Genomic DNA, 141,230 nt, shown 5'->3' with positions numbered 1-141,230 from the left:
GGAAGTGCTGCGTTGTGTGGAGTCCTGTGGGAATCGTGAGGCAAACGGCAGGATGTGTGTGTGTGTGTCGTTTTAAGCCTCAGCGAAATATCTGAAAAAGGTGAGAGTTAATGTTAAACCCGAAAATGGAAAAGCCTTTAAAAATCATCACGCCCAACGTGGGGCTCGAACCCACGACCCTGAGATTAAGAGTCTCATGCTCTACCGACTGAGCTAGCCGGGCTGCTGTGCCTGTGGTATTTCACACAACCTCTGTGTGTTCTTTGTCAGGAAGTAGTGTGTGGTTATCCCAAGAGGCCCCTTTGTTTCATTTTCTCTGCTGCTGACTCGACACAGGCACCTTTCTCCATCTCTCGCTCTACCCCAGTCTTATGTCCCCATCAGTCTCTCTGGAGCTCACTCTGGTACATACATGCATCTGTCCTCTCAACCTGTCTCTGGGCACATACTTGAATGTCCAGTAGAGAACAGTGTGAACTCTCCCTGTTTCGCGAGGTGGCAGTCAGCCTCCAGAGCCGTGTTCGGGAGGCTGCCGGAATTTCCGAGCCGTGTAAGGCGCCACATTCAAGAGCAGTATCTTCCCCAGTCCCGTAATCAATTCCCGCTGCCGACATAAATTAGTTTTCATACCTACTTTAATCATAACACCAGCAGGGTTGAGACCTTAAACTCCTCTTTTTGAAAGGATGGGGGGGGAGATAGGACGGACCGGAGCGGACTCCCAGCTCGCTGTAAGCACGGGCGGCTCAGGCTAGGAAAGGGCGTAGGAAAGGCTCGGCCTAGGACCGCTCCCAGCGGCGCCTCCCAGGGTGGGAAGTGCTGCGTTGTGTGGAGTCCTGTGGGAATAGTGAGGCAAACTGCAGGATGTCTGTGTGTAGTTTTAAGCCTCAGCGAAATATATCTGAAAAAGGTGCGAGTTAATGTTAAACCCGAAAATGGAGAAGCCTTTAAAAAGCATCACACCCAACGTGGGGCTTGAACCCACGACCCTGAGATTAAGAGTCTCATGCTCTACCGACTGAGCTAGCCAGGCTGCTGTGCCTATGTCATTTCACACATCCTCTGTGTGTTCTTTGTGAGGAAGTAGTGTGTGGTTATCCCAGGAGGCCCTTTGGTTTAATTTTCTCTGCTGCTGACTCGATACAGGCACCTTTCTCTTTCTCCATCTCTCGCTCTACTCCAGTCTTATGTCCCCATCAGTCTCTCTGGAGCTCACTCTGGTACATACATGCATCTGTCGTCTCAACCTGTCTCTGGGCACATACTTAAATGTCCAGTAGAGAACAGTGTGAACTCTCCCTGTTTTGCGAGGTGGCAGTCAGCCTCCAGAGCCGTGTTCCGGAGGCTGCCTGAATGGCCGAGCGGTGTAAGGTGCCACATTCTAGAGCAGTATTGTCCCCAGTCCCGTGATCAAATCCCGCTGCTGACATAAGGTAGTTTTCATACCTACTTTAATCATAACACCAGCGGGGATGAGACGTTAAACTCCTCTTTTTGAAAGGATGGGAAGGACAGGACGGACCGGAGCGGACTCCGAGCTCGCTGTAAGCACGGGCAGCTCAGGTTAGGAAAGGGCGCAGGAAAGGCTGGGCCTAGGACCGCTCCCAGCGGCGCCTCCCAGGGCGGGAAGTGCTGCGTTGTGTGGAGTCCTGTGGGGATCGTGAGGCAAACGGCAGGATGTGTGTGTGTGTGTCGTTTTAAGCCTCAGCGAAATATCTGAAAAAGGTGAGAGTTAATGTTAAACCAGAAAATGGAGAAGCCTTTAAAAAGCATCACGCCCAACGTGGTGCTCGAACCCACAACCCTGAGATTAAGAGGCTCATGCTCTACCGACTGAGCTAGCCAGGCTACGGTGCCTATGTCATTTCACACACCCTCTGTGTGTTCTTTGTGAGGAAGTAGTGTGTGGTTATCCCAGGAGGCCCCTTTGTTTCATTTTCTCTGCTGCTGACTCGACACAGGCACCTTTCTCTTTCTCCATCTCTCGCTCTACCCCAGTCTTATGTCCCCATCAGTCTCTCTGGAGCTCACTCTGGTACATACATGCATCTGTCCTCTCAACCTGTCTCTGGGCACATACTTGAATGTCCAGTAGAGAACAGTGTGAACTCTCCCTGTTTCGCGAGGTGGCAGTCAGCCTCCAGAGCCGTGTTCGGGACGCTGCCGGAATTTCCGAGCGGTGTAAGGCGCCACATTCAAGAGCAGTATCTTCCCCAGTCCCGTGATCAATTCCCGCTGCCGACATAAAGTAGTTTTCATACCTACTTTAATCATAACACCGGCGGGGTTAAGACCTTAAACTCCTCTGTTTGAAAGGATGGGGGGGAGACAGGACGGACCGGAGCGGACTCCGAGCTCGCTGTAAGCACGGGCGGCTCAGGCTAGAAAAGGGCGCAGGAAAGGCTCGGCCTAGGACCGCTCCAAACGGCGCCTCCCAGGGTGGGAAGTGCTGCGTTGTGTGGAGTCCTGTGGAAATGGTGAGGCAAACTGCAGGATGTGTGTGTGTGTGTGTGTGTGTAGTTTTAAGCCTCAGCTAAATATATCTGAAAAAGGTGAGAGTTAATGTTAAACCCGAAAATGGAGAAGCCTTTAAAAAGCATCACACCCAACGTGGGGCTCCAACCCACGACCCTGAGATTAAGAGTCTCATGCTCTACCGACTGAGCTAGCCGGGCTCCTGTGCCTATAACATTTCACACACCCTCTGTGTGTTCTTTGTGAGGAAGTAGAGTGTGGTTATCCCAGGAGGCCCATTTGATTCATTTTCTCTGCTGCTGACTCGACACAGGCATCTTTCTCTTTCTCCATCTCTCGCTCTACCCCAGTCTTATGTCCCCATCAGTCTCTCTGGAGCTCACTCTGGTACATACATGCATCTGTCCTCTCAACCTGTCTCTGGGCACATACTTGAATGTCCAGTAGAGAACAGTGTGAACTCTCCCTGTTTCGCGAGGTGGCAGTCAGCCTCCAGAGCCGTGTTCGGGAGGCTGCCGGAATTTCCGAGCCGTGTAAGGCGCCACATTCAAGAGCAGTATCTTCCCCAGTCCCGTAATCAATTCCCGCTGCCGACATAAATTAGTTTTCATACCTACTTTAATCATAACACCAGCAGGGTTGAGACCTTAAACTCCTCTTTTTGAAAGGATGGGGGGGGAGATAGGACGGACCGGAGCGGACTCCCAGCTCGCTGTAAGCACGGGCGGCTCAGGCTAGGAAAGGGCGTAGGAAAGGCTCGGCCTAGGACCGCTCCCAGCGGCGCCTCCCAGGGTGGGAAGTGCTGCGTTGTGTGGAGTCCTGTGGGAATAGTGAGGCAAACTGCAGGATGTGTGTGTGTAGTTTTAAGCCTCAGCGAAATATATCTGAAAAAGGTGAGAGTTAATGTTAAACCCGAAAATGGAGAAGCCTTTAAAAAGCATCATGCCCAACAAGGGGCTCGAACACATGACCCTGAGATTAAGAGTCTCATGCTCTAACGACTGAGCTAGCCGGGCTACTGTGCCTCTGTCATTTCACACATCCTCTGTGTGTTCTTTGTGAGGAAGTAGTGTGTGGTTATCCCAGGAGGCCCCTTTGTTTCATTTTCTCTGCTGCTGACTCGACACAGGCACCTTTCTCTTTCTCCATCTCTCGCTCTACCCCAGTCTTATGTCCCCATCAGTCTCTCTGGAGCTCACTCTGGTACATACATGCATCTGTCCTCTCAACCTGTCTCTGGGCACATACTTAAATGTCCAGTAGAGAACAGTGTGAACTCTCCCTGTTTTGCGAGGTGGCAGTCAGCCTCCAGAGCCGTGTTCCGGAGGCTGCCGGAATGGCCGAGCGGTGTAAGGTGCCACATTCTAGAGCAGTATTGTCCCCAGTCCCGTGATCAAATCCCGCTGCTGACATAAGGTAGTTTTCATACCTACTTTAATCATAACACCAGCGGGGATGAGACGTTAAACTCCTCTTTTTGAAAGGATGGGAAGGACAGGACGGGCCGGAGCGGACTCCGAGCTCGCTGTAAGCACGGGCAGCTCAGGTTAGGAAAGGGCGCAGGAAAGGCTGGGCCTAGGACCGCTCCCAGCGGCGCCTCCCAGGGCGGGAAGTGCTGCGTTGTGTGGAGTCCTGTGGGAATCGTGAGGCAAACGGCAGGATGTGTGTGTGTATGTGTCGTTTTAAGCCTCAGCGAAATATCTGAAAAAGGTGAGAGTTAATGTTAAACCGGAAAATGGAGAAGCCTTTAAAAAGCATCACGCCCAAAGTGGGGCTCGAACCCACAACCCTGAGATTAAGAGGCTCATGCTCTACCGACTGAACTAGCCAGGCTACGGTGCCTATGTCATTTCACACACCCTCTGTGTGTTCTTTGTGAGGAAGTAGTGTGTGGTTATCCCAGGAGGCCCCTTTGTTTCATTTTCTCTGCTGCTGACTCGACACAGGCACCTTTCTCTTTCTCCATCTCTCGCTCTACCCCAGTCTTATGTCCCCATCAGTCTCTCTGGAGCTCACTCTGGTACATACATGCATCTGTCCTCTCAACCTGTCTCTGGGCACATACTTGAATGTCCAGTAGAGAACAGTGTGAACTCTCCCTGTTTCGCGAGGTGGCAGTCAGCCTCCAGAGCCGTGTTCGGGAGGCTGCCGGAATTTCCGAGCGGTGTAAGGCGCCACATTCAAGAGCAGTATCTTCCCCAGTCCCGTGATCAATTCCCGCTGCCGACATAAAGTAGTTTTCATACCTACTTTAATCATAACACCGGCGGGGTTAAGACCTTAAACTCCTCTGTTTGAAAGGATGGGGGGGAGACAGGACGGACCGGAGCGGACTCCGAGCTCGCTGTAAGCACGGGCGGCTCAGGCTAGAAAAGGGCGGAGGAAAGGCTCGGCCTAGGACCGCTCCAAGCAGCGCCTCCCAGGGTGGGAAGTGCTGCGTTGTGTGGAGTCCTGTGGGAATCGTGAGGCAAACTGCAGGATGTGTGTGTGTGTAGTTTTAAGCCTCAGCGAAATATCTGAAAAAGGTGAGAGTTAATGTTAAACCCGAAAATGGAAAAGCCTTTAAAAATCATCACGCCCAACGTGGGGCTCGAACCCACGACCCTGAGATTAAGAGTCTCATGCTCTACCAACTGAGCTAGCCGGGCTCCTGTGCCTGTAGAATTTCACACAACCTCTGTGTGTTCTTTGTGAGGAAGTAGTGTGTGGTTATCCCAAGAGGCCCCTTTGTTTCATTTTCTCTGCTGCTGACTCGACACAGGCACCTTTCTCCATCTCTCGCTCTACCCCAGTCTTATGTCCCCATCAGTCTCTCTGGAGCTCACTCTGGTACATACATGCATCTGTCCTCTCAACCTGTCTCTGGGCACATACTTGAATGTCCAGTAGAGAACAGTGTGAACTCTCCCTGTTTCGCGAGGTGGCAGTCAGCCTCCAGAGCCGTGTTCGGGAGGCTGCCGGAATTTCCGAGCCGTGTAAGGCGCCACATTCAAGAGCAGTATCTTCACCAGTCCCGTAATCAATTCCCGCTGCCGACATAAATTAGTTTTCATACCTACTTTAATCATAACACCAGCGGGGTTGAGACCTTAAACTCCTCTTTTTGAAAGGATGGGGGGGGAGATAGGACGGACCGGAGCGGACTGCCAGCTCGCTGTAAGCACGGGCGGCTCAGGCTAGGAAAGGGTGTAGGAAAGGCTCGGCCTAGGACCGCTCACAGCGGCGCCTCCCAGGGTGGGAAGTGCTGCGTTGTGTGGAGTCCTGTGGGAATCGTGAGGCAAACTGCAGGATGTGTGTGTGTGTAGTTTTAAGCCTCAGCGAAATATCTGAAAAAGGTGAGAGTTAATGTTAAACCCGGAAATGGATAAGCCTTTAAAAAGCATCATGCCCAACAAGGGGCTCGAACACATGACCCTGAGATTAAGAGTCTCATGCTCTAACGACTGAGCTAGCCGGGCTACTGTGCCTCTGTTATTTCACACATCCTCTGTGTGTTCTTTGTGAGGAAGTAGTGTGTGGTTATCCCAGGAGGCCCCTTTGTTTCATTTTCTCTGCTGCTGACTCGACACAGGCACCTTTCTCTTTCTCCATCTCTCGCTCTACCCCAGTCTTATGTCCCCATCAGTCTCTCTGGAGCTCACTCTGGTACATACATGCATCTGTCCTCTCAACCTGTCTCTGGGCACATACTTAAATGTCCAGTAGAGAACAGTGTGAACTCTCCCTGTTTTGCGAGGTGGCAGTCAGCCTCCAGAGCCGTGTTCCGGAGGCTGCCGGAATGGCCGAGTGGTGTAAGGTGCCACATTCTAGAGCAGTATTGTCCCCAGTCCCGTGATCAAATCCCGCTGCTGACATAAGGTAGTTTTCATACCTACTTTAATCATAACACCAGCGGGGATGAGACGTTAAACTCCTCTTTTTGAAAGGATGGGAAGGACAGGACGGGCCGGAGCGGACTCCGAGCTCGCTGTAAGTACGGGCAGCTCAGGTTAGGAAAGGGCGCAGGAAAGGCTGGGCCTAGGACCGCTCCCAGCGGCGCCTCACAGGGCGGGAAGTGCTGCGTTGTGTGGAGTCCTGTGGGAATCGTGAGGCAAACGGCAGGATGTGTGTGTGTATGTGTCATTTTAAGCCTCAGCGAAATATCTGAAAAAGGTGAGAGTTAATGTTAAACCGGAAAATGGAGAAGCCTTTAAAAAGCATCACGCCCAACGTGGGGCTCGAACCCACAACCCTGAGATTAAGAGGCTCATGCTCTACCGACTGAACTAGCCAGGCTACGGTGCCTATGTCATTTCACACACCCTCTGTGTGTTCTTTGTGAGGAAGTAGTGTGTGGTTATCCCAGGAGGCCCCTTTGTTTCATTTTCTCTGCTGCTGACTCGACACAGGCACCTTTCTCTTTCTCCATCTCTCGCTCTACCCCAGTCTTATGTCCCCATCAGTCTCTCTGGAGCTCACTCTGGTACATACATGCATCTGTCCTCTCAACCTGTCTCTGGGCACATACTTGAATGTCCAGTAGAGAACAGTGTGAACTCTCCCTGTTTCGCGAGGTGGCAGTCAGCCTCCAGAGCCGTGTTCGGGAGGCTGCCGGAATTTCCGAGCGGTGTAAGGCGCCACATTCAAGAGCAGTATCTTCCCCAGTCCCGTGATCAATTCCCGCTGCCGACATAAAGTAGTTTTCATACCTACTTTAATCATAACACCGGCGGGGTTAAGACCTTAAACTCCTCTGTTTGAAAGGATGGGGGGGAGACAGGACGGACCGGAGCGGACTCCGAGCTCGCTGTAAGCACGGGCGGCTCAGGCTAGAAAAGGGCGGAGGAAAGGCTCGGCCTAGGACCGCTCCAAGCAGCGCCTCCCAGGGTGGGAAGTGCTGCGTTGTGTGGAGTCCTGTGGGAATCGTGAGGCAAACTGCAGGATGTGTGTGTGTGTAGTTTTAAGCCTCAGCGAAATATCTGAAAAAGGTGAGAGTTAATGTTAAACCCGAAAATTGAGAAGCCTTTAAAAAGCACCACGGCCAACATGGGGCTCGAACCCACGACCCTGAGATTAAGAGTCTCATGCTCTACCAACTGAGCTCGCCGGGCTGCTGTACCTATGTCTTTTCACACACCCTTTGTGTGTTCTTTGTGAGGAAGTAGTGTGTGGTTATCCCAGGAGGCCCCTTTGTTTCATATTCTCTGCTGCTGACTCGACACAGGCACCTTTCTCTTTCTCCATCTCTCGCTCTACCCCAGTCTTATGTCCCCATCAGTCTCTCTGGAGCTCACTCTGGTACATACATGCATCTGTCCTCTCAACCTGTCTCTGGGCACATACTTAAATGTCCAGTAGAGAACAGTGTAAACTCTCCCTGTTTCGCGAGGTGGCAGTCAGCTTCCAGAGCGTTGCTCCGGAGGCTGCCGGAATGGCCGAGCGGTGTAAGGTGCCACATTCCAGAGCAGTATCTTCCCCAGTCCTATGATCAAATCCTGCTGCCGACATAAAGTAGTTTTCATACCTACTTTAATCATAACACCAGTGGTGATGAGACCTTAAACTCCTCTTTTTGAAAGGATGGGGGGGGACAGGACGGACCGGAGCGGACACCGAGCTCGCTGTAAGCACTGGCGGCTCAGGCCAGGAAAGGGCTCAGGAAAGGCTCGGCCTAGGACCGCTCCCAGCGGCGTCTCACAGGGCGGGAAGTGCTGCGTTGTGTGGAGTCCTGTGGGAATCGTGAGGCAAAATGCAGGATGTGTGTGTGTGTAGTTTTAAGCCTCAGCGAAATATATCTGAAAAACATGAGAGTTAATGTTAAACCCGAAAATGGAGAAGCCTTTAAAAAGTATCACACCCAACGTGAGCTCGAACCCACAACCCTGAGATTAAGAGTCTCATGCTCTGCCGACTGAGCTAGCCGGGCTGCTGTGCTTATGTCATTTCACACACCCTCTGTGTTTTCTTTGTGAGGAAGTAGTGTGTGGTTATCCCAGGAGGCCCCTTTGTTTCATTTTCTCTGCTGCTGACTCGACACAGGCACCTTTCTCTTTCTCCATCTCTCGCTCTACCCCAGTCTTATGTCCCCGTCAGCCTCTCTGGTGCTCACTCTGGTACATACATGCATCTGTCCTCTCAACCTGTCTCTGGGCACATACTTAAATGTCCAGTAGAGAACAGTGTGAACTCTCCCTGTTTCGCGAGGTGGCAGTCAGCCTCCAGAGCAGTGTTCCGCAGGCTGCCGGAATGGCCGAGCGGTGTAAGGTGCCACATTCAAGAGCAGTATCTTCCCCAGTCCTGTGATCAAATTCTGCTGCCGATATGAAGTAGTTTTCATACATACTTTAATCATAACACCAGCGGGGATGAGACCTTAAACTCCTCTTTTTGAAAGGATGGGGGGGGGGGAAAGGACGGACCGGAGCGGACTCCGCGCTCGCTGTAAGCACGGGCGGCTCAGGCTAGGAAAGTGCACAGGAAAGGCTCGGCCTAGGACCGCTCCCAGCAGCGCGAAGTGCTGCGTTGTGAGAAGTCCTGTGGGAATCGTGAGGCAAACTGCAGGATGTGTGTGTGTGTAGTTTTAAGCCTCAGCGAAATATCTGAAAAAGGTGAGAGTTAATGTTAAACCCAAAAATGGATAAGCCTTTAAAAAGCATCACGCCCAATGTGGGGCTTGAACCCACGACCCTGAGATTAAGAGTCTCATGCTCTACCGACTGAGCTAGCCGGGCTGCTGTGCCTAAATCATGTCACACATTCTCTGTGTGTTCTTTGTGAGGAAGTAGTGTGTGGTTATCCCAGGAGGCCCCTTTGTTTCATTTTCTGTGCTGCTGACTCGACACAGGCACCTTTCTCTTTCTACATCTCTCGCTCTACCCCAGTCTTATGTCCCCATCAGTCTCTCTGGAGCTCACTCTGGTACATACATGCATCTGTCCTCTCAACCTGTATCTGGGCACATACTTAAATGTCCAGTAGAGAACAGTGTGAACTCTCCCTGTTTCGCGAGGTGGCAGTCAGCCTCCAGAGCTGTGTTCCGGAGGCTGCCAGAATGGCCGAGCGGTGTAAGGTGCCACATTCAAGAGCAGTATCTTCCCCAGTCCTGTGATCAAATTCCACTGCCGATATAAAGTAGTTTTCATACCTACTTTAATCATAACACCAGTGGGGATGAGACCTTAAACTCCTCTTTTTGAAAGGATGGGGGGGACAGGACGGACCGGAGAGGACTCCGAGCTCGCTGTAAGCACGGGCGGCTCAGGCTAGGAAAGGGAGCAGGAAAGGCTCGGCCTAGGACCGCTCCCAGAGGCGCCTCCCAGGGCGGGAAGTGCTACGTTGTGTGGAGTCCTGTGGGAATCGTGAGGCAAACTGCAGGATGTGTGTGTGTGTAGTTTTAAGCCTCAGCGAAATACCTGTAAAAGGTGAGAGTTAATGTTAAACCCGAAAATGGAGAAGCCTTTAAAAAGCATCACACCCAACGTGGGGCTCGAACCCACGCCCCTGAGATTAAGAGTCTCATACTCTACCGACTGAGCTAGCCGGGCTGCTGTGCCTAAGTCATTTCACACACCCTCTGTGTGTTCTTTGTGAGGAAGTAGTGTGTGGTTATCCCAGGAGGCCCCTTTGTTTCATTTTCTCTGCTGCTGACTCGACACAGGCACCTTTCTCTTTCTCCATCTCTCGCTCTACCCCAGTCTTATGTCCCCATCAGTCTCTCTGGAGCTCACTCTGGTACATACATGCATCTGTCCTCTCAACCTGTCTCTGGGCAAATACTTAAATGTCCAGTAGAGAACAGTGTGAACTCTCCCTGTTTCGCGAGGTGGCAGTCAGCCTCCAGAGCCACGTTCCGGAGGCTGCCGGAATGGCCGAGCGGTGTAAGGCGCCACGTTCAAGAGCAGTACATTCCACAGTCCAGTGATCAAATCCTGCTGACGAATTAAGGTAGTTTTCATACCTACTTTAATCATAACACCAGCAGGGATGAGACCTTAAACTCCTCTTTTTGAAGGGATGGGGGGGGACAAAACGGACCGGAGCGGACTCCGAGCTCGCTGTAAGCACGGGCGGCTCAGGATAGGAAAGGGCGCAGGAAAGGCTCGGCCTAGGACCTCTCCCAGCGGCGCCTCCCAGGGCGGGAAGTGCTGAGTTGTGTGGAGTCCTGTGGGAATCGTGAGGGAAACTGCAGTGTGTGTGTGTGTGTAGTTTTAAGCCTCAGCGCAATATATCTGAAAAAGGTGAGAGTTAATGTTAAACCCGAAAATGGAGAAGCCTTTAAAAAGCATCACACCCAACGTGGGGCTCAAACCCACAACCCTCAGATTAAGAGTCTCATGCTCTACCGACTGAGCTAGCCAGGCTGCTGTGTCTATGTTGTTTCACACACCCTCTGTGTGTTCTTTGTGAGGAATTATTGTGTGTTTATCCCAGGAGGCCCCTTTGTTTCATTTTCTCTGCTGCTGACTCGACACAGGCACCTTTCTCTTTCTCCATCTCTCGCTCTACTGCAGTCTTATGTCCCATTCAGTCTCTCTGGAGCTCATTCTGGTACATACATGCATCTGTCCTCTCAACCTGTCTCTGGGCACATACTTAAATGTCCAGTAGAGAACAGTGTGAACTCTCCCTGTTTCGCGAGCTGGCAGTCAGCCTCCAGAGCCGTGCTCCGGAGGCTACCGGAATGGCCGAGCGGTGTAAGGCGCCACAGTCAAGAGCAATATCTTCCCCAGTCCCGTGATCAAATCCCGCTACTGAAATAAAGTAGTTTTCATACCTACTTTAATCATAACACCAGTGGGGATGAGACCTTAAACTTCTCTTTTTGAAAGATTGGGGGGGGACAGGACGGACCGGAGCGGACTCCGAGCTCGCTGTAAGCACGGGCGGCTCAGGATAGGAAAGGGCGCAGGAAAGGCTCGGCCTAGGACCGCTCCCAGCGGTGCCTCCCAGGGCGGGAAGTGCTGTGTTGTGTGGAGTCCTGTGGGAATCGTGAGGCAAACTGCACGATGTGTGTGTGTGTAGTTTTAAGCCTCAGCGAAATATCTGAAAAAGGTGAGAGTTAATGTTAAACCCGAAAATGGATAAGCCTTTAAAAAGCATCACGCCCAACGTGGGACTCGAACCCACAACCCTGAGATCAAGAGTCTCATGCTCTACCGACAAACTAGCCGGGCTGCTGTGCCGATGTTATTTCACACATCCTCTGTGTGTTCTTTGTGAGGAAGTATTGTGTGGTTATCCCAGGAGGCCCCTTTTTTCATTTTCTCTGCTGTTGACTCGACACAGGCACCTTTCTATTTCTCCATCTCTCGCTCTACCCCAGTCTTATGTCCCCATCAGTCTCTCTGGAGCTCACTCTGGTACATACATGCATCTGTCCTCTCAACCTGTCTCTGGGCACATACTTAAATGTCCAGTAGAGAACAGTGTGAACTCTCCCTGTTTCGCGAGGTGGCAGTCAGCTTCCAGAACCATGTTCCGGAGGCTTCTGGAATGGCAGAGCGGTGTAAGGCGCCACAGTTAAGAGCATTATCTTCCCCAGTCCCGTGATCAAATCCTGCTGCAGACATAAAGTAGTTTTCATACCTACTTTAATCATAACACCAGCGGGGATGAGACCTTAAACTCCTCTTTTTGAAAGGATGGGGGGGGACAGGACGGACCGGAGTGGACTCCGAGCTCGCTGTAAGCACGCGCGGCTCAGGCTAGGAAAGGGCGCAGGAAAGGCTCGGCCTAGGACCGCTCCCAGCGGTGCCTCCCAGGGCGGTAAGTGCTGCGTTGTGTGGAGTCCTGTGGGAATTGTGAGGCAAAATGCAGGATGTGTGTGTGTGTAGTTTTAAGCCTCAGCGAAATATCTGAAAAAGGTGAGAGTTAATGTTAAACCCGAAACTGGAGAAGCCTTTAAAAAGCATCACTTTCAATGTTGGGCTCAAACCCACAACCCTGAGATTAAGAGTCTCATGCTCTACCAACTGAGCTAGCCGGGTTGCTGTACCTATTGTATTTCACACATCCTCTGTGTGTTCTTTGTGAGGAAGTAGTGTGTGGTTATCCCAGGAGGCCCCTTTGTTTCATTTTCTCTGCTGCTGACTCGACACAGGCACCTTTCTCTTTCTCCATCTCTCGCTCTACCCCAGTCTTATGTCCCCATCAGTCTCTCTGGAGCTCACTCTGGTACATACATGCATCTGTCCTCTCAACCTGTCTCTGGGCACATACTTAAATGTCCAGTAGAGAACAGTGTGAACTCTCCCTGTTTTGCGAGGTGGCAGTCAGGCTCCAGAGCCGTGTTCCGGAGGCTGCCGGAATGGCCGAGCGGTGTAAGGTGCCACATTCAAGCACAGTATCTTCCCCAGTCCTGTGATCAAATTCCGCTGCCGATATAAAGTAGTTTTCATACCTACTTTAATCATAACACCAGCGGGGATGAGACCTTAAACTCCTCTTTTTGAAAGGATGGGGGGGGACAGGACGGAGCGGAGCGGACTCCGCGCTCGCTGTAAGCACGGGCGGCTCAGGCTAGGAAAGTGCACAGGAAAGGCTCGGCCTAGGACTGCTCCCAGCGGCGCGAAGTGCTGCGTTGTGTGGAGTCCTGTGGGAATCGTGAGGCAAACTGCTGGATGTGTGTGTGTGTAGTTTTAAGCCTCAGCGAAATATCTGAAAAAGGTGAGAGTTAATGTTAAACCCGAAAATGGAGAAGCCTTTAAAAAGCATCACGCCCAACGCGGGGCTCGAACCCACGACCCTGAGATTAAGAGTTTCATGCTCTACCTACTGAGCTAGCCAGGGCCCTGTGCCCATTTCGTTTCACACACCCTCTGTGTGTTCTGTGTGAGGAAGTAGTGTGTGGTTATCCCAGGAGGCCCCTTTGTTTCATTTTCTCTGCTGCTGACTCGACACAGGCACCTTTCTCTTTCTACATTTCTCGCTCTACCCCAGTGTTATGTCCCCATCAGTCTCTCTGGAACTCACTCTGGTACATACATGCATCTGTCCTCTCAACCTGTCTCTGGGCACATACTTAAATGTCCAGTAGAGAACAGTGTGAACTCTCCCTGTTTCGCGAGGTGGCAGTCAGCCTCCAGAGCTGTGTTCCGGAGGCTGCCGGAATGGCCGAGCGGTGTAAGGTGCCACATTCAAGAGCAGTATTTTCCCCAGTCCTGTGATCAAATTCCGCTGCCGATATAAAGTAGTTTTCATACCTACTTTAATCATAACACCAGTGGGGATGAGACCTTAAACTCCTCTTTTTGAAAGGATGGGGGGGGACAGGACGGACCGGAGCGGACTCCGAGCTCGCTGTAAGCACGGGCGGCTCAGGCTAGGAAAGGGCGCAGGAAAGGCTCGGCCTAGGACCGCTCCCAGAGGCGCCTCCCAGGGCGGGAAGTGCTACGTTGTGTGGAGTCCTGTGGGAATCGTGAGGCAAACTGCAGGATGTGTGTGTATGTAGTTTTAAGCCTCAGCGAAATATCTGAAAAAGGTGAGAGTTAATGTTAAACCCGATAATGGAGAAGCCTTTAAAAAGCATCACACCCAACGTGCGGCTCGAACCCACGACCCTGAGATTAAGAGTCTCATGCTCTACCGACTGAGCTAGCCGTGCTGCTGTGCCTATGTCATTTCACACACCCTCTGTGTGTTCTTTGTGAGGAAGTAGTGTGTGGTTATCCCAGGAGGCCCCTTTGTTTCATGTTCTCTGCTGCTGACTCGACACAGGCACCTTTCTCTTTGTCCATCTCTCGCTCTACCCCAGTCTTATGTCCCCATCAGTCTCTCTGGAGCTCACTCTGGTACATACATGCATCTGTCCTCTCAACCTGTCTCTGGGCAAATACTTAAATGTCCAGTAGAGAACAGTGTGAACTCTCCCTGTTTCGCGAGGTGGCAGTCAGCCTCCAGAGCCACGTTCCGGAGGCTGCTGGAATGGCCGAGCGGTGTAAGGAGCCATGTTCAAGAGCAGTATCTTCCCCAGTCCCGTGATCAAATCCTGCTGGCGAATTAAAGTAGTTTTCATACCTACTTTAATCATAACACCAGCGGGGATGAGACCTTAAACTCCTCTTTTTGAAGGGATGGGGGGGGACAAAACGGACCGGAGCGGACTCCGAGCTCGCTGTAAGCACGGGCGGCTCAGGCTAGGAAAGGGCGCAGGAAAGGCTCGGCCTAGGACCTCTCCCAGCGGCGCCTCCCAGGGCGGGAAGTGCTGCGTTGTGTGGAGTCCTGTGGGAATCGTGAGGGAAACTGCAGTGTGTGTGTGTGTAGTTTTAAGCCTCAGCGCAATATATCTGAAAAAGGTGAGAGTTAATGTTAAACCCGAAAATGGAGAAGCCTTTAAAAAGCATCACACCCAACGTGGGGCTCAAACCCACAACCCTCAGATTAAGAGTCTCATGCTCTACCAACTGAGCTAGCCGGGCTGCTGTGTCTATGTTGTTTCACACACCCTCTGTGTGTTCTTTGTGAGGAATTATTGTGTGGTTATCCCAGGAGGCCCCTTTATTTCATTTTCTCTGCTGCTGACTCGACACAGGCACCTTTCTCTTTCTCCATCTCTCGCTCTACTGCAGTCTTATGTCCCATTCAGTCTCTCTGGAGCTCATTCTGGTACATACATGCATCTGTCCTCTCAACCTGTCTCTGGGCACATACTTAAATGTCCAGTAGAGAACAGTGTGAACTCTCCCTGTTTCGCGAGCTGGCAGTCAGCCTCCAGAGCCGTGCTCCGGAGGCTACCGGAATGGCGGAGCGGTGTAAGGCGCCACAGTCAAGAGCAATATCTTCCCCAGTCCTGTGATCAAATCCCGCTACTGAAATAAAGTAGTTTTCATACCTACTTTAATCATAACACCAGCGGGGATGAGACCTTAAACTTCTCTTTTTGAAAGATTGGGGGGGGACAGGACGGACCGGAGCGGACTCCGAGCTCGCTGTAAGCACGGGCGGCTCAGGATAGGAAAGGGCGCAGGAAAGGCTCGGCCTAGGACCGCTCCCAGCGGTGCCTCCCAGGGCGGGAAGTGCTGTGTTGTGTGGAGTCCTGTGGGAATCGTGAGGCAAACTGCACGATGTGTGTGTGTGTAGTTTTAAGCCTCAGCGAAATATCTGAAAAAGGTGAGAGTTAATGTTAAACCCGAAAATGGATAAGCCTTTAAAAAGCATCACGCCCAACGTGGGGCTCGAACCCACAACCCTGAGATCAAGAGTCTCATGCTCTACCAACAAACTAGCCGGGCTGCTGTGCCGATGTTATTTCACACATCCTCTGTGTGTTCTTTGTGAGGAAGTAGTGTGTGGTTATCCCAGGAGGCCCCTTTTTTCATTTTCTCTGCTGTTGACTCGACACAGGCACCTTTCTATTTCTCCATCTCTCGCTCTACCCCAGTCTTATGTCCCCATCAGTCTCTCTGGAGCTCACTCTGGTACATACATGCATCTGTCCTCTCAACCTGTCTCTGGGCACATACTTAAATGTCCAGTAGAGAACAGTGTGAACTCTCCCTGTTTCGCGAGGTGGCAGTCAGCTTCCAGAACCATGTTCCGGAGGCTTCTGGAATGGCCGAGCGGTGTAAGGCGCCACAGTCAAGAGCATTATCTTCCCCAGTCCCGTGATCAAATCCTGCTGCAGACATAAAGTAGTTTTCATACCTACTTTAATCATAACACCAGCGGGGATGAGACCTTAAACTCCTCTTTTTGAAAGGATGGGGGGGGACAGGACGGACCGGAGTGGACTCCGAGCTCGCTGTAAGCACGCGCGGCTCAGGCTAGGAAAGGGCGCAGGAAAGGCTCGGCCTAGGACCGCTCCCAGCGGTGCCTCCCAGGGCGGGAAGTGCTGCGTTGTGTGGAGTCCTGTGGGAATTGCGAAGCAAAATGCAGGACGTGTGTGTGTGTAGTTTTAAGCCTCAGCGAAATATCTGAAAAAGGTTAGAGTTAATGTTAAACCCGAAACTGGAGAAGCCTTTAAAAAGCATCACTCTCAATGTTGGGCTCGAACCCACAACCCTGAGATTAAGAGTCTCATGCTCTACCAACTGAGCTAGCCGGGTTGCTGTACCTATTGTATTTCACACATCCTCTGTGTGTTCTTTGTGAGGAAGTAGTGTGTGGTTATCCCAGGAGGCCCCTTTGTTTCATTTTCTCTGCTGCTGACTCGACACAGGCACCTTTCTCTTTCTCCATCTCTCGCTCTACCCCAGTCTTATGTCCCCATCAGTCTCTCTGGAGCTCACTCTGGTACATACATGCATCTGTCCTCTCAACCTGTCTCTGGGCACATACTTAAATGTCCAGTAGAGAACAGAGTGAACTCTCCCTGTTTTGCGAGGTGGCAGTCAGGCTCCAGAGCCGTGTTCCGGAGGCTGCCGGAATGGCCGAGCGGTGTAAGGTGCCACATTCAAGCACAGTATCTTCCCCAGTCCTGTGATCAAATTCCGCTGCTGATATAAAGTAGTTTTCATACCTACTTTAATCATAACACCAGCGGGGATGAGACCTTAAACTCCTCTTTTTGAAAGGATGGGGGGGGGACAGGACAGACCGGAGCGGACTCCGCGCTCGCTGTAAGCATGGGCGGCTCAGGCTAGGAAAGTGCACAGGAAAGGCTCGGCCTAGGACCGCTCCCAGCGGCGCGAAGTGCTGCGTTGTGTGGAGTCCTGTGGGAATCGTGAGGCAAACTGCTGGATGTGTGTGTGTGTAGTTTTAAGCCTCAGCGAAATATCTGAAAAAGGTGAGAGTTAATGTTAAACCCGAAAATGGAGAAGCCTTTAAAAAGCATCACGCCCAACGTGGGGCTCGAACCCACGACCCTGAGATTAAGAGTTTCATGCTCTACCTACTGAGCTAGCCAGGGCCCTGTGACTATTTCGTTTCACACACCCTCTGTGTGTTCTGTGTGAGGAAGTAGTGTGTGGTTATCCCAGGAGGCCCCTTTGTTTCATTTTCTCTGCTGCTGACTCGACACAGGCACCTTTCTCTTTCTACATCTCTCGCTCTACCCCAGTGTTATGTCCCCATCAGTCTCTCTGGAGCTCACTCTGGTACATACATGCATCTGTCCTCTCAACCTGTCTCTGGGCACATACTTAAATGTCCAGTAGAGAACAGTGTGAACTCTCCCTGTTTCGCGAGGTGGCAGTCAGCCTCCAGAGCTGTGTTCCGGAGGCTGCCGGAATGGCCGAGCGGTGTAAGGTGCCACATTCAAGAGCAGTATTTTCCCCAGTCCTGTGATCAAATTCCGCTGCCGATATAAAGTAGTTTTCATACCTACTTTAATCATAACACCAGTGGGGATGAGACCTTAAACTCCTCTTTTTGAAAGGATGGGGGGGACAGGACGGACCGGAGCGGACTCCGAGCTCGCTGTAAGCACGGGCGGCTCAGGCTAGGAAAGGGCGCAGGAAAGGCTCGGCCTAGGACCGCTCCCAGAGGCGCCTCCCAAGGCGGGAAGTGCTACGTTGTGTGGAGTCCTGTGGGAATCGTGAGGCAAACTGCAGGATGTGTGTGTATGTAGTTTTAAGCCTCAGCGAAATATCTGAAAAAGGTGAGAGTTAATGTTAAACCCGATAATGGAGAAGCCTTTAAAAAGCATCACACCCAACGTGGGGCTCGAACCCACGACCCTGAGATTAAGAGTCTCATGCTCTACCGACTGAGCTAGCCGGGCCTATGTCATTTCACACACCCTCTGTGTGTTCTTTGTGAGGAAGTAGTGTGTGGTTATCCCAGGAGGCCCCTTTGTTTCATTTTCTCTGCTGCTGACTCGACACAGGCACCTTTCTCTTTGTCCATCTCTCGCTCTACCCCAGTCTTATGTCCCCATCAGTCTCTCTGGAGCTCACTCTGGTACATACATGCATCTGTCCTCTCAACCTGTCTCTGGGCAAATACTTAAATGTCCAGTAGAGAACAGTGAGAACTCTCCCTGTTTCGCGAGGTGGCAGTCAGCCTCCAGAGCCACGTTCCGGAGGCTGCTGGAATGGCCGAGCGGTGTAAGGAGCCATGTTCAAGAGCAGTATCTTCCCCAGTCCCGTGATCAAATCCTGCTGACGAATTAAAGTAGTTTTCATACCTACTTTAATCATAACACCAGCGGGGATAAGACCTTAAACTCCTCTTTTTGAAGGGATGGGGGGGACAAAACGGACCGGAGCCGACTCCGAGCTCGCTGTAAGCACGCGCGGCTCAGGCTAGGAAAGGGCGCAGGAAAGGCTCGGCCTAGGACCTCTCCCAGCGGCGCCTCCCAGGGCGGGAAGTGCTGCGTTGTGTGGAGTCCTGTGGGAATCGTGAGGGAAACTGCAGTATGTGTGTGTGTGTGTGTGTGTGTGTATAGTTTTAAGCCTCAGCGCAATATAACTGAAAAAGGTGAGAGTTAATGTTAAACCCGAAAATGGAGAAGCCTTTAAAAAGCATCACACCCAACGTGGGGCTCAAACCCACAACCCTCAGATTAAGAGTCTCATGCTCTACCGACTGAGCTAGCCGGGCTGCTGTGTCTATGTTGTTTCACACACCCTCTGTGTGTTCTTTGTGAGGAATTATTGTGTGGTTATCCCAGGAGGCCCCTTGTTTCATTTTCTCTGATGCTGACTCGACACAGGCACCTTTCTCTTTCTCCATCTCTCGCTCTACTGCAGTCTTATGTCCCCATCAGTCTCTCTGGAGCTCATTCTGGTACATACATGCATCTGTCCTCTCAACCTGTCTCTGGGCACATACTTAAATGTCCAGTAGAGAACAGTGTGAACTCTACCTGTTTCGCGAGCTGGCAGTCAGCCTCTAGAGCCGTGCTCCAGAGGCTGCCGGAATGGCCGAGCGGTGTAAGGCACCACAATCAAGAGCAATATCTTCCCCAGTCCTGTGATCAAATCCCGCTGCTGAAATAAAGTAGTTTTCATACGTACTTTAATCATAACACCAGCGGGGATGAGACCTTAAACTTCTCTTTTTGAAAGATTGGGGGGGGACAGGACGGACCGGAGCGGACTCCGAGATCGCTGTAAGCACGGGCGGCTCAGGATAGGAAAGGGCGCAGGAAAGGCTCGGCCTAGGACCGCTCCCAGCGGTGCCTCCCAGGGCGGGAAGTGCTGTGTTGTGTGGAGTCCTGTGGGAATCGTGAGGCAAACTGCAGGATGTGTGTGTGTGTAGTTTTAAGCCTCAGCGAAATATCTGAAAAAGGTGAGAGTTAATGTTAAACCCGAAAATGGAGAAGCCTTTAAAAAGCATCTCACCCAATGTGGGGCTCGAACCCACAACCCTGAGATTAAGAGTCTCATGCCCTACAAACTGAGCTATCCGGGCTGCTGTGACTATGTCATTTCACACACCATCTGTGTGTTCTTTGTGAAGAAGTAGTGTGTGGTTATCCCAGGAGGCCCCTTTGTTTCATTTTCTCTGCTGCTGACTGGACACAGGCACCTTTCTCTTTCTCCATCTCTGGCTCTATCCCAGTCTTATGTCCCCATCAGTCTCTCTGGAGCTCACTCTGGTACATACATGCATCTGTCCTCTCAACCTATCTCTAGGCACATACTTAAATGTCCAGTAGAGAACACTGTGAACTCTCACTGTTTCGCGAGGTGGCACTCAGCTTCCAGAGCTGTACTCCGGAGGCTGCCGGAATGGCCGAGCGGTATAAGGCCCCACATTCAAGAGCAGTATCTTCCCCAGTCCTGTGATCAAATCCCACTGCTGACATAAAGTAGTTTTCATACCTATTTTAATCATAACACCAGCGGGGATGACACCTTAAATTCCTCTTTTTGTAAGGATGGGGGGGGGACAGGACGGACCGGAGCGGACTCTGAGCTCGCTGTAAGCACGGGCGGCTCAGGCTAGGAAAGGGCGCAGGAAAGGCTCGGACGAGGACCGCCCCCAGCGGCGCCTCCCAGGGCAGGAACTGCTGCGTTGTGTGGAGTCCTGTGGGAATTGTGAGGCAAACTGCAGGATGTGTGTGTGTGTGTGTAGTTTTAAGCCTCAGCGAAATATCTGAAAAAGGTGAGAGTTAATGTTAAACCCGAAAATGGAGAAGCCTTTAAAAAGCATCACACCCAACATGGGGCTCGAACCCACGACCCTGAGATTAAGAATCTCATGCTCTACCGACTGAGCTAGCCGGGTTGCTGTATCTATATCCTTTCACACACCCTCTGTGTGTTCTTTGTGAGGAAGTAGTGTGTGGTTATTCCAGGAGGCCCCTTTGTTTCATTTTCTCTGCTGCAGACTCGACACAGGCACCTTTCTCTTTCTCCATCTCTCGCTCTACCCCAGTCTTATGTCCCCATCAGTCTCTCTGGAGCTCACTCTGGTACATATATGCATCTGTCCTCTCAACCTGTCTCTGGGCACATACTTAAATGTCCAGTAGAGAACAGTGTGAACTCTCCCTGTTTCGCGAGGTGGCAGTCAGCCTCCAGAGCTGTGTCTATGAGGCTGCTGGAATGGCTGAGCGGTGTAAGGTGACACATACAAGAACAGTATCTTCCCTAGTCCCGTGATCAAATCCCGCTGCCGACATAAAGTAGTTTTCATATCTATGTTAATCATAACACCAGCGGGGATGAGACTTTAAACTCTGCTTTTTTAAAGATTGGGGGGGACAGGAAGGACCGGAGCGGACTCCGAGCTCGCTATAAGTAAGGGCGGCTCAGGCTAGGAAAGGGCGCAGGAAAAACTCGGCCTAGGACCGCTCCCAGTGGCGCCTCCCAGGGCGGGAAGTGCTGCGTTGTGTGTAGTCCTGTGGGAATCGTGAGGCAAACTGCAGAATGTGTGTGTGTGTGTAGTTTTAAGCCTCAGCGAAATATCTGAAAAAGGTGAGAGTTAATGTTAAACCCGAAAATTGAGAAGCCTTTAAAAGCACCACGGCCAACGTGGGGCTCGAACCCACGACCCTGAGATTAAGAGTCTCATGCTCTACCAACTGAGCTCGCCGGGCTGCTGTACCTATGTCTTTTCACACACCCTTTGTGTGTTCTTTGTGAGGAAGTAGTGTGTGGTTATCCCAGGAGGCCCCTTTCTTTCATATTCTCTGCTGCTGACTCGATACAGGCACCTTTCTCTTTCTCCATCTCTCGCTCTACCCCAGTCTTATGTCCCCATAAGTTTCCCTGGAGCTCACTCAGGTACATACATGCATCTGTCCTCTCATCCTGTCTCTGGGCACATAGTTAAATGTCCAGTAGAGAACAGTGTGAACTCTCCCTGTTTCGAGAGGTGGCAGTCAGCCTCCAGAGACGTGTTACGGAGGCTGCCAGAATGGCCGAGCGGTGTAAAGCGCCACATTCAAGAGCAGTATCTTCCCCAGTCCCGTGATCAAATCCCGCTGCCGAATTAAAGTAGTTTTCATACCTACTTTAATCATAACACCAGCGGGGATGAGACCTTAAACTCCTCTTTTTGAAGGGATGGGGGAGGACCGGACGGACCGGAGCGGAAACTGAGCTCGCTGTAAGCACAGGCGGCTCAGGCTAGGAAAGGGTGCAGGAAAGGCTCGGCCTAGGACGTCTCCCAGCGGCGCCTCCCAGGGCGAGAAGTGCTGCGTTGTGTGGAGTCCTGTGGGAATCGTGAGACAAACTGCAGGATGTGTGTGTGTGTAGTTTTAAGCCTCAGCGAAATATCTGAAAAAGGTGAGAGTTAATGTTAAACCCGAAAATTGAGAAGCCTTTAAAATGCATCAAGCCCAACATGGAGCTCAATCCCACAACCCTCAGATTAAGAGTCTCATGCTCTACCAACTGAGCTAGCCAGGGTGCTGTACCTATGTCTTTTCACACACCCTTTGTGTGTTCTTTGTGAGGAAGTAGTGTGTGGTTATCCCAGGAGGCCCCTTTGTTTCATATTCTCTGCTGCTGACTCGATACAGGCACCTTTCTCTTTCTCCATCTCTCGCTCTACCCCAGTCTTATGTCCCCATAAGTTTCCCTGGAGCTCACTCTGGTACATACATGCATTTGTCCTCTCAACCTGTCTTTGGGCACATAGTTAAATGTCCAGTAGAGAATAGTGTGAAATCTCCCTGTTTCGAGAGGTGGCAGTCAGCCTCCAGAGCCAGGTTCCAGAGGCTGCCGGAATGGCCGAGCGGTGTAAGGCGCCACGTTCAAGAGCAGTATCTTCCCCAGTACCGTGATCAAATCCTGCTGACGAATTTAAGTAGTTTTCATACCTACTTTAATCATAACACCAGCGGGGATGAGACCTTAAACTCCTCTTTTTGAAGGGATGGGGGGGGACAAAACGGACCGGAGCGGACTCCGAGCTCGCTGTAAGCAAGGGCGGCTCAGGCTAGGAAAGGGCGCAGGAAAGGCTCGGCCTAGGACGTCTCCCAGCGGCGCCTCCCAGGGCGAGAAGTGCTGCGTTGTGTGGAGTGCTGTGGGATTTGTGAGGCAAACTGCAGGATGTGTGTGTGTGTAGTTTTAAGCCTCAGCAAAATATCTGAAAAAGGTGAGAGTTAATGTTAAACCCGAAAATGGTTAAGCCTTTAAAAAGCATCACGCCCAACATGGGGCTCTAACCCACGACCCTGAGATTAAGAGTCTCATGCTCTACCAATAAGCTAGCCGGGCTACTGTGCCTATGTCATTTCATACACCCTCTGTGTGTTCTTTGTGAGGAAGTAGTGTGTGGTTATCCCAGGAGGCCCCTTTGTTTCATTTTCTCTGCTGCTGACTCGACACAGGCACCTTTCTCTTTCTCCATCTCTCGCTCTACCCCAGTCTTATGTCCCCATCAGTCTCTCTGGAGCTCACTCTGGTACATACATGCATCTGTCCTCTCAACCTGTCTCTGGGCACATACTTAAATGTCCAGTAGAGAACAGTGTGAACTCTCCCTGTTTTGCGAGGTGGCAGTCAGCCTCCAGAGCCGTGTTCCAGAGGCTGCTGGAATGCCCGAGCGGTGTAAGGCGCCACATTCAAGAGCAGTATCTTCCCCAGTCCCGTGATCAAATCCTGCTGCCAACATAAAGTAGTTTTCATACCTACTTTAATCATAACACCAGCGGGGATGAGACCTTAAACTGCTCTTTTTGAAAGGATGGGGGGGGACAGGACGGACCGGAGCGGACTCCGAGCTCGCTGTAAGCACGGGCGGCTCAAGCTAGGAAAGGGCACAGGAAAGGTTCGGCCTCGGACCGCTCCCAGCGGCGCCTCCCAGGGCGGGAAGTGCTGCGTTGTGTGGAGTCCTGTGGGAATCATGAGGCAAACTGCAGGATGTGTGTGTGTGTAGTTTTAAGCCTCAGCAAAATATCTGAAAAAGGTAAGAGTTAATGTTAAACCCGAAAATGTAGAAGCCTTAAAAAAAGCATCACGCCCAACGTCAGGCTCAAACCCACGACCCTGAGATTAAGAGTCTCATGCTCTACCGACTGAGCTAGCCGGGCTACTGTGCCGATGTCATTTCGCACACCCTCTGTGTGTTCTTTGTGAGGAAGTAGTGTGTGGTTATCCCAGAAGGCCCCTTTGTTTCATTTTCTCTGCTGCTGACTCGACACAGGCACCTTTCTCTTTCTCCATCTCTCGCTCTACTGCAGTCTTATGTCCCCATCAGTCTCTCTGGAGCTCATTCTGGTACATACATGCATCTGTCCTCTCAACCTGTCTCTGGGCACATACTTAAATGTCCAGTAGAGAACAGTGTGAACTCTCCCTGTTTCGCGAGCTGGCAGTCAGCCTCCAGAGCCGTGCTCCGGAGGCTGCCGGAATGTCTGAGCAGTGTAAGGCGCCACAGTCAAGAGCAGTATCTTCCCCAGTCCTGTGATCAAATCCCACTGCTGAAATAAAGTAGTTTTCATACCTACTTTAATCATAACACCAGCGGGGATGAGACCTTAAACTTCTCTTTTTGAAAGATTGGGGGGGGGGACAGGACGGACCGGAGCGGACTCTGAGCTCACTGTAAGCACGGGCGGCTCAGGCTAGGAAAGGGCGCAGGAAAGGCTCGGACTAGGACCGCTCCCAGCGGCGCCTCCCAGGGCGGGAACTGCTGCGTTGTGTGGAGTCCTGTGGGAATTGTGAGGCAAACTGCAGGATGTGTGTGTGTGTGTGTAGTTTTAAGCCTCAGCGAAATATCTGAAAAAGGTGAGAGTTAATGTTAAGCCCGAAAATGGAGAAGCCTTTAAAAAGCATCACGACCCACGTGGGGCTCAAACCCACAACCCTGAGATTAAGAGTCTCATGCTTTACTGACTGAGCTAGCCTGGCTGATGTGCTTATGTCATTTCACACACCCTCTGTGTGTTCTTTGTAAGGAAGTAGTGTGTGGTTATCCCAGGAAGCCCCTTTGTTTCATTTTCTCTGCTGCTGACTCGACACAGGCACCTTTCTCTTTCTCCATCTCTCGCTCTACCCCAGTCTTATGTCCCCATCAGTCTCTCTGGAGCTCACTCTGGTACATACATGCATCTGTCCTCTCAACCTGTCTCTGGGCACATACTTAAATATCCAGTAGAGAATAGTGTGAACTCTCCCTTTTTCGCGAGGTGGCAGTCAGTCTCCAGAGTTGTGTTCCAGAGGCTGCCGGAATGGCCGAGCGGTGTAAGGTGCCACATTCAAGAGATGTATCTTCCCCAGTCCCGTGATCAAATCCTGCTGCCGACATAAAGTAGTTTTCATACCTACTTTAATCATAACACCAGCGGGATGAGACCTTAAACTCTTCTTTTTGAAAGGATGGGGGGGGGACAGGACAGACCGGAGCAGAGTCCGACCTCGCTGTAAGCACGGGCGGCTCAGGCTAGGAAAGGGCGCAGGAAAGGCTCGGCCTAGGACCGCTCCCGGCAGCGCCTCCCAGGGCGGGAAGTGCTGCGTTGTGTGGAGTCCTGTGGGAATCGTGAGGCAAACTGCAGGATGTGTGTGTGTGTGTAGTTTTAAGCCTCAGCGAAATATCTGAAAAAGGTGAGAGTTAATGTTAAAACCGAAAATGGAGAAGCCTTAACAAAGCATCACGCCCAACATGGGGCTCGAACCCACGACCCTAAGATTAAGAGTCTCATGCTCTACCGACTGAACTAGCCAGGCTGCTGTACCTGTGTCGTTTCACACACCCTCTGTGTGTTCTTTATGAGGAAGTAGTGAGTGGTTATCCCAGGAGGCCCCTTTCTTTCATTTTCTCTGCTGCTGGCTCGACACAGGCACCTTTCTCTTTATCCATCTCTCGCTCTACCCCAGTCTTATGTCCCCATCAGTCTCTCTGGAGCTCACTCTGGTACATACATGCATCTGTCCTCTCAACCTGTCTCTGGGCACATACTTAAATGTCCAGTAGAGAACAGTGTGAACTCTCCCTGTTTCGCGAGGTGGCAGTCAGCCTCCAGAGGTGTGTTCCGGAGGCTGCCGGAATGGCCGAGCGGTGTAAGGCACCACATTCAAGGGCAGTATCTTCCCCCGTCCTGTGATCAAATCCTGCTGCCGACATAAAGTAGTTTTCATACTTACTTTAATCATAACACCAGCGGGGATGAGACCTTAAACTCCTCTTTTTGAAAGGATGGTGGGGGACAGGACGGACCGGAGCGGACTCCGAGCTCGCTGTAAGCACGGGAGGCTCAGCCTAGGAAAGGGCCCAGGAAAGGGTTGGCTTAGCACCGCTCCCAGCAGCGCCTCCCAGGGCGGGAAGTGCTGCGTTGTGTGGAGTCCTGTGGGAATCGTGAGCCAAACTGCAGGATGTGTGTGTGTGTAGTTTTAAGCCTCACCGAAATATCTGAAAAAGGTGAGAGTTAATGTTAAACCCGAAAATGGAGAAGCCTTTGAAAAGCATCACGACCCACTTGGGGCTCAAACCCACAACCCTGAGATTAAGTCTCATTCTCTACCGACTGATTTAGCCGGGCTGCTGTGCCAACTGTCATTTCACACACCCTCTGTGTGTTCTTTGTGAGGAAGTAGTGTGTGGTTATCCCAGGAGGCCCCTTTGTTTCATTTTCTCTGCTGCTGACTCGACACAGGCACCTTTCTCTTTCTCCATCTCTCGCTCTACCCCAGTCTTATGTCCCCATCAGTCTCTCTAGAGCTCACTCTGGTACATACATGCATTTGTCCTCTCAACCTGTCTCTGGGCACATACTTAAATGTCCAGTAGAGAACAGTGCGAACTCTCCCTGGTTCGCAAGGTGGCAGTCAGCCTTCAGAGCCGTGTTCCGGAGGCTGCCGGAATTGGCGATCGGTGTAAGGGGCCACATTCAAGAGCAGTATCTTCCCCAGTCCTGTAATCAAATCCCACTGCCGACATAAAGTAGTTTTGATACCTACTTTAATCATAACACCAGCGGGGATGAGAGCTTAAACTCCTCTTTTTGGATGATGGGGGGGGACAGGACGGACCGGAGTAGACTGCGAGCTCGCTGTAAGCACGGGCGGCTCAGGCTAGGAAAGGGCACAGGAAAGGCTCGGCCTAGGACCGCTCCCAGCGGCGCCTCCCAGGGCGGGAAGTGCTGCGTTGTGTGGAGTCCTGTGGGAATCGTGAGGCAAACTGCAGGATGTGTGTGTGTGTAGTTTTAAGCCTCAGTGAAATATCTAAAAAAGGTGAGAGTTAATGTTAAACCCGAAAATGGAGAAGCCTTTAAAAATCATCACGCCTAACGTGTGGCTCGAACCGACGACCCTGAGATTAAGTCTCATTCTCTACCGACTGAGCTAGCCGGGCTGCTGTGCCAACTGTCATTTCACACACCCTCTGTGTGTTCTTTGTGAGGAAGTAGTGTGTGGTTATCCCAGGAGGCCCCTTTGTTACATTTTCTCTGCTGCTGACTCGACACAGGCACCTTTCTCTTTCTCCATCTCTCGCTCTACCCCAGTCTTATGTCCCCATCAGTCTCTCCAGAGCTCACTCTGGTACATACATGCATTTGTCCTCTCAACCTGTCTCTGGGCACATACTTAAATGTCCAGTAGAGAACAGTGCGAACTCTCCCTGTTTCGCAAGGTGGCAGTCAGCCTCCAGAGCTATGTTCCGGAGGCTGCCGGAATGGCCGATCGGTGTAAGGGGCCACATTCAAGAGCAGTATCTTCCCCAGTCCTGTAATCAAATCCCGCTGCCGACATAAAGTAGTTTTCATACCTACTTTAATCATAACACCAGCGGGGATGAGAGCTTAAACTCCTCTTTTTGGATGATGGGGGGGGACAGGACGGACCGGAGCAGACTCCGAGCTCGCTGTAAGCATGGGCGGCTCAGGCTAGGAAAGGGCACAGGAAAGGCTTGGCCTAGGACCGCTCCCAGCGGCGCCTCCCAGCGGCGCCTCCCAGGGCGGGAAGTGCTGCGTTGTGTGGAGTCCTGTAGGAATCGTGAGGCAAACTGCAGGATGTGTGTGTGTGTAGTTTTAAGCCTCAGTGAAATATCTAAAAAAGGTGAGAGTTAATGTTAAACCCGAAAATGGAGAAGCCTTTAAAAATCATCACACTCAACGTGTGGCTCGAACCCACGACCCTGAGATTAAAAGTCTCATGCTCTACCGACTGAGCTAGCCTGGCTGCTGTGTCTCTGTCATTTCACACACTCTCTGTGTGTTCTTTGCGAGGAAATAGTGTGTGGTTATCCCAGGAGGCCCCTTTGTTTCATTTTCTCTGCTGCTGACTCGACACAGGCACCTTTCTCTTTCTCCATCTCTCGCTCTACCCCAATCTTATGTCCCCATCAGTCTCTCTGGAGCTCACTCTGGTACATACATGCATCTGTCCTCTCAACCTGTCTCTGGGCACATACTTAAATGTCCAGTAGAGAACATTGTGATCTCTCCCTGAATCGCGAGGTGGCAGTCAGCCTCCCGAGCTGTGTTTCGGAGGCTGCCAGAATGGCAGAGCGGTGTAAGGTGCCACATTCAAGAGCAGTATCTTCACCAGTCCTGTGATCAAATCCTGCTGCTGACATAAAGTAGTTTTCATACCTACTTTAGTCGTAACACTAGCTGGGATGAGACCTTAAACTCCTCTTTTTGAAAGGATAGGGGGGGGGGGGACAGGACGGACCGGAGCGGACTCCGAGCTCGCTGTAAGCACGGGCGGCTCAGGCTAGGAAAGGGCGCAGGAAATGCTCGGCCTAGGACCGCTCCCTGCGGCGCCTCTCAGGGCGGGAAGTGCTGCATTGTGTGGAGTCCTGTGGGAATCGTGAGGCAAACTGCAGGATGTGTGTGTGTATAGTTTTAAGCCTCAGAGAAATATCTGAAAAAGGTGAGAGTTAATGTTAAACCCGAAAATGGAGAAGCCTTTAAAAAGCATCTCGCCCAACGTGGGGCTCAAACCCACAATCCTGAGATTAAGAGTCTCATGCTCTACCAACTTAGCTAACCGGGCTGCTGTCCCTATATCATTTCACACACCCTCTGTGTGTTCTTTGTGAGGAAGTAGTGTGTGGTTATCCCAGGAGGCCTCTTTGTTTAATTTTCTCTGCTGCTGACTCAACACAGGCACCTTTCTCTTTCTCCATCTCTCGCTCTACCCCAGTTTTATGTCCCCATCAGTCTCTCTGGAGCTCACTCTAGTACATACATGCATCTGTCCTCTCAACCTGTCTCTGGGCACATACTTAAATGTCCAGTAGAGAACAGTGTGAACTCTCTCTGTTTCGCGAGGTGGCAGTCAGCTTCCAGAGCCATGCTCCGGAGGCTGCCGGAATGGCTGAGTGGTGTAAGGCGCCACATTTAAGAGCAGTATTTTCCTCAGTCCTGTGATCAAATCCCGCTGCCGACATAAAGTAGTTTTCATACCTACTTTAATCATAACACCAGCGGGGATGAGACCTTAAACTCCTCCTTTTTGAAAGGATGGGGGGGGACAGGACGGACCGGAGCGGACTCCGAGCTCGCTGTAAGCACGGGCGGCTCAGGCTAGGAAAGGGCGCAGGAAAGGCTCGGCCTAGGACCGCTCACAGCGGCGCCTCCCAGGGTGGAAATTGCTGCGTTGTGTGGAGTCCTGTGGGAATCGTGAGGTAAACTGCAGGATGTGTGTGTGTGTAGTTTTAAGCCTCAGTGAAATATCTAAAAAAGGTGAGAGTTAATGTTAAACCCGAAAATGGAGAAGCCTTTAAAAATCATCACGCTCAACGTGTGGCTCGAACCCACGACCCTGAGATTAAAAGTCTCATGCTCTACCGACTGAGCTAGCCTGGCTGCTGTGTCTCTATCATTTCACACACTCTCTGTGTGTTCTTTGCGAGGAAGTAGTGTGTGGTTATCCCAGGAGGCCCCTTTGTTTCATTTTCTCTGCTGCTGATTCAACACAGGTACCTTTCTCTTTCTCCATCTCTCGCTCTACCCCAATCTTATGTCCCCATCAGTCTCTCTGGAGCTCACTCTGGTACATACATGCATCTGTCCTCTCAACCTGTCTCTGGGCACATACTTAAATGTCCAGTAGAGAACATTGTGATCTCTCCCTGAATCGCGAGGTGGCAGTCAGCCTCCAGAGCTGTGTTTCGGAGGCTGCCAGAATGGCAGAGCGGTGTAAGGTGCCACATTCAAGAGCAGTATCTTCACCAGTCCTGTGATCAAATCCTGCTGCTGACATAAAGTAGTTTTCATACCTCCTTTAGTCATAACACCAGCTGGGATGAGACCTTAAACTCCTCTTTTTGAAAGGATGGGGGGGGGGACAGGACGGACCGGAGCGGACTCCAAGCTCGCTGTAAGCACGGGCGGCTCAGGCTAGGAAAGGGCGCAGGAAACGCTCGGCCTAGGACCGCTCCCAGCGGCGCCTCTCAGGGAGTGAAGTGCTGCATTGTGTGGAGTCCTGTGGGAATCGTGAGGCAAACTGCAGGATGTGTGTGTGTATAGTTTTAAGCCTCAGAGAAATATCTGAAAAAGGTGAGAGTTAATGTTAAACCCGAAAATGGAGAAGCCTTTAAAAAGCATCTCGCCCAATGTGGGGCTCAAACCCTCAACCCTGAGATTAAGACTCTCATGCTCTACCAACTGAGCTAGCCGGGGTGCTGTCTTTATGTCATTTCACACACCCTCTGTGTGTTCTTTGTGAGGAAGTAGTGTGTGGTTATCCCAGGAGGCCCCTTTGTTTCATTTTCTCTGCTGCTGACTCGACACAGGCACCTTTCTCTTTCTCCATCTCTCGCTCTACCCCAGTCTTATGTCCCCATCAGTCTCTCTGGAGCTCACTCTGGTACATACATGCATCTGTCCTCTCAACCTGTCTCTGGGCACATACTTAAATGTCAAGTAGAGAACAGTGTGAACTCTCCCTGTTTCGCGAGGTGGCAGTCAGCCTCCAGAACTTTGTTCCGGAGGCTGCCAGAATGGCTGAGCGGTGTAAGGTGCCACATTCAAGAACAGTATCTCCACCAGTCCCGTGATCAAATCCCGCTGCTGACATAAAGTAGTTTTCATGCCTACTTTAATCATAACACCAGCGGGGATGAAACCTTAAACTCCTCTTTTTGAAAGTATGCGGGGGGGACAGGACGGACCCGAGCGGACTCCGAGCTCGCTGTAAGCACGGGCGGCTCAGACTAGGAAAGGGCGCAGGAAAGGATCGGCCTAGGACCACTCCCAGCGGCGCCTCCCAGGGCGGGAAGTGCAGCGTTGTGTGGAGTCCTGTGGGAATTGTGAGGCAAACTGCAGGATGTGTGTGTGTGTAGTTTTAAGCCTCAGCAAAGTATCTGAAAAAGGTGAGAGTTAATGTTAAACCCGAAAATGGAGAAGCCTTTAAAAAGCATCACACCCAACATGGGGCTCAAACCCACGACAATGAGATTAAGAGTCTCATGCTCTACCAACTGAGCTAGCCGGGCTGCTGTCCCTATATTATTTCACACACCCTCTGTGTGTTCTTTGTGAGGAAGTAGTGTGTGGTTATCCCAGGAGGCCCCTTTGTTTCATTTTCTCTGCTGCTGACTCGACACAGGCACCTTTCTCTTTCTCCATCTCTCGCTCTACCCCTGTTTTATGTCCCCATCAGTCTCTCTGGAGCTCACTCTGGTACATACATGCATCTGTCCTCTCAACCTGTCTCTGGGCACATACTTAAATGTCCAGTAGAGAACAGTGTGAACTCTCCCTGTTTCGCGAGGTGGCAGTCAGCTTCCAGAGCCATGTTAAGGAGGTTGCCGGAATGGCCGAGCGGTGTAAGGTGCCACATTCAAGAACAGTATTTTCACCAGTCCCGTGATCAAATCCCGCTGCTGACATAAAGTTGTTTTCATACCTACTTTAATCATAACACCAGCGGGGATGAGACCTTAAACTCCTCTTTTTGAAAGGATGGGGGGGGCAGGACGGACCGGAGCGGACTCCGAGCTCGCTCTAAGCACGGGCGGCTCAGGCTAGGAAAGGGCGCAGGAAAGGCTCGTCCTAGGACCGCTCCCAGCGGCGGGAAGTGCTGCGTTGTGTGGAGTCCTGTGAGAATCATGAGGCAAACTGCAGGATGTGTGTGTGTGTAGTTTTAAGCCTCAGCAAAGTATCTGAAAAAGGTGAGAGTTAATGTTAAACCCGAAAATGGAGAAGCCTTTAAAAAGCATCACACCCAACATGGGGCTCAAACCCACGACCCTGAGATTAAGAGTCTCATGCTCTACCAACTGAGCTAACCGGGCTGCTGTCTCTATATCATTTCACACACCCTCTGTGTGTTCTTTGTGAGGAAGTAGTGTGTGGTTATCCCAGGAGGCCTCTTTGTTTCATTTTCTCTGCTGCTGACTCGACACAGGCACCTTTCTCTTTCTCCATCTCTCGCTCTACCCCAGTTTTATGTCCCCATCAGTCTCTCTGGAGCTCACTCTAGTACATACATGCATCTGTCCTCTCAACCTGTCTCTGGGCACATACTTAAATGTCCAGTAGAGAACAGTGTGAACTCTCTCTGTTTCGCGAGGTGGCAGTCAGCTTCCAGAGCCATGTTACGGAGGCTGCCGGAATGGCTGAGCGGTGTAAGGCGCCACATTTAAAAGCAGTATTTTCCTCAGTCCTGTGATCAAATCCTGCTGCCGACATAAAGTGGTTTTCATACCTACTTTAATCATAACACCAGCGGGGATGAGACCTTAAACTCCTCCTTTTTGAAAGGATGGGGGGGGACAGGACGGACCGGAGCGGACTCCGAGCTCGCTGTAAGCACGGGCGGCTCAGGCTAGGAAAGGGCGCAGGAAAGGCTCGGCCTAGGACCGCTCCCAGCGGCGCCTCCCAGGGTGGAAAGTGCTGCGTTGTGTGGAGTCCTGTGGGAATCGTGAGGTAAACTGCAGGATGTGTGTGTGTGTAGTTTTAAGCCTCAGCGAAATATCTGAAAAAGGTGAGAGTTAATGTTAAACCCGAAAATTGAGAAGCCTTTAAAAAGCATCACACCCAACGTGGTGCTCAAACACACGACCCTGAGATTAAGAGTCTCATGGTCTACCGACTGAGCTGGCCGGGTTACTGTGCCTATGTCGATTCACAAACCCTCTGTGTGTTCTTTGTGAGGAAGTAGTGTGTGGTTATCCCAGGAGGCCCCTTTATTTCATTTTCTCTGCTGCTGACTCGACACAGGCACCTTTCTCTTTCTCCATCTCTCGCTCTACCCCAGACTTATGTCCCCATCAGTCTCTCTGGAGCTCACTCTGGTACATACATGCATCTGTCCTCCCAACCTGTCTCTGGGCACATACTTAAATGTCCAGTAGAGAACAGTGTGAACTCTCCCTGTTTCCAGAGATGGCAGTCAGCCTCCAGAGCCATGTTCTGGAGGCTGCCGGAATGGCAGAGTGGTGTAAGGCGCCACATTCAAGAGCAGTATCTTCCCCAGTCCTGTCATCAAATCCCGCTGCCGACATAAAGTAGTTTTCATACCTACTTTAATCATAATACCAGTGGGGATGAGACCTTAAACTCCTCTTTTTGAAAGGATGTGGGGGGACAGGACGGACCGGAGTGGACTCCGATCTCGCTGTAAGCACGTGCGGCTCAGGCTAGGAAAGGGCACAGGAAAGGCTTGGCCTAGGACCGCTCCCAGCGGCGCCTCCCAGGGCGGGAAGTGCTGCGTTGTGTGGAGTCCTGTGGGAATCGTGAGGCAAACTGCAGGATGTGTGTGTGTGTGTGTGTAGTTTTAAGCCTCAGCGAAATATATCTGAAAAAGGTAAGAGTTAATGTTAAACCCGAAAATGGAGAAGCCTTTAAAAAGCATAACGCCCAACGTGGGGCTCAAACACACAGCCCTCAGATTAAGAGTCTCATGCTCTACCGACTGAGCTAGCCATGCTCCTGTGTCTATGTTGTTTCAAACACCCTCTGTGTGTTCTTTGTGAGGAATTAGTGTGTGGTTATCCCAGGAGGCCCTTTGTTTCATTTTCTCTGCTGCTGACTCGACACAGGCACCTTTCTCTTTGTCCATCTCTCGCTCTACCCCAGTCTTATGTCCCCATCAGTCTCTCTAGAGCTCACTCTGGTACATACATGCATCTGTCCTCTCAACCTGTCTCTGGGCACATTATTAAATGTCCAGTAGTGAACAGTGTGAACTCTCCCTGTTTCGCTAGGTGGCAGTCAGACTCCAGAGTCGTGTTCCGGAATGGCCGAGCGGTGTAAGGTGCCACATTCAAGAGCAGTATCTTCCCCAGTCCCGTGATCAAATCCTGCTGCCGACATAAATTAGTTTTCATACCTACTTTAATCATAACACCAGCGGGGATGAGACCTTAAACTCCTCTTTTTGAAGGGATGGGGGGGACAGGACGGACCGGAGCGGACTCCGAGCTTGCTGTAAGCACGGGCGGCTCAGGCTAGGAAAGGGCACAGGAAAGGCTCAGCCTAGGACCGCTCCCAGCGGCTCCTCCCAGGGCGGGAAGTTCTGCATTGTGTGGAGTCCTGTGGGAATCGTGAGGCAAACTGCAGGATGTGTGTGTGTGTGTGTGTAGTTTTAAGCCTCAGCGAAATATATCTGAAAAAGGTAAGAGTTAATGTTAAACCCGAAAATGGAGAAGCCTTTAAAAAGCATAACGCCCAACGTGGGGCTCAAATCCCCAACCCTGAGATTTAGAGTCTCATGCTCTACCAACTGAGCTAGCCGGGATACTGTGCCTATGTCATTTCACACACCCTCTGTGTGTTCTTTGTGAGGAAGTAGTGTGTGGTTATCCCAGGAGGCCCCTTTGTTTCATTTTCTCTGCTGCTGACTCGACACAGGCACCTTTCACTTTCTCCCTCTCTCGCTCTACCCCAGTCTTATGTACCCATCAGTCTTTCTGGAGCTCACTCTGGTACATACATGCATCTGTGCTCTCAACCTGTCTCTGGGCACATACTTAAATGTCCAGTAGAGAACAGTGTGAACTCTCCCTGTTTTGTGAGGTGGCAGTCAGCATCCAGAGCTATGTTACGGAGGCTGCCGGAATGGCCGAGCGGTGTAAGGTGCCACATTCAAGAGCAGTATCGTCCCCAGTCCAGTGATCAAATCCTGCTGCTGACATAAAGTAGTTTCCATACCAATTTTAATCATAACACCAGCGGGGATGAGACCTAAAACTCCTCTTTTTGAAAGGATGGGGGGGACAGTACCGACCGGAGCGGACTCCGAGGTCGCTGTAAGCACAGGCGGCTCAGGCTAGGAAAGGGCGCAGGAAAGGCTCGGCCTAGCACCGCTCCCAGCAGCGCCTACCAGGGTGGGAAGTGCTGCATTGTGTGGAGTCCTGTGGGAATCGTGAGCCAAACTGCAGGATGTGTGTGTGTGTAGTCTTAAGCCTCAGCGAAATATCTGAAAAAGGTGAGAGTTAATGTTAAACCCGAAAATGGAGAAGCCTTTAAAAAGCATCACGACCCACGTGGGGCTCAAACCCACAACCCTGAGATTAAGTCTCATTCTCTACCGACTGAGCTAGCCGGGCTGCTGTGCCAAATGTCTTTTCACACACCCTCTGTGTGTTCTTTGTGAGGAAGTAGTGTGTGGTTATCCCAGGAGGCCCCTTTGTTTCATTTCTCTGCTGCTGACTCGACACAGGCACCTTTCTCTTTCTCCATCTCTCGCTCTACCCCAGTCTTATGTCCCCATCAGTCTCTCTAGAGCTCACTCTGGTACATACATGCATTTGTCCTCTCAACCTGTCTCTGGGCACATACTTAAATGTCCAGTAGAGAACAGTGTGAACTCTCCCTGTTTCGCAAGGTGGCAGTCAGCCTCCAGAGCAGTGTTCCGGAGGCTGCCGGAATGGCTGAGCGGTGTAAGGCGCCACATTCAAGAGCAGTATCTTCCCCAGTCCCATAATCAAATCCTGCTGCTGACATAAAGTAGTTTTCATACCTACTTTAATCATAACACCAGCGGGGATGAGACCTTAAACTCCTCTTTTTGAAAGGATGGGGGGGGACAGGACGGACCGGAGCGGACTCCGAGCTCGCTGTAAGCACGGGCGGCTCAGGCTAGGAAAGGGCGCAGGAAAGGCTCGGCCTAGGACCGCTCCCAGCTGCGCCTCCCAGGGTGGAAAGTGCTGCGTTGTGTGGAGTCCTGTGGGAATCGTGAGGTAAACTGCAGGATGTGTGTGTGTGTAGTTTTAAGCCTCAGCGAAATATCTGAAAAATGTGAGAGTTAATGTTAAACCCGAAAATTGAGAAGCCTTTAAAAAGCATCACACCCAACTTGGTGCTCGAACACACGACCCTGAGATTAAGAGTCGCATGGTCTACCGACTGAGCTGGCCGGGTTACTGTGCCTATGTCGTTTCACAAACCCTCTGTGTGTTCTTTCTGAGGAAGTAGTGTGTGGTTATCCCAGGAGGCCCCTTTATTTCATTTTCTCTGCTGCTGACTCGACACAGGCACCTTTCTCTTTCTCCATCTCTCGCTCTACCCCAGTCTTATGTCCCCATCAGTCTCTCTGGAGCTCACTCTGGTACATACATGCATCTGTCCTCTCAACCTGTCTCTCGGCACATACTTAAATGTCCAGTAGAGAACAGTGTGAACTCTCCCTGTTTCCAGAGATGGCAGTCAGCCTCCAGAGCCATGTTCTGGAGGCTGCCGGAATGGCAGAGCGGTGTAAGGGGCCACATTCAAGAGCAGTATCTTCCCCAGTCCTGTCATCAAATCCCGCTGCCGACATAAAGTAGTTTTCATACCTACTTTAATCATAATACCAGTGGGGATGAGACCTTAAACTCCTCTTTTTGAAAGGATGTGGGGGGACAGGACGGACCGGAGCGGACTCCGATCTCGCTGTAAGCACGTGCGGCTCAGGCTAGGAAAGGGCACAGGAAAGGCATGGCCTAGGACCGCTCCCAGCGGCGCCTCCCAGGGCGGGAAGTGCTGCGTTGTGTGGAGTCCTGTGGGAATCGTGAGGCAAACTGCAGGATGTGTGTGTGTGTAGTTTTAAGCCTCAGCGAAATATCTGAAAAAGTTGAGAGTTAATGTTAAACCTGAAAATGGAAAAGCCTTTAAAAAGCATCACACCCAACGTGGGGCTCAAACACACAACCCTCAGATTAAGAGTCTCATGCGCTACCGACTGAGCTAGCCGTGCTGCTGTGTCTATGTTGTTTCAAACACCCTCTGTGTGTTCTTTGTGAGGAATTAGTGTGTGGTTATCCCAGGAGGCCCTTTGTTTCATTTTCTCTGCTGCTGACTCGACACAGGCACCTTTCTCTTTGTCCATCTCTCGCTCTACCCCAGTCTTATGTCCCCATCAGTCTCTCTAGAGCTCACTCTGGTACATACATGCATCTGTCCTCTCAACCTGTCTCTGGGCACATAATTAAATGTCCAGTAGTGAACAGTGTGAACTCTCCCTGTTTCGCTAGGTGGCAGTCAGACTCCAGAGTCGTGTTCCGGAATGGCCGATCGGTGTAAGGTGCCACATTCAAGAGCAGTATTTTCCCCAGTCCCGTAATGAAATCCCGCTGCCGACATAAAGTAGTTTTCACACCTACTTTAATCATAACACCAGCGGGGATGAGAGCTTAAACTCCTCTTTTTGAAGGGATGGGGGGGGACAGGACGGACCGGAGCGGACTCCGAGCTCGCTGTAAGCACGGGCGGCTCAGGCTAGGAAAGGGCGCAGGAAAGGCTCGGCCTAGGACCGCTCCCAGCGGCGCCTCCCAGGGCGGGAAGTGCTGCGTTGTGTGGAGTCCAGTGGGAATCGTGAGGCAAACTGCAGGATGTGTGTGTGTAGTTTTAAGCCTCAGCGAAATATCTGAAAAAGGTGAGAGTTAATGTTAAACCGGAAAATGGAGAAGCCTTAAAAAAGCATCACACCCAACGTGGGGGGGTCGAACCCACGACCCTGAGATTAAGAGTCTCATGCTTTACTGACTGAGCTAGACAGGCTGCTGTGTTTATGTCATTTCGCACACCCTCTGTGTGTTCTTTGTGAGGAAGTAGTGTGTGGTTATCCCAGGAGGCCCCTTTGTTTCATTTTCTCTGCTGCTGACTCGACACAGGCACCTTTCTCTTTCTCCATCTCTCGCTCTACCCCAGTCTTATGTCCCCATCAGTCTCTCTGGAGCTCACTCTGGTACATGCATGCATCTGTCCTCTCAACCTGTCTCTGGGCAAATACTTAAATGTCCAGTAGAAAACAGTGTGAACTCTCCCTGTTTCGCGAGGTGGTAGTCAGCCTCCAGAGCCGTGTTCTGGAGGCTGCCGGAATGGCCGAGCAGTGTAAGGCGCCACATTCAAGAGCAGTATCTTCCCCAGTCCTGTGATTAAATCCCGCTGCTGACATAAAGTAGTTTTCATACCTACTTTAATCATAACACCAGCGGGGATGAGACCTTAAACTCTTCTTTTTGAAAGGATGGGGGGGGACAGGACGGACCGGAGCGGACTCCGAGCTCGCTGTAAGCACGGGCAGCTCAGGCTAGGAAAGGGCGCAGGAAAGGCTCGGCCTAGGACCGCTCCCAGCGGCGCTTCCCAGGGCAGGAAGTGCTGCGTTGTGTGGAGTCCTGTGGGAATCGTGAGGCAAACTGCAGGATGTGTGTGTGTGTGTGTGTAGTTTTAAGCCTCGGCGAAATATCTGAAAAAGTTGAGAGTTAATGTTAAACCCGAAAATGGAGAAGCCTTTAAAAAGCATCACGCACAACATGGGGCTCGAACCCACAACCCTGAGATTAAGAGTCTCATGCTCTACTGACTGAGCTAGCCGGGCTGCTGTGCCTATGTTATTTCACACAACCTCTGTGTGTTCTTTGTGAGGAAGTAGTGTGTGGTTATCCCAGGAGGCCCCTTTGTTTAATTTTCTCTGCTGCTGACTCGACACTGGCACCTTTCTCTTTCTCCATCTCTCGCTCTACCCCAGTCTTATGTCCCCATCAGTCTTTCTGGAGCTCACTCTGGTACATACATGCATCTGTCCTCTCAACCTGTCTCTGGGCACATACCTAAATGTCCAGTAGAGAACAGTGTGAACTCTCCCTGTTTCGCGAGGTGGCAGTCAGTCTCCAGAGCGGTGTTCCGGAGGCTGCCGGAATGGCCGAGCGGTGTAAGGTACCACATTCAAGAACAGTATCTTCCCCAGTCCCGTGAACAAATCCTGCGGCTGACATAAAGTAGTTTTCACACCTACTTTAATCATAACACCAGCGGGGATGAGACCTTAAACTCCTCTTTTTGAAAGGATGGGGCGGGGGGCAGGACGGACCGGAGCGGACTCCGAGCTCGCTGTGAGCACGGGCCGCTCAGGCTAGGAAAGGGCGCAGGAAAGGCTCGGCCTAGGACCGCTCCCAGCGGCGCCTCCCAGGGCTGGAAGTGCTGCGTTGTGTGGAGTCCTGTGGGAATCGTGAGGCAAACTGCAGGATGTGTGTGTGTGTAGTTTTAAGCCTCAGCGAAATATCTGAAAAAGGTCAGAGTTAATGTTAAACCCGAAAATGGAGAAGCCTTTAAAAAGCATCGCGCCCAACGTAGGGCTCGAACCCACAAGCCTGAGATTAAGAATCTCATGCTCTACCGACTGAGCTAGCCGGGCTGCTGTGCCTATGTCGTTTCACACATCCTCTGTGTGTTCTTTGTGAGGAAGTAGTGTGTGGTTATCCCAGGAGGCCCCTTTGTTTCATTTTCTCTGCTGCTGACTCGACACAGACACCTTTCTCTTTCTCCATCTCTCGCTCTACCCCAGTCTTATGTCCCCATCAGTCTCTCTGGAGCTCACTCTGGTACATACATGCATCTGTCCTCTCAACCTGTCTCTGGGCACCTACTTAAATGTCCAGTAGAGAACAGTGTGAACTCTCCCTGTTTCGCGAGGTGGCAGTCAGCTTCCAGACCCGTGTTTCGGGAGGCTGCCAGAATTTCCGAGCGGTGTAAGGCGCCACATTCAAGAGCAGTATCTTCCCCAGTCCCGTGATCAATTCCCGCTGCTGACATAAAGTAGTTTTCATACCTAAATTTAATCATAACACCGGGGTGGTTGAGACCTTAAACTCCTCTTTTTGAAAGGATGGGGGGGAGACAGGACGGACCGGAGCGGACTCCGAGCTCGCTGTAAGCACGAGCGGCTCAGGCTAGAAAAGGGCGCAGGAAAGGCTCGGCCTAGGACCGCTCCCAGCGGCGCCTCCCAGGGTGGGAAGTGCTGCGTTGTGTGGAGTCCTGTGGGAATCGTGAGGCAAACTGCATGATGTGTGTGTGTGTAGTTTTAAGCCTCAGCGAAATATCTGAAAAAGGTGAGAGTTAATGTTAAACCCGAAAATGGATAAGCCTTTAAAAAGCATCACGCCCAACGTGGGGCTCTAATCCACGACCCTGAGATTAAGAGTCTCATGCTCTACCGACTGAGCTAGCCGGGCCGATGTTCCTATGTCATTTCACACACCCTCTGTGTGTTCTTTGTGAGGAAGTAGTGTGTGGTTATCCCAAGAGGCCCCTTTGTTTCATTTTCTCTGCTGCTGACTCGACACAGGCACCTTTCTCTTTCTCCATCTCTCGCTCTACCCCAGTCTTATGTGCCCATCAGTCTCTCTGGAGCTCATTCTGGTACATACATGCATCTGTCCTCTCAACCTGTCTCTGGGCACATACTTAAATGTCCAGTAGAGAACAGTGTGAACTCTCCCTGTTTCGCGAGGTGGCAGTCAGCTTCCAGAGACATGTTCCGGAGGCTGCCGGAATGGCCGAGCGGTGTAAGGAGCCACATTCAAGAGCAGCATCTTCCCCAGTCCCGTGATCAAATCCTGCTGCTGACATAAAGTAGTTTTCATACCTACTTTAATCATAACACCAGCGGGGATGAGACCTTAAACTCCTCTTTTTGAAACGGTGGGTAGGGACAGGACGGACCGGAGCGGACTCTGAGCTCGCTATAAGTACGGGCGGCTCAGGCTAGGAAAGGGCGCAGGAAAGGCTTGGCCTAGGACCGCTCCCAGCAGCGCCTCCCAGGGCGGGAAGTGCTGCGTTGTGTGGAGTCCTGTGGGAATTGTGAGGCAAACTGCAGGATGTGTGTTTGTGTAGTTTTAAGCCTCAGCAAAATATCTGAAAAAGGTGAGAGTTAATGTTAAACCCGAAAACGGAGAAGCCTTTAAAAAGCATCACACCCAACGCGGGGCTCAAACCCACGACCCTGAGATTAAGAATCTCATGCTCTACCGACCGAGCTAGCCAGGCTGCTGTGCTTATAACTTTTCACACACCTTCTGTGTGTTCTTTGTGAGGAAGTAGTGTGTGGTTATCCCAGGAGGCCCCCTTGTTTCATTTTCTCTGCTGCTGACTCGACACAGGCACCTTTCTCTTTCTCCATCTCTCGCTCTACCCCAGTCTTATGTCCCCATCAGTCTCTCTGGAGCTCACTCTGGTACATACATGCATCTGTCCTCTCAACCTGTCTCTGGGCACATACTTGAATGTCCAGTAGAGAACAGTGTCAACTCTCCCTGTTTCGCGAGGTGGCAGTCAGCCTCCAGAGCCGTGTTCGGGAGGCTGCCGGAATTTCCGAGCGGTGTAAGGTGCCACATTCAAGAGCAGTATCTTCCCCAGTCCCGTGATCAATTCCTGCTGCCGACATAAAGTAGTTTTCATACCTACTTTAATCATAACACCGGTGGGGTTGAGACCTTAAACTCCTCTTTTTGAAAGGATGGGGGGGAGACAGGACGGACCGGAGCGGACTCCGAGCTCGCTGTAAGCACGGGCGGCTCAGGCTAGAAAAGGGCGCAGGAAAGGCTCGGCGTAGGACCGCTCCAAGCGGCGCCTCCCAGGGTGGGAACTGCTGCGTTGTGTGGAGTCCTGTGGGAATCGTGAGGCAAACTGCAGGATGTGTGTGTGTGTGTGTAGTTTTAACCCTCAGCGAAATATATCTGAAAAAGGTGAGAGTTAATGTTAAACCCGAAAATGGAGAAGCCTTTAAAAAGCATCACGCCCAACGTGGGGCTTGAACCCACGACCCTGAGATTAAGAGTCTCATGCTCTACCGACTGAGCAAGCCAGGCTGCTGTGCCTATGTCATTTCACACATCCTCTGTGTGTTCTCTGTGAGGAAGTAGTGTGTGGTTATTCCAGGAGGCCCCTTTGTTTCATTTTCTCTGCTGCTGACTCGACACAGGCACCTTTCTCTTTCTCCATCTCTCGCTCTACCCCAGTCTTATGTCCCCATCAGTCTCTCTGGAGCTCACTCTGGTACTTATATGCATCTGTCCTCTCAACCTGTCTCTGGGCACATACTTAAATGTCCAGTAGAGAACAGTGTGAACTCTCCCTGTTTCGGGAGGTGGCAGTCAGCTTCCAGAGCCATGTTCCGCAGGCTGCCGGAATGGCCGAGCGGTGTAAGGTGCCATATTCAAGAGCAGTATCTTCCCCAGTCCCGTGATCAAATCCTGCTGCAGACATAAAGTAGTTTTCATACCTACTTTAATCATAACACCAGCGGGGATGAGACCTTAAACTCATCTTTTTGAAAAGATGGGGGGGACAGGATGGACCGGAGCGGATTCCGAGCTCGCTGTAAGCACGGGCGGCTCAGGCTAGGAAAGGGCGCAGGAAAGGCTCGGCCTAGGACCACTCCCAGCGGCGCCTCCCAGAGCGGGAAGTGCTGCGTTGTGTGGAGTCCTGTGGGAATTGTAAGGGCAAACTGCAGGATGTGTGTACGTGTAGTTTTAAGCCTCAGCGAAATATCTAAAAAACGTGAGAGTTAATGTTAAACCCGAAAAGGGAGAAGCCTTTAAAGAGTATCACAACCAACGTGGGGCTCGAACGCACGACCCTGAGATTAAGAGTCTCATGCTCTACCTACTGAGCTAGCCTGGCTGCAGTGCCTATGTCATTTCACTAACCCTCTGTGTGTTCTTTGTGAGGAAGTAGTGTGTGGTTATCCCAGGAGGCCCCTTTGTTTCATTTTCTCTGCTGCTGACTCGACACAGGCACCTTTCTCTTTCTCCATCTCTCGCTCTACCCCAGTCTTATGTCCACATCAGTCTCTCTGGAGCTCAATCTGGTATATACATGCATCTGTCCTCTCAACCTGTCTCTGGGCACATACTTAAATGTCCAGTAGAGAACAGTGTGAACTCTCCCTGTTTCGCGAGGTGGCAGTCAGCTTCCAGAGCCATGTTCCGGAGGCTGCCGGAATGGCCGAGCGGTGTAAGAAGCCACATTCAAGAGCAGTATCTTCCCCAGTCCCGTGTTCAAATCCTGTTGCCGACATAAAGTAGTTTTCATACCTACTTTAATCATAACACCAGCGGGGATGAGACCTTAAACTCCTCTTTTTGAAAGGATGGGGGGGGGACAGGACGGACCGGAGCGGACTCCGAGCTCGCTGTAAGTACGGGCGGCTCAGGCTAGGAAAGGGCCCAGGAAAGGCTCGACCTAGGACCACTCTCAGCGGCGCCTCCCAGGGCGGGAAGCGCTGCGTTGTGTGGAGTCCTGTGGGAATTGTGAGGCAAACTGCAGGATGTGTGTGTGTGTAGTTTTAACCCTCAGCGAAATATATCTGAAAAAGGTGAGAGTTAATGTTAAACCCGAAAATGGAGAAGCCTTTAAAAAGCATCACGCCCAACGTGGGGCTTGAACCCACGACCCTGAGATTAAGAGTCTCATGCTCTACCGACTGAGCTAGCCAGGCTGCTGTGCCTATGTCATTTCACACATCCTCTGTGTGTTCTCTGTGAGGAAGTAGTGTGTGGTTATTCCAGGAGGCCCCTTTGTTTCATTTTCTCTGCTGCTGACTCGACACAGGCACCTTTCTCTTTCTCCATCTCTCGCTCTACCCCAGTCTTATGTCCCCATCAGTCTCTCTGGAGCTCACTCTGGTACTTATATGCATCTGTCCTCTCAACCTGTCTCTGGGCACATACTTAAATGTCCAGTAGAGAACAGTGTGAACTCTCCCTGTTTCGGGAGGTGGCAGTCAGCTTCCAGAGCCATGTTCCGGAGGCTGCCGGAATGGCCGAGCGGTGTAAGGTGCCATATTCAAGAGCAGTATCTTCCCCAGTCCCGTGATCAAATCCTGCTGCAGACATAAAGTAGTTTTCATACCTACTTTAATCATAACACCAGCGGGGATGAGACCTTAAACTCATCTTTTTGAAAAGATGGGGGGGACAGGATGGACCGGAGCGGATTCCGAGCTCGCTGTAAGCACAGGCGGCTCAGGCTAGGAAAGGGCGCAGGAAAGGCTCGGCCTAGGACCACTCCCAGCGGCGCCTCCCAGAGCGAGAACTGCTGCGTTGTGTGGAGTCCTGTGGGAATTGTAAGGGCAAACTGCAGGATGTGTGTAGAGACTCCTTGTGATAGGCTCCTTCAGGTGTTACTAGCCTATCCTCTCTCCTAGGTAGCCAAACCCTCTTTTCTGGCTATTTAGGGTCTCTGTCTCCGGTGGAAACTTTAGATAATGAATGCAAGAGCTCATCCGAGTTCCTCTGCATTTCTCTCTTCACCTTCTGATAAGGAATCGACTGCTGACCGCGCTGGAAGCCTGCAAACCTGCAACATAGTAGCAAAGACGACTACTGCAACTCTGTAACGCTGATCCTGCCGCCTTCTCGACTGTTTTCCTGCTTGTGCATGCTGTGGGGGTAGTCTGCCTCCTCTCTGCACCAGAAGCTCCGAAGAAATCTCCCGTGGGTCGACGGAATCTTCCCCCTGCAACCGCAGGCACCAAAAAGCTGCATTACCGGTCCCTTGGGTCTCCTCTCAGCACGACGAGCGAGGTCCCTCGAATCCAGCAACTCTGTCCAAGTGACCCCCACAGTCCAGTGACTCTTCAGTCCAAGTTTGGTGGAGGTAAGTCCTTGCCTCACCTCGCTGGGCTGCATTGCTGGGAACCGCGACTTTGCAGCTACTCCGGCCCCTGTGCACTTCCGGTGGAAATCCTTTGTGTACAGCCAAGCCTGGGTCCACGGCACTCTAACCTGCATTGCACGACTTTCTAAGTTGGTCTCCGGCGACGTGGGACTCCTTTGTGCAACTTCGGCGAGCACCGTTTCACGCATCCTCGTAGTGCCTGTTTCTGGCACTTCTCCGGGTGCTACCGGCTTCAGAGAGGGCTCCTTGTCTTGCACGACGTCCCCTCTCTCTGCTGGTCCAATTTGCGACCTCCTGGTCCCTCCGGGGCCTCAGCAGCGTCCAAAAACGCTAACCGCACGATTTGCAGCTAGCAAGGCTTGTTAGCGTTCTTTCGGCGGGAAAACACTTCTGCACGACTCTCCACGGCGAGAGGGATCCGTCCACCAAAGGGGAAGTCTCTAGCCCTTTTCGTTCCTGCAGAAACCTCAGCTTCTTCTGTCCAGTAGAAGCTTCTTTGCACCCGCAGCTGGCATTTCCTGGGCATCTGCCCATCTCCGACTTGCTTGTGACTTTTGGACTTGGTCCCCTTGTTCCACCGGTACCCTAGATTGGAAATCCACAGTTGTTGCATTGCTGGTTTGTGTCTTTCCTGCATTATTCCTCTAACACGACTTCTTTGTCCTTAGGGGAACTTTAGTGCACTTTGCACTCACTTTTCAGGGTCTTGGGGAGGGTTATTTTTCTAACTCTCACTATTTTCTAATAGTCCCAGCGACCCTCTACAAGGTCACATAGGTTTGGGGTCCATTCGTGGTTCGCATTCCACTTTTGGAGTATATGGTTTGTGTTGCCCCTATCCCTATGTTTCCCCATTGCATCCTATTGTAACTATACATTGTTTGCACTGTTTTCTAAGACTATACTGCATATTTTTGCTATTGTGTATATATATCTTGTGTATATTTCCTATCCTCTCACTGAGGGTACACTCTAAGATACTTTGGCATATTGTCATAAAAATAAAGTACCTTTATTTTTAGTATAACTGTGTATTGTGTTTTCTTATGATATTGTGCATATGACACTAAGTGGTACTGTAGTAGCTTCACACGTCTCCTAGTTCAGCCTAAGCTGCTCTGCTAAGCTACCATTATCTATCAGCCTAAGCTGCTAGACACCCTATACACTAATAAGGGATAACTGGGCCTGGTGCAAGGTGCAAGTACCCCTTGGTACTCACTACAAGCCAGTCCAGCCTCCTACATTGGTTGTGCAGCGGTGGGATAAGTGCTTTGAGACTACTTACCACTCTTGTCATTGTACTTTTCATAAGAGAAAAATATACAAAACAAGGTCAGTGTATATACACATAGCCAAAAAGTTTTGCATTTCCTCTTTTCACTCTTTTCTAAGTGCTGAAAAGTACTTCTATCTTTCTAAAAAGTTCTAAAAAGTTTTTAAAGTTTTTTTTCTCTGTCTTTCTAGAAGCTCTGACAAACTTTTTATCTTTTACTATCACTTTAACTCTCTCTAAAAATGTCTGGCACAGGCCAAAATGTTGATCTGTCCAAACTTGCATATGATCACCTTAGGTGGAAAGGAGCAAGGAATCTCTGCATAGAGAGAGGTTTGAGTGTAGGGAAGAATCCTTCCTTAGAACTGTTAATTAACATGCTTAAAGTACAAGATAAGGCCATAAGTGCCCAATCTGTAGAAAACGTAGCTAATGGTTCTCAATCAGATCCAGGGACTCCCCCAGGAAAAGATTCAGGAAAGAAACTTCCTAGCCTGCCCATTACTAGATAGTCTAGCATAGTTGGTAATGATGATGAGCCACACCATATAAATAGTGTTGTCTCACATCATAGCAAAAGCATTTATTCTCACCATACTGGTAGTGATGTTTCTGTTAGCCAAGCTGTTAGGGTGGCTTCTGTAAGGGACAGGTCTCCTTCTGTCCATTCTCACCATACTTCTGTTTCAAGGCATGTCCCTCCCACCCACCCTGATGACAGATTGTTAGAAAGGGAGCTCAATAGATTGAGAGTGGAACAAACCAGACTGAAGCTCAAGGAGCAACAGCTGGATTTGGATAGACAGACTTTAGAAGTAGAGAAGGAGAGACAGAAACTGGGTTTAGAACCCCATGGTGGCAGCAGCAGTATTCCCCATAGTCATCCTGCAAAAGAGCATGATTCCAGGAATCTGCACAAGATAGTTCCCCCTTATAAGGAGGGGGATGACATTAACAAGTGGTTTGCTGCACTTGAGAGGGCCTGTGTTGTACCATGATCAATTCCCGTTGCCGACATAAAGTAGTTTTCATACCTACTTTAATCATAACACCAGCGGGTATTAGACCTTAAACTCCTCTTTTTGAAAGGATGGGGGGGACAGTACGGACCGGAGCAGACACCGAGCTCGCTGTAAGCACGGGCGGCTCAGGCTAGGAAAGGGCGCAGGAAAGGCTCTGCCTAGGACCGCTCCCAGCGGCGCCTCCCAGGGCGGGAAGTGCTGCGTTGTGTGGAGTCCTGTGGGAATCGTGAGGCAAACTGCAGGATGTGTGTGTCTTTGTAGTTTTAAGCCTCAGCGAAATATATCTGAAAAAGGTGAGAGTTAATGTTAAACCCGAAAATGGAGAAGCCTTTAAAAAACATCACGCCCAACGTGGGGCTTGAACCCACGACCTTGAGATTAAGAGTCTCATGCTCTACCGACTGAGCTAGCCGGGCTGCTGTGCCTATGTCATTTCACACACCCTCTGTGCGTTCTTTATGAGGAAGTAGTGTGTGGTTATCCCAGGAGGCCCCTTTGTTTCATTTTCTCTGCTGCTGACTCGACACAGGCACCTTTCTCTTTCTCTATCTCTCGCTCTACTCCAGTCTAATGTCACCATCAGTCTCTCCGGAGGTCACTCTGGTACATACATGCATCTGTCGTCTCAACCTGTCTCTGGGCACATACTTAAATGTCCAGTAGAGAACAGTGTGAACTCTCCCTGTTTTGCGAGGTGGCAGTCAGCCTCCAGAGCCGTGTTTTGGAGGCTGCCGGAATGGCTGAGCGGTGTAAGGCGCCACATTCAAGAGGAGTATCTTCCCCAGTCCCGTGATCAAATCCTGCTGCCGACATAAAGTAGTTTTCATACCTACTTTAATCATAACACCAGCGGGTATGAGACCTTAAACTCCTCTTTTTGAAAGGATGGGGGGGACAGGACGGACCGGAGCGGACTCCGAGCTCGCTGTAAGCACGGGCGGCTCAGGCTAGGAAAGGGCGATGGAAAGGCTTAGCCTAGGACCGCTCCCAGCGGCGCCTCCCAGGGCGGGAAGTGCTGCGTTGTGTGGAGTCCTGTGGGAATCGTGAGGCAAACTGCAGGATGTGTGTTTGTGTAGTTTTAAGCCTCAGCGAAATATCTGAAAAAAGTGAGAGTTAATTTTAAACCTGAAAATGGAGAAGCCTTTAAAAAGCATCACCCCAAACATGGGGCTGGAACCCACGACGCTCAGATTAATAGTCTCATGCTCTACCGATTGAGCTAGCCGGGCTGCTGTGCCTCTGTCATTTCACACACCGTCTGTGTGTTCTTTGTGAGGAAGTAGTGTGTGGTTATCCCAGGAGGCCCCTTTGTTTCATTTTCTCTGCTGCTGACTCGACACAGGCATCTTTCTCTTTCTCCATCTCTCGCTCTACCCCAGTCTTATGTCCCCATCAGTCTCTCTGGAGCTCACTCTGGTACATACATGCATCTGTCCTCTCAACCTGTCTCTGGGCACATACTTGAATGTCCAGTAGAGAACAGTGTGAACTCTCCCTGTTTCGCGAGGTGGCAGTCAGCCTCCAGAGCCGTGTTCGGGAGGCTGCCGGAATTTCCGAGCGGTGTAAGGTGCCACATTCAAGAGCAGTATCTTCCCCAGTCCCGTGATCAATTCCCACTGCCGACATAAAGTAGTTTTCATACCTACTTTAATCATAACACCAGCTGGGTTGAGACCTTAAACTCCTCTTTTTGAAAGGATGAGGGGGAGACAGGACGGACCGGAGCGGACTCCGAGCTCGCTGTAAGCACGGGCGGCTCAGGCTAGGAAAGGGCGCAGGAAAGGCTCGGCCTAGGCCCGCTCCCAGTGGCAAGTGCTGCGTTGTGTGGAGTCCTGTGGGAATCGTGAGGCAAACTGCAGGATGTGTGTGTGTGTAGTTTTAAGCCTCAGCGAAATATCTGAAAAAGGTGAGAGTTAATGTTAAACCCATAAATGGATAAGCCTTTAAAAAGCATCACACCCAACGTGTGGCTCAAACCCACGACCCTGAGATTAAGAGTCTCATGCTCTACCGACTGAGCTAGCCGGCCTGCTGTGCCTAAATCATTTCACACATCCTCTGTGTGTTCTTTGTGAGGAAGTAGTGTGTGGTTATCCCAAGAGGCCCCTTTGTTTCATTTTCTCTGCTGCTGACTCGACACAGGCACCTTTCTCTTTCTCCATCTCTCGCTCTATGTAGGAGGCTGGACTGGCTTGTAGTGAGTACCAAGGGGTACTTGCACCTTGCACCAGGCCCAGTTATCCCTTATTAGTGTATAGGGTGTCAAGCAGCTTAGGCTGATAGATAATGGTAGCTTAGCAGAGCAGCTTTGGCTGAACTAGGAGACGTGTGAAGCTACTACAGTACCACTTAGTGTCATATGCACAATATCATAAGAAAACACAATACACAGTTATACTAAAAATAAAGGTACTTTATTTTTATGACAATATGCCAAAGTATCTTAGAGTGTACCCTCAGTGAGAGGATAGGAAATATACACAAGATATATATACACAATAGCAAAAATATGCAGTATAGTCTTAGAAAACAGTGCAAACAATGTATAGTTACAATAGGATGCAATGGGGAAACATAGAGATAGGGGCAACACAAACCATATACTCCAGAAGTGGAATGCGAACCACGAATGGACCCCAAACCTATGTGACCTTGTAGAGGGTCGCTGGGACTATTAGAAAATAGTGAGAGTTAGAAAAATAACCCTCCCCAAGACCCTGAAAAGTGAGTGCAAAGTGCACTAAAGTTCCCCTAAGGACAAAATAGTCGTGTTAGAGGGAAAATGCAAGGAAAACACAAATCAGCAATGCAACAACGATGGATTCCTGACTGAGGGTACCTGTGGAACAAGGGGACCAAGTCCAAAAGTCACAAGCAGCTCGGAGATGGGCAGATGCCCAAGAAATGCCAGCGGTTGGTGCAAAGAAGCTCTTACTAGGCTGAAGAACTGTGAATACTGCAGGAACGACAAGGGCTAGAGACTTCCCCTTTGGAGGATGGATCCCCCACGCCTTGGAGAGTCGTGCAGAAGTGTTTTCCCGCCGGGTGGACGCCAACAAGCCTTGCTACACGCAAATCGTGCGTTTGGCGTTTTTGGACGCTGCTGGGGCCCAGGAGGGACCAGGAGGTCGCAAATTGGACCTGCAGAGAGAGGGGACGTCGAGCAAGACAAAGAGCCCTCACTGAAGCAGGTAGCACCCGGAGAAGTGCCAGAAACAGGCACTACGAGGATGCGTGAAACGGTGCTCGCCGAAGTTGCACAAAGGAGTCCCACGTCGCCGGAGACCAACTTAGAAAGTCGTGCAATGCAGGTTAGAGTGCCGTGGACCCAGGCTTGGCTGTGCACGAAGGATTTCCGCCGGAAGTGCACAGGGGCCGGAGTAGCTTGCAAAGTCGCGGTTCCCAGCAATGCAGCCCAGCGAGGTGAGGCAAGGACTTACCTCCACCAAACTTGGGCTGAAGAGTCACTGGACTGTGGGGGTCACTTGGACGGTGTCGCTGGATTCGAGGGACCTCGCTCGTCGTGCTGAGAGGAGACCCAAGGGACCGGTAATGCAGCTTTTTGGTTCCTGCGGTTGCAGGGGGAAGATTCCGTCGACCCACGGGAGATTTCTTCGGAGCTTCTGGTGCAGAGAGGAGGCAGACTACCCCCACAGCATGCACAAGCAGGAAAACAGTCGAGAAGGCGGCAGGATCAGCGTTACAGAGTTGCAGTAGTCGTCTTTGCTACTATGTTGCAGGTTTGCAGGCTTCCAGCGCGGTCAGCGGTCGATTCCTTATCAGAAGGTGAAGAGGGAGATGCAGAGGAACTCGGCTGAGCTCATGCATTCGTTATCTGAAGTTTCCCCAGAGACAGTGACCCTAAATAGCCAGAAAAGAGGGTTTGGCTACCTAGGAGAGAGGAAAGGCTACTAACACCTGAAGGAGCCTATCAGCAGGAGTCTCTGACGTCACCTGGTGGCACTGGCCATTCAGAGCAGTCCAGTGTGCCAGCAGCACCTCTGTTTCCAAGATGGCAGAGGTCTGGAGCACACTGGAGGAGCTCTGGACACCTCCCAGGGGAGGTGCAGGTCAGGGGAGTGGTCACTCCCCTTTCCTTTGTCCAGTTTCGCGCCAGAGCAGGGGCTAAGGGGTCCCTGGACCGGTGTAGACTGGCTTATGCAGAATTGGGCACCTCTGTGCCCAACAAAGCATTTCCAGAGGCTGGGGGAGGCTACTCCTCCCCTGCCTTCACACCATTTTCCAAAGGGAGAGGGTGTCACACCCTCTCTCAGAGGAAGTTCTTTGTTCTGCCATCCTGGGCCAGGCCTGGCTGGACCCCAGGAGGGCAGATGCCTGTCTGAGGGGTTGGCAGCAGCAGCAGCTGCAGTGAAACCCCAGGAAGGGCAGTTTGGCAGTACCAGGGTCTGTGCTACAGACCACTGGGATCATGGAATTGTACCAACAATGCCAGGATGGCATAGAGGGGGCAATTCCATGATCATAGACATGTTACATGGCCATATTCGGAGTTACCATGGTGAAGCTACATAGGTAGTGACCTATATGTAGTGCATGCGTGTAATGGTGTCCCCGCACTCACAAAGTTCAGGGAATTGGCTCTGAACAATGTGGGGGCACCTTGGCTAGTGCGAGGGTGCCCTCACACTAAGTAACTTTGCACCTAACCTTTACCAGGTAAAGGTTAGACATATAGGTGACTTATAAGTTACTTAAGTGCAGTGTAAAATGGCTGTGAAATAACGTGGACGTTATTTCACTCAGGCTGCAGTGGCAGGCCTGTGTAAGAATTGTCAGAGCTCCCTATGGGTGGCAAAAGAAATGTTGCAGCCCATAGGGATCTCCTGGAACCCCAATACCCTGGGTACCTCAGTACCATATACTAGGGAATTATAAGGGTGTTCCAGTAAGCCAATGTAAATTGGTAAAATTGGTCACTAGCCTGTTAGTGACAATTTGAAGTAATGAGAGAGCATAACCACTGAGGTTCTGGTTAGCAGAGCCTCAGTGAGACAGTTAGGCACCACACAGGGAACATATACATGCACACCTATGAGCACTGGGGCCCTGTGTGACAGGGTCCCAGTGACACATACATATAGGCCACAAACCTATGAGCACTGGGGTCCTGACCAGCAGGATCCCAGTGACACATAACAAACATACTGAAAACATAGTGTTTTCACTATGAGCACTGAGGCCTGGCTATCAGGATCCCAGTGAGACAGTGAAAACAGTGACAAACACTCTGACATACACTCACAAACAGGCCAAAAGTGGGGGTAACAAGGCTAGAAAGAGGCTACCTTCTCACACAACCCCCCCCCCAAACGAAGGACAATAAGGCTAACCTTGGCCAGTTGAGACTTTATTGTCTAAGTGGTGATAAGTAGAGAGTAGCTCTGCAATAGACTGGTTACTCCCTTTATCATCCACTATATGGTTACTTCCCTGTGGGGATGTAAACCACCCTGTTTGAAGTTTTTTAGCTAAGCAACAATGTGAAGATGTATTTTCATAGTTTCTATCAGTAAGTTTTAGTTTAGAGCAGTGGGAATTGTCCACTGAACCTATTTGTAGTGATGGAAATGCCAGACAGGGATGCTGTCTCAGAAAAGCCATAGCTGGGCAAAAACTTTGTCCATCTGGCTGGAAGAGAGAACAGGGATGCTGTTTCTCTTGAGTTGGAGCAGGGCAGGGATGCTGTCCTATGAGCTCCACACTAGGGCAGGGATGCTGTCCTAAGTGTGGTGAGGTAGTGCAGGGTTTCTGCACTAAAGTTTCTCTGGGAGGGTTGGAGGGATGCTCCATGTTAACTAAAATGGTGCTCTTTTTCTCACCAATGTTAGTTATCCCACAGAGAGGTACTTCCACCTCAGGGAGTACAGTTTTGCCAACTGATGATTCCCTTGGAACAGGTGCCACCCCAGGAGAGGTTTCTCCCACCACAGGAATAGTATCCTGAATGGTAGGGTGGTTAGGGGATACTGTGATACCCTTTTTACCTGTTGATGGAGAGGGATCCTGAGTTTTCAGGCCTTCTCTCCTTTGCTTTTTCATTTCACTTGAAATGAGAGGGAACAATTCCTCAGGGATGCCCAGCATGGCTGCATGGGCATAAAACTCTACATCAGCCCAACCTGAGGCCTCTAGGTCATTACCTAAGAGACAGTCTACAGGTAAGCTAGGTGATACCACCACCTGCTTAGGGCCAGTAACTCCACCCCAACTAAACTGAATTATAGCTAAGGGAAGAAACTTAGTGGAGTTATGGACATCAATAATCTTATACTGTTGTCCAATGATGTGTTGTTCAGGAGGCACTAGGTTTTCAGTCACCAAAGTGAAACTGGCACCTGTGTCCCTGTAGGCCAAGGCCTCAACACCATTTATTGAAACTGTCTGCCTGTACTTATCCATTGTAAGGGGACAAGCAGCCAGTGTGGCAAGGCCAGTGCCACTAGGTGTGACAGAAACTGTCTTGGGACTGATTACATCAGTTTCCACTATGGACCCATAAGTGAACCCAACTACACCCTTTGCTTGACTGTTGCCAGCAGTCCCCCCACTAGTACCACTACTGCTAGGGGCACTAGAGCTTGATGTATTAGTGGTGGTAGGCTCAGGGGGTTTACCTGGACAGGACTTATCCCCTGGCCTATGGCCTCTGTTTTTACACACAAAGCACCAAGGCTTTTTAATGTGTGCAGGTTGGGAAGAAGAGGAAGAATTTGTTTTATCCCCACCCTCTGAAGAGTGTTTAAGATTTGAAGTGGGATCTTTGGTTTTACCCTTATCCCCATGCTTATCTTGAGATTTTTCACCATCTTTCTTCTTATTGCCATCTTTGTCACCCCCTGTATGAACTTTTCTGTTCACCCTTGTTCTGACCCATTTGTCTGCCTTCTTTCCCAATTCTTGGGGAGAGGTCAGATCAGAGTCTACCAGGTACTGGTGCAACAAATCAGACACACAATTATTAAGTATATGCTCTCTCAGGATTGTGTTATACAGGCTTTCATAATCAGTAACTTTACTGCCATGTAACCACCCCTCCAAGGCCTTCACTGAATGGTCAATGAAATCAACCCAGTCTTGTGAAGACTCCTTTTTGGTCTCTCTGAACTTTATCCTGTACTGTTCAGTGGTTAAGCCATAACCATCCAGGAGTGCATTCTTAAGAACTGTAAAATTATTGGCATCATTTTCTTTCACAGTAAGGAGCCTATCCCTACCTTTTCCACTAAATGATAGCCATAGGATAGCAGCCCACTGCCTTTGAGGGACATCCTGTACTGCACAGGCCCTCTCAAGTGCAGCAAACCACTTGTTAATGTCATCCCCCTCCTTATAAGGGGGAACTATCTTGTGCAGATTCCTGGAATCATGCTCTTTTGCAGGATGACTATGGGGAATACTGCTGCTGCCACCATGGGTATCTAAACCCAACTTCTGTCTTTCCCTCTCTACTTCTAAAGACTGTCTATCCAAATCCAGCTGTTGCTTCTTGAGCTTCAGTCTGGTTTGTTCCACTCTCAATCTATTGAGCTCCCTTTCTAACAATCTGTCATCAGGGTGGGTGGGAGGGACATTTCTAGATACAGAGGTATGATGGGAATGAACAGAAGGAGACCTGTCCCTTACAGAGGGCACCCTAACAGCTTGGCTAACAGTATAATGTGAGAGCACACCATCAGTATGGTGTGATTCAACCTCTGTACCAACTATGCTAGACTGTCTAGTAATGGGCAGGCTGAGAAGTTTCTTTCCTGAACCTTTTCCTGGGGGAGTCCCTGGATCAGATTGAGAACCATTAGCTGCTTTTTCACCAGATTGGGCACTTATGGCCTTATCCTGTACTCTAAGCATGTTAATTAACAGTTCTAAGGATGGATTCTTCCCTACACTCAAACCTCTCTCTATGCAGAGACTCCTTGCTCCTTTCCAGCTAAGGTGATCATATGCAAGTTTGGACAGTTCAACATTTTGGCCTGTGCCAGACATTTTTAGAGAGAGTTAAAGTGATAGACAAAGAAAAAAAGTTTTCAGAACTTTTTGGAAAGACAGAAAAAACTTTTTAAACTTTTAAGAACTTTTTGAAAGTTTAGAAGTACTTTTCAGCACTTTAGAAAAGAGTGAAAAGAGGAAATGCAAAACTTTTTGGCTATGTGTATATACACTGACCTTGTTTTGTATATTTTTCTCTTATGAAAAGTACAATGACAAGAGTGGTAAGTAGTCTCAAGCACTTATCCCACCACTGCACAACCAATGTAGGAGGCTGGACTGGCTTGTAGTGAGTACCAAGGGGTACTTGCACCTTGCACCAGGCCCAGTTATCCCTTATTAGTGTATAGGGTGTCTAGCAGCTTAGGCTGATAGATAATGGTAGCTTAGCAGAGCAGCTTAGGCTGAACTAGGAGACGTGTGAAGCTACTACAGTACCACTTAGTGTCATATGCACAATATCATAAGAAAACACAATACACAGTTATACTAAAAATAAAGGTACTTTATTTTTATGACAATATGCCAAAGTATCTTAGAGTGTACCCTCAGTGAGAGGATAGGAAATATACACAAGATATATATACACAATAGCAAAAATATGCAGTATAGTCTTAGAAAACAGTGCAAACAATGTATAGTTACAATAGGATGCAATGGGGAAACATAGAGATAGGGGCAACACAAACCATATACTCCAGAAGTGGAATGCGAACCACGAATGGACCCCAAACCTATGTGACCTTGTAGAGGGTCGCTGGGACTATTAGAAAATAGTGAGAGTTAGAAAAATAACCCTCCCCAAGACCCTGAAAAGTGAGTGCAAAGTGCACTAAAGTTCCCCTAAGGACAAAATAGTCGTGTTAGAGGGAAAATGCAAGGAAAACACAAATCAGCAATGCAACAACGATGGATTCCTGACTGAGGGTACCTGTGGAACAAGGGGACCAAGTCCAAAAGTCACAAGCAGCTCGGAGATGGGCAGATGCCCAAGAAATGCCAGCGGTTGGTGCAAAGAAGCTCTTACTAGGCTGAAGAACTGTGAATACTGCAGGAACGACAAGGGCTAGAGACTTCCCCTTTGGAGGATGGATCCCACACGCCTTGGAGAGTCGTTCAGAAGTGTTTTCCCGCCGGGTGGACGCCAACAAGCCTTGCTACACGCAAATCGTGCGTTTGGCGTTTTTGGACGCTGCTGGGGCCCAGGAGGGACCAGGAGGTCGCAAATTGGACCTGCAGAGAGAGGGGACATCGAGCAAGACAAAGAGCCCTCACTGAAGCAGGTATCACCCGGAGAAGTGCCAGAAACAGGCACTACGAGGATGCGTGAAACGGTGCTCGCCGAAGTTGCACAAAGGAGTCCCACGTCGCCGGAGACCAACTTAGAAAGTCGTGCAATGCAGGTTAGAGTGCCGTGGACCCAGGCTTGGCTGTGCACGAAGGATTTCCGCCGGAAGTGCACAGGGGCCGGAGTAGCTTGCAAAGTCGCGGTTCCCAGCAATGCAGCCCAGCGAGGTGAGGCAAGGACTTACCTCCACCAAACTTGGGCTGAAGAGTCACTGGACTGTGGGGGTCACTTGGACGTTGTCGCTGGATTCGAGGGACCTCGCTCGTCGTGCTGAGAGGAGACCCAAGGGACCGGTAATGCAGCTTTTTGGTGCCTGCGGTTGCAGGGGGAAGATTCCGTCGACCCACGGGAGATTTCTTCGGAGCTTCTGGTGCAGAGAGGAGGCAGACTACCCCCACAGCATGCACAAGCAGGAAAACAGTCGAGAAGGCGGCAGGATCAGCGTTACAGAGTTGCAGTAGTCGTCTTTGCTACTATGTTGCAGGTTTGCAGGCTTCCAGCGCGGTCAGCGGTCGATTCCTTATCAGAAGGTGAAGAGGGAGATGCAGAGGAACTCGGCTGAGCTCATGCATTCGTTATCTGAAGTTTCCCCAGAGACAGAGACCCTAAATAGCCAGAAAAGAGGGTTTGGCTACCTAGGAGAGAGGAAAGGCTACTAACACCTGAAGGAGCCTATCAGCAGGAGTCTCTGACGTCACCTGGTGGCACTGGCCATTCAGAGCAGTCCAGTGTGCCAGCAGCACCTCTGTTTCCAAGATGGCAGAGGTCTGGAGCACACTGGAGGAGCTCTGGACACCTCCCAGGGGAGGTGCAGGTCAGGGGAGTGGTCACTCCCCTTTCCTTTGTCCAGTTTCGCGCCAGAGCAGGGGCTAAGGGGTCCCTGAACCGGTGTAGACTGGCTTATGCAGAATTGGGCACCTCTGTGCCCAACAAAGGATTTCCAGAGGCTGGGGGAGGCTACTCCTCCCCTGCCTTCACACCATTTTCCAAAGGGAGAGGGTGTCACACCCTCTCTCAGAGGAAGTTCTTTGTTCTGCCATCCTGGGCCAGGCCTGGCTGGACCCCAGGAGGGCAGATGCCTGTCTGAGGGGTTGGCAGCAGCAGCAGCTGCAGTGAAACCCCAGGAAGGGCAGTTTGGCAGTACCAGGGTCTGTGCTACAGACCACTGGGATCATGGAATTGTACCAACAATGCCAGGATGGCATAGAGGGGGCAATTCCATGATCATAGACATGTTACATGGCCATATTCGGAGTTACCATGGTGAAGCTACATATAGGTAGTGACCTATATGTAGTGCACGCGTGTAATGGTGTCCCCGCACTCACAAAGTTCAGGGAATTGGCTCTGAACAATGTGGGGGCACCTTGGCTAGTGCCAGGGTGCCCTCACACTAAGTAACTTTGCACCTAACCTTTACCAGGTAAAGGTTAGACATATAGGTGACTTATAAGTTACTTAAGTGCAGTGTAAAATGGCTGTGAAATAACGTGGACGTTATTTCACTCAGGCTGCAGTGGCAGGCCTGTGTAAGAATTGTCAGAGCTCCCTATGGGTGGCAAAAGAAATGTTGCAGCCCATAGGGATCTCCTGGAACCCCAATACCCTGGGTACCTCAGTACCATATACTAGGGAATTATAAGGGTGTTCCAGTAAGCCAATGTAAATTGGTAAAATTGGTCACTAGCCTGTTAGTGACAATTTGAAGTAATGAGAGAGCATAACCACTGAGGTTCTGGTTAGCAGAGCCTCAGTGAGACAGTTAGGCACCACACAGGGAACATATACAGGCACACCTATGAGCACTGGGGCCCTGTGTGACAGGGTCCCAGTGACACATACATATAGGCCACAAACCTATGAGCACTGGGGGCCTGACCAGCAGGATCCCAGTGACACATAACAAACATACTGAAAACATAGTGTTTTCACTATGAGCACTGAGGCCTGGCTATCAGGATCCCAGTGAGACAGTGAAAACAGTGACAAACACTCTGACATACACTCACAAACAGGCCAAAAGTGGGGGTAACAAGGCTAGAAAGAGGCTACCTTCTCACACTCTACCCCATTCTTATGTCCCCATCAGTCTCTCTGGAGCTCACTCTGGTACATACATGCATCTGTCCTCTCAACCTGTCTCTGGGCACATACTTAAATGTCCAGTAGAGAACAGTGTGAACTCTCCCTGTTTCGCGAGGTGGCAGTCAGCCTCCAGAGCCGTGTTCCGGAGGCTGCCGGAATGGCTGAGCGGTGTAAGGTGCCACATTCAAGAGCAGTATCTTCCCCAGTCCCGTAATGAAATCCCGCTGCCGACATAAAGTAGTTTTCATACCTACTTAAATCATAACACCTGCAGGGATGAGAATTTAAACTCCTCTTTTTGAAAGGATGGGGGGGGACAGGGCGGACCGGAGTGGACTCCGAGCTCGCTGTAAGCACGGGCGGCTCAGGCTAGGAAAGGGCGCAGGAAAGGCTGGGCCTAGGACCGCTCCCAGCGGCGCCTCCCAGGGAGGGAAGTGCTGCGTTGTGTGGAGTCCTGTGGGAATCGTGAGGCAAACTTCAGGATGTGTGTGTGTGTAGTTTTAAGCCTCAGCGAAATATCTGAAAAAGGTGAGATTTAAGGTTAAACCCATAAATGGATAAGCCTTTAAAAAGCATCACACCAAACGTGTGGCTCAAACCCACGACCCTGAGATTAAGAGTCTCATGCTCTACCGACTGAGCTAGCCAAGCTACTGTGCCTATGTCTTTTCACACACCCTCTGTGTGTTCTTTGTGAGGAAGTAGTGTGTGGTTATCCCAGGAGGCCCCTTTGTTTCATTTTCTCTGCTGCTGAGTCGACACAGGCATCTTTCTCTTTCTCCATCTCTCGCTCTACCCCAGTCTTATGTCTCCATCAGTCTCTCTGGAGCTCACTCTGGTACATCCATGCATCTGTCCTCTCAACCTGTCTCTGGGCACATACTTGAATGTCCAGTAGAGAACAGTGTGAACTCTCCCTGTTTTGCGAGGTGGCAGTCAGCTTCCAGAGCCATGTTCCGGAGGCTGCTGCAATGGCCGAGCGGTGTAAGGTGCCACATTCAAGAGCAATATCTTCCCCAGTCCCGTGATCAAATCCAGCTGCTGACATAAAGTAGTTTTTATACCTACTTTAATCATAACACCAGCGGGGATGAGACCTTAAACTCCTCTTTTTGAAAGGATGGGGGGGACAGGACGGACCGGAGCGGACTCCGAGCTCGCTGTAAGCACACGCGGCTCATGCTAGGAAAGGGCGCAGGAAAGGCTCGGCCTAGGACCGCTCCCAGCGGCGCCTCCGAAGGGGGGGAAGTGCTGCGTTGTGTGGGAATCGTGAGGCAAACTGCAGGATGTGTGTGTAGTTTTAAGCCTCGGCGAAATATCTGAAAAAGGTGAGAGTTAATGCTAAACCCGAAAATGGAGAAGCCTTTAAAAAGCATCACGCACAACGTGGGGCTCAAACCCACGACCCTGAGATTAAGAGTCTCATGCTCTACCGACTGAGCTAGCCGGGCTGCTGTGCCTATGTCATTTCACACACCCTCTGTGTGTTCTTTGTGAGGAAGTAGTGTGTGGTTATCCCAGGAGGCCCCTTTGTTTCATTTTCTCTGCTGCTGACTCGACACAGGCACCTTTGTCTTTCTCCATCTTTCGCTCTACCCCAGTCTTATGTCCCCATCAGTCTTTCTGGAGCTCGGGGGGCATGGCCAAGATGGCGATTGGAGCAGCAGCATAAACCGCAGCTCCGTCGGCCAGCCTGTACAATCATCCTGACGCTAAGCACCTAGCCCTCCCTGGGGCAGGGTGAGGAGGCCGTTCGTGGGACCCCGAAGTGCTGCACCATCACCCAAGTCCGCGCCTTTTGAGACGCTCCAATTCCGGAGTAAGGGAAAAAGAAAGAACACCGCCGTGGTCGGCGCCTGCCTCGCGGCCCGCCTAGCCCGGCCGATCGCGGGCCGCGCTTGCCGGAACCGTGCTTGGACTCAGCCACCACTAAAAAGAGGTAAGGGCTCGCCGCCGCGACCCCGTCGTGTGCGCCGGAGCTGCCTGCTGGCCTGCGGGGAGCCGCTCGGCGTGCACAGGGCCGGCCGAGTCCTCCCGCAAGCGTCCCTGCTCCGCGGAACGCTGCGCCGGAGCACGTATATCAGAACGGACCATACTCCTACCGCGGGCACCCATCGGGCGCCCACGCTTCGTCGTGAAGCTATGCCCCATATCCGGGACATCTGAAATTTAACACAGACGTCATTGACGGCGTGGGAGGCGGCCTGGGAAAAAAGGCATAATTGAACACTCGGAAGATCGACAGCCGCCATTTTAGGTGCCTCGGACCTCGGGGGGACTAAGTTTCTGCGGCTTAGTAATATTGTACCAGCCAGCAAAGTAAACTAAACTGCACAAGCGCCCCCCTTAAACGTGCTGCATATCGGGTGCACTGACTGGCGGCATTTGAGCAACAACATTACCTCAAGCCCCACAGTGCCCCCCCTAGGGCACCAAGTGTGCTAGAACTAGCGAAGACAATGTAATAGGTGCAAGAAGGTAGCGGCAGAGTCAGAATAAACTGCGAACACATTCCTGGAGTACAAGTAGCGCAGATTAAAATATAAGTGGTGCCCCCTGGCGATACTCGTCAGCTTGCAATCCCGTAATAAGTTAAACATTTCTTTCAAGAAACCCTTAACATCCAGCACAAATATTGCCTCCACCTAATCTGGAAACGCCATATCTACGCCTCTTCTGCAACGCGATATCCGGCTGACACCGCCAACTGCAGTCTCTTCAAGCAGATAGTCAACGCTTCTAGCTGCTCCTTTTCCGTTTAATCGCCAGACGTGAGCCCCTGGCGACCGGCTTGCCACAACACTCGATCTGGTAGCTTTTGCCGCAGGAGCCCCAAATGCAACACTAAAATCACAGCCACTGCTGCATTTCTCAAATGGTGAAGCCAAAAACCACTCGTGCACCCCTCACCAAAATGGACCATACTACAACATCCCATCCGGAAGCGCACGCCATTGCGCAATCAACATTACAGAAGCTGGAACTAACTTTACAATCACATACTTCACAATTCAAAAAAATCCTGCAAGCCATTCTAGACACTAAGACCACCTTGGAAGCCAAAATAGGCTCTGTAACAGAGGACCTCAATATCCTTCGCACCGATCAACATGCTCTAGCCGATAGAGTATCCGAACTTGAAAAAGACACGGCGCCCCTGTCTGGCTCTATGAAAGACCTGCAACTACAGCTATCGCAACTGTCAACAGAAGTTGATTTCTTAAAGCGCAGAACAGAAGACGCAGAAGGCAGGTCTCGACGCAACAACATACGCCTGGTCAGTTTTCCTGAACGTGCTGAGGGCTTAAGCGCAGAACTGTTCATTGAGCAATGGCTTATAGACACAATCCTTAAAAACAATATCCCGAAGTTCTTCTCAGAAAGGGCACACAGAATTCCAGGCAGACCTCCAGCACCTGGTTTGCAACCACGCCCTCTTATAATAAGACTCCTTAACTACTGAGACAGAGACCTCATCCTCCAACTATTCCGCAAATCAGGCCCAGTGTGCTACGAAAATGCCACGATAACAGCTTATCCATACTTTACAGCAGAAGTGCAAAAAAAACTTAACTCCTTCTACAGTGTTAAGGTATGCCTTCGCAGACACGATATCAAATACGCACTGATGTTCCCAGCCAGACTTCGGATACAGGATGAATCTCGCTCCTTCTTCTTCACCACTCCGGAAGATGCCTGGACCTGGCTACACGCCAAAGGCCTAGCTGACCCGTCGGACGCAAGCACTCAAATCGACAATAGATCTCTCTCCACGAGGCACCGAAAGCAACGCAAGAGACAGGAAGCCAGACCCTCACCTGAGCAGGCAAAATCCGAGCGCTCTCGGCTCCTCCGAACAACATCCAGTTTTGTCAATGCTCCCTCCGCTGCCTCACCCTCGCAAACAGAAATCGAACAGGAACAAGTTCTAAACTCCGATTCAGCTGAGTCCACATGTGGCTCTCTTCTCACACCACGCACAGCGGACGACATCTGAAGAATGATCAGTCTAGCTTACCTGAAGCCTAAAAGTTCCATCGCAGCTTCTTTGAGGCTCCTATACGTGGTCTAGCAGTCAACGGGTGTCCCCCGTCCGACGCTCTTCGCCTCTTAAACTATGCGAAACTCGGGCAGGGTAAGACAGTACCTTTGCATCAACGCCAACTGGCACCCCCCTGCTCCATATGGACAATTACCTCACACTGGATTTTTCCGGTATTATTTTCTATATGTTAATAGTTTATTTGTTGTATGTTGTTTTAGTGTGCACCTCTATATTAGGAGTAGGGATTTATAGTAGGCGGGCCAAATATAAAAACAGCAGCAAACACACAAGGGATGCTGACTGTAGCAACAAAAATACAGCTCACAGCTTGTTTCTTGATTGTCGGCCAGTCACACCGACTGAGTCCCATAACAATGTCAATACTGGGTCGTCAGATAATTACAACCACGATCATATAACACATACAAAACCACTATGGCCACTCATAGACACCTGGGAACCCTAAAATATAAAACACTCACTTGGAACGTTAAGGGTATGGCAAATCCTCGGAAACGTCAAAGGGTTCACGCCTTTCTCACAAGACATCAAATACACATAGCATTCCTACAGGAGACACATTTCACCAAATCTATCCTAGACACCACACGTTCAAAATGGAAGGGGCAATTATATGCCACCACTACTTCATCCTTTGCTCGTGGAATAGCCATCTGGATAGCACCTAGTGTCCCGTTCGCGTCCTCCCGCACGCAATGTGATCCAAACGGTAGATATGTAATACTTGAAGGCACCCTAGACGGGTCCCTATAGGCCTGGTCGCACTATACTCCCCAAACTCGAACCAGCGCGACTTCTTATCCACGCTCACTACTGGCAACTTTAGCGACCTTACATTGGAAAGCATATGGGGAGGCGACTTTAATAGCGTCCTAGACACTCACATGGATCGCTCATTTCCCCCAATCATTGCAGCCCCCGCCAATCGTGCTTCAGAATCTCTGGCGCAGTGGGCGTCAAATAATGGACTAAGAGATATATGGAGGGTGCATCACCCCACTCACCGCGAGTACTCTTACTTCTCCCCAGTCCATAAACTGCATACTAGGATAGATATATTCTTTGTATCCACCACCGTTAATCACAAAATATGCTTATCCGAATACTTAGCACGCACAATATCAGATCACAACCCATTATGCCTAACGTTGGCATGGGGACACATACAAACTCGGATACCAACATGGCGTTTGCAACCAGAAGCCCTCCTAGATCCTCCTTTTCAAAAAGATATCTCCAAAAGTTTAACCGATTACTTTCTATCAAATAAAAATACAACCTCATCCCGTGCCATAGAATGGGACGCTCATAAAGTGGTGATAAGGGGTCACCGCCTTTCGGCCACGGTAGGGGTCAGAAAGGTACTCATTAAGGAATTACAAGACTTAGAAATAAAGCTCCGCAATGCAGAAAATGCAAACGATAATAGCGAACCCGCATTAGCAACACTACGGGCCTGATTACAACTTTGGAGGAGGTGTTAATCCGTCCCAAATGTGATGGATATACCACCAGCCGTATTACGAGTTCCATAGGATATAATGGACTCGTAATACGGCTGGTGGTATATCCGTCACTTTACCGTCACTTTTGGGACGGATTAACACCTCCTCCAAAGTTGTAATCAGGCTCTACATCTGCTTAGGGCTTCTCACAAGGAGACAGACAACAGACTGGGTAAGCACGATTACAGACACTATATGACCAAACAACATGCTGAAGGTGACAGATCTGGTAGATTATTAGCTTGGCTGACTCGGCAACCATCACAACCAACACCCATTGGCACAATACGCCTAAATCCTGACACAATCGTTAATACCCAAGCAGGCATAAACAATGCCTTCTCCACATATTATTGGACCCTATATACGCCTCCTCCACCACCTCCAGAGCAACATATTATCAACACACTAAGCCTGGTCCCCCAAAGTCAACTTATCCTTGACAACACCGCCACTCTAGATGCCCCCGTTACTATTGAAGAGGTGCGCCTTGCATTATCACAAATAGCACGTAATAAAACTCCCGGCTCAGACGGTTTACCGATAGAATACTACAATTCCCATGCTTCCCTTTTATTACACCCACTAACAGAAGTATTCAACGAAGCACACCATAAATTACAATTGCCGGACTCAATGAGCGAAGCACTGATAGTCGTCCTCCCAAAAACAGGCCGCGACCCTCTAGATGTCAAATCATACAGGCCGCTCTCCTTGCTGAACACAGACTGCAAACTATTAGGTAAAATACTCGCAAACCGTCTCCTCCCTTATTTATCGACTTTGATACACCATGATCAATCAGGCTTTATTCCTGGCAGAAGCACCTTCCTGAACATTAGGAGACTCTTACACATAATACACAGTAATACAAACTCGGTAGCAGTGGCCCTATCTTTAGATATAGAAAAAGCATTCGACACACTTAGTTGGAACTATCTGCTACACACTCTTAAAGCGTTCGACTTTAGTGCCGGTTTCATTAACTGGATCAGGACGCTTTACTCCAGGCCCACTGCCCGTGTCAAAAATGGACGAGTTATCTCTGAAGCATTCCCCATAGGCAGAGGCACCAGACAGGGCTGCCCATTATCCCCATTGCTGTTCGCTATTGCTATGGAGCCACTAGCGATTAAATTACGGAGCTATGCACACATATGGGGTATACCGGAGGCTAACACCCACCACTTCGTATCTATGTACGCAGATGACACCTTAATATATCTGCACGACCATTCAGCCTATATGGCTGAGGCCCTGCAGTTACTGGACTCCTTCGCTATCGCCTCCGGACTGCACGTCAATTGGTCCAAATCAAGCATATTCCCCATTTCTCCCTCCCCGGTAGCTCACCATATGTCGCTACTGCAATACAAATTGCCCTGGTCACATATAACCTTTAAATATCTGGGTGTGCAGATTTATCACTCTATCACGGATCTAAAAGAAGGAAACATAGACAGAATCCTTGGCTCCGTTCGCGGCTCAATTCCCTTCTGGAGCTCACTTCCCCTGTCTCCAATGGGCCGTGTGGCGATAGCCAAAATGCTTATCCTTCCAAGGTTTCTATACTACTTTACAGCTCTCCGGCTGTGCTTACCGCGTTCCTTTTTTAATAAGCTGCAATCAATACTAACGGATTTACTCTGGGGTAAAGACAGACGCAGAGTGGCGCTGTCAATAACGCAACATCCGCAGGAGATGGGTGGATTGGGAATGACTAACTTCGAAAGATATTATGCAGCCGCCCAATTATCATGGCTGTCTACATGGCTATGTGACACCCCGTCGGCCGAAAGCAGGATGTTACAGACACATATACCATCACAGAGGCTGCTACTCTCGATACTAACTAGCACCCCCAATAGTTCTCCCAGACTAATATTACTACAGGCAGCCCGATTCTGCTGGCGCAGATATGTCCAAACTAAGCCCACATCTTTCCCCTACTCGCCTCTGCTGCCACTACTTCAACTGCTGGATACCCAAATCCTGTCAATACACCATGATACATGCGAAATGAACATGCTCCAACTGGGTGACTTATACTCTCGCTCCGCGTTGCGCACTTTCGCTGAACTGGTAACTGCAGGCACTATGCAAAATGGAGCCTTCCTAACATTTAATGCCATAAGGCTATTGCTGAATAAGATCTGGGGCGCAGAAGACTTGGAACCTCCCGAATCCTCGCTGCTCACCACTATACTAACTATTGGCAGCTCAAAGAGCATTATTACCACATTATATAAAGCATTGCTGGAAGCAATATGCACAACACTGCCAAACGCAAAGGCTCGTTGAGACGCTGTCCTTCCTACCCCACTACCACAGAAGACCTGGGTCACTGCCCTCACAACAATCAAATCAATATCCCGTAATCCTCGCCTACGGTACACTCAATTTAATTATCTTCACCAATCATATTTATCACCAGCCCGCATCCAAAAAATCTAACCCCATACAACACCAACATGCCCTAGATGCGCTACACCAGCAGCTGACTTCTATCATATGGTTTGGAAGTGCCATTCCATAAACTCGGCCTGGCAACGCGTGACGGAGGTCACAGCAGAGATCTCATCCCACACCCTAGTGCCCACTCCTGATTCCTGCTTACTCGGCATAAGACAGCGTATTAAAGCAGACAAACATACGCACAGGTTTATCGACCTGGCTTTTGTGGTGTATAAACGCTTGATAGCAATACAATGGAAAGCTCCACATGCTCCTTCCCACGCGACATGTCTACGTGATTACATAGCCGCTCTCAGGCTGAAGCCCAGACACTTCACTTGCTACAACACCGAGGTCTTATCCTAGCTGGCCCGGAGGTCTGGGACACATTCGTGGTTGCAATGGAGGCCAGAGACGACATGTATCCCCAATGAACAGGTCTCAACCCATGGTACACCACAGCCTGTGCTGACGCTGTTAAGGCCGGGACTGCACAGCAGCAACTTCGGTTTGTCCTTAAACACACTCATTACTATTATCCTTCCTCTTCCTCGAAAGACATCTCTTACCTGTGCCCAATCACTCCCCACACGCTTATACATGCCTGTAACACACAATCACAACAAGTAAAATAGTCCTGCCCCTGAACCCGTCAACACCACAGACACTCTTTACACCCCTGAACTGATTACTATATTAGATACGGATATCGTCAATGTCTGGCCAGACCCCGTAAGCTGCAATCAGCCCTAATAACAGCTCGCATGTTAAATGTCACTGTATTCTCCTTTTACAACGCCCTTAACTCTCTCGCATTATTAAGATTAGCTGTTAAAGTTCTCCCTTCCTGATATCCCTGCTTTCCTCTTCCAATTCCCCTCTCCCCTCCTTTCTTTTTCACACCTCTCGTAGTGGCAATGCTGTGTAAAATTATACAAGTATGTAAATGTATTGCAAAATAACGTACAGCTATTGTATTGATGTGTGCAGTTTGCGTTCAATAAAGAGATTTAAAAAAAAAAAAAACAGTCTCTCTGGTGCTCACTCTGGTACATACATGCATCTGTCCTCTCAACCTGTCTCTGGGCACATACTTAAATGTCCAGTAGAGAACAGTGTGAACTCTCCCTGTTTCGCGAGGTGGCAGTCAGCCTCCAGAGCTGTGTTCGGAGGCTGCCAGAATGGCTGAGCGGTGTAAGGCGCCACATTCAAGAGCAGTGTCTTCCCCAGTCCCGTGATCAAATCCCGCTGCTGACATAAAGTAGTTTTCATACCTACTTTAATCATAACACCAACGGGGATGAGACCTTAAACTACTCTTTTTGAAAGGATGGGGGGGGGGACAGGACGGACCGGAGCGGACTCCGAGCTCGCTGTAAGCACGGGCGGCTCAGGCTAGGAAAGGGCGCAGGAAAGGCTCGGCCTAGGACCGCTCCCAGCGGCGCCTCCCAGGGTGGGAAGTGCTGCGTTGTGTGGAGTTCTGTGGGAATCGTGAGGCAAACTGCAGGATGTGTGTGTGTGTGTGTAGTTTTAAGCCTCAGTGAAATATCTGAAAAAGGTGAGAGTTAATGTTAAACCCGAAAATGGAGAAGCCTTTTAAAAGCATCACACCCAACGTGGGGCTCGAACCCACGACCCTGAGATTAAGAGTCTCATGCTCTACCGACTGAGCTAGCCGGGCTTTTGTTCCTATATGATTTCACACACCCTCTGTGTGTTCTTTGTGAGGAAGTAGTGTGTGGTTATCCCAGGAGGCCCCTTTGTTTTATTTTCTCTGCTGCTGACTCGACACAGGCACCTTTCTCTTTCTCCATCGCTCGCTCTACCCCAGTCTTATGTCCCCATCAGTTTCTCTGGAGCTCACTCTGGTACATACATGCATCTGTCCTCTCAACCTGTCTCTGGGCACATACTTAAATGTCCAGTAGAGAACAGTGTGAACTCTCCCTGTTTTGCGAGGTGGCAGTCAGCCTCCAGAGCTGTGTTCCGGAGGCTGCCGAAATGGCCGAGCGGTGTAAGATGCCACATTCAAGAGCAATATCTTCCCCAGTCCTGTGATCAAATCCCGCTGCTGACATAAAGTAGTTTTCATACCAACTTTAATCATGACACCAGCAGGGATGAGACCTTAAATTCCTCTTTTTGAAAGGATGGGGGGGGGGGGGGGAGGGCAGGACGGACCGGAGCGGACTCCGAGCTCGCTGTAAGCACGGGTGGCTCAGGCTAGGAAAGGGCGCAGGAAAGGCTCGGCCTAGGACCGCTCCCAGAGGCGCCTCCCAGGGCGGGAAGTGCTGCGTTGTGTGGAGTCCTCTGGGAATCGTGAGGAAACTGCAGGATGTGTGTGTGTGTGTAGTTTTAAGCCTCAGCGAAATATCTGAAAAAGGAGAGAGTTAATGTTAAACCCGAAAATGGAGAAGCCTTTAAAAAGCATCACACCCAACATGGGTCTCGAACCCACAACCCTGAGATTAAGAGTCTCATGCTCTACTGACTGAGCTAGCCAGGCTGCTGTACCTGTGTCATTTCACACTCCCTCTGTTTGTTCTTTGTGAGGAAGTAGTGTGTGGTTATCCAAGGAGGCCCCTTTGTTTCATTTTCTCTGCTGCTGACTCAACACAGGCACCTTTCTCTTTCTCCATCTCTCGCTCTACCCCAGTCTTATGTCCCCATCAGTCTCTCTGGAGCTTACTCTGGTACATACATGCATCTGTCCTCTCAACCTGTCTCTGGGCACATACTGAAATGTCCAGTAGAGAACAGTGTGAACTCTCCCTGTTTCGCGAGGTGGCAGTCAGCCTCCAGAGGCGTGTTCCGGAGGCTGCCGGAATGGCCGAGCGGTGTAAGGTGCCACATTCAAGAGCAGTATTTTCCCCAGTCCTGTGATCAAATCCCGCTGCCGACATAAAGTAGTTTTCATACCTACTTTAATCATAACACCAGCGGGGATGAGACCTTAAACTCCTCTTTTTTAAAGGATGGGGGGGACAGGACGGACCGGAGCGGACTCCGAGCTCGCTGTAAGCACGGGCGGCTCAGACTAGGAAAGGGCGCAGGAAAGGCTCGGCCTAGGACCGCTCCCAGCGGCGCCTCCCAGGGTGGGAAGTGCTGCGTTGTGTGGAGTCCTGTGGGAATCGTGAGGCAAACTGCAGGATGTGTGTGTGTGTGTAGTTTTAAGCCTCAGCGAAATATCTGAAAAAGGTGAGAGTTAATGTTAAACCTGAAAATGGAGAAGCCTTTAAAAAGCATCACACCCTACGTAGGGCTCGAACCCACAACCCTGAGATTAAGAGTCTCATTCTCTACCGACTGAGCTAGCCGGGCTGCTGCGCCAATGTCATTTCACACACCCTCTGTGTGTTCTTTGTGAGGAAGTAGTGTGTGGTTATCCCAGGAGGCCCCTTTGTTTCATTTTCCCTGCTGCTGACTCGACACAGGCACCTTTCTCTTTCTCCATCTCTCGCTCTACCCCAGTCTTATGTCCCCATCAGTCTCTCTGGAGCTCACTCTGGTACATACATGCATCTGTCCTCTCAACCTGTCTCTGGGCACATACTTAAATGTCCAGTAGAGAACAGTGTGAACGCTCCCTGTTTCGCGAGGTGGCAGTCAGCCTCCAGAGCTATACTCCGGAGGCTGCTGGAATGGCCGAGCGGTGTAAGGCGCCGCATTCAAGAGCAGTATCTTCCCCAGTCCTGTGATCAGATCCCGCTGCTGAGATAAAGTAGTTTTCATACCTACTTTATTCATAACACCAGCGGGGATGAGACCTTAAACTCCTCTTTTTGAAAGGATGGGGGGGGAACAAGACGGACTGGAGAGGACTCCGAGCTCGCTGTAAGCACGGGCGGCTCAGGCTAGGAAAGGGCGCAGGAAAGGCTCGGCCTAGGACCGCTCCCAGCGGCGCCTCCCAGGGCGGGAAGTGCTGCGTTGTGTGGAGTCCTGTGGGAATCGTGAGGCAAACTGCAGAATGTGTGTGTGTGTAGTTTTAAGCCTCAGCGAAATATCGGAAAAAGGTGAGAGTTAATGTTAAACCCGAAAATGGAGAAGCCTTTAAAAAGCATCACACCCAACATGGGGCTCGAACCCACAACCCTGAGATTAAGAGTCTCATGCTCTACTGACTGAGCTAGCCAGGCTGCTGTGCCTGTGTCTTTTCACACACCCTCTGTTTGTTCTTTGTGAGGAAGTAGTGTGTGGTTATCCAAGGAGGCCCCTTTGTTTCATTTTCTCTGCTGCTGACTCGACACAGGCACCTTTCTCTTTCTCCATCTCTCGCTCTACCCCAGTCTTATGTCCCCATCAGTCTCTCTGGAGCTCACTCTGGTACATACATGCATCTGTCCTCTCAACCTGTCTCTGGGCACATACTGAAATGTCCAGTAGAGAACAGTGTGAACTCTCCCTGTTTCGTGAGGTGGCAGTCAGCCTCCAGAGCCGTGTTCCGGAGGCTGCCGGAATGGCCGAGCGGTGTAAGGTGCCACATTCAAGAGCAGTATTTTCCCCAGTCCTGTGATCAAATCCCGCTGCCGACATAAAGTAGTTTTCATACCTACTTTAATCATAACACCAGCGGGGATGAGACCTTAAACTCCTCTTTTTGAAAGGATGGGGGGGACAGGACGGACCGGAGCGGACCCTGAGCTCGCTGTAAGCACGGGCGGCTCAGGCTAGGAAAGGGCGCAGGAAAGGCTCGGCCTAGGACCGCTCCCAGCGGCGCCTCCCAGGGTGGGAAGTGCTGCGCTGTGTGGAGTCCTGTGGGAATCGTGAGGCAACCTGCAGGATGTGTGTGTGTGTGTAGTTTTAAGCCTCAGCGAAATATCTGAAAAAGGTGAGAGTTAATGTTAAACCTGAAAATGGAGAAGCCTTTAAAAAGCATCACGCCCTACGTGGGGCTCGAACCCACAACCCTGAGATTAAGAGTCTCATGCTCTACCGACTGAGCTAGCCGGGCTGCTGTGCCTATGTCATTTCACACACCCTCTGTGTGTTCTTTGTGAGGAAGTAGTGTGTGGTTATCCCAGGAGGCCCCTTTGTTTCATTTTCCCTGCTGCTGACTCAACACAGGCACCTTTCTCTTTCCCCATCTCTCGCTCTACCCCAGTCTTATGTCCCCATCAGTCTCTCTGAAGCTCACTCTGGTACATACATGCATCTGTCCTCTCAACCTGTCTCTGGGCACATACTTAAATGTCCAGTAGAGAACAGTGTGAACGCTCCCTGTTTCGCGAGGTGGCAGTCAGCCTCCAGAGCTATACTCCAGAGGCTGCCGGAATGGCCGAGCGGTGTAAGGCGCCACATTCAAGAGCAGTATCTTCCCCAGTCCTGTTATCAGATTCCGCTGCTGACATAAAGTAGTTTTCATACCTACTTTAAACATAACACCAGAGGGGATGAGACCTTAAACTCCTCTTTTTGAAAGGATGGGGGGGAACAAGACGGACCGGAGCGGACTCCGAGCTCGCTGTAAGCACGGGCGGCTCAGGCTAGGAAAGGGCGCAGGAAAGGCTCGGCCTAGGACCGCTCCCAGCGGCGCCTCCCAGGGCGGGAAGTGCTGCGTTGTGTGGAGTCCTGTGGGAATCGTGAGGCAAACTGCAGGATGTGTGTGTGTGTAGTTTTAAGCCTCAGTGAAATATCGGAAAAAGGTGAGAGTTAATGTTAAACCCGAAAATGGAGAAGCCTTTAAAAAGCATCATGCCCAACGTGGGGCTCAAACCCACGACCCTGAGATTAAGAGTGTCATCCTCTACCGACTGAGCTAGCCGGGCTGCTGTGCCTATGGCATTTCACACACCCTCTGTGTGTTCTTTGTGAGGAAGTAGTGTGTGGTTATCCCAGGAGGCCCCTTTGTTTAATTTTCTCTGCTGCTGACTCGACACAGGCACCTTTCTCTTTCTCCATCTCTCGCTCTACCCCAGTCTTATGTCCTCATCAGTCTCTCTGGAGCTCACTCTGGTACATACATGCATCTGTCCTCTCAACCTGTCTGTGGGCACATACTTAAATGTCCAGTAGAGAACAGTGTGAACTCTCCCATTTTTCGCGAGGTGGCAGTCAGCCTCCAGAGGCGTGTTCCGGAGGCTGCCGGAATGGCTGAGCGGTGTAAGGCGCCACATTCAAAAGCAGTATTTTCCCCAGTCCTGTGATCAAATCCCGCTGCTGACATAAAGTAGTTTTCATACCTACTTTAATCATAACACCAGCGGGGATGAGACCTTAAACTCCTCTTTTTGAAAGGATGGTGGGGGGGACAGGACGGACCGGAGCGGACTCCGAGCTCGCTGTAAGCACGGACGGCTCAGGCTAGGAATGGTCGCAGGAAAGGCTCGGCCTAGGACCGCTCACAGCGGCGTATCCTAGGGCGGGAAGTGCTGCATTGTGTGGAGTCCTGTGGGAATCGTGAGGCAAACTGCAGGATGTGTGTGTGTGTAGTTTTAAGCCTCAGCGAAATATCTGAAAAAGGTGAGAGTTAATGTTAAACCCGAAAATGGAGAAGCCTTTAAAAAGCATCACGCCCAACATGGGGCTCGAACCCACAACCCTGAGATTAAGAGTCTCATGCTCTACCGACTGAGCTAGCCGGGCTGCTGTGCCTATGTCATTTCACACACCCTCTGTGTGTTCTTTGTGAGGAAGTAGTGTGTGGTTATCCCAGGAGGCCCCTTTGCTTCATTTTCTCTGCTGCTGACTCGACACAGGCACCTTTCTCTTTCTCCATCTCTCGCTCTACCCCAGTCTTTTGTCCTCATCAGTTTCTCTGGAGCTCACTCTGGTACATACATGCATCTGTCCTCTCAACCTGTCTCTGGGCACATACTTAAATGTCCAGTAGAGAACAGTGTGAACTCTCCCTGTTTCGCGAGGTGGCAGTCAGCCTCCAGAGCCGTGTTCCGGAGGCTGCCGGAATGGCCGAGCGGTGTAAGGTGCCACATTCAAGAGCAGTTTTTTCCCCAGTCCTGTGATCAAATCCCACTGCCGACATAAAGTAGTTTTCATACCTACTTTAATCATAACACCAGCGGGGATGAGACCTTAAACTCCTCTTTTTGAAAGGATGGGGGGGACAGGACAGACCGGAGCGGACTCCGAGCTCGCTGTAAGCACGGGCGGCTCAGGCTAGGAAAGGGCGCAGGAAAGGCTTGGCCTAGGACCGCTCCCAGCGGTGCCTCCCAGGGCAGGAAGTGCTGCGTTGTGTGGAGTACTGTGGGAATCGTGAGGCAAACTGCAGGATGTGTGTTAGTGTAGTTTTAAGCCTCAGCGAAATATCTGAAAAAAGGTGAGAGTTAATGTTAAACCCGAAAATGGAGAAGCCTTTAAAAAGCATCACACCCAACGTGGGGCTCAAACCCACGACCCTGAGATTAAGAGTATCATGCTGTACCGACTGAGCTAGCCAGGCTGCTGTTCCTATGTCATTTCACACACCCTCTGTGTGTTCTTTGTGAAGAAGTAGTGTGTGGTTATCCCAGGAGGCCCCTTTGTTTCCTTTTCTCTGCTGCTGACTCGACACAGGCACCTTTCTTTTTCTCCATCTCTCGCTCTACCCCAGTCTTATGTCCCCATCAGTCTCTCTGGAGCTCTGTAGGAGGCTGGACTGGCTTGTAGTGAGTACCAAGGGGTACTTGCACCTTGCACCAGGCCCAGTTATCCCTTATTAGTGTATAGGGTGTCTAGCAGCTTAGGCTGATAGATAATGGTAGCTTAGCAGAGCAGCTTAGGCTGAACTAGGAGACGTGTGAAGCTACTACAGTACCACAAGTGTCACTTGCACAATATCATAAGAAAACACAATACACAGTTATACTAAAAATAAAGGTACTTTATTTTTATGACAATATGCCAAAGTATCTTAGAGTGTACCCTCAGTATGAGGATAGCAAATATACACAAGTTATATGTACACAATACCAAAAATATGCAGTATAGTATTAGAAAACAGTGCAAACAATGTATAGTTACAATAGGATGCAATGGGGACACATAGGGATAGGGGCAACACAAACCATATATTCCAAAAGTGGAATGTGAACCACGAATGGACCCCAAACCTATGTGACCTTGTAGAGGGTCGCTGGGACTATTAGAAAATAGTGAGAGTTAGAAAAATAGCCCTCCCCAAGACCCTGAAAAGTGAGTGCAAAGTGCACTGAAGTTCCCCAAAAGACAAAGAAGTCGTGATAGAGGAATAATGCAGGAAAGACACAAACCAACAATGCAACAACTGTGGATTTCCAATCTAGGGTACCTGTGGAACAAGGGGACCAAGTCCAAAAGTCACAAGCAAGTCGGAGATGGGCAGATGCCTAGGAAATGCCAGCTGTGGGTGCAAAGAAGCTTCTACTGGACAGAAGAAGCTGAGGTTTCTGCAAGAACGAAAAGGGCTAGAACCTTCCCTTTTGGTGGACGGATTTTACTCGCCGTGGAGAGTCGTGCAGAAGTGTTTTCCCGCCGAAAGAACGCCAACAAGCCTTGTTAGCTGCAAATCGTGCGGTTAGCGTTTTTGGACGCTGCTGCGGCCCAGGAGGGACCAGAAGGTCGCAAATTGGACCAGGAGAGAGAGGAGCCGTCGAGCAAGACAAGGAGCCCTCTCAGCAGCAGGTAGCACCCAGAAAAGTGCCAGAAGCAGGCACTACGAGGATGCGTGAAACGGTGCATGCCGAAGTTGCACAAAGGAGTCCCACGTCGCCGGAGACCAACTTAGGAAGTCGTGCAATGCAGGTTAGAGTGCCGTGGACCCAGGCTTGGCTGTGCACAAAGGATTTCCGACGAAAGTGCACGGAAGCCGGAGTAGTTGCAAAAGTCGCGGTTTCCAACAATGCAGTCTGGCGTGGGGAGGCAAGGACTTACCTCCTCCAAACTTGGACTGAAGAGTCACTGGACTGTGGGAGTCACTAGGACAGAGTTTCTGGATTCGAGGGACCTCGCTCGTCGTGCTGAGAGGAGACCCAAGGGACCGGTAATGCAGCTTTTTGGTGCCTGCGGTTGCAGGGGGAAGATTCCGTCGACCCACGGGAGATTTCTTCGGAGCTTCTGGTGCAGAGAGGAGGCAGACTACCCCCACAGCATGCACGAGCAGGAAAACAGTCGAGAAGGCGGCAGGATCAGCGTTACAGAGTTGCAGTAGTCGTCTTTGCTACTATGTTGCAGTTTTGCAGGCTTCCAGCGCAGTCAGCAGGCGATTCTGTGGCAGAAGGTGAAGAGAGAGATGCAGAGGAACTCTGATGAGCTCTTGCATTCGTTATCTAAAGTTTCCCCAGAGACAGAGACCCTAAATAGCCAGAAAAGAGGGGTTGGCTACCTAGGAGAGAGGATAGGCTACTAACACCTGAAGGAGCCTATCAGAAGGAGTCTCTGACGTCACCTGGTGGCACTGGCCACTCAGAGCAGTCCAGTGTGCTGGCAGCACCTCTGTTTCCAAGATGGCAGAGGTCTGGAGCACACTGGAGGAGCTCTGGACACCTCCCAGGGGAGGTGCAGGTCAGGGGAGTGGTCACTCCCCTTTCCTTTGTCCAGTTTCGCGCCAGAGCAGGGGCTAAGGGGTCCCTGAACCGGTGTAGACTGGCCTATGCAGAATTGGGCACATCTGTGCCCAAGAAAGCATTTCCAGAGGCTGGGGGAGGCTACTCCTCCCCTGCCTTCAAACCATTTTCCAAAGGGAGAGGGTGTAACACCCTCTCTCAGAGGAAGTCCTTTGTTCTGCCATCCTGGGACAAGCCTGGCTTGACCCCAGGGGGGCAGAAACCTGTCTGAGGGGTTGGCAGCAGCTGCAGTGAAACCCCAGGAAAGGCAGTTTGGCAGTAACAAGGGTCTGTGCTACAGACCACTGGGATCATGGAATTGTCCCAATAATGCCAGGATGGCATAGAGGGGGCAATTCCATGATCTTAGGCATGTTACATGGCCATATTCGGAGTTACCATTGTGAAGCTACATATAGGTAGTGACCTATATGTAGTGCACGCGTGTAAGGGTGTCCCCGCACTCACAAAGTTCAGGGAATTGGCCATGAACAATGTGGGGGCACCTTGGCTAGTGCCAGGGTGCCCTCACACTAAGTAACTTTGCACCTAACCTTTACCAGGTAAAGGTTAGACATATAGGTGACTTATAAATTACTTAAGTGCAGTGTAAAATGGCTGTGAAATAACATGGACGTTATTTCACTCAGGCTGCAGTGGCAGGCATGTGTAAGAATTGTCAGAGCTCCCTATGGGTGGCAAAAGAAATGCTGCAGCCCATAGGGATCTCCTGGAACCCCAATACCCTGGGTACCTCAGTACCATATCCTAGGGAATTATAAGGGTGTTCCAGTAAGCCAATATAAATTGGTAAAATTGGTCACTAGCCTGTTAGTGACAATTTGAAAGAAATGAGAGAGCATAACCACTGAGGTTCTGATTAGCAGAGCCTCAGTGAGACAGTTAGTCACTACACAGGTAACACATTCAGGCACACTTATGAGCACTGGGGCCCTGGAGAACAGGGTCCCAGTGACACATACAACTAAAATAACATATATACAGTGAAAAATGGGGGTAACATGCCAGGCAAGATGGTACTTTCCTACAAGCTCACTCTGGTACATACATGCATCTGTCCTCTCAACCTGTCTCTGGGCACATACTTAAATGTCCAGTAGAGAACAGTGTGAACTCTCCCTGTGTCGCGAGGTGGCAGTCAGCCTCCAGAGCCGTGTTCCGCAGGCTGTCGGAATGGCTGAGCGGTGTAAGGTGCCACATTCAAGAGCAGTATCTTCCCCAGTCCTGTGATCAAATCCCGCTGCTGACATAAAGTACTTTTCATACCTACTTTAATCATAACACCAGCGGGGATGAGACCTTAAAATCCTCTTTTTGAAAGGATGGGTGGGACAGGACGGAGCGGAGCGGACTCCGAGCTCGCTGTAAGCACGGGCGGCTCAGGCTAGGAAAGGGCACAGGAAAGGCTTGGCCTAGGACCGCTCCCAGCGGCGCCTCCCAGGGCGGGAAGTGTTGCGTTGTGTGGAGTCCTGTGGCAAACTGCAGGATGTGTGTGTGTGTAGTTTTAAGCCTCAGCGAAATATCTGAAAAAGGTGAGAATTAATGTTAAATCCGAAAATGGAGAAGCCTTTAAAAAGCATCACGCCCAACATGGGGCTCAAACCCACGACCCTGAGATTAAGAGTCTCATGCTGTACCGACTGAGATAGCCAGGCTGATGTGCCTATGTCATTTCACACAGCCTCTGTGTGTTCTTTGTGAGGAAGTAGTGTGTGGTTATCCCAGGAGGCCCCTTTGTTTCATTTTCTCTGCTGCTGACTCGACACAGGCACCTTTCTCTTTCTCCATCTCTCGCTCTACCCCAGTCTTATGTCCCCATCAGTCTTTCGGGAGCTCACTCTGGTACATACATGCATCTGTCCTTTCAACCTGTCTCTGGGCACATGCCTAAATGTCCAGTAGAGAACAGTGTGAACTCTCCCTGTTTCGCGAGGTGGCAGTCAGCCTCCAGAGACGTGTTCCGGAGGCTGCCAGAATGGCCGAGCGGTGTAAGGCGCCACATTCAAGAGCAGTATCTTCCCCAATCCCGTGGTCAAATCCTGCTGCTGACATAAAGTAGTTTTCATACCTAATTTAATCATAACACCAGCGGGGATGAGACCTTAAACTCCTCTTTTTGATAGGATGGGGGGGGACAGGATGGACCGGAGCGGACTCCGAGCTCGCTGTAAGCACGGGCGGCTCAGGCTAGGAAAGGGCGCAGGAAAGGCTCGGCATAGGACCGCTCCCAGCGGAGCCTCCCAGGGCGGGAAGTGCTGCGTTGTGTGGAGTCCTGTGGGAATTGTGAGGCAAACTGCAGGATGTGTGTGTGTGTGTAGTTTTAAGCCTCAGCAAACTATCTGAAAAAGGTGAGAGTTAATGTTAAACCCGAAAATGGAGAAGCCTTTAAAAAGCATCACACCCGACGTGGGGCTCAAACCCACAACCCTGAGATTAAGAGACTCATGCTCTACTGACTGAGCTAGTCAGGCTGCTGTGCCTATGTCATTTCACAAACCCTCTGTGTGTTCTTTGTGAGGAAGTAGTGTGTGGTTATCCCAGGAGGCCCCTTTGTCTCATTTTCTCTGCTGCTGACTCGACACAGGCACCTTTCTCTTTCTCCATCTCTCGCTCTACCCCAGTCTTATGTCCCCTTCAGTCTCTCTGGGGCTCACTCTGGTACATACATGCATCTGTCCTCTCAACCTGTCTCTGGGCACATACTTAAATGTCCAGTAGAGAACAGTGTGAACTCTCCCTGTTTCGCGAGGTGGCAGTCAGCCTCCAGAGACGTGATTCGGAGGCTGCCGGAATGGCCGAGCGGTGTATGCGCCACATTCAAGAGCAGTATCTTCCCCAGTCCCGTGGTCAAATCCCGCTGCTGACATAAAGTAGTTTTCATACCTACTTTAATCATAACACCAGCAGGGATGAGACCTTAAACTCCTATTTTTGAAAGGATGGGGGGGGACAGGACGGAGCGGAGCGGACTCCGAGCTCGCTGTAAGCACGGGCGGCTCAGGCTAGGAAAGAGCGCAGGAAAGGCTCGGCCTAGGACCACTCCTAGCGGCGCCTCCCAGGGCGGGAAGTGCTGCGTTGTGTGGAGTCCTGTGGGAATCGTGAGGCAAACTGCAGGATGTGTGTGTGTGTAGTTTTAAGCCTCAGCGAAATATCTGAAAAAGGTGAGAGTTAATGTTAAACACAAAAATGGAGAAGCCTTTAAAAAGCATCACACACAACTTGGGGTTCGAACCCACGACCCTGAGATTAAGAGTCTCATGCTCTACCGACTGAGCTAACCTGGCTCCTGTGTCTATGTCATTTCACACACCCTCTGTGTGTTCTTTGTGAGGAAGTAGTGTGTGGTTATCCCAGGAGGCCCCTTTGTTTCATTTTCTCTGCTGCTGACTCGACACAGGCACCTTTCTCTTTCTCCATCTCTCGCTCTACCTCAGTCTTATGTCCCCATCAGTCTCTCTGGAGCTCACTCTGGTACATACATGCATCTGTCCTCTCAACCTGTCTCTGGGCACATACTTAAATGTCCAGTAGAGAACAGTGTGAACTCTCCAGGTGTCGCGAGGTGGCAGTCAGCCTCCAGAGCTGTGTTCCCCAGGCTGCCGGAATGGCCGAGCGGTGTAAGGCGCCACATTCAAGAGCAGTATCTTCCCCAGTCCTGTGATCAAATCCCGCTGCTAACATAAAGTAGTTTTCATACCTACTTTAATCATAACACCAGGGTGATGAGACCTTAAACTCCTCTTTTTGAAAGGATGGGGAGGGACAGTACGGACCGGAGCGGACTCCGAGCTCGCTGTAAGCACGGGCGGCTCAGGCTAGCAAAAGGGCGCAGGAAAGGCTCGGCCTAGGACCGCTCCCAGCGGCGCCACCCGGGGCGGGAAGTCCTGCGTTGTGTGGAGTCCTGTGGGAATCGTGAGGCAAACTGCAGGATGTGTGTGTGTGTAGTTTTAAGCCTCAGCGAAAATCTGAAAAAGGTGAGAGTTAATGTTCAACCCGAAAATGGAGAAGCCTTTAAAAAGCATCACGCCCAACGTGGGGCTCAAACCCAAGACCCTGAGGTTAAGAGTCTCATGCTCTACCGACTGACCTAGCCTGGCTGGTGTGCCTATGTCATTTCACACACTCTCTGTGTGTTCTTTGTGAGGAAGTAGTGTGTGGTTATCCCAGGAGGCCCCTTTGTTTCATTTTCTCTGCTGCTGACTCGACACAGGCACCTTTCTTTTTCTCCATCTCTCGCTCTACCCCAGTCTTATGTCCCCATCAGTCTCTCTGGAGCTCTGTAGGAGGCTGGACTGGCTTGTAGTGAGTACCAAGGGGTACTTGCACCTTGCACCAGGCCCAGTTATCCCTTATTAGTGTATAGCGTGTCTACCAGCTTAGGCTGATAGATAGTGGTAGCTTAGCAGAGCAGCTTAGGCTGAACTAGGAGACGTGTGAAGCTACTACAGTACCACAAGTGTCACTTGCACAATATCATAAGAAAACACAATACACAGTTATACTAAAAATAAAGGTACTTTATTTTTATGACAATATGCCAAAGTATCTTAGAGTGTACCCTCAGTATGAGGATAGCAAATATACACAAGTTATATGTACACAATACCAAAAATATGCAGTATAGTATTAGAAAACAGTGCAAACAATGTATAGTTACAATAGGATGCAATGGGGACACATAGGGATAGGGGCAACACAAACCATATATTCCAAAAGTGGAATGTGAACCACGAATGGACCCCAAACCTATGTGACCTTGTAGAGGGTCGCTGGGACTATTAGAAAATAGTGAGAGTTAGAAAAATAGCCCTCCCCAAGACCCTGAAAAGTGAGTGCAAAGTGCACTGAAGTTCCCCAAAAGACAAAGAAGTCGTGATAGAGGAATAATGCAGGAAAGACACAAACCAACAATGCAACAACTGTGGATTTCCAATCTAGGGTACCTGTGGAACAAGGGGACCAAGTCCAAAAGTCACAAGCAAGTCGGAGATGGGCAGATGCCTAGGAAATGCCAGCTGTGGGTGCAAAGAAGCTTCTACTGGACAGAAGAAGCTGAGGTTTCTGCAAGAACGAAAAGGGCTAGAGACTTCCCTTTTGGTGGACGGACTTTACTCGCCGTGGAGAGTCGTGCAGAAGTGTTTTCTCGCCGAAAAAACGCCAACAAGCCTTGTTAGCTGCAAATCGTGCGGTTAGCGTTTTTGGACGCTGCTGCGGCCCAGGAGGGACCAGAAGGTCGCAAATTGGACCAGGAGAGAGAGGATACGTCGAGCAAGACAAGGAGCCCTCTCAGCAGCAGGTAGCACCCAGAAAAGTGCCAGAAGCAGGCACTACGAGGATGCGTGAAACGGTGCTTGCCGAAGTTGCACAAAGGAGTCCCACGTCGCCGGAGACCAACTTAGAAAGTCGTGCAATGCAGGTTAGAGTGCCGTGGACCCAGGCTTGGCTGTGCACAAAGGATTTCCGCCGAAAGTGCACGGAAGCCAGAGTAGTTGCAAAAGTCACGGTTTCCAACAATGCAGTCTGGCGTGGGGAGGCAAGGACTTACCTCCACCAAACTTGGACTGAAGAGTCACTGGACTGTGGGAGTCACTTGGACAGAGTTTCTGGATTCGAGGGACCTCGCTCGTCGTGCTGAGAGGAGACCCAAGGGACCGGTAATGCAGCTTTTTGGTGCCTGCGGTTGCAGGGGGAAGATTCCGTCGACCCACGGGAGATTTCTTCGGAGCTTCTGGTGCAGAGAGGAGGCAGACTACCCCCACAGCATGCACAAGCAGGAAAACAGTCGAGAAGGCAGCAGGATCAGCGTTACAGAGTTGCAGTAGTCGTCTTTGCTACTATGTTGCAGTTTTGCAGGCTTCCAGCGCGGTCAGCAGGCGATTCTTTGGCAGAAGGTGAAGAGAGAGATGCAGAGGAACTCTGATGAGCTCTTGCATTCGTTATCTAAAGTTTCCCCAGAGACAGAGACCCTAAATAGCCAGAAAAGAGGGTTTGGCTACCTAGGACGGAGGATAGGCTAGCAACACCTGAAGGAGCCTATCAGAAGGAGTCTCTGACGTCACATGGTGGCACTGGCCACTCAGAGCAGTCCAGTGTGCTGGCAGCACCTCTGTTTCCAAGATGGCAGAGGTCTGGAGCACACTGGAGGAGCTCTGGACACCTCCCAGGGGAGGTGCAGGTCAGGGGAGTGGTCACTCCCCTTTCCTTTGTCCAGTTTCGCGCCAGAGCAGGGGCTAAGGGGTCCCTGAACTGGTGTAGACTGGCTTATGCAGAATTGGGCACATCTGTGCCCAAGAAAGCATTTCCAGAGGCTGGGGGAGGCTACTCCTCTCCTGCCTTCAAACCATTTTCCAAAGGGAGAGGGTGTAACACCCTCTCTCAGAGGAAGTCCTTTGTTCTGCCATCCTGGGACAAGCCTGGCTTGACCCCAGGGGGGCAGAAACCTGTCTGAGGGGTTGGCAGCAGCAGCAGCTGCAGTGAAACCCCAGGAAAGGCAGTTTGGCAGTACCAGGGTCTGTGCTACAGACCACTGGGATCATGGAATTGTCGCAATAATGCCAGGATGGCATAGAGGGGGCAATTCCATGATCTTAGACATGTTACATGGCCATATTCGGAGTTACCATTGTGAAGCTACATATAGGTAGTGACCTATATGTAGTACACGCGTGTAAGGGTGTCCCCGCACTCACAAAGTTCAGGGAATTGGCCCTGAACAATGTGGGGGCACCTTGGCTAGTGCCAGGGTGCCCTCACACTAAGTAACTTTGCACCTAACCTTTACCAGGTAAAGGTTAGACATATAGGTGACTTATAAGTTACTTAAGTGCAGTGTAAAATGGCTGTGAAATAACGTGGACGTTATTTCACTCAGGCTGCAGTGGCAGGACTGTGTAAGAATTGTCAGAGCTCCCTATGGGTGGCAAAAGAAATGCTGCAGCCCATAGGGATCTCCTGGAACCCCAATACCCTGGGTACCTCAGTACCATATACTAGGGAATTATAAGGGTGTTCCAGTAAGCCAATATAAATTGGTAAAATTGGTCACTAGCCTGTTAGTGACAATTTGAAAGAAAAGAGAGAGCATAACCACTGAGGTTCTGATTAGCAGAGCCTCAGTGAGACAGTTAGTCACTACACAGGTAACACATTCAGGCACACTTATGAGCACTGGGGCCCTGGAGAACAGGGTCCCAGTGACACATACAACTAAAACAACATATATACAGTGAAAAATGGGGGTAACATGCCAGGCAAGATGGTACTTTCCTACAAGCTCACTCTGGTACATACATGCATCTGTCCTCTCAACCTGTCTCTGGGCACATACTTAAATGTCCAGTAGAGAACAGTGTGAACTCTCCCTGTGTCGCGAGGTGGCAGTCAGCCTCCAGAGCCGTGTTCCGGAGGCTGCCGGAATGGCCGAGCGGTGTAAGGTGCCACATTCAAGAGCAGTATCTTCCCCAGTCCAGTGGTCAAATCCCGCTGCTGACATAAAGTAGTTTTCATACCTACTTTAATCATAACACCAGCGGGGATGAGACCTTAAACTCCTCTTTTTGAAAGGATGGGGGGGGGACAGGACGGACCGGAGCGGACTCCGAGCTCGCTGTAAGCACGGGCGGCTCAGGCTAGGAAAGGGCGCAGGAAAGGCTCGGCCTAGGACCGCTCCCAGCGACGCCTCTCAGGGCGGGAAGTGCTGCGTTGTGTGGAGTCCTGTGGGAATTGTGAGGAAAACTGCAGGGTGTGTGTGTGTCTGTACTTTTAAGCCTCAGCGAAATATCTGAAAAAGGTGAGAGTTAATGTTAAACCCGAAAATGGAGAAGCCTTTAAAAAGCATCACAGCCAACGTGGGGCTCGAACCCACGACCCTGCGATTAAGAGTCGCATGCGCTACCGACTGAGCTAGCCAGCCTGCTGTGCTTATCACATTTCACACACCCTCTGTGTGTTCTTTGTGAGGAAGTAGTGTGTGGTTATCCCAGGAGGCCCCTTTGTTTCATTTTCTCTGCTGCTGACTCGACACAGGCACCTTTCTCTTTCTCCATCTCTCGCTCTACCCCAGTCTTATTTCCCCATCAGTCTTTCGGGAGCTCACTCTGGTACATACATGCATCTGTCCTTTCAACCTGTCTCTGGGCACATACTTAAATGTCCAGTAGAGAAGATTGTGAACTCTCCCTGTTTCGCGAGGTGGCAGTCATCCTCCAGAGGTGTGTTCCAGAGGCTGCCGGAATGGCCGAGCGGTGTGAGGTGCCACATTCAAGAGCAGTATCTGCCCCAGTCCTGTGATCAAATACCGGTGCCAACATAAAGTAATTTTCATACCTACTTTGATCATAAAACCAGCGGGGATGAGACCTTAAAATCCTCTTTTTGAAAGGATGGGGGGGGGGGCAGGACGGAGCGGAGCGGACTCCGAGCTCGCTGTAAGCACGGGCGGCTCAGGCTATGAAAGGGCGAAGGAAAGGCTCGGCCTAGGACCGCTCCCAGCGGCGCCTCCCAGGGCGGGAAGTGGTGAGTTGTGTGGAGTCCTGTTGGAATCATGAGGCAAACTGCAGGATGTGTGTGTGTGTAGTTTTAAGCCTCAGCGAAATATCTGAAAAAGGTGAGTTAATGTTAAACCTGAAAATGGAGAAGGCTTTAAAAAGCTTCACGCACAGCATGGGGCTCGAACCCACGACCCTGAGATTAAGAGTCTCATGCTCTACCGAATGAGCTAGCGAGGCTGCTGTACCTATATCATTTCACACACCCTCTGTGTGTTCTTTGTGAGGAAGTAGTGTGTGGTTATCCCAGGAGGCCCCTTTGTTTCATTTTCTCTGCTGCTGACTCGACCCAGGCACCTTTCTCTTTCTCCATCTCTCGCTCTACCCCAGTCTTATGTCCCCATCAGTCTCTCTGGAGCTCACTGTGGTACATACATGCATCTGTCCTCTCAACCTGTCTCTGGGCACATACTTAAATGTCCAGTAGAGAACAGTGTGAACTCTCCCTGTGTCGCGAGGTGGCAGTCAGCCTCCAGAGCCGCGTTCCGGAGGCTGCCGGAATGGCCGAGCGGTGTAAGGTGCCACATTCAAGAGCAGTATTTTCCCCAGTCCCGTGGTCAAATCCCGCTGCTGACATAAAGTAGTTTTCATACCTACTTTAATCATAACACCAGCGGGGATGAGACCTTAAACTCCTCTTTTTAAAAGGATGGGGGGGGGGGGACAGGACGGACCGGAGCGGACTCCGAGCTCGCTGTAAGCACGGGCGGCTCAGGCTAGGAAAGGGCGCAGGAAAGGTTCGGCCTAGGACCGCTCCCTGCGGCGCCTCCCAGGGCGGGAAGTGCTGCGTTGTGTGGAGTCCTGTGGGAATCGTGAGGCAAACTGCAGGATGTGTGTGTGTGTAGTTTTAAGCCTCAGCGAAATATCGGAAAAAGGTGAGAGTTAATGTTAAACCCGAAAATGGAGAAGCCTTTAAAAAGCATCACACCCAACGTGGGGCTCAAACCCACGACCCTGAGATTAAGAGGCTCATGCTCTACCGACTGAGCTAGCCGGGCTGCTGTGTCCATGTTATTTCACACACCCTCTGTGTGTTCTTTGTGAGGAAGTAGTGTGTGGTTATCCCAGGAGCCCCCTTTGTTTCATTTTCTCTGCTGCTGACTCGACACAGGCACCTTTCTCTTTCTCCATCTCTCACTCTACCCCAGTCTTATGTCCCCATCAGTCTCTCTGGAGCTCACTCTGGTACATACATGCATCTGTCCTCTCAACCTGTCTCTGGGCACAAACTTAAATTTCCAGTAGAGAACAGTGTGAACTCTCCCTGTTTCGCGAGGTGGCAGTCAGCCTCCAGAGCCGCATCCGGAGGCTGCCGGAATGGCCGAGCGGTGTAAGGCGCCACATTCAAGAGCAGTATTTTCCCCCGTCCTGTGGTCAAATCCCGCTGCTGACATAAAGTAGTTTTCATACCTACTTTAATCATAACACCAGCGGGGATGAGACCTTAAACTCCTCTTTTTGAAAGGATTGGGGGGGGACAGGACGGACCGGAGCGGACTCCGAGCTCGCTGTAAGCACGGGCGGCTCAGGCTAGGAAAGGGCTCAGGAAAGGCTCGGCCTAGGACCGCTCCCAGCGGCGCCTCCCAGGGCGGGAAGTGCTGCGTGGTGTGGAGTACTGTGGCAAACTGCAGGATGTGTGTTTGTGTATTTTTAAGCCTCAGCGAAATATCTGAAAAAGGAGAGAGTTAATGTTAAACCCGAAAAGGGAGAAGCCTTTAAAAAGCATCACGCCCAACGTGGGGCTCAAACCCACGACCCTGAGATTAAGAGTCTCATGCTCTACCGACTGAGCTAGCCGGGCTGCTGTGCCTATGTCATTTCACACACCCTTTGTGTGTTCTTTGTGAGGAAGTAGTGTGTGGTTATCCCAGGAGGCCCCTTTGTTTCATTTTCTCTGCTGCTGACTCGACCCAGGCACCTTTCTCTTTCTCCATCTCTAGCTCTACCCCAGTCTTATGTCCCCATCAGTCTCTCTGGAGCTCACTCTGGTACATACATGCATCTGTCCTCTCAACCTGTCTCTGGGCACATACTTAAAGGTCCAGTAGAGAACAGTGTGAACTCTCCCTGTTTCGAGAGGTGGCAGTCAGCCTCCAGAGCCGTGTTTGGGAGGCTGCCGGAATGGCCGAGCGGTGTGAGGCGCCACATTCAAGAACAGCATCTTCCCCAGTCCTTTGATCAAATACTGCTGCCAACATAAAGTAGTTTTCATACCTACTTTGATCATAACACCAGCGGGGATGAGACCTTAAAATCCTCTATTTGAAAGGATGGGGGGGGGACAGGACGGAGCGGAGCAGACTCCGAGCTCGCTGTAAGCACGGGCGGCTCAGCCTAGGAAATGGCGCAGGAAAGGCTTGACCTAGGACCGCTCCCAGCGGCGCCTCCCAGGGCGGGAAGTGTTCGTTGTGTGGAGTCCTGTGGGAATCGTGAGGCAAACTGCAGGGTGTGTGTGTGTGTACTTTTAAGCCTCAGCGAAATATCTGAAAAAGGTGAGAGTTAATGTTAAACACGAAAATGGAGAAGCCTTTAAAAAGCATCACGCCCAATGTGGGGCTCGAACCCACGACCCTGAGATTAAGAGTCTCTTGCGCTACCGACTGAGCTAGCCAGGCTGCTGTGCCTATGTCATTTCACACACCCTCTGTGTGTTCTTTGTGAGGAAGTAGTGTGTGGTTATCCCAGGAGGCCCCTTTGTTTCATTTTCTCTGCTGCTGACTCGACACAGGCACCTTTCTCTTTCTCCATCTCTCGCTCTACCCCAGTCTTATGTCCCCATCAGTCTTTTGGGAGCTCCCTCTGGTACATACATGCATCTGTCCTTTCAACCTGTCTCTGGGCACATACTTAAATGTCCAGTAGAGAAGATTGTGAACTCTCCCTGTTTCGCGAGGTGGCAGTCAGCCTCCAAAGCTGTGTTCCGGAGGCTGCCGGAATGGCTGAGCAGTGTAAGGCGCCACATTCAAGAGCAGTATCTTCCCCAGTCCTGTGATCAAATACCGCTGCAGACTTAAAGTAGTTTTCATACCTACTTTAATCATAACACCAGCCGGGATGAGACCTTAAACTCCTCTTTTTGATAGGATGGGGGGGGACAGGACGGACCGGAGCGGACTCCGAACTCGCTGTAAGCACGGGCGGCTCAGGCGAAGAAAGGGCGCAGGAAAGGCTCGGCCTAGGACCGCTCCCAGTGGCGGCTCCCAGGGCAGGAAGTGCTGCGTTGTGTGGAGTCCTGTGGGAATCGTGTGGCAAACTGCAGGATGTGTGTGTGTGTAGTTTTAAGCCTCAGCAAAATATCTGAAAAAGGTGAGAGTTAATGTTAAACCCGAAAATGGAGAAGCCTTTAAAAAGCTTCACACCCAACATGGGGTTTGAACACATGACCCTGAGATTAAGAGTCTCATGCTTTACCGACTGAGCTAGCCAGGCTGCTGTGACTATGTCATTTCACACACCCTCTGTGTGTTCTTTGTGAGGAATAGTCTGTGGTTATCCCAGGAGGCCCCTTTGTTTCATTTTCTCTGCTGCTGACTCGACACAGGCACCTTTCTCTTTCTCCATCTCTCGCTCTACCCCAGTCTTATGTCCCCATCAGTCTTTCGGGAGCTCACTCTGGTACATACATGCATCTGTCCTCTCAACCTGTCTCTGGGCACATACTTAAAGGTCCAGTAGAGAACAGTGTGAACTCTCCCTGTTTCGAGAGGTGGCAATCAGCCTCCAGAGGCGTGTTTGGAGGCTGCCGGAATGGCCGAGCGGTGTGAGGCACCACATTCAAGAGCAGTATCTTCCCCAGTCCTGTGATCAAATACCGCTGCCAACATAAAGTAGTTTTCATACCTACTTTAATCGTAACACCAGCGGGGATGAGACCTTAAAATCCTCTTTTTGAAAGGATGGGGGGGGGACAGGACGGACCGGAGCGGACTCCGAACTCGCTGTAAGCACGGGCGGCTCAGGCGAAGAAAGGGCGCAGGAAAGGCTCGGCCTAGGACCGCTCCCAGCGGCGCCTCCCAGGGCGGGAAGTGCTGCGTTGTGTTGAGTCCTGTGGGAATCCTGAGGCAAACTGAAGTATGTGTGTGTGTGTAGTTTTAAGCCTCGGCGAAATATCTGAAAAAGGTGAGAGTTAATGTTAATCCCGAAAAGGGAGAAGCCTTTAAAAAGCATCACGCCCAACGTGGAGCTCAAACCCACGACCCTGAGATTAAGAGTCTCATGCTCCACCGACTGAGGTAGCCGGGCTGCTGTGCCTATGTCATTTCACACACCCTCTGTGTGTTCTTTGTGAGGAAGTAGTGTGTGGTTATCCCAGGAGGCCCCTTTGTTTAATTTTCTCTGCTGCTGACTCGACCCAGGCACCTTTCTCTTTCTCCATCTCTCGCTCTACCCCAGTCTTATGTACCCATCAGTCTCTCTGGAGCTCACTCTGGTACATACATGCATCTGTCCTCTCAACCTGTCTCTGGGCACATACTTAAATGTCCAGTAGAGAACAGTGTGAACTCTCCCTGTTTTGCGAGGTGGCAGTCAGCCTCCAGAGCAGTATCCGGAGGCTGCCGGAATGGCCGAGCGGTGTAAGGCGCCACATTCAAAAGCAGTATTTTCCCCAGTCCCGTGGTCAAATCCCGCTGCTGACATAAAGTACTTTTCATACCTACTTTAATCATAACACCAGCGGGGATGAGACCTTAAACTCCTCTTTTTGAAAGGATGGGGGGGACAGGACGGACCGGAGCGGACTCCGAGCTCGCTGTAAGCACGAGCGGCTCAGGCTAGGAAAGGGCGCTGGAAAGGCTCGGCCTAGGACCGCTCCCAGCGGCGCCTCCCAGGGCGGGAAGTGCTGCGTTGTGTGGAGTCCTGTGGGAATCGTGAGGCAAACTGCAGGGTGTGTGTGTGTGTGTAGTTTTAAGTCTCAGCGAAATATCTGAAAAAGGTGAGAGTTAATGTTAAACCCGAAAATGGAGAAGCCTTTAAAAAGCATCACTCCCAACGTGGGGATCGAGCACACAACGCTGAGATTAAGAGTCTCATGCGCTACCAACTGAGCTAGCCGGGCTGCTGTGCCTATGTCATTTCACACACCCTCTGTGTGTTCTTTGTGAGGAAGTAGTGTGTGGTTATCCCAGGAGGCCCCTTTGTTTCATTTTCTCTGCTGCTGACTCGACACAGGCACCTTTCTCTTTCTCCATCTCTCGCTCTACCCCAGTCTTATGTCCCCATCAGTCTCTCTGGAGCTCACTGTGGTACATACATGCATCTGTCCTCTCAACCTGTCTCTGGGCACATACTTAAATGTCCAGTAGAGAAGAGTGTGAACTCTCCCTGTGTCGCGAGGTGGCAGTCAGCCTCCAGAGCGGTGTTCCGTAGGCTGCCGGAATGGCCGAGCGGTGTAAGGTGTCACATTCAAGAGCAGTATCTTCCCCAGTCCCGTGGTCAAATCCTGCTGCTGACATAAAGTAGTTTTCATACCTACTTTAATCATAACACCAGTGGGGATGAGACCTTAAACTCCTCTTTTTGAAAGGATGGGGGGGGACAGGACTGACCGGAGCGGACTCCGAGCTCGCTGTAAGCACGGGCGGCTCATGCTAGGAAAGGGCACAGGAAAGGCTCGGCTTAGGACCACTCCCAGCAGCGCCTCCCAGGGCAGGAAGTGCTGCGTTGTGTGGAGTCCTGTGGGAATCGTGAGGCAAACTGCAGGATGTGTGTGTGTGTAGTTTTAAGCCTCAGAGAAATATCTGAAAAAGGTGAGAGTTAATGTTAAACCCGAAAATGGAGAAGCCTTTAAAAAGCATCACACCCAACGTCGGGCTCGAACCCACGACCCTGAGATTAAAAGTCTCATGCTCTACCAACTGAGCTAGCCGGGCTGCTGTGCCTATGTCGTTTCACACACCCTCTGTGTGTTCTTTGTGAGGAAGTAGTGTGTGGTTATCCCAGGAGGCCGCTTTGTTTCATTTTCTCTGCTGCTGACTCGACACAGGCACCTTTCTCTTTCTCCATCTTTCGCTCTACCCCAGTCTTATGTCCCCATCAGTCTCTCTGGAGCTCACTCTGGTACATACATGCATCTGTCCTCTCAACCTGTCTCTGGGCACATACTTAAATGTCGAGTATAGAACAGTGTGAACTCTCCCTGTTTCGCGAGGTGGCAGTCAGCCTCCAGAGCCGTGTTCTGGAGGCTGCCGGAATGGCCGAGCGGTGTAAGGCGCCACATTCAAGAGCAGTATCTTCCCCAGTCCCGTGGTCAAATTCCGCTGCTGACATAAAGTAGTTTTCATACCTACTTTAATCATAACACCAGCGGGGATGAGATCTTAAACTCCTCTTTTTGAAAGTATGGGGTGGGGGACAGGACGGACCGGAGCGGACTCCGAGCTCGCTGTAAGCACGGGCGGCTCAGGCTAGGAAAGGGTGCAGGAAAGGCTCGGCCTAGGACCGCTCCCAGCGGCGCCTCCCAGGGCGGGAAGTGCTGCGTTGTGTGGAGTCCTGTGGGAATCGTGAGGCAAACTGCAGGATGTGTGTGTGTGTGTAGTTTTAAGCCTCAGCGAAATATCTGAAAAAGGTGAGAGTTAATGTTAAACCCGAAAATGGAGAAGCCTTTAAAAAGCATCACGCCCAACATGGGGCTCGAACCCACTACCCTGAGATTAAGAGTCTCATGCGCTACCGACTGAGCTAGCCAGGCTGCTGTGCTTATCTTATTTCACACACCCTCTGTGTGTTCTTTGTGAGGCAGTAGTGTGTGGTTATCCCAGGAGGCCCCTTTGTTTCATTTTCTCTGCTGCTGACTCGACACAGGCACCTTTCTCTTTCTCCATCTCTCGCTCTACCCCAGTCTTATGTCCCCATCAGTCTTTCTGGAGCTCACCCTGGTACATACATGCATCTGTCCTCTCAACCTGTCTCTGGGCACATGCTTAAATGTCCAGTAGAGAACAGTGTGAACTCTCCCTGTTTCGCGAGGTGGCAGTCAGCCTCCAGAGCCGTGTTCCGGAGGCTGCCGTGAGCGGTGTGAGGCGCCACATTCAAGAGCAGTATCTTCCCCAGTCCCGTGGTCAAATCCCGCTGCTGACATAAAGTAGTTTTCACACCTACTTTAATCATAACACCAGCGGGGATGAGACCTTAAACTCCTCTTTTTGAAAGGACGGGGGGGGACAGGATGGACCGGAGTGGACTCCGAGCTCGCTGTAAGCACGGGCGGCTCAGGATAGGAAAGGGCGCAGGAAAGGCTCAGCCTAGGACAGCTCCCAACGGCGCCTCCCAGGGCGGGAAGTGCTGCGTTGTGTGGAGTCCTGTGGGAATCGTAAGGCAAACTGCAGGATGTGTGTGTGTGTAGTTTTAAGCCTCAGCAAAATATCTGAAAAAGGTGAGAGTTAATGGTAAACCCGAAAATGGAGAAGCCTTTAAAAAAGCATCACGCCCAATGTGGGGCTCGAACCCACGACCCTGAGATTAAGAGTCTCATGCTCTACCAACTGAGCTAGCCAGGCTGCTGTGCCTATGTCATTTCACACACCCTCTGTGTGTTCTTTGTGAGGAAGTAGTGTGTGGTTATCCCAGGAGGCCCCTTTGTTTCATTTTCTCTGCTGCTGACTCGACACAGGCACCTTTCTCTTTCTCCATCTCTCGCTCTACCCCAGTCTTCTGTCCTCATCAGTCTCTCTGGAGCTCACTCTGGTACATACGTGCATCTGTCCTCTCAACCTGTCTCTGGGCACATACTTAAATGTCCAGTAGAGAACAGTGTGAACTCTACCTATTTTGCGAGGTGGCAGTCAGCCTCCAGAGCCGCTTTCCGGAGGCTGCCGGAATGGCTGAGCGGTGTAAGGTGCCACATTCAAGAGCAGTATCTTCCCCAGTCCTGTGATCAAATCCTACTGCTGACATAAAGTAGTTTTCATACCTACTTTAATCATAACACCAGCAGGGATGAGACCTTAAACTCCTGTTTTTGAAAGGATGGGGGGGGGGGGGACAGGACGGACCGGAGCGGAGTCCAAGCTCGCTGTAAGCATGGGCGGCTCAGGCTAGGAAAGGGTGCAGGAAAGGCTCGGCCTAGGACCGCTCCCAGCGGCGCCTCCCAGGGCGGGAAGTGCTGCGTTGTGTGGAGTCCTGTGGGAATCGTGAGACAAACTGCAGGATGTGTGTGTGTGTAGTTTTAAGCCTCAGCGAAATATCAGAAAAAGGTGAGAGTTAATGTTAAACCCGAAAATGGAGAAGCCTTTAAAAAGCATCACGCCCAACGTGGGGCTCGAACCCACGACCCTGAGATTAAGAGTCTCATGCTCTACCGACTGAGCTAGTCAGGCTGCTGTGCCTACGTCATTTCACACACCCTCTGTGTGTTCTTCGTGAGGAAGTAGTGTGTGGTTATCCCAGGAGGCCCCTTTGTTTCATTTTCTCTGCTGCTGACTCAACACAGGCACCTTTCTCTTTCTCCATCTCTCGCTCTACCCCAGTCTTATGTCCCCTTCAGTCTCTCTGGAGCTCACTCTGGTACATACATGCATCTGTCCTCTCAACCTGTCTCTGGGCACATACTTAAATGTCCAGTAGAGAACAGTGTGAACTCTCCCTGTTTCGCGAGGTGGCAGTCAGCCTCCAGAGCTGTATCTGTAGGCTGCTGGAATGGCCGAGCGGTGTAAGGTGCCACATTCAAGAGCAGTATCTTCCCCAATCCCGTGGTCAAATCCCGCTGCTGACATAAAGTAGTTTTCATACCTACTTTAATCATAACACCAGCGGGGATGAGACCTGAAACTCCTCTTTTTGAAAGGATGGGGGGGACAGGACGGACCGGAGCGGACTCCGAGCTCAATGTAAGCAGGGTAGGAAAGGGCGCAGGAAAGGCTTGGCCTAGGACCGCTCCCAGTGGCGCCTCCCAGGGCGGGAAGTGCTGCATTGTGTGGAGTCCTGTGGGAATCGTGAGGCAAACTGCAGGATGTGTGTGTGTGTGTAGTTTTAAGCCTCAGCGAAATATCTGAAAAAGGTGAGAGTTAATGTTAAACCCGAAAATGGAGAAGCCTTTTAAAAGCATCACGCCCAACGTGGGGCTCAAACCCACGACCCTGAGATTAAGAGTCTCATGCGCTACTGACTGAGCTAGCCAGGCTGCTGTGCTTATCTTATTTCACACACCCTCTGTGTGTTCTTTGTGAGGCAGTAGTGTGTGGTTATCCCAGGAGGCCCCTTTGTTTAATTTTCTCTGCTGCTGACTCGACACAGGCACCTTTCTCTTTCTCCATCTCTCGCTCTACCCCAGTCTTATGTCCCCATCAGTCTTTCTGGAGCTCACCCTGGTACATACATGCATCTGTCCTCTCAACCTGTCTCTGGGCACATGCTTAAATGTCCAGTAGAGAACAGTGTGAACTCTCCCTGTTTCGCGAGGTGGCAGTCAGCCTCCAGAGCCGTGTTCCGGAGGCTGCCGGAATGGCTGAGCGGTGTGAGGCGCCACATTCAAGAGCAGTATCTTCCCCAGTCCCGTGGTCAAATCCCGCTGCTGACATAAAGTAGTTTTCATACCTACTTTAATCATAACACCAGCGGGGATGAGACCTTAAACTCCTCTTTTTGAAAGGATGGGGGGGGACAGGATGGACCGGAGTGGACTCCGAGCTCGCTGTAAGCACGGGCGGCTCAGGATAGGAAAGGGCGCAGGAAAGGCTCAGCCTATGACAGCTCCCAACGGCGTCTCCCAGGGCGGGAAGTGCTGCGTTGTGTGGAGTCCTGTGGGAATCGTAAGGCAAACTGCAGGATGTGCGTGTGTGTAGTTTTAAGCCTCAGCGAAATATCTGAAAAAGGTGAGAGTTAATGGTAAACCCGAAAATGGAGAAGCCTTTAAAAAAGCATCACGCCCAATGTGGGGCTCGAACCCACAACCCTGAGATTAAGAGTCTCATGCTCTACCAACTGAGCTAGCCAGGCTGCTGTGCCTATGTCATTTCACACACCCTCTGTGTGTTCTTTGTGAGGAAGTAGTGTGTGGTTATCCCAGGAGGCCCCTTTGTTTCATTTTCTCTGCTGCTGACTCGACACAGGCACCTTTCTCTTTCTCCATCTCTCGCTCTACCCCAGTCTTCTGTCCTCATCAGTCTCTCTGGAGCTCACTCTGGTACATACGTGCATCTGTCCTCTCAACCTGTCTCTGGGCACATACTTAAATGTCCAGTAGAGAACAGTGTGAACTCTCCCTATTTTGCGAGGTGGCAGTCAGCCTCCAGAGCCGCTTTCCGGAGGCTGCCGGAATGGCTGAGCGGTGTAAGGTGCCACATTCAAGAGCAGTATCTTCCCCAGTCCTGTGATCAAATCCTACTGCTGACATAAAGTAGTTTTCATACCTACTTTAATCATAACACCAGCAGGGATGAGACCTTAAACTCCTCTTTTTGAAAGGATGGGGGGGGGGGGGGGGGACAGGACGGACCGGAGCGGAGTCCGAGCTCGCTGTAAGCATGGGCGGCTCAGGCTAGGAAAGGGTGCAGGAAAGGCTCGGCCTAGGACCGCTCCCAGCGGCGCCTCCCAGGGCGGGAAGTGCTGCGTTGTGTGGAGTCCTGTGGGAATCGTGAGACAAACTGCAGGATGTGTGTGTGTGTAGTTTTAAGCCTCAGCGAAATATCAGAAAAAGGTGAGAGTTAATGTTAAACCCGAAAATGGAGAAGCCTTTAAAAAGCATCACGCCCAACGTGGGGCTCGAACCCACGACCCTGAGATTAAGAGTCTCATGCTCTACCGACTGAGCTAGTCAGGCTGCTGTGCCTACGTCATTTCACACACCCTCTGTGTGTTCTTTGTGAGGAAGTAGTGTGTGGTTATCCCAGGAGGCCCCTTTGTTTCATTTTCTCTGCTGCTGACTCAACACAGGCACCTTTCTCTTTCTCCATCTCTCGCTCTACCCCAGTCTTATGTCCCCTTCAGTCTCTCTGGAGCTCACTCTGGTACATACATGCATCTGTCCTCTCAACCTGTCTCTGGGCACATACTTAAATGTCCAGTAGAGAACAGTGTGAACTCTCCCTGTTTCGCGAGGTGGCAGTCAGCCTCCAGAGCTGTATCTGTAGGCTGCTGGAATGGCCGAGCGGTGTAAGGTGCCACATTCAAGAGCAGTATCTTCCCCAATCCCGTGGTCAAATCCGCTGCTGACATAAAGTAGTTTTCATACCTACTTTAATCATAACACCAGCGGGGATGAGACCTTAAACTCCTCTTTTTGAAAGGATGGGGGGCGGGAACAGGACGGACCGGAGCGGACTCAGAGCTCGCTGTAAGCACGGGCGGCTCAGGCTAGGAAAGGGCGCAGGAAAGGCTCGGCCTAGGACCGCTCCCAACGGCGCCTCCCAGGGCGGGAAGTGCTGCGTTGTGTGGAGTTCTGTGGGAATCGTGAGGCAAACTGCAGGATGTGTGTGTGTGTAGTTTTAAGCCTCAGCGAAATATCTGAAAAAGGAGAGAGTTAATGTTAAACCCGAAAATGGAGAAGCCTTTAAAAAGCGTCACTCCCAACATGGGGCTCGAACCCACGACGCTGAGATTAAGAATCTCATGCGCTACCGACTGAGCTAGCCAGACTGCTATGTCTATCTCATTTCACACACCCTCTGTGTGTTCTTTGTGAGGCAGTAGTGTGTGGTTATCCCAGGATGCCCCTTTGTTTCATTTTCTCTGCTGCTGACTCGACACAGGCACCTTTCTCTTTCTCCATCTCTCGCTCTACCCCAGTCTTATGTCCCCATCAGTCTTTCTGGAGCTCACTCTGGTACATACATGCATCTGTCCTCTCAACCTGTCTCTGGGCACATGCTTAAATGTCCAGTAGAGAACAGTGTGAACTCTCCCTGTTTCGCGAGGTGGGACTCAGCCTCCAGAGCCGTGTTCTGGAGGCTGCCGGAATGGCCGAGCGGTGTAAGGTGCCACATTCAAGAGCAGTATCTTCCCCAGTCCCGTGGCCAAATCCCGCTGCTGACATAAAGTAGTTTTCATACCTACTTTATCATAACACCAGCGGTGATGAGACCTTAAACTCCTCTTTTTGAAAGGATGGGGGGGACAGGACGGACCGGAGCGGACTCCGACCTCGCTGTAAGCACGGGCGGCTCAGGCTAGGAAAGGGCGCAGGAAAGGCTCGGCCTAGGACCGCTCCCAGCGGCGCCTCTCAGGGCGGGAAGTGCTGCGTTGTGTGGAGTCCTGTGGGAATCGTGAGGCAAACTGCAGGATGTGTGTGTGTGTAGTTTTAAGCCTCAGCAAAATATCTGAAAAAGGTGAGAGTTAATGTTAAACCCGAAAATGGAGAAGCCTTTAAAAAGCATCACGCCCAACGTGGGGTTCGAACCCACGACTAAGAGTCTCATGCTCTACCGACTGAGCTAGTCAGGCTGCTGTGCCTATGTCATTTCACACACCCTCTGTGTGTTCTTTGTGAGGAAGTAGTGTGTGGTTATCCCAGGAGGCCCCTTTGTTTCATTTTCTCTGTTGCTGACTCGACACAGGCACCTTTCTCTTTCTCCATCTCTCGCTCTACCCCATTCTTATGTCCCCATCAGTCTCTCTGGAGCTCACTCTGGTGCATACATGCATCTGTCCTCTCAACCTGTCTCTGGGCACATACTTAAATGTCCAGTAGAGAACAGTGTGAACTCTCCCTGTTTCGAGAGGTGGCAGTCAGCCTCCAGAGCCGTGTTTGGGAGGCTGCCGGAATGGCCGAGCAGTGTGAGGCACCACATTCAAGAGCAGTATCTTCCCCAGTCCTGTGATCAAATACCGCTGCCAACATAAAGTAGTTTTCATACCTACTTTAATCATAACACCAGCGGGGATGAGACCTTAAAATACTCTTTTTGAAAGGATGGGGGGGAACAGGACGGAGCGGAGCGGACTCCGAGCTCGCTGTACGCACAGGCGGCTCAGGCTAGGAAAGGGCGCAGGAAAGGCTCGGCCTAGGACCGCTCCCAGCGGTGCCTCCCAGGGCGGGAAGTGCTGCATTGTGTGGAGTCCTGTGGGAATCGTGAGGCAAACTGCAGGATGTGTGTGTGTGTAGTTTTAAGCCTCAGCGAAATATCTGAAAAAGGTGAGAGTTAATGTTAAACCCGAAAATGGAGAAGCCTTTAAAAAGCATCACGCCCAACGTGTGGCTCAAACCCACGACACTGAGATTAAGAGTCTCATGCTCTATCGACTGAGCTACCCGGGCTGCTGTGCATATGTCATTTCGCACACCCTCTGTGTGTTCTTTGTGAGGAAGTAGTGTGTGGTTATCCCAGGAGGCCCCTTTGTTTCATTTTCTCTGCTGCTGACTCGACACAGGCACATGCATCTGTCCTCTCAACCTCTCTCTGGGCACATACTTAAATGTCCCGTAGAGAACAGTGTGAACGCTCCTTGTTTCGCGAGGTGGCAGTCAGCCTCCAGAGCTGTGTTCCTAAGGCTGCCGGAATGGCCGAGAGGTGTAAGGTGCCACATTCAAGAGCAGTATCTTCCCCAGTCCTGTGATCAAATACCGCTGCCGACATAAAGTAGTTTTCATACCTACTTTAATCTGATGTAGGAAGAATAGGAATACATCACATACAAACAAACATAAATTCCCAAAACCCAATACAAGCATTTTAGGCTAGATAGTTGTAAACCAATGTAAGTAGTGAAAGGCTTAATACATGACATGTTTAAAAAAGACAGACTGTGGGTTCAATAGAAAAGACAGGTCATATTTAGGACAAACAAACACTTATTAGTTAGGAAACATATATACATGCTGCATTGTTAAGTTAGCTGTGCTGAAACACACAAGAGGCCCCAGCCACACTAGAATGATTTTTTTCTTTAAAGCTGCACCAACTGTTGCTTTCATAATGTTCACTCAGCATGAACAGGGTGGAACAGAAGGGTGTATCCTTCCTTAGCACAGGGGTCCTAAAAACCACAAGTCATTCATATCGTGTTAAGGGGAATTGTGTAAAGGGTCAGATAAGTAGTTGCAAGGCAGGGCTACCATGAGCAGCACGCAACATATAATCTCTTGTTGTGCAGAAAGATAGATAGGGTGAATGACGTCAGTGTAACTTACCCACCCATGAGGCCAACAAGTGCATGTGCTTCTTTCCAAAGGCACCTCATTATCTTATCTGTACTGCTTGTAGTTGCTTACGTCAATGGTGAACTCTTCACCACAGTTTTTTGTAGTTTTTACAGTATAAATGCTACTGGTGTTTGAACCAGAACTTTGAACTTCAGTCATGGCCTCTATGTTGAGACTGCCTGTTGTTCCCAGCTGAAAATCGATTAAACCTATATTATTGTGTCAAATTGATCTGTCTCATTTTGTTAACAGATTTCCCTCTAACATATTGGCCAGCTAAGCCAGGAGCACTACTTTGATCTCACCAACTGCTGGACTGGGGGCCCAGCCTGTCTCCACGAGGTGATTTGCGCACTTTTTAAAGAGGTAAGGGAGATGCCAACATTTATTTAAAAATCTCTGATTTCGTGGGGACAGATGGGTCTCAGTGGAAGGTAGTGAAGTGGACAAAGTACGAGGTCTGTTCCTTTTATTTTATAAAGACAGTTACAATTTTGACACTGTAATGTATGTAATTTTTGTGTTTGCATGCAAGATTGTGTATGAATTGAGATAATATTAAGGGATCCCGGTGGTAAATCCGGAAGATACAGGGAGCTTGACTAAGTAAGTCAAAAGTGGTCAGGAGTAGTGTTGGGCTTGGGGGCTGAGCAATCAGTGTATGTTTTAAAGAACACTCATGTCAACCTAACCCAGATATTGAATCTGGAAGTCACCATTTTTTGTTGTTGTTGAAAATAGTGAAAAGTTGTCCCCTCTATGAATCCAGAGGGAAGTGACCAGTAGTATTTTGTTTGCCCTAGTATGAAATTAAGAATGACTGTGTATGTATATTAAAATTTATGGTGTATGTATATGCATGTATAGACAGAAATGTGGCCACATAATAATGTCAATATATAAGTTTGTTATTTAGTGTATAATTTAGGAATAAGTATCTGACCTCCTATTCTTATGAAGGTTAAGTCATAACAGTATACTCAAAAGTGAAGTACTGTCCCAAAAAAGTCAACTAATTAATTCCACATCCCTGAATTAATTATTCATTTTTATAACATTCAGGCTGTCGCCCTCTGCAACAGAACTGACCTTAGTAGATCAGCAATATCAATAACATAGAATCATTTTTTAAGTCAGAAGTTTAGGAATGTCTAAGTATTTATAGTATATCACCCCTAGGCCTTAAAAACAATCTACATTGACATAAAAGAAATGCCTGTTAGACAATTATAAAAACAATATTCAAAGAACTAATACAAGGACATTATCCTCCAAGTTAAACGTAGTGTAGTAGCCTCATGAACCCCATGACAAATATTGACACTACTAACTATTATTCCCATTATCAAACTATAGAGCCTCAATATTGGAGGCTAGATGAAATATCAAATAGTATAGACTGGGACATACACACATATATTGAAGATATACAAATAGAAGGAGAATTATCAGCTACTATACATACAAATATTTTTAACTACCTTTCAGAGAAATGTGAACAGGATTTTCGCATAATTAGAATAAAAGAGTTTATTTTGAAATCTACAAAACCTGTTGCAGTTGTCTTTCCAAGAGTAAAGTTTTAAATTTGTTTTCATGTGTGACACTGGTGCCACCTTGTGGCAGGAAAGTGAATATATTGAAGTTACTGCAATTTTTCAGTGGAACCATGGGCAACAGTCACATGAATTCCCTGCAATAATAACAGACTCATATTTAGTATTAGACCTCCTACTGTATGCATTTATTAGGGACCTCCCAGTATGGAATTTAGGATATGAATAATTTATAAAAATGCATATATCACAATAACATTATTGTTTGTTGTGTCAGGCAAACAAACCACTTAGGCCACACATTAATGCACCTACCCAATATATATGTAAATGAACAAAGTTGTTAAAGAGATTAGGGATATATGTATGTATATATATATATGTATATCTAATGTTCACCTTCATAGCCTAATAATAGTTTATGTGAAGTCTGGAAATACCCTAGGAAGTAAATAGAAGTCCATTTAGAGTGAAAAACATATGGTACAAAATATTAAGTTCACTAAACAGACATGGGGTCTCCTTTAGAATACATGGTTAAAGTGTTCTCAGGAGACAGGGACAGGATAGGAAAATACTGTAAGGAATGGCACAAAACAACATTAAAACTTGCACATGCATGGCCCAAAGAGGGCACACTTGATAATACAATAATAGAACACATGGGCACCTTCCTACAGAGTAAATACAAGGGAAATAAACTAGAGAAAAGGAAGATCACACTAGACCAATGGAGGGTCTTTTGTGAAACAAATATGAATGAGTCAAATACAAAGCCTCAAACCCTCCCTTCGGCTCCTCCACCCCCCTATCAAGATGTGCCATTAAGGTTAGGCAGTGCAAAGGTACAGGGCATGTATACATTGCAACCTGGTGCCCCACACTCATTACCTATCTCTTCACATCCCCCTGCTGTGGGATATACAGACCCAGAGTATAGCCCACCATTAGAATCTTTTTCTAAACATAGAGAATATGTTCACCCATCTCCATGTCCTCAAATGGCCAGTACACCACAGGAAATGTCAGGTGGGGACAGTACTAAATACATAGGGACAGTAGATGCTACATTTACACTTCATTTAGAGGACGAGATGTCCCCCACTAGAAAGAATGAAGGTATACCTAATGAGGGATCAAGAGGGGTACAGAGAATGGAGGGGGCTAGAAAAAAGGAAGGTGTTTTGAAAAAACTGAGTGCCAATATTAAAAATGAGACAAGAAGGTTAGCTTTCACACCAGAAAGTCCTCCCACAGGGTGCTGGAGGTTCATGCACTCAGGAGCAGAAGAGAATAGTGTAGGCAAGTGGTTCACAGAGCAGGAAGAAGGATGGGTAGACAAAAGAGCGGCTTGGGAAAAGGGGGAAGGGCCCCTGAGGCAGTCAAGAGCCCACACTAGCCCACAAATAATTGAACAAGAAGGACTAGATGACACAGTCTCCACACATAGCAGCTTAGATGAAGAAGATATGGGTTTAGAAAAATCCTACAAAGGATCAGAGGGGGCATTAGATGACGTCACTGAACATGTTAAAAGAATGTCCCTTCTTGAGGATCATAACAAGGAACAGTCCCAATATGCCTGTGAGGGAGACGAAAACAGTAAGACAGGACAGACTTTACAAAAGAAGCCAAGAAAATTACAGAGATTAGTATTTGATGGGGCGCATGCACGCCCATATGAGAGAAAGGGAACATTTGATATGGCAGGAAAAATGACACTGAGAAAAGACATGACACGTGCATTCCCTGTATGTCCTGGCAATAATTTGACACCCAATGAAATAGTAGCTCAGTATGAAAATAGTTGGTATAATGTTGTCCCTTTTACTGACAACCTAGCAGGTTGGACAGAAGGATTGGCATCACAGATGACACCATGGCCACGAGAGGGTTCCTTTGAACGTTTAAGAGTGTGGCAGAGATATGCTTGTAAGTATGACTCACGTCACCCTACTGGCAATAGGACTACAGTCCTGTCACAACTGCCCTTGATATTCAAGGGCCCAGGGGCGCCTCAATATTTACCATGGCCCCAGATGGACAAAGAAAATCTTAAAAAACAGTTGCCACAACTTGCTGAGGGTGCTGGGAAATGGATAGCAGCTCTGGAAAAACATACTGCAGGGATTACTCTTGCAATAGGGGACATTAAGAGTTTACTAAGTTCCCTTATAGGGGATGAGACAGACACACTGTTCACAAAGGCAGGAGTAAAAGATGTGACACTGACTAACCCAAAATGTGATGGGGCACCCTTTAATAGAGTAAGGGGAATTGTTTGGAAACAACTGAGGAAAATGTATCCAGACAGGCCAGACATTGGGTCCCTTATGGCACAAACAATGCAGCCAAATGATGGCCCAGCCCAATTCCTTAGCAGAATGAAGGAAAAATGGACACAGGAAGTGGGGGAGAGTTGGGATGTCACTGGACAGAATGCAATACTATTTTTCAATATAGTGAAAAAGGGTCTGCCAGTTGAAGTGCAGGATAAATTAGATAATATAGTGGCCTTGGAGGCCAAACCATGGACAGAGATACAAGCACACATAATACATTTTTGTAAGAAGAGACAAGAAAAGGAAAAGAGCGAGAAAGATAAAATAGAGAAAGCAGCAGCTAAATTGGTCCAGCAGAAACTAGCCAAGAAAACAGAGGAAGGAATTGCCACTGCCACCACCCAGTTAGCTGCAGTTTCCCTGGGAATGCCCCCTTCAGGCACCCCAATGCAACCCTACCAGTATGCCCAGAGAAGCAATAACAGGAATAATGGAAGAGGAGGGCGAGGAAGGTTTGGGGGAAATAGAGTAAACACATTCCAGAGGGGACAGACATGCCACTATTGCAAAATGACAGGACATTTCATTAGAGACTGTAGGTTTAAAAAGGAAGATGAACTTAGCAACCAGACCAGGGCAAATTATGGCCAACAAATGGTACCGCCTGGTGGTATTGTAACACAACCTGCCATGAGTCGCCAAGTGATATATCTCCCACAGCCCCTGTAGGAAGTTGGCTCTGTATGTGCTACTTCAAAGTAAGGAATAGCATGCACAGAGTCCAAGGGTTCCCCTTAGAGGTAAAATAGTGGTAAAAGAGATAATACTAATGCTCTATTTTGTGGTAGTGTGGTCGAGCAGTAGGCTTATCCAAGGAGTAGTGTTAAGCATTTGTTGTACATACACATAGACAATAAATGAGGTACACACACTCAGAGACAAATCCAGCCAATAGGTTTTGTTATAGAAAAATATCTTTTCTTAGTTTATTTTAAGAACCACAGGTTCAAATTTTACATGTAATAGCTTGTTTGAAAGGTATTGCAGGTAAGTACTCTAGGAACTTTGAATCATTACTTTAGTATGTATACTTTTCACATAAAACACAATAAGCTGTTTAAAAAGTGGACACAGTGCAATTTTCACAGTTCCTGGGGGAGGTAAGTTATTGTTAGTTTTAACAGGTAAGTAAGTCACTTACAGGTTTCAGTTTTTGGTCCAAGGTAGCCCACCGTTGGGGCTTCAGAGCAACCCCAAAGTTATCACACCAGCAGCTCAGGGCCGGTCAGGTGCAAAGGTCAAAGAGGTGCCCAAAACACATAGGCTTCAATGGAGAGAAGGGGGTGCCCCGGTTCCAGTCTGCCTGCAGGTAAGTACCCGCGTCTTCGGAGGGCAGACCAGGGGGGTTTTGTAGGGCACCGGGGGGGACACAAGTTAGCACAGAAAGTCCACCCTCAGCAGCGCGGGGGCGGCCGGGTGCAGTGTGGGAACAAGCGTCGGGTTTCCTTCGGTTTTCAATGGGAGACCAAGAGGTCTCTTCAGCGGTGCAGGCAGGCAAGGGGGGGGGCTCCTCGGGGTAGCCACCACCTAGGCAAGGGAGAGGGCCTCCTGGGGGTCACTCCTGCACAAAAGTTCCGTTTCTTTAGGCGCTGGGGGCTGCGGGTGCAGGGTCTTTTCCAGCCGTCGGGAAATGGAGTTAAGACAGTCGCGGTCAGGGGGATCCTGGTGTTTCCCTCTGCAGGCGTCGCTGTGGGGGCTCAGGTGGGACAACTTTGGTTACTCACAGTCGTAGAGTCGCCGGAGGGTCCTCCCTGAGTTGGTTGTTCTCCACCAGTCGAGTCGGGGTCGCCGGGTGCAGTGTTGCAAGTCTCACGCTTCTTGCGGGGAGTTGCAGGGGTCTTTAAATCTGCTCCTTGTAACAAAGTTGCAGTTCTTTTGGAGCAGTGCCGCTGTCCTCGGGAGTTTCTTGTATTCTTCGAAGTGGGGCAGTCCTCAGAGGATTCAGAGGTCGCTGGTCCCTTGGAAAGCGTCGCTGGAGCAGGGTTCTTTGGAAGGCAGGAGACAGGCCGGTGAGTTCTGGGGCCAAGGCAGTTGGTGTCTTCTGGTCTTCCTCTGCAGGGGTTTTCAGCTTTGCAGTCCTTCTTCTTGTAGTTGCAGGAATCTAAATTCTTAGGTTCAGGGAAGCCCTTAAATACTAAATTTAAGGGCGTGTTTAGGTCTGGGGGGTTAGTAGCCAATGGCTACTAGCCCTGAGGGTGGGTACACCTTCTTTGTGCCTCCTCCCAAGGGGAGGGGGTCACATCCCTATTCCTATTGGGGGAATCCTCCATCTGCAAGAGTCACCTCAGCTCAGGACACCTTAGGGGCTGTCCTGACTGGCCAGTGACTCCTCCTTGTTTTTCTCATTATTTCTCCTGGACTTGCCGCCAAAAGTGGGGGCTGGGTCCAGGGGGCGGGCATCTCCACTAGCTGGAGTGCCCTGGGGCATTGTAACACGAAGCTTGAGCCTTTGAAGCTCACTGCTAGGTGTTACAGTTCCTGCAGGGGGGAGGTGTGAAGCACCTCCACCCAGAGCAGGCTTTGTTTCTGTCCTCAGAGAGCACAAAGGCTCTCACTGCATGAGGTCAGAAACTCGTCTCAGCAGCAGGCTGGCACAGACCAGTCAGTCCTGCACTGAACAATTGGGTAAAATACAGGGTGCATCTCTAAGATGCACTCTGTGTGCATTTTTTAATAAATCCAACACTGGCATCAGTGTGAGTTTATTATTCTGAGAAGTTTGATACCAAACTTTCCAGTATTCAGTGTAGCCATTATGGAGCTGTGGAGTTCGTTTTTGACAGACTCCCAGCCCATATACTCTTATGGCTACCCTGCACTTACAATGTCTAAGGTTTTGCTTAGACACTGTAGGGGCATAGTGCTCATGCACCTATGCCCTCACCTGTGGTATAGTGCACCCTGTCTTAGGGCTGTAAGGCCTACTAGAGGGGTGACTTACCTATGCCACAGGCAGTGGGAGGTTGGCATGGCACCCTGAGGGGAGTGCCATGTCGACTTAGTCATTTTCTCCCCACCAGCACACACAAGCTGGCAAGCAGTGTGTCTGTGCTGAGTGAGGGGTCCCTAGGGTGGCATAAGACATGCTGCAGCCCTTAGAGACCTTCCCTGGCATCAGGGCCCTTGGTACCAGGGGTACCAGTTACAAGGGACTTACCTGGGTGCCAGGGTTGTGCCAATTGTGGAGACAATGGTACATTTTAGGTGAAAGAACACTGGTGCTGGGGCCTGGTTAGCAGGGCCCCAGCACACTTCTCAGTCAAGTCAGCATCAGTATCAGGCAAAAAGTGGGGGGGTAACTGCAACAGGGAGCCATTTCTTTACAGCCCCAAATACAAATGCAGCCTCAACCACAGATACAGCCTCAACAGTTACAGCAATCAGTGCCCCAAATACAGTATGGGCCACAGCAGACAGTGCAGCCCACCTTGCAGCACCAAAACTTACAAGGAGGGATAACTGTCAGGGGAGGGAACCCATTCCAGCAAAACTACGTGGGAGGATATGCCCAATGAAGGTGCCCAAGGAGAAGTCTCATGTATCCAGTCTTATCGGTAACCCACAGGCCAGATGAGGAACCCACTGTGATGGTAGCCATAAATGACAAGTAATACACCTTTCTCATCGACACTGGGGCCACTAGGTCCTGTATCGGTGAGAAGGGACTGTCATTGTCAAATTTATCAATGGACACACAGGGCTTCTCCGGGGCTGTGATGAGGGTTCCATTCACTAAACCTGTGGAGATGGAAATAGGGGGGAGGTATGTTGATGGATGTTTCTTATTCTCCCCAAATGCACCAGCTAATCTGCTAGGACGTGATCTCATGGCAAAATTAAACATGACTATTCACTTTGAAGAGGATGGGACTATGATCTGTTCAACACCTGGAGTATCTAGTACACGCATCATGACAATGGTTACACACCCCCCAGATGGTAACCAAGTTAGAGCCAGACCTGTAGACATTTTAGCCTTTACTAGAGCAGTGTACACCATCATAGCAGAAACACCAGAACTGACAGGGAAAATAGTTGAATTACCCAAAAACGTCCTCTTTAGATGACAGGCCCCCTGTTTTGAAACATTAGACAAAAACCTCATTCTGGAAATAGAGGATCTAGAAGTGTCCCCCACCTATGGGACCCTGATGGCAAGTGACCACACTGGTGTGATGTGGGCATGTGTCATCTTTTGTGATCCCAACATGCAGGTGGGCGACATATCAGATGACCAGTTGTTTGCTGATGACTTTAGAAGGACAGAGATTGTTTTTCAAAACAGTGTACCTTTACGCACCACACTGGAGACAAGGCCTGTGATACCAATAAATGTCTCCAGTCCTATCAAAGATAATGACATTGCGCAGGTACCCTCTAACTTATGGACAAAAGGCCCTTATGATGTAGGCCTCGTCCGCACAGCAGTACCATTCAGAATAACTTTGAAGGAAGGAGCAATACTGCCCAGAGTGAGACAATATCCTCTATCCAAAGAAGCAGAGGAGGGCATTGCACCTGTTATACAGGCATTGGTGGAGCAGGGAGTCATATACCCAGGTGTATCCCCCTGCAACACCCCAATTTACCCTATAAAGAAGGCCAAGGGAAATTTGTGGCGCATGATTCAAGACCTGCGCCCCCTTAATGACATAGTGATACCAGAATTCCCTGTAGTACCTGATCCTTCCATCATCCTAACCAACATACCCCAAGATGCTAGGTACTTTACAGTCATAGACTTGAAGAACGCATTTTTCAGCATTCCCCTGCACCAAGACAGTCATTATTTGACTGCATTTTCCTATTGTGGTTCACAGTACCTGTATTCCAGATTACCTCAAGGGTACTGTGAGTCCCCTAGTGTCTTTAACATAACGGTCAAGAATGACCTCGCCAATTTTTAATGTGACAGCACAGTCTTGCAGTATGTTGATGACCTACTAATCTGTAGTCTAGCAGAAGAGCAGTGTAGGAAGGACACTGTGTCCCTGTTGTGCACCCTTGCTCAAAGAGGTTACAAGGTAGACAGGGACAAATTACAGTACTGCCAGGAAGAAGTTCAATACTTGGGGCAACTACTATCAGCATCAGGCCGTAGAGTTATGCCAGGGAGAGCAGAATCCATTCAGCAGATGACAGAACCTGAGACTGTGAAAGGAATGCAGAAGTTCCTAGGCTTATGTAATTATGTCAGACAATGGGTTTTTGACTACAGTACTTTAATATCCCCACTACTTGCATCTATCGAACAGGCAAAAACACAGAAAGACAGGATAACATGGACTACGGAGATGAAACAAACTTTCAGTAAGATAAAAACAGAAATAACAAATGCACCAGTGTTAGGAACACCAGACTATACCAAAGAGTTTTTTCTTTTTTGCCACTGTAATGGCCAGGTGATGATGGCTGTCTCACCCAAAAGTATCCTTTAGGCCACAAACCAATTGCATATTTTAGTGGCCTACTTGATTCTGTCATGAAAGGTCATTACCCTTGTGAACAATCACTAGCCACAGCAGCCTTTGCAGTAGAGAAAAGTGCTCCCATTGTCATGGGTGCACCCTTGACACTGTATGCTGAACATGCTGTGTTTGCAATAATCCAGAAAGCTAAAACAACACTAACAACACAGAGAGTATCAGGCTATGAGATAATACTATCATTACCATCCTTGAAGGTGGTTAAATGCCACACAGTCAATCCTGCTACCTTCTTTGCACACCCCATTTCAGACACTGACGATGATGCCCATGATTGTGCCACATATACTCCAGATGAGTGTAGCCAAGCAACAGAAGACCCCATTCCAGGTAGTGTTGTGTATTTTGTGGATGGATCTTCCACAATAGATCAGGACACAGGGGTAAGACATACAGGTGCTGCAGTGGTCAGAGCGATGCAGCACAACTCTTCAGACACACTGCAGATAACTGAACAGATAACTTTGCCATCTCAATATTCAGCCCAGGCTGCTGAATTAGTAGCTTTAGTGGCAGCCCTCAAACAAGGGGAAGGAGAAACAATAACAGTATACTCTGATTCAGCCTATGTTACTACAACAGTGCATTCCAGCATTATGCGGTGGAATAGACGGGGATTTCTCAAGTCTGATGGAAGCCCTGTCATGCACCGCCCCCTTTTAGAGGACTTGATACAAGCTTTAACACTGCCACACGCAGTTGCAGTAGTGAAATGCGCAGCCCACACTAATGCTCAGGATTTTGTGTCCCGTGAAAATGCCCTGGCAGATTGGGCAGCCAAAGATGCAGCAACACACCCTCTTAGTGATACACATACCACAGTTGTGTTAGCTAGTGAAACATTGACATCTTCAGACTCTTTGAATGCATCCAGACATTACACAGAGACAGCTCACCTGCATATAAGAGAGATACAAGAAAATGCACCAGAACATGAGAAACAGTTGTGGGAAGCCAGAGGATGCACACAGACAGGAACAGATTTAATATACAGACAAATATCAACAGGGAAGCCTGTCATGCCCCAAGCATTGCTACTTATAGCTCTAAACCAGCTACATCTTCCTTCACATACTGCTAGAGACAATATGTCCCTCCAAATACGTCAGGATTGGTTTGTCCCTAACTTACATGAGATGATTACAATGTACATACACACCTGCACAGTGTGCCAGCAGTATTCACTAAATCCCACATCTAAGGTAATAGCTTCCACAATACCTTGCCCACAAGGTCCCTTTAAGGAACTGCACATTGACAACATTGATATGATTGACAGATGCAATCATTATCGCTATCTGATAGTTGTAGTCTGCCCATTCTCAAGGTGGATTGAAGCAGGATCTTGTGTTCACTGTGATGCCAAATCTGCTGCAATTTTTTTGATTTGTGAGGTAATACCGCGATGGGGTGTCCCTGAGGGGATCAGATCGGACAATGGCACCCATTTTGTCAATAATATCTTTTCTCACCTCACCACCTTGTTAGGAATAACATATAAATTGTCCTCACCTTATCATCCGCAAAGCAATGGAATTATGGAGCGCCTTAATGGCCTCCTCAAGAACAGAATAAGTAAACTATGTGTGACATTGAAGAAGAAATGGCTATACTGCCTCCCTTTGGCACTCTTTGCTTTGAGAAATACCCCAGGATCAGATCATCATTTAACTCCACATCAAATAGTGACAGGTAGAACAATGAGCACATTTGTGCCATCAACTAGACATAAATTGGAGACTGAGAGTGCACCTGAGGTTGTACAAACTGAAATGAATGAATACATGTCTGAGCTAACCAAAGTTGCAAAGTTCTTCTCTAAACAGGTTACACGTGCAGCCAAGAAGCGCGCCAACGCATCTCCTGCAAAGGATCAACAAACACCATTACCTTTGGGAACTTTAGTATATATTCGCAATTTTGTCAGAAAGTGGAAGGACTGCAAATTCAATGGACCCTTCCCAGTGACAGACAGCACAACTACAGCAGTGAAAGTCCAAGGCCACAAACCATGGTACCACCTCCAGGATATCTGCCTGGCCCCAACCATGCCATCCATCCCTTTGGACACCGAGCAGGAAAAAGAGGGGGGAGAACAGGAGAAGCAACCGGAGTAAAGCCTCCCTCTAAAGCTTCAATCTTAGACAATTCTTCTTTTCAGTTATGTATTTTATGTTTGTTTTTCCTCCTCGTTGCACTGATATTGCTGCTTTTAGCCCTTGGATATTTAATTTTTTTTTATCCTATATCAATTACTACACGCATGCGTAGAACTGTTGATAATGATACTGACCATCACCCTCTCCATATTGCTTTGTTTGACAATGTGTGGTATCAGCACATGCACAGTATAGGCACATCCACATCCAACACCAGTTGTTATGTATGCTCTCTCATCCCCCATGCTGCTGGAGTAGATAACTTGCATCTCCCTAAAGAGGTATCCCCAAACATTACACATTGTCTCCTGCACCTATTTTTATGCAGAATGAGAGCACAGCTACAGCCAACTCACGTTAGTCCTGCTACTGCACGAGTTAACACAACTAGATTTGACACCACCCCAGAAGTCCTACAAGTCCTGACAGAAAAACAAGAGATAATGGAAGAGATATCAAGAATGAAGGAAGCAGGGCAAACAATGTTTCACCCAGATTGGGAAAAATGGGTATTACGTCGAGGTATTTTTGGAAGGTCTTACCCATCATCTGAATGTAGCAACTATTTAGCTGAACCACTGCCCCCTGATTGCGCAGGCAGGCCAGTTCTTAGTATCACAGGATCAGTATTTGCCCATGATAAATGGCATACCGAGGCCAAGTTCACATGTAGAGCAATATCATTATGGAATGGTACCAAGACACAAGGTCCACTAAGCTTTAATAAGATAATAGGTCAATGTCAGGAAATATGGGATGCGAACATACAGAGATATACATGGACAGGGACTACCATACACCCTAGAATAGCAATGAAATTAACACATTTTTCTCTTTGTTTCAGAGGGAAAGGGACAGTGAAGGTGGGGAGTAACCTCAACTGCAACATCACCACCTACAACGCTGATATGCAGGGCGGCACCTCCAGCCTGATGGATCACTACTGGATGTGTGGGGCCCGGCTCCACATGCAACTACCCCCGAACTGGAATGGCCTCTGTTCCCTAGTGACTTTGCACATCCCCTCCCTGGTAATACCAGGTGTGGACATCTCTCAGTTACATGACCATCCCATGAGCCGTCCAACAACCTTGCTTCACCATTACCGGACAAAACGAGCTGCTGAGTTTCTTGGTACTGAAGTGTGGAAAGATGTTCCACAGGAACACAGACTATTTAATGATGCCCAAATCTTTTTTGGTAGCATCCTACCATTCATTCAGGCGAAGGCAACTGCACGCTGGCTGCAGATCACGCGCTTTGAATTGATGAAGACCATAAATGCAACTGAAGATGGATTCAATGCTATCAAGGAAGAACTTCGAGCCCTTAGGCTGATGATAATACAACACAGATATGTACTTGATTTAATGACGGCCATGGAAGGAGGGGTGTGTAAGAAGATTGGATCGGCCTGTTGTACTTATGTGCCGGCCAATGATGCGGACAATGGGACATTAACTCAGGCCATTCAGACATTGCATGATCTACAAAAGAAAATGATCGATGAGGGGGGTGCCGCTGATAGGTGGTTTGAGGGCTGGTTCGAATGGGTGCCATCCTGGATGTCGGGGTTGTTCAAGGCCTTGTTGCCTTTGATTGTGTTGTTGCTTTTCATGTGTCTTATTTTACAGGTAATAATAGCATGTTGCAAAAGGATGACAGCTAAATTGGTAGGGACAGAGTAGTGGGTATGGGATGATTCCCCTAATTTCATTAATAGATAGGAAGGTAGGAAACGTAGTTGAATAATCAACTAGAGGGAGGAATGATGTAGGAAGAATAGTAATACATCACATACAAACAAACATAAATTCCCAAAACCCAATACAAGCATTTTAGGCTAGATAGTTGAAAACCAATGTAAGTAGTGAAAGGCTTAATACATGAGATGTTTAAAAAAGACAGACTGTGGGTTCAATAGAAAAGACAGGTCATATTTAGGACAAACAAACACTTATTAGTTAGGAAACATATATACATGCTGCATTGTTAAGTTAGCTGTGCTGAAACACACAAGAAGCCCCAGCCACATTAGAATGAGAGTTTTTCTTTAAAGCTGCACCAACTGTTGCTTTCATAATGTTCACTCAGCATGAACAGGGTGGAACAGAAGGGTGTATCCTTCCTTAGCACAGGGGTCCTAAAAACCACAAGTCATTCATATCGTGTTAAGGGGAATTGTGTAAAGGGTCAGATAAGTAGTTGCAAGGCAGGGCTACCATGAGCAGCACGCAACATATAATCTCTTGTTGTGCAAAAAGAAAGATATGGTGAATGACGTCAGTGTAACTTACCCACCCATGAGGCCAACAAGTGCATGTGCTTCTTTCCAGAGGCACCTCATTATCTTATCTGTACTGCTTGTAGTTGCTTACGTCAATGGTGAACTCTTCACCACAGTTTTTTGTAGTTTTTACAGTATAAATGCTACTGGTGTTTGAACCAGAACTTTGAACTTCAGTCATGGCCTCTATGTTGAGACTGCCTGTTGTTCCCAGCTGAAAATCGATTAAACCTATATTATTGTGTCATATTGATCTGTCTCATTTTGTTAACAGATTTCCCTCTAACAAATCATAACACCAGCGGGGATGAGACCTTAAACTCCTCTTTTTGAAAGGATGGGGGGGGGACAGGACGGACCGTAGCGGACTCCGAGCTCGCTGTAAGCACGGGCGGCTCAGGCTAGGAAAGGGCGCAGGAAAGGCTCAGCCTAGGGCTGCTCCCAGCGGCGCCTCCCAGGGCGGGAAGTGCTGCGTTGTGTGGACTCATGTGGGAATCGTGAGGCAAACTGCAGGATGTGTGTGTGTTTAGTTATAAGCCTCAGCAAAATATCTGAAAAAGGTGAGAGTTAATGTTAAACCCGAAAATGGAGAAACCTTTAAAAAGCATCACGCCCAACGTGGGGCTCGAACCCACGACCCTGAGATTAAGAGTCTCATGCTCTACCGACTGAGCTAGCCGGGCTGCTGTGCCTATGTCATTTCACACACCCTCTGTGTGTTCTTTGTGAGGAAGTAGTGTGTGGTTATCCCAGGAGGCCCCTTTGTTTCATTTTCTCTGCTGCTGACTCGACACAGGCACCTTTCTCTTTCTCCATCTCTCGCTCTACCCCAGTCTTATGTCCCTATCAGTCTCTCTGGAGCTCACTCTGGTACATACATGCATCTGTCCTCTCAACCTGTCTCTGGGCACATACTTAAATGTCCAGTAGAGAACAGTGTGAACTCTCCCTGTTTCGCGAGGTGGCAGTCAGCCTCCAGAGACGTGTTCCGGAGGCTGCCGGAATGGCCGAGAGGTGTAAGGTGCCACATTCAAGAGCAATATCTTCCCCAGTCCCGTGGTCAAATCCCGCTGCTGACATAAAGTAGTTTTCATACCTACTTTAATCATAACACCAGCGGGGATGAGACCTTAAACTCCTCTTTTTGAAAGGATGGGGGGGGACAGGACGGACCGGAGCGGACTCCGAGCTCGCTGTAAGCACGGGCGGCTCAGGCAAGGAAAGGGCGCAGGAAAGGCTCGGCCTAGGACCGCTCCCAGCGGCGCCTCCCAGGGCGGGAAGTGCTGCGTTGTGTGAAGTCCTGTGGGAATCGTGAGGCAAACTGCAGGATGTGTGTGTGTGTAGTTTTAAGCCTCAGCGAAATATCTGAAAAAGGTGAGAGTTAATGTTAAACCCGAAAATGGAGAAGCCTTTTAAAAGCATCAAGATTAAGAGTCTCATGCTCTACCGACTGAGCTAGCCGGGCTGCTGTGCCTATATCATTTCACACACCCTCTGTGTGTTCTTTGTGAGGCAGTAGTGTGTGGTTATCACAGGAGGCCCCTTTGTTTCATTTTCTCTGCTGCTGACTCGACACAAGCACCTTTCTCTTTCTCCATCTCTCGCTCTACCCCAGTCTTATGTCCCCATCAGTCTCTCTGGAGCTCACTCTGGTACATACATGCATCTGTCCTCTCAACCTGTCTCTGGGCACATACTTAAATGTCCAGTAGAGAACAGTGCGAACTCTGCCTGTTTCGTGAGGTGGCAGTCAGCCTCCAGAGCAGTGCTCCGCAGGCTGCCGGAATGGCCGAGCGGTGTAAGGCTGTGAGAAAGTAGCCTCTTTCTAGCCTTGTTACCCCCACTTTTGGCCTGTTTGTGAGTGTATGTCAGGGTGTTTTCACTGTCTCACTGGGATCCTGCTAGCCAGGGCCCAGTGCTCATAGTGAAGTCCCTATGTTTTCAGTATGTTTGTTATGTGTCACTGGGACCCTGCTAGCCAGGACCCCAGTGCTCATAAGTTTGTGACCTATATGTATGTGTTCCCTGTGTGATGCCTAACTGTCTCACTGAGGCTCAGCTAACCAGAACCTCAGTGGTTATGCTCTCTCTTTACAAATTGTCACTAACAGGCTAGTGACCAATTTTACCAATTCACATTGGCATACTGGAACACCCTTATAATTCCCTAGTATATGGTACTGAGGTACCCAGGGTATTGGGGTTCCAGGAGATCCCTATGGGCTGCAGCATTTCTTTTGCCACCCATAGGGAGCTCTGACAATTCTTACACAGGCCTGCCACTGCAGCCTGACTGAAATAATGCACACATTATTTCACAGCCATTTTCACTGCACTTATGTAACTTATAAGTCACCTATATGTCTAACCTTTAGTAAAGGTTGGGTGCTAAGTTACTTAGTGTGAGGGCACCCTGGCACTAGCCAGAGTGCTCCCACATCGTTCAGGGCAAATTCCCCGGACTTTGTGAGTGCGGGGACACCATTACACGTGTGCACTACACGTAGGTCACTACCTATGTGTAGCTTCACAATGGTAACTCTGAATATGGCCATGTAACATGTCTAAGATCATGGAATTGCCCCCTCTATGCCATCCTGGCATTGTTGGTACAATCCCATGATCCCACGGGTCTGTAGCTCAGACCCGGGTACTGCCAAACTGCCTTTTCAGGGGTTTCACTGCAGCTGCTGCTGCTGCCAACCCCTCAGACAGGTTTCTGCCCTCCTGGGGTCCAGCCAGGCTTGGCCCAGGAAGGCAGAACAAAGGACTTCCTCTGAGAGAGGGTGTTACACCCTCTCCCTTTAAAAAATGGTGTGAAGGCAGGGGAGGAGTAGCCTCCCCCAGCCTCTGGAAATGCTTTCATGGGCACATTTGGTGCCCATTTCTGCATAAGCCAGTCTACACCGGTTCAGGGACCCCTTAGCCCTGCTCTGGCGCAAAACTGGACAAAGGAAAGGGGAGTGACCACTCCCCTGACCTGCACCTCCCCTGGGAGGTGTCCAGATCTCCTCCAGTGTGTTCCAGACCTCTGACATCTTGGAAACAGAGGTGCTGCTGGCACACTGGACTGCTCTGAGTGGCCAGTGCCACCAGGTGATGTCAGAGACTCCTTCTGATAGGCTCCTTCAGGTGTTGCTAGCCTATCCTCTCTCCTAGGTAGCCAACCCCTCTTTTCTGGCTATTTAGGGTCTCTGTCTCTTGGGATTCCTTAGATAACGAATGCAAGAGCTCATCAGAGTTCCTCTGCATCTCTCTCTTCACCTTCTGCCAAGGAATCGACTGCTGACCGCGCTGGAAGCCTGCAAAACTGCAACAAAGTAGCAAAGACGACTACTGCAACTCTGTAACGCTGATCCTGCCGCCTTATCGACTGTTTTCCTGGTGGTGCATGCTGTGGGGGTAGTCTGCCTCCTCTCTGCATTAGAAGCTCCGAAGAAATCTCCCGTGGGTCGACGGAATCTTCTCCCTGCAACCGCAGGCACCAAAGAACTGCATTACCAGTACTCTGGGTCTCCTCTCAGCATGACGAGCGAGGTCCCTTGATTCCAGCAACTCTGTCGAAGTTACTCCCACAGTCCAGTGACTCTTCAGTCCAAGTTTGGTGGAGGTAAGTCCTTGCCTCCCCACGCCAGACTGCATTGCTGGGAACCGTGACTTTTGCAGCTACTCCGGCTTCCGTGCACTTCAGGCAGAAATCCTTTGTGCACAGCCAAGCCTGGGTCCAGGGCACTCTAACCTGCATTGCACGACTTTCTAAGTTGTCCTCCGGCGGCGTGGGACTCCTTTGTGCAACTTCGGGTGAGCACCATTTCACTCTTCTTCGAAGTGCCTGTTCCGGCACTTCTGCATGCGCTGCCTGCTTCTGAGAGGGCTCCTTGTCTTGCTCGACGCCCCCTCTGTCCCCAGACGCCATTGGCGACATCCTGGTCCCTCCTGGGCCACAGCAGCATGCAAAAACCCTTACCACACAATTTGCAGCTAGCAAGGCTTGTTGGCTGTATTTCCACAGGAAAACACTTCTGCACGACTATCCACGGCGTGGGGGATCCATCCTCCAAAGGAGAAGTTTCTAGCCCTTGTTGTTCCTGCAGAATCCTAAGCTTCTACTGTCCAGTAGCAGCTTCTTTGCACCCACCGTTGGCATTTCTTGGGCATCTGCCCATCTCCGACTTGCTTGTGACTTTTGGACTTGGTCCCCTTGTTCCACAGGTACCCTCGTTTGGAAATCCATTGTTGTTGCATTGCTGGTTTGTGTCTTTCCTGCAGAATTCCCCTATCACAACTTCTTTGTCCTTTGGGGAACTTTAGTGCACTTTGCACTCACTTTTCAGGGTCTTGGGGTGGGCTATTTTTCTAACCCTTACTATTTTCTAATAGTCCCAGCAACCCTCTACAAGGTCACATAGGTTTGGGGTCCATTCGTGGTTCGCATTCCACTTTTGGAGTATATGGTTTGTGTTGCCCCTCTCCCTATGTGTCCCCATTGCATCCTATTGTAACTATACACTGTTTGCACTGTTTTCTAAGACTATACTGCATATTTTTGGTATTGTGTACATATATCTTGTGTATATTTGCTATCCTCATACTGAGGGTACACTCTGAGATACTTTGGCATATTGTCATAAAAATAAGGGGGGTCATTCTGACCTCGGCGGTAAAAGGCAGGTACCGCCGGTCAGAAGACCGCCATAACACCGCCGCGGCCGCGGTAAACCGCCACGGTCATTCTGACCCACAACTGCCAAACCGCCAAAAACCCGACCTCCACTGAAGGCCGCCACATCAGCGGTCAGCGATAAACTGGAGATGACCAAACCTCCACCGTCACGCCAACAGAAATACGCCCATGCCATTACGACCCACGAATCCACGTGGCGGTTATTCAAACGCAGTATTCCATTGGCGGTACACACCGCCGCGGTCAAAATACACACCCAGCACCAAAACACAGCCACATTGGACAATTTGAAATACACACACCTGAAACACATACATGCACCACTCCCACACAATCAATACGATATAAAACACACACCCACATCACCCATAAACCCCCACAAATCGAAATTAAGAGACAAGGCGCAATACACATAGAGAGAGCACAGGGAACGCAAACCACTACACACACAGGAACCCAACATCATCACCCACACCACATCCACGCACAAAACACCACACACCACCACACTCATCACCACAAACACCACCCCACACCTCATCCACACCACCCCATGGCACCCCAAAGACACCCCAGGTTCTCGGACCAAGAACTCAGGGTCATGGTGGAGAAAATAATTAGGGTAGAGCCCCAGCTCTTCGGCACACAGGTGCAGCACACCACAATAGCCAGGAAGGCGGAGCTATGGCAAAGGATCGTCGACAGGGTCAACGCTGTGGGACAGCATCCCAGAAATCGGGAAGACATCCGAAAGCGCTGGAACGACCTACGGGGGAAGGTGCGGTCGATGGTGTCAAGACACAACATCGCTGTGCAGAAGACTGGCGGCGGACCCCCACCCACTCCACCCGAATTCACAGCATGGGAGCAAGAGGTCTTGAACATCCTGCATCCTCAGGGCCTCGATGGAGTAGGTGGAGGAATGGACTCTGGTAAGTCTAATCTCAACTACTACATCCCCCCCACCCCACCAGCATGCCAACCCACACCCCCACCCTCACCCCCAACCCCCATCACACATCCTCCCTGATAATGTCTCACCAGCACAACCCACCCATCCCAACACCAACCCCTGAATGCCAACACAAACCATGGACACCCATCACCTAAGCATGACCACTGCACACACCCATCCCCCCCACAAACCACCCTCACAACTCCTCCCACAAGGGGATGCCAGCACTGGGGGACAAGGGCACCCGAAAATCGCACGCCATGGCACACACAGAACCAATAACCATACTCTTTTACCCCTGCAGGACCCGAACGCCAACACACCGGCCAGGAGGGTCCAGAAATGTCTATCCCACCCCCAGAACAGGCCCCCAGTGATGACAGCAGCTCTGTCGACCTGATGACCAGCCCGGACCATCGGGGACCTCTGGACAGTCGGTTCCCCTCAGGCAGCCACAGGCCACAGCAGACCTACCCCCCTCTGGACACACCAGCACAGCACCCACCCAGTGGGCCCATGCCTCTGTCTCCAGGACAGGTCAAGCAGCAGTGTGTCTACCACTACAGGGCACCCAGGGTAACCCACCACCCCAACAACAACAGGGACCTGGGGGCAGTGGTAGTGGGCACACCGTCCAGGGGACAGAGGCCCAGGAACAAAGGGGAACTGGGAGGGCTGCTGTGCGACAGAGGGAGGACAGGCCTAGGGAACCTACTGTCCAAGAGGCCCTCACCACCATCATGGGAGCGTACCACCACTCCCAAGAGACGATGGCGACGGTCCTGGCCAGGTTCCAGGAGATCCAGGCCATGCAGGAGGAACAGTACATGGGGTTCCGGGAAGAACTGCGCACCATCAGTTCCGCAATGGGTACAATCGTGGTGGCACTCAACCAGATTGTCACCACATTGCGGGACCATGTGGCCCCCCAAAGGGCCCCTTCCACTAGCATGGATGAAGAACAGCCCACCACCTCCGCCGGCGCTAGTGGTCATTAGGCCCAGACACAACAGCAACGGGCCACCCAGACCCCACCCCCTGCAGAACAAGAACCACCCCGCAAGAAAGGCCTGAGATCTAGGAAGAAGACAGAGTAGGATGTCAAGACCCCCGCCAGGCACGGATCCCCCCGGATGTCATCCCACTGTCCCACTTGTTCACCCTGTCCAACCTTGAACTGCCCTTGCTCTACCTTCCACAGGCATATGGACAATGCACCTGTGCGAACGAGAGTCTGGACTCTGCCATGGACATGCCTCCACCATCACTCATCACCCTTTTAGAACTAATCACCAATTTTTCAACTTCAATAAAGTCTGTAATTTTTTTTTTTTAACCAAATGTATTCGAAATAACCAATCAAAAATGTCCAATTACATTGTGATGACAACATACCAGTGTCACACAGCGGTAGTCCATGGGTAAATAAACCAGAGGGCACTCCGTGGGGACCAGATCACTGAAATAGGAAGGGAAATTCTCAACTAAGTAACCATACATTGGGGGGAAAGAACAGACAGTAGAGAGCCAGTACTGTAAAAGATATCATAAAATGCTGGAGTAGATTCTTACCTGTGTGTTACTGGAAATACTGCAGTATCACTCTGTCCCTGTTGTCTGTGTCGTCCTCTTCGTCTTCCTCCTCTTCACTCTCCGCAGGCTCCACAGCTGCCACAACACCACCATCTGGACCATCCTCCTGCAGGAAAGGCACCTGGCGTCGCAAAGCCAGGTTGTGAAGCATGCAGCAGACCACGATGATATGACACACCTTCTTTGGTGAGTACATTAGGGATCCACCTGTCATATGCAGGCACCTAAACCTGGCCTTCAGGAGGCCGAAGGTCCGCTCAATCACCCTCCTAGTACGCCTATGGGCCTCATTGTACCGTTCCTCTGCCCTTGTCCTGGGATTCCTCACTGGGGTCAATAGCCAAGGCAGGTTGGGGTAACCAGAGTCACCAATTGGCCACACAAGCTGTCTCAAGCGGTGCTTGAGATGAGGGCCCAGCAGAGCGGTGCTTGACAGGAAGGCCCAGCGGAGCGGTGCTTGACAGGAGGGCCCAGCGGAGCGGTGCTTGAGATGAGGGCCCAGCGGAGCGGTGCTTGACAGGAGGGCCCAGCGGAGCGGTGCTTGACAGGAGGGCCCAGCGGAGCGGTGCTTGACAGGAGGGCCCAGCGGAGCGGTGCTTGAGATGAGGGCCCAGCGGAGCGGTGCTTGACAGGAGGGCCCAGCGGAGCGGTGCTTGAGATGAGGGCCCAGCGGAGCGGTGCTTGACAGGAGGGCCCAGCGGAGCGGTGCTTGAGATGAGGGCCCAGCGGAGCGGTGCTTGACAGGAGGGCCCAGCGGAGCGGTGCTTGCCACGGCAGGGCCCTGTTCAGCGGTGCTTGCCTTGAAGGGCCCTGTTCAGCGGTGCTTGCCACAGCGGTCCCTGTTCAGCGGTGCTTGCCTTGAAGGGCCCTGTTCAGCGGTGCTTGCCACGGCGGTCCCTGTTCAGCGGTGCTTGCCTTGAAGGGCCCTGTTCAGCGGTGCTTGCCTTGAAGGGCCCTGTTCAGCGGTGCTTGCCACGGCGGTCCCTGTTCAGCGGTGCTTGCCTTGAAGGGCCCTGTTCAGCGGTGCTTGCCACGGCGGTCCCTGTTCAGCGGTGCCTGTCTTGTGTTTCATGTGAACCACACCTGGCCAATACTTCCCGCTCAGTCAGCATCGGACCTTTCCTTTGCGGGGCCCTCCTGTGATGGAGTCCTAGGGCCCTGGGTCTCCTCCGATACACCCGGAATGGGGCTGGTGGGCCCTCATGGCCAGGTCGGCTGCTCCCTGCCTTCTCCGCTTTGCTGCCCTTGCCCTCCTTGGCAGACTCTCCGTGGCCCTTAGCTCCCTTACCTGATTTGGCAGGTGATGGTGCAACACTACTCTCCTTGGGGGCAGGCGTATCAGGCCTGTCGCGCCTGCCCTTCAATTTTTTTGTCCTCTTCCCAGGGGGGGGGGGCTGGCTGTGCTTATGCTGCTGGTCGATGTCCCTGCCCAAGGAAAGGGCGGACTCCAGAAACCAGGCACGACGTTCTTGGGAGTCGCTGGGCTGGTGGTGGCTGAGGTGTTTTTAGAACTCTTACGAGAAGGAGGGGGTGGGTTAGGTGAGGAAAAGAGGTTCAGTTCAGAGAGGAAAAGTTTTTTAGGAGCAATGGGAAGGGTAGCTGGAGTGGGTATGGGAGTGGAGGAAGAGGATGTGGTTGTAGGAGAGTCAAGTCTGGTGTCTTTGGGTGCAGGTGCTTGGGCTGGAGGCTGTCGTGAGGTGGATGGCTGTTGGGTGGGTGCCTGCCTGCGTTTGTGTGGTTTGGAAGCGGGGGTGACAGACACACTGGGAGAGGACACAGGGGACGTGTACATGGCAGTGGGGGTGGTGACTGCACGTGTGCGGACTGGTCTGGAGGGTGTGCTGGTGATGGGTGTACTGGCTGATGGTGGTGTGCATGCAGGTGTGAGTGTAGACGTCACAGGGAGGGAGGAGGGAGACGAGGAGGTGGGGGACACAGAGGAGGTAGTGGCTGTTGGCATGTCTGCATCTGGATGTTGCTTGGGTGAATGTCACCCATCCGCCAACCCACAGGGATTCTGCCTCTAGTGCAGGTGCTGTCAGTTCTCCATTTTTTGGCTAGTGGATCATTTCAAACTACACTGGCCATATCATCTGGGATGTCTCAGCCTATGTTTTCCAAGGTATTGTCCAGAGTGTTGTCTGCCCTGATGAAATACATGCGGAGCTACATCATTTTCCCTGAGGTGGGTGACTTGCCTACAATGAAGGGTGATTTCTATGCCCTTGGACACATTCCCAATATCATTGGTGCCATTGATGGTACCCATGTGGCTTTGGTCCCCCCAAAAGACAATGAACAGGTGTACAGGAACCGAAAAAATTATCATTCGATGAATGTGCAGGTGGTCTGTTTGGCTGACCAGTACATCTCTCATTTAAATGGCAAGTTCCCAGGGTCAGTGCATGACGCATACGTCATGCGAAATAGCAGCATCCCTTATGTGATGGAACAGCTACAGAGACCCACTGTAGAGACTTGTGAGACTGTGGCTTTGCATTCCCCAGGATGGCACAGTGGGCAGCCCACCAACTGTAGAGACTTGTGAGACTGTGGCTTTGCACTCCCCAGGATGGCACAGTGGGCAAACCACCCACTGTAGAGACTTGAGAGACTGTGGCTTTGCACTCCCCAGGATGGCACAGTGGGCAGCCCACCCACTGTAGAGACTTGAGAGACTGTGGCTTTGCACTCCCCAGGATGGCACAGTGGGCATGGAGGCCCTTCGTGGATTTGGCGTCGTGGAGTCATGTGGCTGAGGTGCCCCCCCTTCCCTTCCCCCTGAGGTGCCTGTATTTTATTTTTGTGATGCCCCAGCAGTGTTCTCTCCAGTGGACTCGATCTCGTGTGTGGGCTTTGCCCATGTGTTGCTGCACATTGGCCCACGGACATTTGACCTTTGCAAAACTGTGCCGGACTTTTGCTACCTGTATATATTTAGTTCCAGATGATTACTAATTTTTAATATATTGCTAAGTTCACTATACTTTATTATTGCTATAATATAGTTCTATTTTTTCAATCATTGCCTTTTGTCTTTGAATTTTTGTTTTGGGGGTTTGGGGGTGTCACTCTGACTTTTTAATCTGCATTGGTGTGGAGGTATTTCGGTGGGGGTGAGGGTGGGGGTGGGTGTGTCGCGTATGTGTGTGCCCGTAACCTTTCCTCCTCCCCCCTCCCCTGTGTCGTAGGTGCAGTACTCACCGTTGTCGTCTGTGGCGACGTTCGTGATCCTGGAAGAAGAGCAGGAAGGCAATGACTGGGAGGATGTGGAGTTCCGGTTCCATGCTGTCCCGATTCCGCGTGGAGTGTCTCGAGGTGAGCGTTTTCCGTTTGGAAAGTCTGTTTCCGCCGTGTTTTTATCGGCGGGGCTCCCGCCCCGGAAAAGGTGGCGGATTGGTGAGTCGTGATAGTGTGGGCGGTACATTGTCTCCCGCCTGTCTGTTGGCGGTGACCGCCGCGCTGTTTGTTTGTCCCGCCGTGGCGGTCGGAGTGTTAAAGCGGCGGCCTGTGTTGGCGGTTCCCGCCAGGGTCAGAATTCCATTTTTTTGACCGCCAGCCTGTTGGCGGGTTGGCCGCCGCTTTAACACTGACCGCCAGGGTAAGAATGACCCCCAAAGTACCTTTATTTTTAGTATATCTGTGTATTGTGTTTTCTTATGATATTGTGCAAGTGACACTAGTGGTACTGTAGGAGCTTCACTCGTCTCCTAGTTCAGCCTAAGCTGCTCTGCTAAGCTACCATTATCTACCAGCCTATGCTGCTAGACACCCTATACACTAATAAGAGATAACTGGGCCTGGTACAAGGTGCAAGTACCCCTTGGTACTCACTACAAGCCAGTCCAGCCTCCTACAAAGGCGCCACATTCAAGAGCAGTATCTTCCCCAGTCCCGTGATCAAATCCCGCTGCTGACATAAAGTAGTTTTCATACCTACTTTAATCATAACACCAGCTGGGATGAGACCTTAAACTCCTCTTTTTGAAAGGATGGGGGGGGACAGGATGGACAGGAGCGGACTCAGAGCTCGCTGTAAGCACAGGCGGCTCAGGCTAGGAAAGGGCGCAGGAAAGGCTCGGCCTAGGACCGCTCCCAGCGGCGCCTCCCAGGGCGGGAAGTGGTGAGTTGTGTGGAGTCCTGTGGGAATCATGAGGCAAACTGCAGGATGTGTGTGTGTGTAGTTTTAAGCCTCAGCGAAATATCTGAAAAAGGTGAGTTAATGTTAAACCTGAAAATGGAGAAGGCTTTAAAAAGCTTCACGCACAGCATGGGGCTCGAACCCACGACCCTGAGATTAAGAGTCTCATGCTCTACCGAATGAGCTAGCGAGGCTGCTGTACCTATATCATTTCACACACCCTCTGTGTGTTCTTTGTGAGGAAGTAGTGTGTGGTTATCCCAGGAGGCCCCTTTGTTTCATTTTGTCTGCTGCTGACTCGACACAGGCACCTTTCTCTTTCTCCATCACTCGCTCTACCCCAGTCTTATGTCCTCATCAGTCTCTCTGGAGCTCACTCTGGTACATACATGCATCTGTCCTCTCAACCTGTCTCTGGGCACATACTTAAATGTCCACTAAAGAACAGTGTGAACTCTCCCTGTTTCGCGAGGTGGCAGTCAGCCTCCAGAGCCGTGTTCTGGAGGCTGCCGGAATGGCCGAGCGGTGTAAGGTGCCACATTCAAGAGCAGTATCTTCCCCAGTCCTGTGATCAAATCCTGCTGCTGACATAAAGTAGTTTTCATACCTACTTTAATCATAACACCACTGGGGATGAGACCTTAAACTCCTCTTTTTGAAAGGATGGGGGGGGGGGACAGGACAGACCGGAGCGGACTCCGAGCTCGCTGTAAGCGCAGGCGGCTCAGGCTAGGAAAGGGCACAGGAAAGGCTCGGCCTAGGACTGCTCCCAGCGGCGCCTCCCAGGGCGGGAAGTGCTGCGTTGTCTGGAGTCCTGTGGGAATCATGAGGCAAAGTGCAGGATGTGTGTGTGTGTAGTTTTAAGCCTCAGCGAAATATCTGAAAAAGGTGAGAGTTAATGTTAAACCCGAAAATGGAGAAGCCTTTAAAAAGCATCACGCCCAACGTGGGGCTTAAACCGACGACCCTGAGATTAACAGTCTCATGCTCTACCGATTGAGGTAGCCGGGCTGCTGTGCCTATGTCATTTCACACACCCTCTGTGTGTTCTTTGAGAGGAAGTAATGTGTGGTTATCCCAGGAGGCCCCTTTGTTTCATTTTCTCTGCTGCTGACTCGACACAGGCACCTTTCTCTTTCTCCATCTCTCGCTCTACCCCAGTCTTATGTCCCCATCAGTCTCTCTGGAGCTCACTCTGGTACATACATGCATCTGTCCTCTCTACCTGTCTCTGGGCACATGCTTAAATGTCCAGTAGAGAACAGTGTGAACTCTCCCTGTTTCGCGAGGTGGCAGTCAGCCTCCAGAGCCGTGTTCCAGAGGCTGCCGGAATGGCCGAGAGGTGTAAGGTGCCCCATTCAAGAGCAGTATCTCCTCCAATCCCGTGAACAAATCCTGCTGCTGACATAAAGTAGTTTTCATACCTACTTTAATCATAAACACCAGCGGGGATGAGACATTAAACTCCTCTTTTTGAAAGGATGGGGGGGGGGACAGGACGTACCGGAGCTGACTCCGACCTCGCTGTAAGCACGGGCGGCTCAGGCTAGGAAAGGGCGCAGGAAAGGCTCGGCCTAGGACCGCTCCCAGCGGCGCATCCCAGGCCGGGAAGTGCTGCGTTGTGTGGAGTCCTGTGGGAATCGTGAGGCAAACTGCAGGATGTATGTATGTGTAGTTTTAAGCCTCAGCGAAATATCTGAAAAAGGTGAGAGTTAATATTAAACCCGAAAATGGAGAAGCCTTTAAAAAGCATCACGCCCAACATGGGGCTTGAACCAACAATCCTGAGATTAAGAGTCTCATGCTCTACCGACTGAGCTAGCCGGGCTGCCGTGCCTATGTCATTTCACACACCCTCTGTGTGTTCTTTGTGAGGAAGTAGTGTGTGGTTATCCCAGGAGGCCCCTTTGTTTCATTTTCTCTGCTGCTGACTCGACACAGGCACCTTTCTCTTTCTCCATCTCTCGCTGTACCCCAGTCTTATGTCCCCATCAGTCTTTCTGGAGCTCAATCTGGTACATACATGCATCTGTCCTCTCAACCTGTCTCTGGGCACATACTTAAATGTCCAGTAGAGAACAGTGTGAACTCTCCCTGTTTCGCGAGGTGCCAGTCAGCCTCCAGAGCTGTGTTCCGGAGGCTGCCGGAATGGCCGAGCGGTGTAAGGTGCCACTTTCAAGAGCAGTATCTTCCCCAGTCCCGTGATCAAATACCGCTGCCGACATAAAGTAGTTTTCATACCTACTTTAATCATAACACCTGCGGGATGAGACCTTAAACTCCTCTTTTTGAAAGGATGGGGGGGGACAGGACGGACCGGAGCGGACTCCGAGCTTGCTGTAAGCACGGGCGGCTCAGGCTAGGAGAGGGCGCAGGAAAGGCTCGGCCTAGGACCGCTCCCAGCGGCGCCTCCCAGGGAGGGAAGTGCTGCGTTGTGTGGAGTCCTGTGGGAATCGTGAGGCAAACTGCAGGATGTGTGTGTGTGTGTAGTTTTAAGCCTCAGCGAAATTTCTGAAAAAAGTGAGAGTTAATGTTAAACCCGAAAATGGAGAAGCCTTTAAAAAGCATCACGCCCATCATGGGGCTCAAACCCACAACCCTGAGATTAAGAGTCTCATGCTCTACCGACTGAGCTAGCCGGGGTGCTGTGCCTATGTCATTTCACACACCCTCTGTGTGTTCTTTGTGAGGAAGTAGTGTGTGGTTATCCCAGGAGGTCCCTTTGTTTCATTTTCTCTGCTGCTGACTCGACACAGGCACCTTTCTCTTTCTCCATCTCTCGCTCTACCCCAGTCTTATGTCCCCATCAGTCTCTCTGGAGCTCCCTCTGGTACATACATGCATCTGTTATCTCAACCTGTCTCTGGGCACATACTTAAATGTCCAGTAGAGAACAGTGTGAACTCTCCATGTTTTGCGAGGTGGCAGTCAGCCTCCAGTGGCGTGTTTTGGAGGCTGCCGGAATGGCCGAGCGGTGTAAGGCTCCATTTTCAAAAGCAGTATCTTCCCCAGTCCTGTGATCAAATCCCGCTGCCGACATAAAGTAGTTTTCATACCTACTTTAATCATAACACCAGCGGGGATGAGAAATTAAACTCCTCTTTTTGAAAGGATGGGGGGGGTACAGGACGGACCGGAGCGGACTCGGAGCTCGCTGTAAGCACGGGCGGCTCAGGCTAGGAAAGGGCGCAGGAAAGGCTCGGCCTAGGACCGCTCCCAGCGGCGCCTCCCAGGGCGGGAAGTGCTGAGTTGTGTGGAGTCCTGTGGGAATCGTGAGGCAAACTGCAGTATGTGGGTGTGTGTAGTTTTAAGCCTCAGCGAAATATCTGAAAAAGGTGAGAGTTAATGTTAAACCTGAAAATGGAGAAGCCTTTAAAAAGCTTCACGCCCAACGTGGGGCTCAAACCCACGACCCTGAGATTAAGAGTCTCATGCTCTACCGAATGAGCTAGCCGGGCTCATGTGCCTATGTCATTTCACACACCCTCTGTGTGTTCTTTGTGAGGAAGTAGTGTGTGGTTATCCCAGGAGGCCCCTTTGTTTAATTTTGTCTGCTGCTGACTCGACACAGGCACCTTTCTCTTTCTCCATCACTCGCTCTTCCCCAGTCTTATGTCCTCATCAGTCTCTCTGGAGCTCACTCTTGTTCAAACATGCATCTGTCCTCTCAACCTGTCTCTGGGCACATACTTAAATGTCCAGTAGAGAACAGTGTGAACTCTCCCTGTTTCGCGAGGTGGCAGTCAGCCTCCAGAGCTGTGCTCTGGAGGCTGCCGGAATGGCCGAGCGGTGTAAGGTGCCACATTCAAGAGCAGTATCTTCCCCAGTCCTGTGATCAAATCCTGCTGCTGACATAAAGTAGTTTTCATACCTACTTTAATCATAACACCAGTGGGGATGAGACCTTAAACTCCTCTTTTTGAAAGGATGGGGGGGGACAGGACAGACCGGAGCGGACTCCGAGCTCGCTGTAAGCGCGGGCGGCTCAGGCTAGGAAAGGGCACAGGAAAGGCTCAGCCTAGTACTGCTCCCAGCGGCGCCTCCCAGGGCGGGAAGTGCTGCGTTGTGTGGAGTCCTGTGGGAATCATGAGACAAACTGCAGGATGTCTGTGTGTGTGTAGTTTTAAGCCTCAGCGAAATATCTGAAAAAGGTGAGAGTTAATGTTAAACCCGAAAATGGAAAAGCCTTTAAAAAGCATCACGCCCAACGTGGGGCTCAAACCCACGACCTTGAGATTAAGAGTCTCATGCTCTACCGACTGAGCTAGCCGGGCTGCTGTGTCTATGACATTTCACACACCCTCTGTGTGTTCTTTGTGAGGAAGTAGTGTGTGGTTATCCCAGGAGGCCCCTTTGTTTCATTTTCTCTGCTGCTGACTCGACACAGGCACCTTTCTCTTTCTCCATCTCTCGCTCTACCCAAGTCTTATGTCCCCATCAGTCTCTCTGGAGCTCACTCTGGTACATACATGCATCTGTCCTCTCAACCTCTCTCTGGGCACATATTTAAATGTCCAGTAGAGAACAGTGTGAACTCTCCCTGTTTCGTGAGGTGGCAGTCAACCTCCAGAGGCGTGCTCCGGAGGCTGCCGGAATGGCCGAGCGGTGTAAGGTGCCACCTTCAAGAGCAGTATCTTCCCCAGTCCTGTAATCAAATCCCACTGCCGACATAAAGTAGTTTTCAAACCTACTTTAATCATAACACCAGCGGGCATGAGACCTTAAACTCCTCTTTTTGAAAGGATGGGTGGGGGACACGACGGACCGGAGCGGACTCAGAGCTCGCTGTAAGCACAGGCGGCTCAGGGTAGGAAAGGGCGCAGGAAAGGCTCGGCCTAGGACCGCTCCTAGCAGCGCCTCCCAGGGCGGGAAGTGCTGCGTTGTGTGGAGTCCTGTGGCAATCGTGAGGCAAACTGCAGGATGTGTGTGTGTGCAGTTTTAAGCCTCAGCAAAATATCTGAAAAAGGTGAGAGTTAATGTTAAACCCGAAAATGGAGAAGCCTTTAAAAAGCATCACGCCCAACGTGGGGCTTGAACCCACGATCCTGAGATTAAGAGTCTCATGTGCTACCAACTGAGCTAGCCAGGCTGCTGTGCCTATGTCATTTCACACACCCTCTGTGTGTTCTTTGTGAGGAAGTAGTGTGTGGTTATCCCAGGAGGCCCCTTTGTTTCAGTTTCTCTGCTGCTGACTCGACACAGGCACCTTTCTCTTTCTCCATCTCTCGCTCTACCCCAGTCTTATGTCCCCATCAATCTCTCTGGAGCTCACTCTAGTACATACATGCATCTGTCCTCAACCTGTCTCTGGACACATGCTTAAATGTCCAGTAGAGAACAGTGTGAACTCTCCCTGTTTCGCGAGGTGGCAGTCAGCCTCCAGAGAAGTGTTCCGAGTGCTGCCGGATTGGCCGAGCGGTGTAAGGTGCCACATTCAAGAGCAGTATCTTCCCCAGTCCTGTGATCAAATCCTGCTGCTGACATAAAGTAGTTTTCATACCTACTTTAATCATAACACCAGCAGGGATGAGACCTTAAACTCCTCTTTTTGAAAGGATGGGGGGGAACAGGACGGACCGGAGAGGACTCCGAGCTTGCTGTAAGCACGGGCGGCTCAGGCTAGGAAAGGGCGCAGGAAAGGCTCGGCCTAGTACCGCTCCCAGCGGCGCCTCCCAGGGCGGGAAGTGCTGCGTTGTGTGGAGTCCTATGGGAATCGTGAGGCAAACTGCAGGATATGTGTGTGTGTAGTTTTAAGCCTCAGCGAAATATCTGAAAAAGGTGAGAGTTAATGTTAAACCCGAAAATGGAGAAGCCTTTAAAAAGCATCACACCCAACGTGGGGCTCGAAACCACGACCCTGAGATGAAGAGTCTCATGCTCTATCGACTGAGCTAGCCGGGCTGCTGTGCTTATGTGATTTCACACACCCTCTGTGTGTTCTTTGTGAGGAAGTAGTGTGTGATTATCCCAAGAGGCCCCTTTGTTTCATTTTGTCTGCTGCTGACTCGACACAGGCACCTTTCTCTTTCTCCATCACTCGCTCTACCCCAGTCTTATGTCCTCATCAGTCTCTCTGGAGCTCACTCTGGTACATATATGCATCTGTCCTCTCAACCTGTCTCTGGGCACATACTTAAATGTCCAGTAGAGAACAGTGTGAACTCTCCCTGTTTCGTGAGGTGGCAGTCAACCTCCAGAGGCGTGTTCCAGAGGCTGCCGGAATGGCCGAGCGGTGTAAGGTGCCACATTCAAGAGCAGTATCTTCCCCAGTCCTGTAATCAAATCCCGCTGCCGACATAAAGTAGTTTTCATACCTACTTTAATCATAACACCAGCGGGCATGAGACCTTAAACTCCTCTTTTTGAAAGGATGGGTGGGGGACAGGACGGACCGGAGCGGACTCAGAGCTCGCTGTAAGCACAGGCGGCTCAGGGTAGGAAAGGGCGCAGGAAAGGCTCGGCCTAGGACCGCTCTTAGCGGCGCCTCCCAGGGCGGGAAGTGCTGCGTTGTGTGGAGTCCTGTGGCAATCGTGAGGCAAACTGCAGGATGTGTGTGTGTGCAGTTTTAAGCCTCAGCAAAATATCTGAAAAAGGTCAGAGTTATTGGTAAACCCGAAAATGGAGAAGCCTTTAAAATGCATCACACCCAATGTGGGTCTCGAACCGACGACCCTGAAATTAAGAGTCTCATGCTCTACCAACTGAGCTAGCCAGGCTGCTGTTTCTATGTCATTTCACACACCCTCTGTGTGTTCTTTGTGAGGAAGTAGTGTGTGGTTATCCCAGGAGGCCCCTTTGTTTCATTTTCTCTGCTGCTGACTCGACACAGGCACCTTTCTCTTTCTCCATCTCTCGCTCTACCCCAGTCTTATGTCCCCATCAGTCTCTCTGGAGCTCAATCTGGTACATACATGCATCTGTCCTCTCAACCTGTCTCTGGGCACATACTTAAATGTCCAGTAGAGAACAGTGTGAACTCTCCCTGTTTCGCGAGGTGGCAGTCAGCCTCCAGAGTAGCGTTACAGAGACTGCCGGAATGGCCGAGCGGTGTAAGGCACCACATTCAAGAGCAGTACCTTCCCCAGTCCTGAGATCAAATACCGCTGCTGACATAAAGTAGTTTTCATACCTACTTTAATCATAACACCTGCGGGATGAGACCGTAAACTCCTCTTTTTGAAAGGATGGGGGGGACAGGACGGACCGGAGCGGACTCCGAGCTCTCTGTAAGCACGGGCAGCTCAGGCTACGAAAGGGCGCAGGAAAGGCTCGGCCTAGGACCGCTCCCAGCGGCGCCTCCCAGGACGGGAAGTGCTGCGTTGTGTGGAGTCCTGTGGGAATCGTGAGGCAAACTGCAGGATGTGTGTGTAGTTTTAAGCCTCAGCGAAATATCTGAAAAAGGTCAGAGTTATTGGTAAACCCGAAAATAGAGAAGCCTTTAAAAAGCATCACACCCAATGTGGGGCTCGCACCGACAACCCTGAGATTAAGAGTATCATGCTCTACCGACTGAGCTAGCCAGGCTCCTGTGTCTATGTCATTTCACACACCCTCTGTGTGTTCTTTGTGAGGAAGTAGTGTGTGGTTATCCCAGGAGGCCCCTTTGTTTCATTTTCTCTGCTGCTGACTCGACACAGGCACCTTTCTCTTTCTCCATCTCTCGCTCTACCCCAGTCTTATGTCCCCATCAGTCTCTCTGGAGCTCACTCTAGTACATACATGCATCTGTCCTCAACCTGTCTCTGGACACATGCTTAAATGTCCAGTAGAGAACAGTGTGAACTCTCCCTGTTTCGCGAGGTGGCAGTCAGCCTCCAGAGCAGTGTTCCGAGTGCTGCCGGATTGGCCGAGTGGTGTAAGGTGCCACATTCAAGAGCAGTATCTTCCCCAGTCCTGTGATCAAATCCTGCTGCCGACATAAAGTAGTTTTCATACCTACTTTAATCATAACACCAGCGGGGATGAGACCTTAAACTCCTCTTTTTGAAAGGATGGGGGGAGGGACAGGACGGACCGGAGAGGACTCCGAGCTTGCTGTAAGCACGGGCGGCTCAGGCTAGGAAAGGGCGCAGGAAAGGCTCGGACTAGGACCTCTCCCAGCGGCGCCTCCCAGCGTGGGAAGTGCTGCGTTGTGTGGAGTTCTGTGGGAATCGTGAGGCAAACTGCAGGATGTGTGTGTGTGTGTAGTTTTAAGCCTCAGCGAAATATCTGAAAAAGGTGAGAGTTAATGTTAAACCCGAAAATGGAGAAGCCTTTAAAAAGCATCACACCCAACGTGGGGCTCGAACCCACAACCTTGAGATTAAGAGTCTCATGTTTTATCGACTCAGCTAGCCGGGCTGCTGTGCCTATGTCATTTCACACACCCTCTGTGTGTTCTTTGTGAGGAAGTAGTGTGTGGTTATCCCAGGAGGCCCCTTTGTTTCATTTTCTGTACTGCTGACTCGACACAAGCACCTTTCTCTTTCTCCATCTCTCGCTCTACCCCAGTCTTATGTCCCCATCAGTCTCTCTGGAGCTCACTCTGGTACATACATGCATCTGTCCTCTCAACCTGTCTCTGGGCACATACTTAAATGTCCAGTAGAGAACAGTGTGAACTCTCCCTGTTTCGCGAGGTGGAAGTCAGCCTCCAGAGCCGCGTTCCGCAGGCTGCCGGAATGGCTGAGTGGTGTAAGGTGCCACATTCAAGAGCAGTATTTTCCCCAATCCCGTTATCAAATACCGCTGCCGACATAAAGTAGTTTTCATACCTACTTTAATCATAACACCAGCGGGGATGAGACCTTAAACTCCTCTTTTTGAAAGGATGGGGGGGTGACAGGACGGACCGGAGCGGACTCCGAGCTCGCTGTAAGCACGGGCGGCTCAGGCTAGAAAAGGGCGCCGGAAATGCTCGGCCTAGGACCGCTCCCAGCGGCGCCTCCAAGGGCGGGAAGTGCTGCGTTGTGTGGAGTCCTGTGGGAATCGCGAGGCAAACTGCAGGATGTGTGTGTGTGTGTAGTTTTAAGCCTCAGCGAAATATCTGAAAAAGCTGAGAGTTAATGTTAAACCCAAAAATGGAGAAGCCTTTAGAAAGCATCACACCCAACGTGGGGCTTGAACCTTCGACCCTGAGATTAAGAGTCTCGTGCTCTACCGACTGAGCTAGCCGGGCTGCTGTGCCTATATCATTTCACACACCCTCTGTGTGTTCTTTGTGAGGAAGAGGTGTGTTGTTATCCCAGGAGGCCCCTTTGTTTCATTTTCTCTGCTGCTGACTCGACACAGGCACCTTTCTCTTTCTCCATCTCTCTCTCTACCCCAGTCTTATGTCCCCAGTGGCGTAGCGTGGGTTGTCAGCACCCAGGGCAAGGCAAGTAATTTGCGCCCCCTAACCCGTGGATTTTAGCACTCGCGAGTGCGAGTGCGCCCCCCCCAGATGTTGCGCCCGGTGCGGCCGGCCCCCCCGGCACCCCCCACGCTACGCCACTGTATGTCCCCATCAGTCTCTCTGGAGCTCACTCTGGTACATACATGCATCTGTCCTCTCAACCTGTCTCTGGGCACATACTTAAATGTCCAGTAGAGAACAGTGTGAACTCTCCCTGTTTCGCGAGGTGGCAGTCAGCCTCCAGAGCTGTGTTCCAGAGGATGCCGGAATGGCCGAGCGGTGTAAGGTGCCACATTCAAGAGCAGTATCTTCCCCAGTCCCGTGATCAAATACCTCTGCCGACATAAAGTAGTTTTCATACCTACTTTAAACATAACACCAGCGGGGATGAGACCTTAAACTCCTCTTTTTGAAAGGATGGGGGGGGGACAGGATGGACCCGAGCGGACTCCGAGCTCGCTGTAAGCATGGGCGGCTCAGGCTAGGAAAGGGCGCAGGAAAGGCTCCGCCTAGGACCGCTCCCAGCGGCGCCTACCAGGGCGGGAAGTGCTGCGTTGTGTGGAGTCCTGTGGGAATCGTGAGGCAAACTGCAGGATGTGTGTGTGTGTAGTTTTAAGCCTCAGCAAAATATCTGAAAAAGGTGAGAGTTAATGTTAAACCCGAAAATGGAGAAGCCTTTAAAAAGCATCACGCCCAACGTGGGGCTCGAACCCATGACCCTGAGATTAAGAGTCTCATGCTCTACCAACTGAGCTAGCCGAGCTGCTGTGCCTATGTCATTTCACACACCCTCTGTGTGTTCTTTGTGAGCCAGTAGTGTGTGGTTAACCCAGGAGGCCCCTTTGTTTCATTTTCTCTGCTGCTGACTCGACACAGGCACCTTTCTCTTTCTCCATCTCTCGCTCTACCCCAGTCTTATGTCCCCATCAGTCTCTCTGGAGCTCAATCTGGTACATACATGCATCTGTCCTCTCAACTTGTCTCTGTGCACATACTTAAATGTCCAGTAGAGAAAAGTGTGAACTCTCCCTGTTTCGCGAGATGGCAGTCAGCCTCCAGAACTGTGTTCCGGAGGATGCCGGAATAGTCGAGTGGTGTAAGGTGCCACATTTAAGAGCAGTATTTTCCCCAGTCCCGTGATCAAATACCTCTGCCGACATAAAGTAGTTTTCATACCTACTTTAATCATAACACCAGCGGGATGAGACCTTAAACTCCTCTTTTTGAAAGGATGGGGGGGACAGGACGGACCGGAGCAGACTCCGAGCTCGCTGTAAGCACGGGCAGCTCAGGCTAGGAAAGGGCGCAGGAAAGGCTTGGCCTAGGACCGCTCCCAGCGGCGCCTCCCAGGGCGGGAAGTGGTGCGTTGTGTGGAGTCCTGTGGGAATCGTGAGGCAAACTGCAGGATGTGTGTGTGTGTGTAGTTTTAAGCCTCAGCGAAATATCTGAAAAAGGTGAGAGTTAATGTTAAACCCGAAAATGGAGAAGCCTTTAAAAAGCATCACGCCCAACATGGGGCTGAAACCCACGACCCTGAGATTAAGAGTCTCATGCTCTACCGACTGAGCTAGCCGGGCTGCTGTGTCTATGTCATTTCACACACCCTCTGTGTGTTCGTTGTGAGGAAGTAGTGTGTGGTTAGCCCAGGAGGCCCCTTTGTTTCATTTTCTCTGCTGCTGACTCGACACAGGCACCTTTCTCTTTCTCCATCTCTCGCTCTACCCCAGTCTTATGTCCCCAGTGGCGTAGCGTCGGTTGTCAGCACCCGGGGCAAGGCAAGTAATTTGCGCCCCCTAACCCGTGGATTTTAGCACTCGTGAGCGCGCCCCCCCCAGATGTTGCGCCCGGTGCGACCGGCCCCCCTTCCACCCCCCACGCTACGCCACTGCTCTGAGGGACAGCAGACCTCCATTAACATTCCATTTATATCAATATTTTTTGTTTAAAGCGACCTATTTGGCTTAATATTGACATGCAGGCAAGACAATGGGGTGAGAATACAGTGATCCACTGTATGGAACCCGCACAATCCAACCCTGAGGAGGCCGCCATTTCTCAATTCTTAACGGGGAACTGTCCCGGGGGCCACCCCAATTCAGAATTAGTTATCACCTCAACTAGGGTGGCAGAAACTGATCGATGGTTTGTAACCTTAATTTCGGTCACAAACAATTGATATTTGCTTTCTTAATCGCAAATATTAGGGGGGCATCCCTTTCACACACATCCATTAATTTGTGATTTTGAATGGATTACACAAGCAAGACTTCTGACACACAAAATGGCATTTACGTATCGCAATAAATTCTTCTGCAGCTGTGAATCCTATTATATTTTAAATCCCAGGCTTTGTGACTGCAAACAAAAATCGCATCAGGCAGAATGTAGTGTCGCAACTGTGGCCAGAGGTGAATTCTGTGATGCTAAGCACTAGTGTTTCACAAGAAACTACATTAGCTGCCCGAAGATCACAAGAGATGATCCCTGTACCCAGTCACATAATGCAAATCTTCTCTCCACTAAAGACACAAACTCCGAATACAAAACACTAAATACAAAGTCTCAAACACAACTCGGGTCATTGAGACCCTGCTGGGTACTTGGCAGCCCGACAAATCAGCAGAAGTGATGGGTGGGGCCTCCATTCACCTGGTGTACTGAATGCCAGATTTAGAGATTTCTGCCAGGAGGTAATCTCTGTGCCTTCAGAAGAGAGACCACTGCAGCGGCTCTACTGAAGAGAGTGAACCTTTCTGAGTGGACATTGTTTGTTGTGCCAAGTCTGCAAAGTAGTTTTGACACTGTTGGTCGCTCCCCTCATATTCACCCTATCCAGGCTTGGTACCAAATCCTAAATAAAATGGGTTTGCCAGCTGCCTGGTTGCTCAACGTCTTGGAGATGATAAGTGTGGCCTATGAAATTCCCCAGCAGATAAGACTGACAATGCACGGGGAATAACCCATAAAGAGTTTCAGGACTTGATACATGGCACACAAAACCCCTGAATCTTACTACAATGGCTGCAGCAGAATTGGGAGGCTGAAAGATGTACGTAGGCCTCAAAAAAGACTGTGGCTTGCTATATAACAAGCAAGGTGCATGTAGCTGACCAGACTCGTGTACCTAAGAGAATACTGAACCGCTCCCCTTGACAAGAGGCTCATCAGCCATTTTGCTTATTGGAAAGCTCCAGGCTGGCACAATCCTCTGTCATTATGAAGCCCACTTCTCCATCTTCATAAAGAGGATGAGAGAAAAAGACCAAGGAATGTTGAAAAGTGACTCAACAAGAGGTGCTTGCTAACCTGACGTATGGGTGGGCGTGCAGCACCTCAGATAAACGTTCAGAATGATACCAGGAGTGACAGCATTTGTGGTAGCAGATTAGAAGACTAGCTGGTTAAATGCTGACAGATGCAAATTTGAGTTAAGATGAATAGGAAGCAAATGACCTGATGCTGCACCTACTTGAGAAAGAGATACTGCTGAGGGAGGCGGAAGAAGGACACAGGACCATGAAAAATAATACAGAGGTTTCAGTGGAAACCGCTAACAGTGGAAGCGAGGAAAGCTGGTCCTGAGAAGACATGTGGAACCGGTTTTTTAATTTTCTTTGATATAATGTTGCATTCTGGAAATCATTTCTGGAAGATAGGATATTTTATATCAAGGGGATCAGCTCCCACACTTGGGGTGCCACCGGGCTCCTTTTTATCACCACTACTATTTAATATCAATGTTCTTCCTCCATATAAATTGATTCAGTCCTACAGTTGCACTGTTCTTGCTCCTCGTTCTCTAAACAGGATGCATAGCTGTCTTCGAGCTGATCAGCCTTGGGCGCGCAAACTTTTTAAAGCTCAATAGAGATAAGTGGCAGCTGATAGAGGGAAGGGATAGCGTGATGTGGCCTGCTTGTTTTGGTGCTCCCCCGGATCCTATATAAAGGCAAAATCACTGGGTGTTCTTCTGCTTACTGATGAGCTATTGAAATACTCTAAAATCAATGCTGTGTGCAGTGAACATTATTATTGTCTACTCTGACGATCTGCCAATCTTACCCACCAAATTGTCTTCCAATATGTTATGGGCATATGTCTCTCCAAAGTTAGACTATTGCAAGTGTCGTTATCTAAGATTTCCAGCTTCTATATTATTTAGGCTGTAGAGCGAGTCCGCAATAAGCCTATTAGACTGGTCAGCTTGTTGAAGAATTTTTATCATGTTTCAGGACCTCTCAGAAAACTGCTCTGACTAGCAGGGGAAAAAGAATATTTTTTTTCACAAAGTTGTTTACCATCCAAAGCAGTTCTGGTGATCTCAGTCAGACACCATGACAAACTGGCACATACACTCCAATTGGAGGGGAAACTCTTACTGAAATTCCATTCTAGAAAAAACTAAATCAGCAGGTGGTCTCTATTTAGCCATCTAGGAGTGAAAGTTTTGATCCAGCTCCCATTCACTGCTAGACAATCTCTCATTTCTTCTCCTTCCATAAAACCTTGAAGTCTCTTCTGTCTGTTAGCCTCCTTGAGAAGCTCTGGCCTGCATTTCTCAAAGGAGACCTCTAGGGCCATGAAACCAGGAGGAGATACAGCACTTTACAGCAACCTAATACTAGATCAAGTGACAGTTTTGGTGCATTTAAAATGAAAAAAGTAGACCATGAAACCTGAAAACAGTGATCTGGGAAATAACTGCCCAGAACTGGAAAGTATGTGCCTCAGTAAAATGGAGAAATTGCATACTCCTAGCAAAGGCCTCATGTCCAAACAGTGACTGCTACTGAGCAACTATGTGATATATTCTCCTGGTGGACTGTACCTTGATTCACTCAATGGCCTGATATTCATGGTCTTTAAGTGCTTAGGAGGGACACAACCAGATCTGAATTTTGTGGGGGAGAGACTAACAATTAACCAATGGGGTCGCCGTTAACAATTCAATCAATGCGGCGGAGCTATCTTCAAAGCCATTTCAAGAAAATAGAGAGACAAATTGTTCATTTTAAATATATTAGTGATAAAAACAAACATGCTTTTGTGGATTTTACAATGTTTATAGGCTACTGAAAGAGCTCTTTAAAAGGGGGAATGAGTGAGCCTACCAAAAAGCAGTTTGAACAGATTTCAAACCAAAGGACTTTAAAACACGTTTTTGCAAAGATTATTTCAATCCAACGGCAGCGGCCGCCGGATATGTCAAGTTTTGGAATCGGACGTCGGGGGAAACATTAAAAAAAAAAAAAAAAAAACTACTTACCTTTCGCTGCCTGTCTCCCATTACTGTCTCCTGCTTCCTCGCTCCTTTGCTCCTGATGGTGTCCCAGCATTTGCTTCCCAGCAACCCTGACGCTGCTTACAAGCATTACATAGCATGTAAGCAGCACCAGGATTGGTCTGAGCGGTAGTCACTGCCGCTCAGACGCACGCCTGGGGTCTGTACAGTTTCTCCAGCCCAGCTGTATATATTGGGTTGCATCACAAAAGTGACGCAAAGCAGTGCAAACAGTTTGTTTGGGATTTACTTTCAAGTGCACAACTTTATTAGGGCTGGAAAGTAGCTGTAAAGTAACGCAATGTGGCGCTGGCACTGCTTTGTGTCAAGGTGGCTTACCATGGGTGGTACATGGACGTTCCCATACAACCACCCACTGTTTTTAATGCAAAGATCTATCTACTAGCATTTGTAGACCAGGCTTTGCGTAGAAAAATAATGCCTCTTTGAGGCTGGCTTTGACTTGGAGAAATATATTTTTTTTCTAGCAAACTTGCAAACTGGGAAAAGTGGTACACTACATCTGAGCATAGCATTTTGTACTGGATGTATACCCATGATGTGCACAATCTATGCTTGCCAGAACACACACACCCTTGCAGCTTTGCACTGGTGTGTGTGCGGAGGCACATCAGCCTAAAGTTCTAGTCACCATATTTTAGCAAATATTCTGCTCTCTCCTTTCCATACATCGCAGCACAACTTTAGTAGTTGTGCTGCAGTGCGTGAAACGTTAGTAAATCTCCCCCTTTAGCTCTTTGCAATTTTGTAGCAGCCTTTCTTATACTGTGTGCAAAGCAATTGTAAAATAATGTCTTGCATATTCACAATGTTTTCAATCACAGGCTGGGAGCTCATAGCAGAATAAATACACGTCACCGCTCTACTGGTGCTGAACCTGGACTCAGTTGTGTGACTGTCTGCTTATACACACAGATACCTGTCCTGTACTTAGTTGTGTTGTCTGCTTACACACACAGATACCTGGACTCCCTTGTGTGACTGTCTGCTTGCACACACACACATACCTGTCCTGGACTCAGTTGTGTTACTGTCTGCTTATACACACACAGATACCTGGACTCAGTTGTGTGACTGTCTGCTTACACGCACAGATACTTGTCCTGGACTCAGTTGTGTGACTGTCTGCTTACACACACACAGATACCTGGACTCCGTTGTGTGCCTTTCTGCTTATACACACAGATAACTAGACTCAGTTGTATGACTTTCTGCTTACACACACAGAAACAGGACTCAGTTGTGTGACTGTTGCTTACACACACACAGATATCAGCTGTGACCCCATTAACCAATGTAGCTTTCAAATGATAAAATAATGCATTTCCCACTGACTATTTTGACACAAATTTTTAATTAAAGGTTTGTGCTTAATATTTTATATGTGCTTGCCTGAAGGTGAAAGGCCGACAAAATAGTTGCAGAATACTTGTTGTGGCCCTGCCCAGGATCAGCCTCCACTGTGTATTGTATGCACTTAAAATACAAAGCAAAACGGCTAAACATCTGTGTGTCCTGGAGGCTGCAGCAGCCCGGGCTGACACACAAGATGGTTTGGGGGGCGTTGGGAGCCCTTTTACTCCAACTGGTGTTTAGGGTGTTGTGTTCTATTGAGAACTTCACGAATGGTCCCATTGAAGAAGCGACACAGGTACTGCTACCATGCACCTGTGCTGGAGGACTCTGCTTAATTTGAGACGGTGGTTTCCGGTGCAGGGCACCTGCACTTATTTTTCTGCCTCAAGCATTTACTGCGAGCAAAAGACACACATGGGAAAGACGGAATAAGAGAACACCGAAAAAGAGTCACAAAAGGAGAAAGCACAAAGCTACAAGAGAGACCTGAAGGGTCAGGGAGTGGCTGTAAACAGATCAAAGGGGCCTGAGATGGCTTCAGGGTTACGCTGCCTCAGTATTCCGTGCTGCACACTTAATTTCAAAAGTCGCGTGTTTCAGAGGAGAGCTTTGGGCACCGGCACATTATGCTGTGCAACATTTCAATCTGACCAGACTAAGAAGTAATCAAAACAGCAAATCATCACTCGCCTTCATACCTAGAGCAATGAGGGTCATTACTCAGGCCCAGCTCCAAGCAAAGAGCGAAAATCCAATCCCGGTGCTAACAGGAGTTTGTGCAGAGACGAGGGCTGTTCTGGGATCCCAAAGCATCCATGGAAATTATTCATATCAGCCCTGCTCGCTCCCCTCTTCCACTTGTATCTCTACCTCTGTCTGTTCTTTCCTAAAGCACCCCGATGCTTGTTGTAAGTGACCGCCTTCTCCAGGGGGCTCCAACTGCACCCCTCATCTCTCCGTAGCCCTTCTCGCACAACTAGTCCATTTCTTTTATAGCGCTGCTCAGCTCGTTGTAGGGCGTCAGAGCACTTTACATCACACACACTATACAGAGACAATGAATCGCATAAGTGTAGTGTAAGTCAATGTTACACAAGAAATGTTAAGGCAATCAGGACCACAGGGTCATACATGCAGTTTTCGTGTAGCTCTGTGGGGCCAGTTCATAGCTCGCTGTGTTCTGTCAGGGTTGTAACTTATGAACCACACATAACAAAAGGACCTCCGTGACAAAAGCAGTAACCCTCTGAGCTATCTACATAAAATACAACTCAGTGATATGCACGGTATGAAGCAGGCATAACTCCTCTCCGTTCTACTTCATGGACGGTCAAAACTGTGACTTGGCCTCTCTTCAGCATGTAGATTAATCGCCAGAGATATCTTAACGTGTGTATTGTTTCCTGAAAAAAATCTGGGGTGCAAGGCAGCAGGTGCTTTTAACGCCATAAAAGGCATTTCCAAATACAGCGCCTCCTGAGCTCTTCGCCCAGTGCCACGGAGCTGGACACCAC

General features: G+C 50.1%; 1 protein-coding gene and 16 non-coding genes across 17 annotated transcripts; 1 reads left to right on the top strand and 16 right to left on the bottom strand.

Annotated features, from left to right (window-relative positions):
• Nucleotides 1–150: 150 nt before the first annotated feature.
• On the bottom strand, nt 151–223 carry TRNAK-CUU (transfer RNA lysine (anticodon CUU)). The gene has a single exon. It is a non-coding gene; the product is annotated as a tRNA-Lys (tRNA).
• A 4,827-nt stretch (nt 224–5,050) lies between these two features.
• TRNAK-CUU (transfer RNA lysine (anticodon CUU)) lies at nt 5,051–5,123 on the bottom strand. The gene has a single exon. It is a non-coding gene; the product is annotated as a tRNA-Lys (tRNA).
• A 3,989-nt stretch (nt 5,124–9,112) lies between these two features.
• Nucleotides 9,113–9,185, bottom strand: TRNAK-CUU (transfer RNA lysine (anticodon CUU)). The gene has a single exon. It is a non-coding gene; the product is annotated as a tRNA-Lys (tRNA).
• Nucleotides 9,186–18,039: 8,854 nt separating this feature from the next.
• TRNAK-CUU (transfer RNA lysine (anticodon CUU)) lies at nt 18,040–18,112 on the bottom strand. Its single transcript has one exon. It is a non-coding gene; the product is annotated as a tRNA-Lys (tRNA).
• A 9,718-nt stretch (nt 18,113–27,830) lies between these two features.
• TRNAK-UUU (transfer RNA lysine (anticodon UUU)) lies at nt 27,831–27,908 on the bottom strand. The gene has a single exon. It is a non-coding gene; the product is annotated as a tRNA-Lys (tRNA).
• A 1,561-nt stretch (nt 27,909–29,469) lies between these two features.
• On the bottom strand, nt 29,470–29,542 carry TRNAK-UUU (transfer RNA lysine (anticodon UUU)). Its single transcript has one exon. It is a non-coding gene; the product is annotated as a tRNA-Lys (tRNA).
• A 13,767-nt stretch (nt 29,543–43,309) lies between these two features.
• On the bottom strand, nt 43,310–43,382 carry TRNAK-CUU (transfer RNA lysine (anticodon CUU)). Its single transcript has one exon. It is a non-coding gene; the product is annotated as a tRNA-Lys (tRNA).
• A 3,822-nt stretch (nt 43,383–47,204) lies between these two features.
• Nucleotides 47,205–47,277, bottom strand: TRNAK-CUU (transfer RNA lysine (anticodon CUU)). The gene has a single exon. It is a non-coding gene; the product is annotated as a tRNA-Lys (tRNA).
• Nucleotides 47,278–67,934: 20,657 nt separating this feature from the next.
• On the bottom strand, nt 67,935–68,007 carry TRNAK-CUU (transfer RNA lysine (anticodon CUU)). Its single transcript has one exon. It is a non-coding gene; the product is annotated as a tRNA-Lys (tRNA).
• An 18,129-nt stretch (nt 68,008–86,136) lies between these two features.
• TRNAK-CUU (transfer RNA lysine (anticodon CUU)) lies at nt 86,137–86,209 on the bottom strand. Its single transcript has one exon. It is a non-coding gene; the product is annotated as a tRNA-Lys (tRNA).
• Nucleotides 86,210–90,205: 3,996 nt separating this feature from the next.
• TRNAK-UUU (transfer RNA lysine (anticodon UUU)) lies at nt 90,206–90,278 on the bottom strand. The gene has a single exon. It is a non-coding gene; the product is annotated as a tRNA-Lys (tRNA).
• Nucleotides 90,279–91,831: 1,553 nt separating this feature from the next.
• On the bottom strand, nt 91,832–91,904 carry TRNAK-CUU (transfer RNA lysine (anticodon CUU)). Its single transcript has one exon. It is a non-coding gene; the product is annotated as a tRNA-Lys (tRNA).
• A 746-nt stretch (nt 91,905–92,650) lies between these two features.
• Nucleotides 92,651–92,723, bottom strand: TRNAK-CUU (transfer RNA lysine (anticodon CUU)). The gene has a single exon. It is a non-coding gene; the product is annotated as a tRNA-Lys (tRNA).
• Nucleotides 92,724–95,091: 2,368 nt separating this feature from the next.
• Nucleotides 95,092–95,164, bottom strand: TRNAK-CUU (transfer RNA lysine (anticodon CUU)). Its single transcript has one exon. It is a non-coding gene; the product is annotated as a tRNA-Lys (tRNA).
• Nucleotides 95,165–106,066: 10,902 nt separating this feature from the next.
• On the top strand, nt 106,067–112,532 carry LOC138299249 (syncytin-2-like). The gene is made up of 2 exons (XM_069237381.1): nt 106,067–110,026; nt 110,870–112,532. Exons 1-2 carry the CDS (start codon nt 109,878–109,880, stop codon nt 111,711–111,713), a joined length of 993 nt encoding a protein of 330 aa, XP_069093482.1. The 5' UTR covers nt 106,067–109,877; the 3' UTR covers nt 111,714–112,532.
• Nucleotides 112,533–112,922: 390 nt separating this feature from the next.
• Nucleotides 112,923–112,995, bottom strand: TRNAK-CUU (transfer RNA lysine (anticodon CUU)). The gene has a single exon. It is a non-coding gene; the product is annotated as a tRNA-Lys (tRNA).
• A 14,891-nt stretch (nt 112,996–127,886) lies between these two features.
• Nucleotides 127,887–127,959, bottom strand: TRNAK-CUU (transfer RNA lysine (anticodon CUU)). Its single transcript has one exon. It is a non-coding gene; the product is annotated as a tRNA-Lys (tRNA).
• Nucleotides 127,960–141,230: the final 13,271 nt, after the last annotated feature.

The sequence above is a fragment of the Pleurodeles waltl genome, chromosome 6 (assembly GCF_031143425.1).
Source record: "Pleurodeles waltl isolate 20211129_DDA chromosome 6, aPleWal1.hap1.20221129, whole genome shotgun sequence".
Taxonomy (NCBI): domain Eukaryota; kingdom Metazoa; phylum Chordata; class Amphibia; order Caudata; family Salamandridae; genus Pleurodeles; species Pleurodeles waltl.
Note: the sequence above shows the minus strand (reverse complement) of the source record. Positions and strands in the feature narration are given on the sequence as shown.

Bases quoted from the DNA above. Each gene is read 5' to 3' on its own strand.
- LOC138299249 (XM_069237381.1), top strand. From the start codon at position 109,878: ATGGTACCACCTCCAGGATATCTGCCTGGCCCCAACCATGCCATCCAT. The intron at 110,027-110,869 runs GTTATGTATTTT...TCTTTGTTTCAG, and splicing joins TTAGACAATTCTTCTTTTCA to AGGGAAAGGGACAGTGAAGG.